General features: G+C 51.3%; 1 protein-coding gene across 1 annotated transcript; it reads left to right on the top strand.

The window, feature by feature from the left end:
- The first annotated feature begins 3084 nt into the window (after positions 1-3084).
- Ttc7a (tetratricopeptide repeat domain 7A) lies at positions 3085-118543 on the top strand. The gene is made up of 16 exons (XM_045137642.1): positions 3085-3198; positions 26164-26242; positions 28035-28192; positions 28776-28839; positions 40819-40956; positions 43373-43456; positions 48585-48689; positions 57999-58116; positions 59864-59921; positions 60761-60833; positions 68085-68245; positions 85604-85720; positions 87438-87535; positions 91090-91224; positions 100422-100624; positions 117061-118543. The coding sequence occupies exons 2-16, from the start codon at positions 26180-26182 to the stop codon at positions 117280-117282; spliced, it is 1797 nt and encodes a 598-aa protein (XP_044993577.1). The 5' UTR covers positions 3085-3198; positions 26164-26179; the 3' UTR covers positions 117283-118543.
- Positions 118544-124325: the final 5782 nt, after the last annotated feature.

Here is a 124325-nt window from a genome sequence, read left to right as displayed (position 1 = left end):
GAGAGAGAGAATGGGCATGCCAGGACATCCAGCCACTGCAAACAAACTCCAGATGCATACGCCCGCCCCCTTGTGCATCTGGCTTATGTGGGTCCTGGGGAATTGAACCTGGGTCCTTTGGCTTGGCAGGCAAGTGCCTTAACCACTAAGCCATCTCTCCAGCCCCAGGGTAGAATCTCTGACACCTAAAGGGAAAGATATTGGGAAGGGCCTATGTGAGCATTCTGCTTTGAAGATATGTGGTTGGTGTGTGAGGTGGCAGACTAGTGGTCTAGGTTAGGATCGGCGCCATGAAGAATGGGGTGGAAGGGAGTGAGAGCCTTAAGAGTCCAGAGCTGGGGGCTGGAGAGATGGCTTAGTGGTTAAGGCGTTTGCCTGCAAAGCCAAAGGATCCCAGTTCGATTCTCCAGGACCCACATAAGCCAGATGCACAAGGGGGTGCATGCATCTGGAGTTTGTTTGCAATGACTGGAGGTCATGGCATGCCCATTCATTCTCTCTCTATCTCTCCTTCTTTCTCAGATAAATAAATAAATTAATTAATTTAAAAAAAAAAAGAGTCCAGAGCTGGGGCTGGAGAAATGGCTTAGCAGTTAAGGCACTTTCCTGTAAAGCCCAAGGACCCACGTTCAATTCCCCAGGATCCACGTAAGCCAGATGCACAAGGAGGTGCGTGTGTCTGGAATTCGTCTGCAGTGGTTAGAGGCCCTGATGTGCCCATTCTCCCTCTTTCTCTCCCCTCCCTTTCTCTCTCTAAAAAGAATAAAAAAGAACCAGGCGTGGTGGCGCACACCTTTAATCCCAGCACTTGGGAGGCAGAGGTAGGTGGATCGCCGTGAGTTCGAGGCCACCCTGAGACTACAGAGTGAATTCCAGGTCAGCCTAGACTAAAGTGAAGCCTAAGGACCCCAGTTTGAGGCTCGATTCCCCAGGACCCACGTTAACCAGATGCACAAGGGGGCGCACGCGTCTGGAGTTCGTTTGCAGTGGCGCGCCCATTCTCTCTCTCTCTGCCTCTTTCTCTCTCTGTCTGTCGCTCTCAAATAAACAAACAAACAAACAAACAAAAAAAGAAAAAGAAAAGAGTCCCGGAGCCACCAAACCTTGCCTGCTATGCAAATGGAAGAGCCAGTGCCATCTGTTGTCCAGTTGAGCCTTTCCAGTGTAGTAACCAGTCATGGCCTTGGCACAGGGATTCTCAGCTTTGGCACGACTGACTTTTTATAGTCTAGAACCTTCTTTGCTGTGGGGACTGCCCTAGTACTGTATGAAATTAGGAGCACCCCTGGCCTCTGCCTCTGGATATCCAAAGTACCCTACACCCCAATGGGTGACAACCAAAGCTGTCTCCTTAGATAGCCAAATGTCCTCCGAGGGCTCAATCAGCCTCCTGTGGAGAGCCACCGCTCTGAGGTCCGTCTGCTTGACTGGGCATCAGGAAGGCAGCAGAAGAGATTGCAGCAGGACTCAGTGCACCCCATTCCCTGATAAAGAGACCACTTGGGAAGTTGACTGAGTTGACCTCACGAAGGTCACTTGGATCTCTGTTAGACGGCAGTGTTATGGGAATAACATGTCATGGGAATTACTGGCTCAAGGGAGACTTCCATGAAAATTGATGGAATGTCCCACTTAGCTGGAAGCCTAAGGCTTTAGACCTGGAGGGAGAATCAAGGCGATGAGTTATAATGGCGTCCAGGGCTGGGATGGCCCTCTGGTGGCGACAGGCGTACAGGTGACCCTATAGCTGACATATCCAGCTAAGGGAAGGCAAGCCGGGGAATTGTGCGCACAGACCTGTGGCCCCTCCTCAGACCCAGTCTTAACTTGTAAGGCACTGAGAACCTTTCAAATCTATTTTCTTTCTTTTTTTTTTTTCTTTCTGAGGTAGGGTCTCACTGTTGCCCAGGCTGACCTGGAATTCACTATGTAGTCTCAGGGTAGCCTCGAACTCATAGGGATCCTCCTACCTCTGCCTCCTGAGTGCTGGGATTAAAGATATGCACCATCATGCTTGACTTCTTAAAGTATTTTTCTTTCTCTCCTTTCCTTTCTTTCTTTTTTTGCTTGTTTTTTTGAGGTAGGGTCTCACTCTAGCTCAGGCTGACCTAGAATTCACTATGTAGTCTCAGGGTGACCTTGAACTCACAGGGATCCTCCTACCTTTGCCTCCCGAGTGCTGGGATTAAAGGCGTGCACCACCATGCCCAGCCAGTATTTTTTAAATTATTTATTTATTTGAGAGAAAGGAGAGAGAGAGAGAGAATGGACACGCCAGGGCCACAAGGCACTGCACATGAACTCCAGATGAATACGCCACTGTGTACATCTGGCTTACACGGGTACTGTGGAGTTGAACCTGGATCCTTAGGCTTTGCAGGCAAATGCCTTAACTGTCAATCCATCTCTTTAGCCCTCATTGGTTTTTAGAAAAAGAAAATCATACACATGCATATGAACACACTGAAAAGTATGGGACATACATGTGAGAATGTTTATAATGGGGCTGGAGAGATGGCTTAGTGGTTAAGACACTTGCCTGAAAAGCAATTCGATTCCTCAGGACCCACGTAAGCCATCTTTCCAGCCCTATTTTGATTTTTTTTTTGTTGTTGTTGTTTGTTTTGTTTTTCAAGATAGGGTTTCAGTCTAGCCCAGGCTGACGTGGAATTTACTATATAGTCTCAGAGTGGCCTCAAACTCACAGTGATCCTCCTACCTCTGCCTTCCAAGTGCTGGAATTAAAGGCATGCGCCACCACGCCCAGCCTTATTTTGATTTTTTTGTTTGTTTGTTTGTTTTTGGAGGTAGGGTCTCTAGCTCAGGGTGACCTGGAATTCACTGTGGAGTCTCTGGGTGGCCTTGAACTCATAGCTATCCTCCTGCCTCTGCCTCCGAGTGCTGGGATTAAAGGCATGCACCACCACGCCCAGCTGGCTTGAGTTTTGTCGAGCCTTGCACCATTGCCCCTGAAGCAGCAGTGACTGGGGTGACCATTGGTGGGGGGGCTCCCCTCTACCTGGGATGACTCTTGCTTTAGACTCTTGTGTCTCTGAACCCTCCCTTTCTGTTTCTTTCTCAGACCTCCAACAGCGGCACGTCAAGGCACCTGAAAGGTTGTCCGCATGTGGACTATGAACTTACCTACTTCCTGGAAGCCGCCCTCCAGAGCGCTTACGTGAAGAACCTGAAGAGGGGGTAGGTGGCCGGCTGCCAACCAGGCCCTGGGCATTTCTCTCCGGGCCTGGTACTTCCCACGCGGTACATGTGCGTGCGTGCGCACACTCTCCCAGAGGATCGCAGAGGGCTGGCTCTGGTCCTGTGGGGTCAGATGGAGGTGTAGAGAGGCCCAAGCGTGGGGACTGCTGAAGCCATAAAACCCGTACGTGCCAGGGAGAAAGAATCCTTTTTTTTATTTTGCTTATTTTTATTTATTTATTTAAGAGCAACAGAGAGAGAGAGAGAGAGAGAGAGAGAGAATGTGGGTGCACCAGGGCCCCCAGCCACTGCAAACGAACTCCAGACACATGCACCCCCTTGTGCCTCTGGCTAAAGTGGGTCCTGGGGAATCGAGCCTCGAACTGGGGTCCTTAGGCTTGACAGGCAAGCGCTTAACTGCTAAGCCATCTCTCCAGCCCTGAGAAAGAATCTTTTTTAAAATATATATTTTTTATTTTTATTTATTCATTTGACGGAGAAAGAGGGGGAGAGAGAAAAGAGGAGAGAGAGAGAGAGAGAATGGGTATGCCAGGGCCTCCAGCCACTGCAAACGAGCTCCAGATGTGTGCACCCCCTTGTGCATCTGGCTAATGTGGGTCTTGGGGAATCGAACCTGGGTCCTTTGGCTTTGCAGGCAAACGCCTTAACCATTAAGCCATCAGAATCTTTTGAGAGGTCAGTAAGAGCCCAGAGCAATAAGTTGATGCCCAAAACACTGAAGGCAAGGAGCTGGCCAGCTTAGTGGTCACTGTGGGCAAAGCCATTTTGTTCTCTTAGCCTTTGCTTCTTCAGAAATCTGGTGATTGGATTAATTCCTGCTTATTCTAGTCTTCAAGGGGCTATGCGGTATAAGGGAAAGGATGAGAAAGTAAGGGCTGGCGTCATTTTAAGGACTTATTTATTTATGTATTTGACAGAGAAAGAGGGAGAGAGAGAATGGGTGCGCCAGGGCTCCAGCACCTGCAAATGAACTCCAGAAGCGTGCTCCCCCTTATGCATCTGGCTAACGTGGGTCTTGGGGAATCAAACCTGGGTCCTTTGGCTTTGCAAGCAAGCGCCTTAACCGCTAAGCCATCCCTCCAGCCCCCAAGGGCCGGCATCATTTTGAGGATGCTGCCTCTGTCGAAGGAAGATCAGCGATCTTGCTTTCCCACATGTCTCTTGAGGCTTGCAGAGTAGCAACTTTGCTCATCTGCCTCTGTGAATAGTGCAGGTGGTGGCTGGTGCTCTGTCTCGGGCTGGGCGTGATGGTGTGTGTCTGGGGCGGGAAGGGCAAGGGGGGAAGAGGCTATAGAACCAGGAGGGTGCCCTGCAGGACAGTAGTGAGTCCACCCGGGTGAGGCTGGGTCCTCCCGGCAGCCTTGGTAGCAGAGATTTGGGGATCCCCCAGCCCCTTCCTCACCTTCTTCTCAGGAGGGTGTGGCTGGCAAGTGGAGCATGTTCATGGGTGCCGAGTGCAGTCCGACCCCACCCACGACTTTGTCACGGGCCTCACCTCACTCAGCTTCCCAGCCAGGGGATAGGTTGAGCCAGGCGGCCTTTGCCAACTCCTCCTCCTCAAAGTGACATGCTCCGAGGTCAGGTCACGGCAGTCTCTGAAAATCAAGGAGCATTTCTGGTGTGCTCTGTTCTGTTACATTCTACTTTATTCTTTCCATTTAACCTGTGTTTAGACATTTTTATTTATTTATTTATTTATTTATTTATTTATTTATTTATTTATTTATGTTGGTTTCTCGAGTTAGGGTCTCACTCTGGTCCAGGCTGACCTGGAATTCACTATGGAATCTCAGGGTGGCCTCGAACTCACGGCGATCCTCCTACCTCTGCATCCCGGGTGCTGGCATTAAAGGCGTGTGCCACCACGCCCGGCCTATTCATTTAGTTATTTGAGACAGAAAGAGGGAGAGAAGGAATGGGCACGCCAGGGCCTCCAGCCACAGCAAACGAACTCCAGACGCGTGCGCCACCATGTGTATCTGGCTTACATGGGACCTGGAGAATCGAACCTGGGTCCTTAGGCTTTGCAGGCAAACACCTTAACCTTCAATACCTTAAGCCATCTCTCCAGCCCCATTTAACTGTTTTTGATTCCTGCCCAAACTTACTCTTTCTTCCTACTCCATATTTTCTAAACAGACCACTTCTGTGATCAAAGGTGCATAATCAGGACTGCAGCATCACCTTCTAGAATGTTCTACAACCCAGTTCAGGATTGACACTAACCAGCATTACTGCAGCTCCCACAGGCTCAGTGCCGCAAGACTGTCCCCCACTTTAAATTTTTTTTATTTTTTTAATTTTTTTGAGGTAGGGTCTCACTCTAGCCCAGGCTGACCTGGAACTCACTATGAAGTCTCAGGGTGGCCTCAAACTCACGGCGATCCTCCTACCTCTGCCTCCCAAGTGATGGGATTAAAGGTGTGCGCCACCACGCCCGGCTTCTGTCCCCCACTTTAGATGCCACTGACAAGCTGAAGGCTCCCGTGTCACCCACAATTTCTGTCCTACTTGGGTTTCAGAAGTTCATGACTTGTCGGGTTCAGTAATTTACTAGAGGAGACCACAGGCCTGGGAACAGTTCACTTCCTAGGTGAATGGCTCTTCTCATGCGGTGATTCAGCCTTGGCACAGGCCCGGGGGAAGAGCTGCCCTGGGCATGCCGCTCTTCACAAGTCCCGCAGCCTGGCAGCTCTCCAGACCCAGTGCTGTTGATTTTTTAAAAATAATTTATCTTAGCCGGGCGTGGTGGCGCACGCCTTTAATCCCAGCACTTGGGAGGCAGAGGTAGGAGGATCGCCATGAGTTCAAGGCCACCCTGAGACTACAGAGTTAATTCCAGGTCAGCCTGGACCAGAGTGAGACCCTACCACGAAAAACCAAAAAAAAAAAAATAATAATTTATCTTATTTATTTGAGAGAGAGAGAGAGAATGGAGGACACCAGAGACATCAGCCTCTGCAAATGAACTCTAGACACATGTCCCCCACCACCTTGTGCATCTGGCTTAGGTGGATCCTGGGAAATCGAACCTGGGTCCTTTGGCTTGGCAGGCAAATGCTTTAACCGCTAAGCCATCCCTCCACCCCACTGCTGAGTTTTTAAATGGAAGGCATTGCATAGGCATAATTGATTGAGCCAGTGGTTATTGGTGATCAACTCAAATTTCAACCCCTCATTGACCCTTTATAGAGAAATTTTTTTTGGGGCCCCTGCTCTGGATAATCACTTAACAGTTTTTAGAATTTTTATATATTTTAGAAAAAGAGAATGGGCACACCAACGCCTCTAGCCACTGCAAACAAACTTCTCTCAGTACATATGTCTCTTTCTGTCCTTCAAAGAAGTAAATAAATTTTTTTTTAAACTTTTGCTGGTATGGTGGTGCACTCCTTTAATCCCAGCACTTGGGAGGCAGAGGTAGGGGGATGGCCGTGAGTTCGAGGCCACCCTGAGACTACATAGCAAATTCCAGGTCAGCCTGGGCTAGAGTGAGACCCTGCCTCGAAAATATTTATTTATTTATTAATTTGAGAGACAGAAAGAGATAGAGAAGCAGTGTGAGTGTGTCAGGGCCTCCTGCCACTGCACATGAATTACAGACACAAGTGGCACTTTGTGCATCTGGCTTTACATGGGTGCTGGGGAAGTGAACCGGGGCCATCGGGCTTTGCAAGCAGGCACTTTAACCACCGAGCAATCTGTCCAGCCCCTGAAGGTGCCCTTTACAAGCCAGTGCCTTTCACCACTGGGCCATCTTCCCAGCGCAGTGACGGGAACCGATGGGGCTGGAGGAAGTGAAGGCAGTTGGCATTCTCCAGACTGTCATCTGGAGCCCTTGTTTGGTGCCCCAGTGCTCTGGGCCTCCAACACAACCGGGCTCCGCGTTCCTGTCCAGAGGGGAATCCCTGTTCAACTCAGCACCCTCATGTGGTTATAGCTCCATCCCTTTCAGAGAGTGGGAAGCTTCTGAGCACCGTCCTTAACTTTTGGGAAGAGAAGCAAGTGGGGTTCCTTCCCAAATCTTGGAGCACACCTCAGTGACACCATGCTTTGGAGGTAGAAGTGGCTAAAACTGTAGGCAGGCCGGTGGCCTTGGGGAGGCCTGTGTCCTCCTTCCTTCTGTCTTTTTCTCCACTCCCCTCTCTCTTTTTTTATTTTTCTTTTGACTTCTTAACAATTTACTTTTATTTGAGAAAGAGAGAATGGGTGTGCCAGGGCCTCTAGCCACTGCAAACAAACCCCAGACACATGCACCACCTTGTGCATCTGGCTTAGCAAATCTCTCTAGCCCAAGGCTGTATGTATATGTATATGTATATATATACATAATATATATATTACACATACACACACACTGTGCAAGTGAACTCCAGACACATGCATCACCTTGTGCATCTGGCTTACGTGGGTCCTGGGGAATTGAACCTGGGTCCTTTGGCTTCGCAGGCAAGCGCCTCAACCGCTAAGCCGTCCCTCCAGCGCCTCTCCGCTGCACCCTTGATGTTGGGAGTGCTGTACAGGGGGTACTGAATGAGTGGGAGGGTACCAACCTGGAAGTGGTTGCCATTCCGGTTCCTCATGACTGGCAGGGCAGGGTGGTGGTGTCGCTTCAGAACCCCCCGTGGGAACAAATCCCTGCTCTGCTGACCAAGTTGCGTAGCTCAGGGCAAGTCCCTTGAGCTCTTCAACCTGCCTTCTTTTGAGAGGGACTCGGGTAACTTTGTTAGGTGGTTTAGGGTGACTGGACCCCAAAAGTAAAAAAGCAGAAATGTCCTTAAGTCTGCCCTTGCAATCTCCACTTTACACTTTACTAGCGATCAGAGAAGGATCTTTTTTTTTTTTTTTTTGGTTGTTGTTTTAAGGTAGGGTCTCACTCTAGTCCAGGCTGACCTGGAATTCACTATGGAGTCTCAGGGTGGCCTCGAACTTGTGGCGATCCTCCTACCTCTGCCTGATTAAGAGGCATGCGCCACCACTCCCGTGTTTTTTTTTTTTTTAATATTTTATTTATTTATTTACTTGGGAGGGAGGAAGAGGAAGATAGAGAGAGAGAATGGACAAGCCAGAGCCTTCAGCCACTGCACATGAATTCTAGACATATGCACCATCTTGTGTACCTTACTTGCGTACTGGGGCATCGAACTTGGATCTGCATGCTTAGCAGGCAAGTGCCTTAACTGCTGAGCCATCTCTCCAGCACCTCTCCCTACCTGTTGACTAAAGGAGTTCCCTAGATCTGTTTTTTTTTTTTTTTTCCAAATGAACCCCTATTGGAGGGAGTGCCCCTTTCCTAAAATTTAAACTTGATCATACCACTGTGATTGGTAAAGCTCGGCCCCTATCCCAGACCAGTCAGCCCTCACTCTGCCTCACCTGAGCCTGAAGGTGAAACCCGCCACCATAAAGTCACAGGTAGATCCTTATCGGTGGGCCAGGCCTCCTTGCCAACTGTTCATCTCTCCTGAACTTCCAGATTCCTGCCCTCTGCTCCCCCATGGGGCCTCTGCTCTTTGTACTGTACTTTTGTTTAAATCCCTTCTCAGGTTCCAAGACTCATGTTTATTCTCCTGCATGGCCTCACGGGACCATGTGGGTGCACCCATTTTCCCTTCCTTGGTTCGTGGATCCTCCCTCCGCCTTGTATATTCCTGAATAAAATGTAATGTCTTGTAAATTATCCTTCTTCAATTTGGTTTATCCAATTCTTTGGTTAAAAGCGAACACGAACTCGGGATCTGGGGCTTTCAGGATTATTCCTGAACTCAGTACCCTGTCACGTCCTCACGTGTGAGACAGGGGCAAGGGGGCCGTGCCTCGGCTTCAACAGTATTGGGGGGGGGGGGTCAAACCATAAATGGGCCCCTGGCCAGAGTGCTGTGTCCCAACTGCTTAGAACAGCAAAGCCAGGGCTCTTGACAGTTACTTTAATAATAATGATGATGATGATGATGGCAGCTATTATCATCATCATCACTTAAAAATTTTTTTTTAATTTTATTTATTTATTTATTTATTTATTTATTTATTTATTTGAGAGCGACAGACACAGAGAGAAAGACAGATAGAGGGAGAGAGAGAGAATGGGTGCGCCAGGGCTTCCAGCCTCTGCAAACGAACTCCAGACGTGTGCGCCCCCTTGTGCATCTGGCTAACGTGGGACCTGGGGAACCGAGCCTCGAACCGGGGTCCTTAGGCTTCACAGGCAAGCGCTAAACCGCTAAGCCATCTCTCCAGCCCCACTTAAAATTTTTTTTGTTTATTTTTATTTATTTATTTGAGAGCGACAGACAGAGAGAGAGAGAGAGAGAGTGGGCGCGCCAGGGCCTCCAGCTACTGCAAACGAACTCCAGACACGTGCGCCACCTTGTACGTCTGGCTTTTGTGGGTTCTGGGGAATTGAGCCTTGAACCGGGAACTTTAGGCTTCACAGGCAAGCGCTTAACCGCTAAGCCATCTCTCCAGCCCTGTCATCACTTTTTTTTTTTTTTTTTTTTGAGGTAGGGTCTCTCTCTAGTCCAGGCTGTTCTGGAATTCACTATATAATCTCAAGGTGACCTCCAACTCATACAGGATCCTCCTACCTCTGCCTCCTGAGTGTTGGGATTCAAGGCGTGCGCCACCATGCCCGGCTTAAGTTTCTTAAGTGTGAGTCTAGGCAGTGGTATTAATGTCGCCATTTGGGACAGCCGTGGATCTGGAGACCCCGGGAGCCCAGGTGCCTCCGTCAGTCCCCTCCATGGGTTTGCCTGTGTTTCTGTAACTCCCAGGGCCGGTTACACAGACTTGGAGGAGTCCTGCTTTTGGTGGAGTTTTTTGTTGTTGTTGTTGTTGTTTTGTCCTTGCTCAGGAACTGAGCGTAGGTTTCAAAGCCACTGCTCAGCAGGAGGTTCCTGTTTTGACTGCTCTGGTCCTGCAGCTAGGCTGCTCTGCTTGTCAGTGATAAGGCCCCTAGAGCAAATCTGGGGGTGCAGAGGAAACTCTGGCCTCAGCTGCCTGCCTCAGGGCTCCGTGTGAACCTGCACAGCAGGTTGGCTGTGACCTCTTCTATAAATAAGCTTTCAATCAGAGGAGCACCACCCATTATTCACAAAGTCGCTCTCGGAGACCCGGATGGCAGCTTCTCTATATAGTATTTGCTGTCTTCGTTTGGGCCTTACAATAAAGCTTATGGACCTTTGCAGTGGAGGGTGTAGGACTCCCAAGGGTCCTGGCAAGGTCAAAGGGAATAGTCTTTTTTTTTTTTAAATTATTTATTTATTTATTTATTTTATTTGACAGAGAAAGAGAGAGAAAGGGAGGAAGGGAGAGAGAGAGAATGGGTGCGCCAAGGCCTCCAGTCACTGCAAACGAACTCCAGAAGCATGCGCCTCCTTGTGCATCTGGCTTACGAGGGTCCTGGGGAATCAAACTGAGGTCCTCAGGCTTTGCAGACAAACACCTTAACCACTAAGCCATCTCTCCAGCCTGGGGATGTTCTTTTCTTATCTATGGACCTGTGGAGAAGTTCATGGAATGAAGACCATTCTACTTTCAATGTTTGTCTCCATCCGTTCATTGAATGATATTCCTTATAGTTCATACCACCTATTACATGCTGAATTCCCACCAGACATTTCCTTTTGAAAAATATTGGTTTATGTGGGGGTGGAGAGATAGCTTGGTGGTTAAGGCGCTTGCCTTCATAGCCAGAGGACCCAGGGTCAATTCCCCAGAACCCACATAAGCCTGATGCACAAGGGGCACATGTGTCTGGAGTTCGTTTGTAGTGGCTGGAGGCCCTGGTGCGCCCATTATCTTCCCTTCCCTTCCCTCTCATTCCCTTCCCTTCCCTCCCTCCCTTCCTCTCCCCTCCCCTTCTCTCTCTCTTTCTCTGTTCGCAAATAAAATAACTATTAGTTTATTTTAAGTTAATTATAACAGGTTATTCTCTTTTATCCCCTTATCCCGGCTCCCATTATCCTGGAGACCCTCTTCACTGGGTTATATGGTATTCACTGTAGGGTCTTAAAGGCCTCAGTCAGTCCCTGTGGGGACTGTGCCTCCGGATATTCCTACCCATCCTGTGGCTCTTACAGTCTTTCTGCCCCCTCTTCTGCAGTGTTCCCCGAGCCATAGCAGGTTTTTCTCAGTCTAATTTAGTGTTGCGCTCTCTGTAGCCTCTGGATTTCTGTTTTGATAGGTTTTTTTTAAATTTTTTTTTTTAATTTATTTGAGAGCGACAGACACAGAGAGAAAGACAGATAGAGGGAGAGAGAGAGAATGGGCACGCCAGGGCCTCCAGCCTCTGCAAACGAACTCCAGACGCGTGCGCCCCCTTGTGCATCTGGCTAACGTGGGACCCGGGGAACCGAGCCTCGAACCGGGGTCCTTAGGCTTCACAGGCAAGCGCTTAACCGCTAAGCCATCTCTCCAGCCCTTGATAGGTTTTGATTGATCACTGGAGCTGGTTGTCAGGCTAGCGGTAAGAGCAGCGTCCATGTCGTCACTTCCCCTGCAGTTTCTCCCGGGCTGTGGCAGACGTGGTAGAGGGGGCACATCCCATGGTGGGCAGTTGGCTACCTCCTTGTCTTATCGATGGATCTTGGATCTCCTCTGTTTTCTCTGCCATCTGCAAAATAAAGCAGATTCTCCACATAAGAATGAGAGCAGCTTGATTTAAAAAGGGGGTATGCAAGCCGACGTGGTGGCGCACGCCTTTAATCCCAGCACTTGGGAGACAGAGGTAGGAGGATTGTGTGAGTTCAAGGCCACCCTGAGACGACATAGTGAATTTCAGGCCAGCCTGGGCTAGAGTGAGACCCTTCCTTGAAAAAAACAACAAAAAAAAGGGTGGGTGGGAGGTAATGCAAATTTGAAAGTTTTTGTTGCTTTGGGGTGTGTGAACCCAGTCTTTTTTTTCAAATTTTTATTAACAACTTCCATGATTATAAAAAATTTCCCATGGTAATACCCTCCCTCCCCCCACTTTCCCCTTTGAAACTCCATTCTCCATCATATCCCCTCCCCCTCTCAATCAGTCTCTCTTTTATTTTGATGTCATGATCTTTTCCTCCTCTTATGATGGTCTTGTGTAGGTAGTGTCGGGCACTGTGAGGTCATGGATATCCAGGCCATTTTGTGTCTGGAGGGAGCACGTTGTAAGGAGTCCTACCCTTCCTTTGGCTCTTACATTCTTTCTGCCACCTCTTCCGCAATAGACCCTGAGCCTTGGAAGGTGTGATCGAGATATTGCCGTGCCGAGCACTCGGGTCACTTCTTTCCAGGACCATGATGCCTTCTCCCACTTTTTTTTTCAAGACAGCAGTGGGGGTTTTCTCTCTCACATCTCTGAGTTTCCTGGCAAGGGGATTCTGACTTGGTTTCTAGTATCAGATATGAGTTCTCTCCCCACTGAGCGGGGTCTCAGGACCAAGCAGAGAACAGTCGGTTCCCCGCAGAGGCTGCATGCCACTGACGCACCAGCGTGTACTCCTTACCCAGCTGGTTGATTCCATTGTCTGCAGGGTCTCCTGCTTGTTCCTGGTGTTGGTGGCTGTTTTCCTTCAGTGGCTCCCACAGGGCTTCCCAGCACTGAGAGGGCCAGCAGGAGGAAGCTAAGTTTCCCTTTCCGTTCCAGCATGATAATCTGAGTCTAGGCATTTCTTAAGTGCTTTGCTTATATACTTCTGGCCTTCCAACAGCCCTCTGAAATAGGTATCGTAGTTAGCAGCTCTACTTTGCATGGGGGAAACTGAGGCACAGAGAACAAAAGTAGCCAGGATTAGGCATGTGGGGTCCATTTGGAACTGACCTGCCCCTCCCCCACCTTCTTGAGCCAGGATCTCGTGTAGCCCAGGATAACCTTAAACTCCTGATCTCCCTGACTCCATATTCTCTGCGATTATAGACGGGTACTACCTATATCCCATCACGTGGTGCTCAAGATCAAACCAGGGCTTTGCGCGTGTCAGGCGGGCAATTCTGCCAACTAAACTACATCCCGGGGCTGGAGAGATGGCTTAGCGGTTAAGTGCTTGCCTGTGAAGCCTAAGGACCCCAGTTTGAGGCTCAATTCCCCAGGACCCACGTTAGCCAGATGCACAAGGGGGCGCATGCATCTGGAGTTCCTCTGCAGTGGCTGGAGGCCCTGGCGCACCCATTCTCTCTCTTTCTGTCTTTCACTCTCAAATAAATAAGAATGAACAAAAAAAAAAAAAAGAAAAAAGAAAAAACTACATCCCAGCCTAGAGCGGCACTTATTAGAAAAGAACTCAGTTTTTGTTTATATGTACGTAAATGTGGAAAACACGGTGTGGGCACAGATGCATGCGTCCCGTGTGTGGGAGGCCAGAGGAGGATGTCATGTGTCCTCTGTCCCTCTTCCTCCTTACTGCCTTGAGAATGGGTCTCTCATTGAACTTGGAGCCCTGCACTTCTGTTTTGTTTTGTTTCCAGCTAGACGGGGCCGACCAGTAAGTCCCAGCAATCCTCATGTTTATTAGCTCCCCCGCCCCCAGCGCTAGAATTATAGGCATGTCCAGTTTAAAATTTGCTTAATATCTCACGAACACTTTTTTAATTAATTAATTTATTTATTTGACAGAGAAAGAGGGAGAGAGAGAGAGAAAGAGAGAGAGAATGGGTGCACCAGGGCCTCCAGCCACTGCAAACGAACTCCACCCCTTGTGCATCTGGCTAACGTGGGTCCTGGGGAATCGAACCTGGGTCCTTTGGCTTTGCAGGCAAATGCCTTAACTGCTAAGCCATCTCTCCAGCCCTTTTTATTTATTTTAATTTTACTTATTTGAGGGAGAGAGAGAGAGTGAAGGGGTCAGATAGAGAATGTGTGTGCCAGAGCCTCCAGCCACTGCAAACGAACTCCAGACGCGTGCACCACCTTGTGCACCTGGCTTAACGTGGGTCCTGGGGAATCAAAGCTGAGTCCTTTGGCTCTGCAGGCAAGCGCCTTAACCACTAAGCCATCTTCCCCAGCCCCTGCCCAGCTTTTCACATGGGTGCTTGGCGTCGACCTCGGGTCATCTTGCTTGTTCATCGAGTGCTTTTATGCTCTGAGCCATCTCCGCAGCTCTGGTGCCCACAGTGAAAGTCTCACTGTGACCCTCTTGGACCCCGGAGACGCGGCAGCTCAGTGTTGGCTTCCCCGAATGTGTCTGTCTGTGCTTGGTGCTGTGCTCTGTCTGCTGGTGTGGAAAGTCTGGGTGTTAGAGGAAGTGAGGTGGGGCCTAGGAGCTGGAGGCTGTTTAGTGACCCTGAACAAGTTCCTTCTCCACCCTCCAGCCCCGCTCCCTCCCCTCTTGATGGCTTCCTTTATCAAACATCCGGGGACTGTGAAGGGTCAGGCAAGGAAAGGACTTAGCCTGGGGAGGTGCCCACTGCTGCTTCTCACATTTCATTTTCTGCGGGGGATAGTGAGGTTAAGATGAACATCAGGGGCTGGGAGATGGCTTAGCGGTTAAGCGCTTGCCTGTGAAGCCTAAGGACCCCGGTTCGAGGCTCGGTTCCCCAGGTCCCATGTTAGCCAGATGCACAAGGGGACGCACGCATCTGAAGTTTCTTTGCAGTGGCTGGAGGCCCTGGCGTGCCCATTCTCTCTCTCTCTCTCTCTCTCCCTCTTTCTTTCTCTGTCTGTCACTCTCAAATAAATAAATGAAAAAGAATAATTTTTTTTTTTCAGAAAAGAAGATGAACATCAAGGACAATGAGTAGAAAAGGAGGGACCAGCGTGGCTATCAGTCACCTGCTGGGTGCCAGGGTACAGTGTGTTTTGTGACAAAGGTCGTATGACCCCCCTTCACTTTTTTTTTAAAATATATTTTATTTATTTGAGAGAAAGAAAGAGGGAGAGAGCGAGAGAGAATGGGCACACCAGGGCCTCCAGCCACTGCAAATGAACTCCAGATGCATGTGCCACCTTGTGCATCTGGCTTACGTGGGTCCTGGAGAGTCGAACCGGGATCCTTTGGCTTTGCAGGCAAACGCCTTAACCACTAAACCATTTCCCCAGCCCTCCACTTCTTTTTTTTTTTAATTAAGTAATTAATTTATTTATTTGAGAAAGAGATAGAGAGAGAGAGAGAGGAGTCAGAGAGAGAGAGAGAGAGTGAAGGAGGGAGAAAGAGAGAGAGAGAATGGGTGCACCAGGGCCTCCAGTCACTGCAAATGAACTCCAGATACATGCGCCGCCTTGTACATCCAGCTTACGCGGGTCCTGGGGAGTCGAACCTGGGTCCTTTGGCTTTGCAGGCAAACGCCTTAAACGCTACCTCCCCCCTCCACCTCTTCACTTCTGGGGGTTGGGAGCTCAAAGAGGCGAGTCACTGGCCCACGCCTACCCACTAGGACGATAGCTCTGTGCCCTGAAACCCCCAGTCCCTTTCCAAGGGTTTGGGTGTGGAAGTGGAGCCTGGGGGAGTGTGTGGAGAAGGACAGGGCCCTGGTGAAGGTCAGGTCCTGAGTGCACAGTCCCCTTCGCCCCTTTGTGACCAGGTGTCACATACTCAAGGTGGCTCCAAGGCCCGTTAAGTCCTGTCGTCGTTTTTCAGCTCCACCTCCCTCCCCACTTGTTCCCATCGGGACCCTCAGGCCAGGCTGGAGAGAGCGGTGAGTGTGAGCATGTGAGTGTGCACAAAATGCCCATGCCAGCAGGACCATTCGTCAGCCATCATTCCCGACAGATGCTCCTCTGTTCCTGGAACTTAGCGCCCCTCCCTTCCTCTCTCCCCCTTTCTCGCTCGCCCCCTCCCTCGCTCTCCCCGCTTTTCCCTTTGAAGCACACATTGGCCAAGATACTGGCCCCGCCCCACCCACTCCAGCAGCAGCGCACGAGGAGGAATGGAAATTAATCATCATTTCTTTCCAAGTAAACAACCCCAACACTCCAAGCCTCCACATGTGAGTTAGCAGTCCCCAGGACACGTGGACAAGTTTACTCAGCCCCTCTGTCTCATTTTCCTTGGCCCCACGTATTGGCCTCTGAATTTGACAGACAGATTGAAAGCAGGGAGCTGTAGCCCCCCCGAACCCTGCCAGATTACGAATAATCTCTTGGAAGCTTTCCCTCATCATGGTAGCCAGTGTGTGCTCACTGCCCGACCGGCAGAATGCTGTGTAATCCTCGTGAAGCAAGAACAGATACAATCCTCTTTTTCCTTTTTATGTTTTTTTTTTTTTTTTCGAGGGAGGGTCTCGCTCTAGCCCAAGCTGACCTGGAATTCACTGTGCAGTCTCAGGGTGGCCTCGAGCTCATGAAGGTCCTCCTACCTCTGCCTCCGGAGTTCTGGGATTAAAGGCGTGCGCCACCACGCCCTTATCCTTCTCGTTGAGGATTTGATGTGATTAATGAGTGTGGTCTTATTCATCGCACCCACTAGGTGACATTTACTTGACTCACCCACCCCCCCCCCATGCCAAGCCCAAAGGGTGGAGATTGGAAAAGTCTGAAAAAAATTCCTCCTGAAAAAAAAAAAATCCTCCGCTGCCGTTCTCTGCCACTAGGGGTCAGCCAAGGACTCCAGTTGGAGCAGTTGGCATTTCCGTGGCAGCTGGGCCATTGGGAGCAGGCTTGGAGGGAGGGGCGCTGACAGACAGCCAGACCCAGAGTCGGGGGTGGAGTGGGGGGAGAGGCTCAGAAAACAGCTTGTTTCTGTGTGAAGCAATGGGTGAGGCAGCAGGGGTCTAGGAGTGGGAGCAAGGCAATGCCAAGAAAGCTGGTTGTCCTCATCAGCTGCTCTGACCTCACTAAGGACCCATGGCCTGGGCATCTGCCAAGGACAAAAGTATGAGCTGACTCTGCTCCTTCACCCATCCTGGGCAAGGGACCATTTCCCTTTGGGTTGGTCCCTGCCCCCCGCCCCACCCCATTCTTTGGCCTAGAGCTAGCACCACCCATTCTCTGCTTGGGATTGGCATGACTTTAGGTCTTGTGGCCTGAACCTGGTGGGCTTTTTTATACTAGTTCTTTCAAAGACTTTTTTTTTTTTTTTTTTGAGGTAGGGTCTCACTCTAGACCAGGCTGACCTGGAATTCACTATGGAGTTTCAGGGTGGCCTCGAACTCACGGCGATCCTCCTACCTCTGCCTCCCGAGTGCTGGGATTAAGGGCGTGTGCCATCACAACCAGCTCAAAGACTGTTTTAAGTGCTAAAACAACTTGACCTTACTGTACCCAAACCAAGCAACAGAGAAGGGAGTGTTTCCTATGGGAGTTCCTGTCCAGGGCCAGGCAGGTTGTTCAGTCTTGTGAAGGTTCTGTCCCTTCCTGTGGTGTATTCTCAATCTTTCTCTCTCTCAATCACACACACACACACACACACACACACACACACACTTACTCCACCTTGCTGAGTCTGAAAGCAAACTGTCACCTGAGGAAACGCAGCGCGTGTCATTCCTGTGACCCCATTGAGAAGTAAATGCCCTTGGTGGTAGTTTGTCATGTTTGAAGCAGCTGCATGTGCAGAACATTCTGCGCTCTTCCGGGTCTTTGACCAGAAACCTCATGTGAACAATTCCAGCCCTCCACTGGTTAGGGCTGTATGCCCCAGTATTCATTCGGTGATAAACTCCATGGAGTTTTGTTCTTCTTCAAATTGTTATTAACAACTTCCATGATTATGAAAAATATCCCATGGTAATACCTTTCCTCCTCCCACTTTCCCCTTTGAAACTCCACTCTCCATCATATCCCCTCCCCCTCTCAATCAGTCTCTCTTTTATTTTGATGTCATCATCTTTTCCTCCTATTATGATGGTCTTGTGTAGGTAGTGTCAGGCACTGTGAGGTCATGGATATTGGATATCCAGGCCATTTTGTGTCTGGAGGGAGCACGTTGTAAGGAGTCCTACCCTTCCTTTGGCTCTTACATTCCTTCTGCCACCTCTTCCTTGTTAGACCCTGAGCCTTGGAAGGTGTGATAGAGATATTGCAGTACTGAGCACTCCGGTCACTTCTTTCCAGCACCATGATGCCTTCTGAGTCATCCCAAGCTCACTGCCATCTGAAAAGAGAAGGTTCTCTACCAAAAGTGAGAGTAGCATTAATATAAGGGTATGAACATTAAGAGAAGTGCTTACTGGGCAGTTTGATGAGCATAGTATATACATTTAGCCAGACAGCAGCAGACATTACACCCCTAGGGCTCATGACTACCCCTGTTTTAAGTTTTCAGTATCAGGGATGTATTCCCTCCCATGGAGCGGGCCTCCAGTCCAATTAGAGGGCAGTTGGTTTCAAATGAAACCACCTCTGCCGACTCATTGGGCCTCTACTGTGTGCAGAGCAATTTCATGAGTTCTGAGGAAATCTAACTTCACAGGCTGTGGCCCTCCTATGCACAAGGCCACGGGTGGGACGTTCGCTCGCTCAGCCGCTCTTCATTTACTCCCCGGAGTGTTTATTGACTTGCCTGTTGCAAGCAGGCCAGCTGACCAGGCACTTAGTATGCAGAAGGCACTTTGTAATGTGACTTGGTGAATTGAGTCCCTAGGAGTTCTGGGGTTCCGATAGCCAGGAGAGGAAAATGTAAGCGTGCAGGTGGAGAGACTCAGGGTGCCTTTCTCAGGGGTTTCGGAGCTAAAAAGGAAGTGCAACCCGAGCCCTGGGCGCTTGCTGTGTGCCTGCCTTTGTCTTTGGGCAAATGTTGGTCTAAAAGGCAGGCACTCTCCTGGCTTCAGTTTTCCTTTTTTTTTTTAAAAAAAAGGAGACTTAGGGCTGGAGAGATGGCTTAGCGGTTAAGGCACATGCCTGCAAAGCCAAAGTATCCCGGTTCGATTCTCCAGGTCCCACGTGAGCCAGATGCACAAGGTGGCGCATGCATCTGGAGTTCGTTTGCAGTGGCTGGAGGCCCTGGCGCGCCCATTCCCTCTCTCTGTCAAATAAATAGATAAATAATTTTTTTTAATAAAGGAGATTTATTTATCCTTTTTTGGAGGGAGGGTTGGTTTCTAAAGGTAGGGTCTCACTCTAGCTCAGGCTGTCCTGGAATTCACAATGTAGTGTCAGGGTGACCTTGAACTCACGGTGATCCTCCCAAGTGCTGGGATTAAAGGCATGCACCACCACGCCCCGCCCCTTATTTATTTTTTATTGGAGAGAAAGAAAGAAGTAGATAGAGAATGGGCATGCCAGGGCTTCCAGCCACTGCAAACGAACTTCAGACATGTGTACTACCTTGTGCCTCTGGCTTCTGTGGGTCCTGGGGACTCAAACATGGGTTTTTAAGACTACACAGGCAAGCGCCTTAACCACTTGGCAATCTCTCTAGACTATTGTTTGTTTGTTTGTGGTGCTGTGTGGGAGCCCAGGGCCTCCTGTGTACTTGGCCAATGCTCTGCCCCTGAATTACATTTTTTTTTTTTTTTGAGGACCTTGTGCACACCACACATTCAGCCTGTATTGGGATGCTGGAACATGGTGAAGGATTTTTGGAAAAAGCATGCTTCTGTTACAAGGCTACCCCCTTGTACATCCCACTGGAGGCCTTCTTTTTTTATTTTAATTTTAATTTTTTGTTTATTTTTATTTATTCATTTATTTGAGAGCGACAGACAGAGAGAGGAAGAGGCAGAGAGAGAGATAGAGAGAATGGGCGCGTCAGGGCTTCCAGCCACCACAAACGAACTCCAGACACGTGCGCCCCCTTGTGCATCTGGCTAACGTGGGTCCTGGGGAATCGAGCCTCGAACCGGGGTCCTTAGGCTTCACAGGCAAGCGCTTAAGTGCTAAGCCATCTCTCCAGCCCCCACTGGAGGCTTTCTTAACCTGAGCCATTGCTCTTTCCCTACAAGTGCACCTCTTTCCTCTTCTCCTGCTCTTCCTCATTCTCCTTCTCTCTCTCTCTCTCAGCCTGGCCAATCAGACTTGACTTTAGCTGGTATAAACAGCTTCCTGCTTCCCCTCCCTGCCCCCCAACCATGCAGCGTGTGTTTGTGGGCCAGGATTTGTTTGAGGCCCTGTTTGGATATTGTTAAAAGTGGGCAGCTTGGCTCCGAAAGGTCAGCGGGAGAGGCGAGAACGAAGCGTTCTTTCAAGCTGGGCTTCGCACGGGGCAGCCAGAAACGGCACGGAAAAGCCTCAGCTCCACCTGGCACAGGCGGCTTTTGGCTGAGCCTCAATTGCTCAGCCATCTGGGCATTTGAGAAACCCCCATCTAGTAATTCCTCAGAGGGGCAAGCTGAGGCAGAGAGGCATTCCCCACATGGCAGAGCCGAACACAGGCTGCGATCCCAAAAAAAAATCTTCCTGTGTGGCCCTGACCATTGGAACCTTTCTGTGGATTGCTTCTTCTAAAGGCATTCAATGAAATAATAATAATAAAATGGGATTTACTGAAAACATGCCTGAGGGTGATGATTTTCTTTGCTCAAATATTCCTACGAGCTTGTTTAGATGCCCAAATCCCTTATAGATCTGCACACAGGAAAATGACATGGCTCTGGAACACGGGATCTTGTTAACATGGAGCAACGGCTCTTGTGTGTGGACTGGTCACGACCTGGGCATCAGCGTTCCCCCCAGCCCCCAGGAGATGCCCGTCTGCTGGGCTAGGACTGATGCTGATGATAAGACTGAAGGCTGAATCCATCAACAGTGACAGGAAGGACACTTTATGACAGAGGAAGAAGAAAGAGGGCCATAGGCGCTGTTGGCTCCTGCCTCCTGGTAGCAGCTTGAGCCAGGATGCTGGGGAGGAGGCTGGCAGGGTGCCCGCAGAGTGGAAAATCACCCACGGCCCTAGGAGCAGCCTGCCTCCTCTGGGACACAGGGCCAGCCCCAGGGATCAGCTGGCCTCAGCCTGCGGACTACACTATCAGGGCCTACTGTGTAGCCCCAGGCTCTTTTTATTTTCTTTTTTTCTGTTTTTTTTTCCTTCAAATTTTTATTAACAACTTCCGTGATTATAAAAAAAAATCCCATGGTAATACCCTCCTTCCCCCCACAACTTTCCCCTTTGAAACTCCACTCTCCATCATATCCCCTCCCCCTCTCAATCAGTCTCTCTTTTATTTTGATGTCATCATCTTTTCCTCCTCTTATGATGGTCTTGTGTAGGTAGTGTCAGGCACTGTGAGGTCATGGATATCCAGGCCATTTTATGTCTAGAGGGAGCATGTTGTAAGGAGTCCTACCCTTCCTTTGGCTCTTACATTCTTTCTGCCACCTCTTCCACATTAGACCCTCAGCCTTGGAAGGTGTGATCAAGATGTCACTCAGTACTCCAGTCACTTCTTTCCAACACTATGATACCTTCTGAGTCATCCCAAAGTCACTGCCATCTGAAAAGAGAAGATTCTCTACCCAAAGTGAGAGTAGCGTTAATATAAGGGTATGAACATTAAGAGACGTGCTTACTGGGCAGTTTGATAAGCATAGTATATACGTTTAGCCAGATAGCAGCAGATGTTACACCCCTAGGGCTCATGACTGCCCCTGTTGTAGGTTTTCAGTATCAGGATGTATTCCCCCCATGGAGCGGGCCTCAGTCCAATTAGAGGGCAGTTGGTTTCCACCATGACAGACGTGCCACTATTGCATCCGTTGGCTCATTTGGCCTGGCTGGCCAATTATAAGGCTTGCAGTGTCCACTGTTGAGTATCTTCACTGGTGATTTCTCTCTCCCATTGAACTGCATGCAGAATGGCTTCTTCCAGCTTTCCGTCAGCTGGTCTACATGGAGGAGGTTATCAGCTCAGTTCCAGCAGGATTTCTCAGTGGCCTTGCATGGGCTCTTTTTTTTTTTTTTTTGTTTGGAAGCAAAAGGTCTCAGTGGGACCAAGAGAATCTCTGTTGTAGGGTGTTCCCAAGGTGTGTGGAGATCCAGGCCTTGTCCTATGCTTTCCCTGACTACCAGAGTACTGTGTTCTGCTTTCTTCCCCTGTGGCACCAGGGCTGGTAGGAGATAAGTGGACATCAAGCCCGAGGGCCTCCTCAGGCCCTTCTGTTGTCTTTTTCCCCTTCCTCGTTAGCTTCCATGCAAAATCATGAAAATTAAGATATCCGTAATACGATCTTTAATCCAAATTAGGAGAGAGAAAAATAATATCCCATGAACCTCTGCCGCATACCTGGCTGTGCTTGGGCTTGGGGTCCGTGGTCTCCCTGACAGCTCTGCGAGGAGACAAGGAGCCTTCCTTCCCGTTCCCATGTCAGAAACCTGGCTTCTTGATTAGACTCTGGGGAAATCACTTAAGCCAGTGGTTTTCAAACTGGGGAGTCCCCTGGAACTCCCTCAGAGGACTTGGGGGAGGAAAACCCAGATTCTTGGGCCCCACCTCAGCTTCCCGTTCCTCAGATCTGGAATGAGGGCTTTAGAATTTGCATTTTCAGACAAGTTGCTGGGATCATGAAGTTCTCGAGACCCTGATGCTATATCGGGGCAGGGACCGTACTTTGAGAAGCTCTGGTTTGGGTCACCATCTCCCAGAACATGGACTGAGCACCTCAAATGATGATTGTATGTGATACACACAGGAACCTGTAAAACATGTTTCTGTGTTTAATGTCTTTTGGCCAAAAATAACTAGCTCAGCAAATTCAGGATCTCAAGCTTTTTTTTTTTTTTTTCCTGAGGTAGGGTCTCACTCTAGTCCAGGCTGACCTGGAGTTGACTATGTAGCCTCAGGGTGGCCTAGAACTCATGGCAATCCTCCAACCTCTGCCTCCCGAGTACTGGATATGTGGGCCACCATGCCCGGCTCCATTTTTTTTAAAAATTAAGATGAAAAATCTATTGAAGTAAAAAAGTAGTACCAAATGAATTACACACATTACACATATACAGACACATACACATACATACTGGTGATGAGGTAGTTAAAAAAATGTGAACATGGGACTGGAGAGATGGCTTAGTGGCTGAGGCACTTGCCTGCGAAGCCTAAGGACTCATGTTCGACTCCAGGTCCCCACATAAGCCGGACACAAAAGTGATGAAAGCATGCAATGCTGCGCATGAACACAAGGGGGCGCATGCGTCTGGGGTTCATTCACAGCAGCTGAAAGGCCCTGGTACGCCCACTGTCTCCCTCCCCGTCTCTCTCTGTCTCTTTCTCGCTACCTCTGTCTCTCTTAAAATAGATAGATAAATGATTAATAAATCAATGTGACCATGTCATCTGACTAGGCATTTGTGGTGGATAAAGAAACACTTTTAGTCTTCTCCCACTTTGAGAACTGTCAAGAGTTTTTGTCTGGGGCTGGAGGGATGGCTTAGTGGTTAAGGCACTTGCCTGCAAAGCCAAAGGACACAGGTTTGATTCCCTAGGACTCATGTAAGCCAGATGCACAAGGGGGGGGGTATGCAACTGGAGTTAGTCTGCAGCAGCTGGAGGCTGTGGTGTGCCCATTCTTTCACTCTCTTTCTCTGTCAAATAAATAAATTAAACAAACATTTTTAAAGAGCTCTTGTCTGGATACATGGTTGCTTGGAGGTTCGCGTCCCAGCTCCTAAGGTTCTGTACCCGTATTGCACCCCAACTCTCCCTAGTCTGGCAGATGCTGGGTTAAGCGGAATTCCTCCCGGAAGTGAGCCTGCTTCCTTCCCCTGCCACCCTGTGGGTGGCAGCAACGCCTGGCCCTGAACCATCTCCCAGAAGCCCGAGCTTCCCCGCCCTGCTGACCACGCCTGGTTTTTGTCAGAGCCCTGGGCAGCCTAGGGCACGTGGTGACTCTGACAATCCCAGGGGTCTTTGTCCTCATCCTCTGCCTTGAAAACAAGGGTCTGTGTTTATATATGTTGGTGGCTTGCACGTTTTTTAGCCTTCTTGGTTAAAGCCAGGGCTTCTCTGAAGGACTTCTCCTGCAGACTCATCCTGTGACTTCCAGCTCCCAACACCCCAAAAAACTGAGAATTGGGGAGTGGATTGTGTGGCTTGCCCGGCTGCCAGGACCCTGCTTCTGCAATCTTTTGTGTACTGTGAATCTGGGGAGGGCGGGTGAGGCGGGGGTCCCCCTAGCAGATGAGCACAGACATCTCTTGAGAACACACACTTTGTAGCAGAATGTGATAAAGCTACAATGTGTCCCAGTCCTATCTCGCCATAGGAGCTGATGTTTGAGGTTCAGTATTTGCTTCAGAAGAGGAAATAGTAGGCAGGCAGGGCTGGGTTGGGGGCAGGGGTCATGGAGGAAAAGGTGGTATTAGAGCTTGTTTTTGCTGTTGCTATTGTTGTTTTGTTTGAGAGAGAGAGAGAGAGAGAGAGAGATTTGGTGCACTTGGGCCTCAGCCACTGCAATCAACTGCTGGACGCTTGTGCCACCTAATGGTCATGTGCGACTTGCACTTGCCTCGCTTTTGTGTGTCTGGCTTACTTGGGATCTGGAGAGAGATTGAACATGGGTCCTCAGGCGTCTCAGGAAAGCGCCTCTGAACCGCTAAGCCATCTCTCCAGCCCCAGAGCTTGTTTTTGAGGGACGATGGGAAACGGCTCTTGGGGACAGTGGAGAAGCACATCCCAAGACTTGGATCTGGGAGCTACGACCATCCAAAAAGGCTTTGTTTGAGTGGGGGGGGGGAGTCTAAGAAGAGGATGAGGGGGGGAGGGGAAGTGCAGGCCATGTTGAGGGTCTCCACTGGATTCTTTCCACCAAAGGGCGCAACCAGGGCCAGCCAGGCATGATCCCACGACTTGTACATGCCGTCTGGACACCTCCAGGAGCCATTTTCAAACCGCAGGACACAGCCCATGGCTATGACGCAACATGCGCTTAGTGGGCTGCAGCCAAGCGTTTTAAACTGGCAGAGTGAGCGAAATGGGAAAGGTCAGAGTTAGCTGCACGTAGCACAGATAGGAATTGTGTCAAACCAGTTTCGAGCTGGAGAGATGGCTTACTGATTAAGGCACTTGCCTGCAAAGCCAAAAGGGCCCCGGTTTGATTCCCCAGGATGCATGTAAACCAGCTGCACGAGGTGGTGCATACGTCTGGAGTTCATCTGCAGTGGCTGGAGGCCCTGGCACGCCCATATCTGGCTCTTTCTTTCTCTCTCTCTCTGTAACAAAAAAATAAACAATTTTTTTTTTTTAAAGAAACTAAGCCGGGTGTGGTGGCCCACGCCTTTAATCCCAGCACTCAGAAGGCAGAGTTAGGAGGATCACCATGAGTTCGAGGCCACCTTGAGACTACATAGTGAATTCTAGGTCAGCCTGAACTAGAGTGAGACCATACCTCAAAAAAACAAAAAAGAAAGAAAGAAAAAGAAACTAGTTTTATGTGAGGAAAGTGCGCATGAAGACTGGGTTGTAAGGTGAGATATGTTTCTCACAGTGGGCCACACTATAACAACCTTGACAATTATGTTCAGGCACAAATGGTTGGGTTATTGGACCCAAAATGTGGCAGGCTGGCCCTGATCACAGGGATCAAGAAGTAGGGTATGTCCCAGCACGGACCAGGACTGTTGTGAAGATAACAGAGAAGTGAAACTGAACATCATTCTAGTGTAGCCCAAGGTACTTGGGCCAAAATGACTTCTTGTTTGCAGAACCTAGTCTTGGTACCCTATTGTTATAAACTGGAAGCCCAAGTTTGGGGAGGCCGTTTGAAAGAGAAGGAATCTATTTCCCTCCTCTTTCCTTGTTGATGTCCCTGGTGGTCCTCCTGTAGGGTTCTAGAGTTATAACTGGCTTTTATTTATTTTTATTTTTTATTTATGAGAGAGAGAGAGGGAGATAGAGGGAGGGGAGGGAGAAGATGTGCACACCAGGGACTCCAGCCACTGCAAACGAACTCCAGATGCATGTGCCACCTTGCGCATCTGGCTTACGCGGGACCTGGAGCATCGAACCTGGATCCTTAGGCTTCGCCGGCATGCGCCTTAACTGCTAAGCCATCCCTCCAGCCCTTAAGTGGCTTTTTCATGCTGCCGATTAAAGGTGTTCAGGTTGAGGAGCGTATCTGTGGGAGCGAGGCTGGTAATGACCCTGCTTTTACTACCCTCCTTCTAGGAACATCGTGAAGGGCATGCGGGAACTCCGAGAGATTCTCCGGACCGTGGAGACCAAAGCAACGCAGAACTTCAAAGTGGTAACGTGGCTGTTGGCTTGAGCCGGTTTTCTCGTGGGTCCGTTAGAGTGAGAGGCAACAGAAGTCCCTGCAGGGGGCCCCTGACCCGGGCATGCCGGGTGCCCATGCCTACCCCGCCCCTGCCACAGCAGACATTGATAATCAGTCCCAACGTCCTTCCCCACCGAGTGTGGGGACACCCTTGACCTCGTCTTCATCACCTCACTGCAGACAGCTCCTAGGTTTAAGATCCGAGTGAACGTCTTCTGCCCAAGTCAGGCCTGCCCAACTTAGCCTTTAGTTTTTCCCATGTTGGAATCACATCTGCTTCTCAGGCTAGCGTGTTTTGTTTTGTTTTGAGGTGTGGTCTCACTCTAGTCCAGGCTGACCTGGAATTCACTATGTAGTCTCAGGGTGGCCTCGAACTCACAGCGATCCTGTTACCTCTGCCTCCTGAGTGCTGGTATTAAAGGCATGTGCCACCACATCTGGCTCACACTAGCATTTTTTTTTTTTCTTTTCAAAAACTTGTTTTATTAACAACTTCCATGACAATAAAAAATATCCCATGGGGGCTGGAGAGATGGCTTAGCAGTTAAGCGCTTGCCTGTGAAGCCTAAGGACCCCGGTTCGAGGCTTGGTTCCCCAGGTCCCACGTTAGCCAGATGCACAAGGGGGCGCACGCGTCTGGAGTTTGTTTGCAGAGGCTGGAAGCCCTGGCGCGCCCATTCTCTCTCTTCCTCTATCTGTCTTTCTCTCTGTGTCTGTCGCTCTCAAATAAGTAAATAAATAAATAATTTTTTAAAAAATCCCATGGTAATACCCTCCCTCCCCCCACTTTCCCCTTTGAAACCCCATTCTCCATCATATCCCCTCCCCGTCTCAATCAGTCTCTCTTTTATTTTGATGCCATGATCTTTTCCTCCTATGATGATGGTCTTGTGTGGGTTGTGCCAGGCACTGTGAGGTCATGGATACCCAGGCCATCTTCACGCTAGCATTTTATTTTATTTTTTTATTTGAGAGCAACAGACAGAGAGAGAAAGTCAGATAGAAAAAGAGAGAGAATGGGTGCTCCAGGGCCTCCAGCCACTGCAAACGAACTCCAGATGCGTGCGCCCCCTTGTGCATCTGGCTAACGTGGGTCCTGGGGAATCGAGCCTCGAACCGGGGTCCTTAGGCTTCACGGGCAAGCACTTAATCACTAAGCCAACTCCCCAGCCCCACACTAGCATTTTTTTTTTGCTGAGCTATCAGAAGCTCTCGCAAGCATGTGGCAGAGAGAGAGCCACTGGGACGCATGGCCTCCCATTTTTCTTCCACCTCTGAACTGGTGGGGGGGGTGGGCGGAGGGGAGGGGAGGGCAGTTCTTTTTTTAAAAAAATTTATTTATTTATTTATTTGAGAGCGACAGACACAGAGAGAAAGACAGATAGAGGGAGAGAGAGAGAATGGGCGTGCCAGGGCTTCCAGCCTCTGCAAATGAACTCCAGACGCGTGCGCCCCTTGTGCATCTGGCTAACGTGGGACCTGGGGAACCGAGCCTCGAACCAGGGTCCTTAGGCTTCACAGGCAAGCGCTTAACCGCTAAGCCATCTCTCCAGCCCGGGAGGGCGGTTCTTACACATGTGGGGTCAGGAGGAGAGAGGAGATGAGATAGAGCCAAGGGCATTGGAGGCAAGGGACTGAGGAGTGAGGGACTCCCAGAGGCCCGGCACTGCGGTGGGCATATTGGCCGGGTGGGGGGGCTGCCTAGATGAGCTGTGGGAGAATCTACCATGTGCCATGCTGAGAGATCTGCCCTTTCCGCTAGATGGCTGCCAAGCACCTGGCGGGGGTCCTGCTGCACTCGCTGAGTGAGGACTGCTACTGGAACCCTCTATCCCATCCTCTCCCCGAGTTCATGAGCAAGGAGGAGAATTCTTTCGTCACCCAGGCCCTGCGGAAACCTCACCTCTATGAAGGGGACAAGTGAGTACCCCCGCCCCCCGCCCTGCTGGGCCATGCCAATTTCGTTCTGTCAACAGGCTCTGTGCCCTTACCGGTGGCTCCTTGCCCTGCCCGGTGCCCCGTCTCTCAGCGTCTGCCCCGCACAGTGTTAGGAAGGTTCCTAGAAGTCAAGTCTTAGGGTGAGGTTGGGGAAGAGTCCTACAAGGCCATCTGGAGAGCACACACGTTATTTGGAGGTCACCTGCCTTCCAGACACGCTTGACACACTTCCTCCTGTCTTGGTGTGCCAGCAGTGAAAGTGGGATGTGTATTCAGCCGTCAGAGCTCTCCCCTCACTTTCTCCTGGTGCCTTACCTGGTGTTTTAGGCAGTCCTGGGACCAGATGGGTCACTTCCTCCCCCGCTCTCCCCTCCACCCCTGGACACCTGCAGCCTTTCTAGATCCCGAAGTCAGGCTCACAGAAAGCTGCGCGCGCTTATTCGGAGCCTGTGAATTATGCAGGAGAGGGTCACCTTACCAGGCTGGGGCTGACTTGGGTCACAAGGGCTAGAGGTGCCTTCGCTGTGGGCTGGGCTGGAGCCAGGGCCGCTGTTGTGTCTTTCAGCCTGTATTGCCCAAAGGACAACATAGAGGAAGCCCTCTTGCTGCTGCTCATCAGCGAATCCATGGTAAGTATCAGGCACCACTAAGGGCCAGGGGGAGGCTGTGGAAGCCCAAGCTGTCAACTGGCCTGGGATATCTTGAAAACTGGCAACTTCTTGGTCCTGCTCTTCCCACAGAGGGCGAGTCAGGTCCTCAGGCTTGAGTTTGCCAGCACCAGCTGGGTCACACTGGGAGGACTGGGCTCTGCGCCCCCCCCCCCAAGTGGGTAGGGACTGATGGACTGAGGGCCCCTCCTTTGGGATCGCAGAAGGTAATTATCGAAAGTCAGCACTCTGGTGAGCAGCTGGGTGCTCTGACAGGCCCAAGGGGGTGCTTGTACTTTGGGAACGAAAGGCCCCAATTCAGGCTCCAGCTATGAGCCCTTGAACCGAGGGCCAGAGCAAGCCGCTCAGTCTCTTTGAAGGTGAAACCCAGAGGTCAGTGTGTATGGAATTCACACGTTCACGCAACAACTATTGATGAGTGATTCCTTACCCAGGGTATCTGCGTGGGCACACTACAGAAAAAATAAGGCAGAGGTGGAGATACGGGGTGCTAGACAAAGCACAAGAGAAGTTCTGTTTAGACTTAAAAAAAAATCTTTATTTTATTATATTTATTTAAGAGAGAGAGAAAGAGGCAGATAGAGTGAGAATGGATGCACCAGGGCCTTCAGCCACTGCAAATGAACTCCAGATGCTTGTGCCACCGTATGCGTCTGGCTTACATGGGTCCTGGGGAATCGAACCTGGCTTTGCAGACAGGCGCCTTAACTGCTAAGCCATCTCTCCAGCCGCTGTTTAAACTTTTTCCACAGACCCATTTCCTGTCCCATGGGCAGGGCAGGGCCACGCATATGTGAGTTTGCCCATACACACAATGACCACGGGGCCAGGGAGTGGTTTTCCTAGTGCTGGAATATGTTGGAGGCTCCTTGCGGAAAAGCATGGTGTGTTTGGGTAGCTGGGTAGCCCTGGATGTGGTGGGATGAAGGATGGACTTTTCTACTCAAAGAGAAGGACAGGCAGGGTGGAATAGGGGGACTGTAGAGCTAAGTACAGAGTCATTGGCTTGGTCCAAGTCCTCTGACTGAGAAGCACGTTTTCTAGGACCATGCATGTGAGATGAGAGGTTAAGAAACCAAGGCAGGGCTGGAGAGATGGCTTAGCGGTTAAGCACTTGCCTGTGAAGCCTAAGGACCCCGGTTCGAGGCTCGGTTCCCCAGGTCCCACGTTAGCCAGATGCACGAGGGGGCGCCTGCGTCTGGAGTTCGTTTGCAGAGGCTGGAAGCCCTGGCGCGCCCATTCTCTCTCTCTCCCTCTATCTGTCTTTCTTTCTATGTGTCTGTCGCTCTCAAATAAATAAATAAATAAAAAGAAAAAAGAAAAGAAAAAGAAACCAAGGCAAGGCTGGAGAGATGGCTTAGCAGTTAAGGTGCTTGCCTGCAAAGCCTAGGGACCCATGTTCAACGCTACAGGTCCCACGTAAGCCAGATGCACAGTGATGCAAGGGTGCAAGGTCACAAATGTGCACAAGGGGGCGCAGGAACAAGCGTCCTTTGACCACCTCTGTGAGTATACCAGGGCTTGTTCAGGGAACTTGGGTGGATGGATGCACAGGTAGACAAAAAGAGAGATGCTGGACCACAAGGCAGGGAAGCCTTCTTTGTTGTTGTTGTTGTTTTTGTTAGCAAGGCCAGTCCAGCCTATTTTAGATCCAAGTAGTCCTGTGGAAAGGGCATCTGGAGAGTTCCAAAGGGCCAGACATTGAAGGGTATTTAGGTTGTACGTCTGTGAGGTGGCTTAGTGTTGTTCATGGGAATGGACTCCCAGCTGTTTAGGCAGATGTGCCAAGTGCCAGACTTGTGTTCACAGGAGACAGGAAGTTGTTCCTTGCTGTGGCCGCAGACTGGGCCTCAGTTTCTAATTCTGGAATCCCGATAACAGACCAACAGCTACCCCAACCTCAGCCGTTGTACCTGTGTACCCCTTCCGGTGAGACTGTAGTGGGATTACTTGTCTTTGGGAAATGGAAACGTGTGCTGAGGTACAATGTAACCCACAGGTGGATGGTAAAGGGGGGAAAGCAGGACCCTCCTGCTGGGGACCGAAGTGACTACCTCATGTACGTAAGCATTCTGTTGATCATACGAAATTACCGATTGTCAGTTTATGACGTACAAAATGGTAGTTTCATATCGATCATCTTAATACCAATATAATCTCAACCTTGCAGATTAAAAAAAAAAAAAAAAAAGTAAGGGTCAGAACTGGTATGTGTTTTTGGCCAAGGTCACCTACTAACAAACCTTGTGATCATGATCCAAACCAGATCAGTCTCCTTAAATGGCTTCCAAAAGCCCCGGGACCCCAAGCTCTTGGATTTCATTTATGGGTTTGGTCTCTTGCTTCCTGCTCTGATCCTTGGTTCTGTCATCCGTAAGAGGGGCTACCTATTTGGAGTGGAGAGATGGCTTAGCAGTTAAGATGCTTGTCTACAAAGCCAAAGGACCCAGGTTCAATTCCCCAGGACCCACATAAGCCATGCATCTGGAGTTCATTTGCAGAGGCTGAAGGCCATAATATGCCCGTTCTTTCTCTCTCAAGTAACTAAATAAAAATAGCTGGGCATGGTGGTACACACCTTTAGTCCCAGCACTCGGGAGGCAGAGGTAGGAGGATCGCCGTGAGTTCGAGGCCACCCTAAGACTACCTAGTGAATTCCAGGTCAGCCTGGGCTAGAGTGAGACCCTACCTTGAAAAACCAAAAGTAAATAAATAAATAAATAAAAATATATGTGGTGGTTCGATTCAGGTGTTCCCCATAAACTTAGGCGATCAGAATGCTAGGTTCCCAGCTGATGGTGATTTTTGGAATTAATGCCTCCTGGAGGCAGTGTATTATTGGGGGCGGGCTTATGGGTATTATAGCCAGTTTCCCCTTGCCAGTGTTTGGCACACTTTTCTGTTGCTGTTGTCCACCTGATGTTGGTGAGGGGGTGATGTCCACCCTCTGCTCATGCCATTATTAACCCCTGCCATCGAGTCTGTAAGTCAAAATAAACTCCCACACACACACACACAAAAGAGGGGCTACCTAATTGTGAGAAGCAAATGAGTTGAGTCTTCTTCAGGGGTTTGTAAACAATAAACAAGGGCATGCCACAGGTAGCTGTTCTCAGCTTTCTCCTCGGAGATCATGGTGGGCTCTGTCCCGTCTCCCTCCCCCCACCCCCCGCCACTCTCTCTGACCTCTGCTTGGCGCAGTATCCAGAACCAGAGGTCACATGACTCTCCCTTATACCTTAAGCTGCCCTACGTGTCCAAGCAGAGTAATGGGCTGTTAAGTAGAATGGCCAGCTGATCTGTTCAGGAAACTTCAGGGACCCCCCCCCCGCCAGGCTGGCCAGGCACTGCCCTAGGACATTTCTTGCAACCTACAAGGCAGAGAGGTGGCTCTGCTTGATTTGCTTGGCCACAGGGCTGGCTGGTCTGCCTTCCTGTGGCCCCAGCCTGTCAGACATTTGGAAACCTGAGGGATTCTGGGAGAGAACTGGTGTGAGACTTGGCCTCGGCATCGCATCTGCAGAGGCCCGTTCCCCCTCCGCTCTGCAGCTGCTTCTCTGTGACTTCGAGAAGTTTCTCAGAGCGTGAAGCCTGTCTTCCCTCCTGCCTCTCTTTTTCTCCCTCCTTCCCTGTGTGTGCGTGCATGGTGTGTGTACAGATGCGTGTCCGTGTACGTGAGGGCGTGTGTGGCCGAGTGTCTGGTGCACGCGTTTGTATGACTATGGAGGCCCTGGGTAGATTCAGCTACCCTCCTTAGTCACTCTCTACCTTATATTTTTTAAATATTATTATCTATCTACATGTATTTATATATATATGTATTACAACAGGTTATACATTATACACTATTTTCCCCTTACCCCGACTCCCTTTACCCCAGGGGTCCTTTTCAATGGGGTTTTGGTGGTCACTGTGGGGTCATGAAGGCCTCAGTCAGTCCCTGTGGGGTAGCAGGGAATCCACTCTGTATCTCTTACAATCTCGCCTCCCCCCACCCCCCGTCTTCCCCAAAGTTCCCTGAGCCATGGCAGGTCTGTTGGCAGTTTGATCTAGTGTTGAGCTCTTTGTAGCCTCTGGATTTCTGCTTGCATAGGTGTTTTAAAAACTATTTTATTTGGGGCTGGAGAGATAGCTTAGCGGTTAAGGTGCATGCCTGCAAAGCCTAAGGACCCAGGTTCGATTCCCCACTTCCCATGTAAGCCAGATGCACATGGTGGCACATGCGTCTGGAGTTCGTTTATAGTGGCTAGAGGCCCTTGCACACCCATTTTCTCTCTCTCTTTCTCTCTTTCTCCCCCTGCCCGTGTCTCTTAATAAATAAATAAGTAAATAAAAATAAGTCTTGGGCTGGAGAGATGGCTTAGCGGTTAAGCGCTTGCCTGTGAAGCCTAAGGACCCCGGTTCGAGGCTCAATTCCCCAGGACCCACATTAGCCAGATGCACAAGCTCATTCTCTCTCTCACTCTCTGCCTGCCTGCCTCTCTCTCTCTTAAATAAAAAATAAACAAACAATAAAAAAATTTGCTTATAAAAAATATTTTATTTATTTATTTAAGAAAAAGAGAGAGAGAGGTAGCTGGGCATGGTGGCACATGTCTTTAATCCCAGCATTTGGGAGGCAGAAGTAGGAGGATTGCTGTGAATTCAAGGCCACCCAAAGAATACAGAGTGAATTCCAGGTCAGCCTGGGCTAGAGGGAGACCCTACCTGGAGAAACCAAACATCACCCCTCCCCACCACCAAAAAAAGAAAAAGAGATAGAGGCAGAGAGAAAGAGAGAGAATGGGCACACTAGGGCCTCCAGCCACTGCAAACAAACTCCAAATGCAAGTACCACCTTGTGCATCTGGCTTACATGGGTTCTGGGTAACCAAGCCTGGTTTCTTCGGCTCTGCAGGCAACCACCTTAACCACTAAGCTGTCTCTCCAGGCCTTGCATAGGTTTTGATTATTCTAAATGCCTGTCACCATCACCTTGGAGCTGGTTGTCAGGCTAGCAGTAAGAACAGTTATTCAGGTGTCACTTCCTCTGAGACTCCAGGAGAGATTTCTTACTTTTTTTTTTTTTTTGAGACAGAACTCTCCTTGAACCAGAACTCACTGATTTGGAAAGACTAGTTAGCAGCTAGTAAACCCTAGGGATCTACCTGCCTCCACCTTACCAGCTCTGGTACTGTGGGTACATACCCCAATGCCAACATTTTTACCCATTGAGCCATCTCCTCAGCCTTCCGGCTATTGTCATGATCACCCAAGAGGTGACCTGAGCCAGCCTCTGCCCAGGCTTCCACTCTGACCTATGTGCCTTTTCCTCCTATTTGGTGCTTGCTGTAGATAATAGGCTTGGAGAGAAATTCCTAGGACAGCAGCTGGCCGCTTTGGCAGTAACTCAAGTTTTCCTGGTGCCTGCAGATTTTTTTGGTTGTTGTTTATTTTTTATTTATTTATTTATTTATTTATTTATTTAAGAGCAACAGACAGAGAGAAAGAGGCAGAGAGAGAGAGAGAGAGAGAGAATGGGCACGCCAGGGCTTCCAGCCACTGCAAACGAACTCCAGATGTGTGTGCCCCCTTGTGCATCTGGCTTAAATGGGTCCCAGGTAATCAAGCCTGGAACTGGGGTCCTTAGGCTTCACAGGCAAGTGCTTAACTGCTAAGCCATCTCTCCAACCCCCTGCGGAATTTTTTTTTATGCTACAATGTAAGCTGTGTCATCATCATCATCATCATCATCATCATCATCATCATAGCTCCAGGCTGTCCATAGAGTAGCCATTGCCGCATAGTGTGTTTGAAGGTTTCCTGAGCACAGCAGCCTCTATGTCAGAGGTCTGGAGCTCCTGCGGGGTGCGCATGGAATTTGGATCTATTTTAGTTCTGGGCCGACTGTGTGATCGGAGTGAGTGAACGTGCCGTGGCTTCCAAAAGCGAAATGGAAATTACAAACGTTTTCCGAGGAACGTGAAGGATTTGAGTTATAACTCAAGATACGTATATTGAACCCAGTTTTGTGTCTTTAACCCAAACAGGTGGTCCACGTGCCCACCTGATCATTCATCCACTCACCATCCATTCACACGGCTACCTGCCCACCCTCCCTCACCAGCCGCCCCCTCACCTTGTTTGAGCAGCGATCACGTGCTCTGCTTAACCAATGCCTAACACTGTAGATACAATAGCGAATGGTTCAAAGACCTAGTCTCCAGTCTACTACGCCCACCAAATGCAGCGAGTGGTAAAGCAAACAGAATTTTGGACCCGTTTCCATTTGGCCCCCGGAGGAAGAAGACATAATTCCTGGTGTGGGCTGTCAGGAATGGAAAGTTGCAGAGGTCTTCTGTGGATCAAATGAGGGATGTCTCTGGAACCCGGGACCCCTCAGCTGAACAAACTAGTTTTGTACTGTATCCAACCCCAAGCATCTGTTTGCTTGGATTTACAGTTGGGCAATGTTCTTATCTCCTTGAGATAAGATTCTGCACTCGGGAGGCAGATGTGGGAGGATCCCCATGAGTTCAAGGCCACCCTAAGGCTCCAAAGTGAATTCCAGGTCAGCCTGGGCTAGAGTGAGACCCTGCCTTGAAAAAAATAAAGGTCTAGATATGGGCTGCAGAGATGGCTTCATGGTCAAGGCGTCAAGGCGCTTGCCTGCAAAGCCAAAAGATCCCAGTTTGATTCTCCAGGACCCACATAAGCCAGATGCACATCTGCAATTCGTGTGCAATGGCTGGAGGCCCTGGCACACCCATTCTTTCTCTCTCTCTGTACCTCTTTCTCTCTCAAATAAATAAATAAAATGTATTTTAAAAATAATACTAGCCAGGCGTGGTGGCTCATGCCTTTAATCCCAGCACTCAGGTGGCAGAGGTAGGAGGATCACCGTGAGTTCGAGGCCGCCCTGAGACTCCATAGGGAATTCCAGGTCAGCCTGAACTAGAGTGAGACCCTACCTCAAAAAACCAAAATAATAATAATAATTATTATTATTATAAAAAAGACAACAAACTTGTTACTGCACTGGATCAGGAGAATGTTCTGCTCAAAGCAGGGATCTGAGTTCCCGAAAATGATCTAAGGGCTCCCGCCTCTAGAGTCTGGGGGGCTCCCCCGTGTGGCCCTAGGGCAGTGAGCCCAGGGAGGAGGAAGCAGGACTGGTGATCATGCTGAGAAGGGACTACGAAGGTGGATAATATTCGTGTGGGGTCCCCAGCCACAGACGTGTTCCCCCCACTTGGAGGCTCACTAGCCAGATCCATCAACTTCTTTCTTGCTGCTCCGGTTTCCCCACCCAGTCCTGTTTCCATGACTGTATACACACACCCTGCCCAGCAGCGGGCACCAGCCCAGCACAGCTGTGGTAACCACGCTTCTGCCTTGGCACAAGTGCCTGCTCACAAACTCCCCTCACCCCTTCTGCCCAGAGCTTGCCTTTCCTGTTATCTGCCTGTGTGTGTATGTGTGTGTTGGGGGGGGGGGGCAGACTAGGGCCTCTCTTCTGTTTTCGTTCTTCCGAAAATCCACCCTTCCCTCCCCACCAGACACACCCAGAGGCCCATTCTCTTACTGGAGGCCAAGTTTTTTTGGGGGGGGGCAGTTTCCACAGTAGCCCCACAATCTTTCTCTTGGGGGGGGCATTGCTTGTTCCAAAAAGGTGGATTGGTAAAGTTCTGCATTCAAGGAGCTGTCTGTAGGTGGCACATCAAGCCACAAGAAGTGAGGGAGTCAGCCATGGGCACCAGGGCATGCTGCTGGGTGCCAGTGAGGCAGGAAGGGGGTGGGGGCTTGATCTCCCCACTGATATGGGCCAGCTACGAGAAGGCTACCACCCAAGCTGGGTATAAGGAACCCAGAGCTTCCAGATTGATAAGAGGAGACCAAATCAGACTTGACCAAGTCAGAGCTTTGGACATTGAGGACCGCAGGGAATTCCACGTGGCTGGTGAGCGGAAGTCAGCAGGTGGGCAGCACCAGAAAGGAGTTTATTTTATTTTGGTTTTTTTTTTTTCGAGGTCGGGTCTCACTCTAGCCCAGGCCGGCCTGGAATTCACTGTGTAGTCTCAGGGTGTCCTCAAACTCATGTCAACCCGAGGGCGGTAGTGACAGCTCTCCGCCCAGGACCACCTCTGGAGGGTGGCTCCCCAGTTCCTGAATATGCCCACTAAGGCTTCCTCTACCTTGAGAGAAGCCACTGCTTACAGAGCTGCTGTTCCCCTTTACCGACCTCTTCCACCAAAAGCCTGAGTCAGGTTCCCCTAGGAATGTGGATGTCCATTTTGGAGCCCCCATCCCGAGTCTCTGTTGCCCATTTCCTCATTCTTGCTCCCGCATTCCCTCCCCCGCCACCAATCTTGCAGCCCGGAAAGAGTACCCCCCACCCCCACCACCATCCACACTGGGTGCCTGGAGCTGGGGGCTGCTGGAGGTGGAGGAATGAAGACGAAGACGGTTAGGAATGGAGCCCAAGTTGTGTTCCTGCATGGCTTGAGGAACTAGCTCCTGCCAAGTCTCTCCCCAGCATTTCTTCTGTCTCTTGGTCGGTGGTTGTGTGGGTGGATTACACTGGGAGGGAACGGGATTTCTTGGCACTGTCCCTTCCTTAACTCTTCGGAGCTCCTGGGCAACTTGTTTACCAGGCAGGCTTCAGCGCTTGGCCTTTCTGATGAGTTCCTGCCATCCCTGCCTTCTTTCTTTCTTTCTTATTTTGTTTTTCAAGGTAGGGTCTCACTCTGGCCCAGGCTGACCTGGAATTCACTATGGAGTCTCAGGGTGGCCTTGAACTCACGGCAATCCTCCTACCTCTGCCTCCCGAGTGCTGGGATTAAAGGCGTGTGCCACCACGCCCAGCTTTTTTTTAAATTAAATTTAATTTATTTATTTGAGAGAATGAGAGAGAAATAGGCAGGTAGAGAGAAAGAAAATAGGCATGCCAGAGCCTCCAGCCACTGCAAATGAACTCCAGATGCATGTGCCACCCTGTGCATCTGGCTCTACGTGGGCCCTGGGGAGCCGAACCTGGGTCCTTTAGCTTTGCAGGCAAACGTCTTAGCCAGTAAGCCATCTCTCCAGCCCATCCCTGGTTTTCCTTTCAGTATCTCTCCTTGGGCCCCTCTGTGTCCTCAAAGGAGGGAACAGTACTCACTGATCGTGTCTGGAGGGGCAGCTGTCAGGATCCTTGGCCATTATCTTACCTCCCCTGCCCCCTTCTTGAAATGCTTCCGTGTGTGAATCAGCTCTTTGGGGGCTGAGGAGCATGTTAGCACCCAAAGGGTACCTTCTAGGATAATGCACTTTGGCCCTGGGTGGCAGATGTCATAGTTATCTCCTTACTGCTGGGATAACACACCCAATCAAAAGCAGCTGATGGTGGGGAAAAACAAAACAAAACAACAAAGACTTTAATTTTGGCTTACTCCGTGATGGCAGGGGAAAGTGTGGCATGAACAGAGGCTGGGCATCACCCCCATGCCACGGCAGGAGGACGACAGCACTGGGAGAGGGAGCCAACTCTGGCAAGGCGGAGCTGGCGATAACACCCTTAAAGCAACACACCAGCCACGCACCAGCAATATACTAGCAACACACCAGCAATACGCTGGAAACACACCAGCAATATACCAGCAATGCACCAGCAATACACTGGCAACACACCAGCAATATACCAGCAATGCACCAGCAATACAACAGCAACACACCAGCAATACACCAGCAATGCACCAGCAAGGCTCCACCTCCCAAACTGTCATCAGCTGAGGACCCAGTATTCAAAACACATGAGTTTATGGGGGAGTGTCTAAAATGCAAGCCACCACACAGGTCACACCCAGAGCCCGCAAGGCCATAGGGTTTCTGTCTCCCCAGCCGGAGGCCCCAGGGAGCGTCAGCCCCTTGCCTAACGAGAGAGGGCAGCCCTGGTCAAAGGGAGGTGAACAGGAAGGGGCCTTGAATTTGATGGGAAGCTGGGATTTCAGGGTCAGCAGTTCCTGTTTGTCCTTTTCTGGCAGGCCAGTCCTTGGCCCTGACAGCCTGTGGGAAGCAGAGGAGGCTCAGATAAGGACAGAGACCCCTTTGGCAGAGGAGAGAACAGGGAGGCGGATGCTGAGAATGAGTGTCTGTCCCCGGAGTTGGTTCGGTTGGTTCAGACCCCCGAGCGTTTCTCTCCCTGGTCCTGGCCCTATTGCTGCTCAGAAATCTTGACAACAACCGCTGCTGGTCAGCTCCTTGAATCTCGGGAGGAGGAGAAGTTGACTCCAGAGGAGAATAAGAATCACTATTTGTTTTTTAACAAAAATATTTTATTTTTATTTATTTGTTTGAAAGAGAGAGAGGGAGAGAGAGAGAATGGGCGACCCAGGGCCTCCAGCCACTGCAAAGGAACTCCAGATGCGTGCGTCCCCTTGTGCATCTGGCTAACGTGGGTCCTGGGGAATCGAACCTGGGTCCTTTGGCTTTGCAGGCAAATGCCTTAACTGCTAAGCCATCCCTACAGCCCCAGAATCACTATTTCTATGTTTAGTAATGCTATGTGTGATTTTTTTTTTCTGGAGGTTGATAACTTTGCTTGTGGGTAGATTTTTCTTTAAAAGATCGGGCAGTTACATGCATACTTCAGAAGTATTTTCCTGGAGCTAGGGACATGGCTTAGTGGTTAAACGCTTGCCTGTGAAGCCTAAAGACCCCGGTTTGAGGCTCAATTCCCCAAGACCCACGTAAGCCAGATGCACAAGATGGTGCATGCATTTGGAGTTCATTTGCAGTGGCTGGAGGCCTTGGTGCACCCATTCTTTCTCTCTCTCTCTCTCTCTCTGCCTCTTTCTCTCTCTATCTGTCTGTCCTTCTCAAATAAAGAAATAAAAATCAACAAAAAATTTTTAAGTATTTTCCTGTACAAAAAAAGTTATATGGGTTTTGTTTGCTATCTAATTTTGGTTGTATTCTTTGATGTTAACACATTTTGTATTACTGTATTGTATAGTTGGATTGAATCATGTAGGGTCAAATATTAGATATGATTTAATAGTGTTAATCAATTTAAACCCATCCCAGTCACCTTTTTTCCCCCCAAAATACTGCCAGATGCTGATGTTCAGTGTAATTTATTTTGCCTATTCAATTATAGAAAGTGGTGCTCAGTTGTAGACTCTATTGTACCTTTTAAGACTTGATGTATACATTCCATGTAACACAAAGGGCAACAATAAAATAGCAATCCGGGCTGGAGAGATGGCTTAGTGGTTAAGTGCTTGCCTATGAAGCCTAAGGACCCTGGTTCGAGGCTCGATTCCCCAGGACCCACATTAGTCAGATGCACAAGGGGTACATACATCTGGAGTTCATTTGCAGTGGCTGGAGGCCCTGGCACGCCCATTCTCTCTCTCTGTCTTTCTCTCTCTGTTACTTTCAAATAAATAAATAAAAATAAACAAAAAAATTCTAAAAATAGCAATCCTAAAGAAAGAATATGGCAGAAGAAAAAAACAATCACTATTTCATGTCAGAAGCAATGCCCCAGTGCTAAGCATCAACGGCAACGCATCTAGCCGAAGGGCGTGTGTTTGGAGCACTGTTCTGAGGACTTTTCTTTGAAAAGTTTGGAGCATTGCAGAATTCCAACATGAGCCTAAGGATCCTAATATTTGATCTTACATGATTCAATCCAGCTATACAATACAATTATACAAAAATGTGTTAACATCGAAGAATACAACCAAACTTAGGATGCTCCTTCGTGGATCCTGGACCAAGGTCTTTCTGTCTTTGGAGAGAGTGTCAGTGGGGATGGAGACGGCTATTCCTGATCGTATCGCCACCGACCTGGCCTGGGCTTGGCCGTGCAAAGGGTGGTAGCGAGAGGGTTTGCAAGACTAGGCCCCGTCCGTGGTAGAGACAGGCACTTGCCTATCTTGTGTCCTCACTTGTTCCCAAACTACATTCCACCCACAGGCGACTAGAGACGTGGTTCTGAGCCGGGCCCCGGAGCAGGAAGAGGACCGGAGAGCGAGCTTGCAGAACGCCGCTGCCATCTATGACCTTCTGAGCATCACGCTGGGCAGGCGGGGACAGTATGCCATGCTCTCTGAGGTAGGGGCAGCCACCCAACCGACCCGCGCTCCCTGAGAGGGGGTGCATAAAGGGGAGCGGATGGAGCCACCGTCTGTCCTTCCTCTCCTGTCACTTTCCTCCCAGACTGCTCTGTCTTTTGCAGCCCTGTGGCCTTAGCAACTCAGACCGGCCTCAGCTTCCTCATCTGTGAAATGTGGGTTAACTAAAAAAAAAAAAAGAAAAAAAAACTCACCTCAGGGGCTGGAGAGATGGCTCAGTGGTTAAGACACTTGCCTGCAAAGCCAAAGGATCCCGGTTTGACTCTCCAGGACCCCAGATGCACAAGGGGGTCACGCGTGTGTCTGGAATTCGTTTGCAGTGGCTGGAGGCCCTGGCACACCCATTTTCTCCCAATCTCTTTCTCTCTCTCAAAAACAAAAACAAAACAAAGCCTCATGGGCTGCAGAGATGGCCCAGCGGTTAAGACACTTGCCTGCAAAGCCTAAGGACCCAGGTTCAGCTCTCCAGGTCCCATGTAAGCCAGGCGCACAAGGCGACTCACATGCACAAGGTCACACAAGGTAGCCGACGCATCTGGAGTTTGATTACAGTGACTGAAGACCATAGCGTCCCAATCCCCCCCACACCACCCCACTAAAGAAAAGAAAAAACCTCACCTCAGGGTAGTAAGGAGGAATAAGTGAGCTCATATTTGTGAAGCTGAGGATGGGTCTGGGGAGGTAGCTGTGAAGGTCGGAGCAAAGCTATAAAAACATGAGGGCTTCCGTTTGGTCCCCAGCACACATGTGAAAAAGTCGGGCACCAAGCCGGGCGTGGTGGCGCACGCCTTTAATCCCAGCACTCGGGAGGCAGAGGTAGGAGGATCGCTGTGAGTTCGAGGCCACCCTGAGACTCCATAGTGAATTCCAGGTCAGCCTGAGCTAGAGTGAGACCCTACCTTGAAACCCCCCCCCCCAAAAAAAAGGAAGAAAAAGTCGGGCATGGCTGGCCACACCCGTCACCCCAGAGCTGAGGGATGTGGACACGGGAGTATCACTGGGGGCTCCCTGGTCTCAGTGAGAAACGGAGAGCTCCAGGTTCAATGAGAGACTGTTTTTAGAGAAAATAAGGCAGAATGACGTCTCCCTCTGAGCTCTCTGTGTACGCGCACAGAGAACAGGCACCCGTACACGTGTGTGAGGTTCAGGGGTGACCAAGACCTCGGAGACCACTCTGAGGCAAAGATGGAAGCTTTTATTCAGGGGAAGAATCACGGGCTGCCAGGACTGGCTCTCAAGAGCGGAGCAGAGCCAACTTTGAGGTTACAGACCGTGGGCTATGTAGAGCTCTTCAGCTGGGGGAAGGTGGGAAAGGGAAATAGCTAGGGTGTGAAACCAGAACCGTGACCAGGTGACCTGAGAGAGAAGGGGACAGGACACCTAGACCTGGGCCATTGTTAGGCAAGGAAGGCACAATGGCTGGGTGGTTCCTGGAGGAATGTGGATGACCAACTTCCTTGTGTCTCTGTCGCCTCCTGCAGTGATTCCATCTTGTCCTGACCTAACAACGTGAACACACCACACATGCGTGTACCACATATGCATAATTACCACATACTACAGCCCTCCCCCACAAGCTAAGAGCAGGGCCATGTCCAATGATAATAAATGCTAAGCAATTGGGTTTTTAAAATTTTGTTGTTACTTCTTATTTATTTATTTGAGAGTGACAGAGAAAGAGGCAGATAGAGAGAGAAAGAGAGAATGGGCGCGCCGGGGCCTCCAGCCACTGCATACGAACTCCAGATACATGCGCCCCCCCTTGTGCATCTGGCCTACGTGGGTCCTGGGGAATCAAGCCTCGAACCAGGGTCCTTAGGCTTCACAGGCAAGCGCTTAACCACTAAGCCAGCTCTCCAGCCCAACAATTGTTTTTATTGGGTGTAATATAATGTGTAGAGCATTTTCTTTTGCTTTTGCTTATTTTCTTTTGATTTTAGAGAGACAGCCATAGAGAGAATTGGCACTCCAGGGCCTCAGCCACTGCCGTCAAACGCCAGATGCTTGCGCCACCTAGTGGGCATGTGCGCCCCTGCGCCTGCCTCACCTCTGTGCGTCTGGCTAACGTGGGATCTGGAGAGTTGAACATGGGTCCTTAGGCTTTGCAGGCAAGCGCCTTAACCGCAAAGCCATCTCTCCAGCCCTGTAAAGCATTTTCACATGTCTTATTTCATCAGCGTGTCACCATGGCCCTGGGGAATCACTCACGTATCATGCGATGGGAACTGAGGGCAGAGGGTGAGACACTTACAGCCTCGTATAGCATGCCAGTGGCAAGGACAGGGTTATCTATCCCTGGATCTTCAGTAGGACCCAAGTGCTTATTTGGGCAGTGGTTATCCTACAAGGAAATGGGATAGCTGGTGTGAAAGTGCTGATCATCTCCTCCTCCCCAGTGCCTGGAACGAGCCATGAAGTTTGCCTTTGGAGAATTTCACCTTTGGTACCAAGTGGCCCTCTCCATGATGGCTTGTGGGAAGGTAAGGCCCAGAATTAATTCTTTCTTTCTTTTCTTTTTTTTTTTTTAATCTTTTTTTTAAATTATTTATTTATTTATTTGAGAGCGACAGACACAGAGAGAAAGACAGATAGAGGGAGAGAGAGAGAATGGGCGCGCCAGGGCTTCCAGCCACTGCAAATGAACTCCAGATGCGTGCGCCCCCCTTGCGCATCTGGCTAACGTGGGACCTGGGGAACCGAGTCTCGAACCGGGCTCCTTAGGCGTCACAGGCAAGCGCTTAACCGCTAAGCCATCTCTCCAGCCCCCCCCCTTTTTTTTTTTAAGAGGAGGGTATATACTGATCCTCTAGGGAGTTCTGAGGAACCTCTAGTCCCTCTTTGAGGTGGAGGGCAGGGACTGCTGTAGAGCCAGGTGCTGGGCAGAGGTGAGTGGTTAGCACCGCCCAAAGCAAGGTAGGCGTTTACTCTTATCTGCGCAGCCCGTGTGGCAGCTACCCTTAATTTTTCCCTGAGATCAGAATGACACTTATGCAAGCCTCTATTTTAAGCAATGACATGAAAGGAAAAGCCTTCCCGGAGCTGGGGGCCGACGGCACTGGGGCTGAGGGTGCCGCAAATGCAAGAAACAAGGGAGCACGGGCTTGCAGATGCCTCCGCGAGCCGCAGATACCCCAGGGCCCTTTCGTGGGGCTGAGGGAATCCCTCGGCCCCCAGCCCATCTGTGCTACGTTCCATTTCTAGCTCCGCAGCTGTCTTTTTGAGGAGGGCCCTCCCGACATTGCCAGCGTTGCCTCCACAGATGGAGGAGTGCCAGCCAGCCTTGGGTCTCGGCAGGGCCTGGCAGAGATTGGGGGGAAGGAGATCAGGTGTTGTGGCTCTTGTACCCCCAGAGAGGTTGCGAAACACAGCCAAGGTCAGCGGGGGAGCTGCCTCAGGGTACCCTCTGCTGAACATTTATCTTCCCAGCCTCCCGCCCCACTTTTATTTTTAATTAATTATTTATTTATTTATTTATTTGAGAGCGACAGACACAGAGAGAAAGACAGATAGAGGGAGAGAGAGAGAATGGGCGCGCCAGGGCTTCCAGCCTCTGCAAACGAACTCCAGACGCGTGCACCCCCTTGTGCATCTGGCTAACGTGGGATCTGGGGAACCGAGCCTCGAACCGGGGTCCTTAGGCTTCACAGGCAAGCGCTTAACCGCTAAACCATCTCTCCAGCCCACTTTTATTTTTGTTTTGTTTTGTTTTTCGAGGTAGGGTCTCACTCTAGCTCTGGCTGACCTGGAATTCACTCCATATTCTCAGGGTGGCCTCGAACTCACGGCAATCCTCCTACCTCTGCCTCCCAAGTGCTGGGATTAAAGGCGTGCGCCACCACGCCCGACTTAGCTGCCCCCTTAATAATGTGGGCCACCTTCCAGAGCATCTTGGAAGTGGCAACAGGATCTGTTGGATAAGGACTCAAGGGGGAATTCAGGGCTAGCAAGATGGAGGAGTGGAGGGGCAATAGCTTAGCGGTTAAGGCGTTTGCCTGAGAAGCCTAAGGACCCCGGTTCGATTTCCCGGGACCCACGTTGGCCAGATTCACAAAGGAGCGCACGCGTCTGGAGCTCGTTTGCAATGGCTGGAGGTCCTGGCGCGCCCATTCTCTCTTTCTCTGTATCTGCCTCTTTCTCTTTCTTTCTCTCTCTCAAATAAATAAATTTTTTAAAAATGGAGGAGAGGAGACGATTGGGGAAGAGCAACATTCCAGGCAGCAAAGGCCGTGTGAATGAAGGTAGAGGGGCTGGACAGATGAGCCTGAGGTGGGTGGTAGGATTTAAGGCTCCGTCCTGCCTGAGTAACCGGAGCAGATGGGGAGGAAGTTTGGAGCTTATACAGAGCCTCCGTGCCTAGCACTCAGCGTCAAGGGAGTACTTCTTCCTGCCTCCAGGAAGCACCTCCAACCGTGGAATATCATAGAGCCGGAGAGGCCCGGAGACAGGGCAGTGCACCCATTTGTGGGTTATGGGCCCCTTGGAAAAGTGGAAAAGCCCTCTCTCTCTCTTCCCCCCGGCCCCCCTTCTCTCTCTCTACATATATAGTTTTTTTAATTTTTTTTTAATTTTTATTTATTTGAGAGCGACAGACACAGAGAGAAAGACAGATAGAGGGAGAGAGAGAGAATGGGCGTGCCAGGGCTTCCAGCCTCTGCAAACGAACTCCAGACGCGTGCGCCCCCTTGTGCATCTGGCTAACGTGGGACCTGGGGAACCGAGCCTCGAACCGGGATCCTTAGGCTTCACAGGCAAGCGCTTAACCACTGAGCCATCTCTCCAGCCCTATATATATAGTTTTAATTTCTTTCTTCTTTTTGTTTTTTTGAGATAGGGTTTCACTCTAGCTCAGACTGACCTGGAAATTCACTATGTAGTCTCAGGGTGGCCTCGAACTCATGGCGATCCTCCTACCTCTGCCTCCCGAGTGCTGGGATCAAAGGTGTACACCAGCACATTCAGCCCTAATTTTATATATGTGTGTGTGTGTGTGTGTGTGTATGAAAGAGCAATGGCAGACAGAGAAAGAATGGGCACACCAGGGCCTCAGCTGCTACAAGTGAACTCCAGACGCATGTACCACCTTGTGCATCTGGCCTCTGTGGGAATCGAACCTGGATCCTTTTGGCTTTGCAGGCAAGTGCCTTAACCATTGAGCCATCTCTCCAGCCGTTAGCTTTAGTTTCTAAGGTGGCTCCTGTAAGCTCTGGGTTCAGGGAAGGTGTCAAAATCCTTTGTTTCCTGAGAGGGGTCTTCCAACCCCTCCTTGCAGGGAGTCACCTGGATCTGAAGGACCAGCCACAGCCTAGCACCCTCCCCAGGCTTCGGAAGTATGTTTCCTGGCTCGGCCCCTTCAGGAGCCAACAAGGTAGCCACAGGAAGTTAGGACGTCAGTGACTCCTTCTCAAGTGTTGGAGACGCTGGGTTCCACCCACCCATGTCCTCAGTACGGTGGGAGACCGTTATGGAAGGCATTCTCCAACCCCCTGGGGACTGGTGTGTGCCAGATCCGTTTTCCCGACTGTCCCCACAGTCATCCGAGGCCAGGATGGTCACCCAAATTCTGTACCTTCTAGAAGGTGAGACTGGGCAGGTATATAAATAGGGCCTGGTGCCTCACTCCGCAGGAAGGAATAACGGATGAGTTCTGTGACATGATTTAGCTTGTTCCTTGCTCTCCATGCTGCAATTGCACTGGCTGTGTTGCTAGGGAACCAGCATGACCAAAAAAATAAAAAATAAAAAAACCCGCTGCTCCTACTGCTGAGTCCTGAGACGGCTCCTTAAATAGCAGCATTTTTTGGTCTCCGTGGGGGTGGGGGTGGGGTGGGAAGGGAAGGAGTGGTTGGACCACGGAGGGTCATGGCTAGAGATTTCCATATTAACAGGATGCAAAGGTCAGGTCAGGGGAGGCCGAGGAGAAGCCCAAGATGACAGGGCTGTGTGGATAGAGGAGGCTGTGGGGAGAATCATGGCATTCCCAAGAGAGGGTCTCTGAAGGAGGTGGGGTCTGGCAACTTCTGCAAGCCACTCACACAGTCTTTCATCAATTTTATTTTAAAGATTAGCACTATCTTTATTTAAAAAAATATTTTAGGACTGGGGAGATGGCTTAGTGGTTAAGCGCTTGCCTGTGAAGCCTAAGGACCCCCCGGTTCGAGGCTCGATTCCCCAAAACCCACGTTAGCCAGATGCACAAGGGGGCGCGCGTGTCTGGAGTTTGTTTGCAGCGGCCGGAGGCCCTGGCGCGCCCATTCTCTCTCTCTGTCTGACTCTTTCTCTCTCTGTCTGTCGCTTTCAAATAAATAAATAAAAATAAACGCACACAAAGTTTATTTTTATTTATTCATTTGAGAGACAAAGAGAGAGAGAATGGGTGCTCCAGGGCCTCCACCCACTGCAAACCAACTCTAGACGCGCGCGCCACCCTGTGCGTGTATCTTATGTGGGTCCTGGGGAACGGAACCGAGGTCCTTTGACTTTGCAGGCAAGCACCTTAACTGCTAAGCCGTCTCTCCAGTCCCTACTCACACAGTCTTTCTTGCTGCAGCCCACAGAGAGCCCCCTGTGTGCTCTCCTAGGGGGTCTGCTTCAGCTGGTCTATTCTTGTGCTTTGTCTGTGGCTGGAGGCTTGGAGCTCTGAGTGGTGGCTCTGAGATAGTGGAGCCTTTAAGAAGTGGGACTTATGGGCTGGAGGGATGGCTTAGCGGTTAAGGCATTTGCCTGCAAAGCCAAAGGACCCAGGTTTGATTCCCCAGGATCCACATTAGCCAGACACACAATGTGGCACATGCGTCTGGAATTTGTTTGCAGTGGGCTGGAGGCCCTGGTGCGCCCATTCTCTCTCTCTCTCTTTTTCTCTCTCTGTTTGTCTTTCTCTCTGTCAAATAAATAAATAGAATATTAATTTGAAAAGAAATGGGATCTAGAGGGAGTTGATTAGGCTACTGGGTGTGTGCCCTCATAGAATAGATGTATTTAACCCTCTTGTCTCCTGAGAAGCCGTAAGGGATGGTGGCATCTGTCTTCTCAGCCTTTCTGTGGTCTCCTTAGAGGCCTTGATCCCGCTTCCCACCATGACTCCATAAGCCAAACCCTGTCATGAGCCCAGGGCAGACCCTCAGTGAGGACTTGCAGTTTCATACATCTAAGGTCCCTTCTCTTTCTTTCTTTCTTTCTTTCTTTCTTTTTTTTTCGAGGTAGGGTCTCACTCTAGCCCAGGCTGACCTGGAATTCACTATGGAGTCTCAGTGTGGCCTCGAACTCACGGCGATCCTCCTACCTCTGCCTCCCGCGTGCTGGGGTTAAAGGTGTGCGCCACCACGCCTGGCTTTCTGTGGCTCTTACCTGAATTCCTTCTCAAGAGTTTCCATGTGTTAAGGGTCATGGCTTTCATTCTCCAATCAAGGGCACCAAGGTCCAGCAGATAGACTAGCCAGTTGTAAGCATCACCTAGACTCCCCCCCCCCCACATCCGTTCCACAAGGTCCTCCCTGGCTCTTGGAAGACAAGGGGTGCAGACCTAGGGCCAGCTGTTGGAGGAGCTCCCCGAGAAGGCACAGGGGACCTACGACAGCCAGTGATGGTGTGTGTCTGCTCTCTCTTCCACAGTCTGCCTACGCCGTGTCGCTGCTGCGTGAGTGCATGAAGCTGCGGCCCTCTGATCCCACCGTGCCCCTGATGGCTGCCAAAGTCTGCCTCGGGACCCTGCACTGGGTACGTGAGCTGGGGGGGGGGGCGCAGAGCGGGCCGGGGGGGTTGCAGCCAGCAGCTATGAGATGAGAGGTACCCGGCATAGAAGCAAGGGTGCCGGTTGTATTTAGGGGTGGGAGGAAGGCTTTGGAGGACCCCAATCAGAATGGTGTGCTGTCGGTGGGTTCCACCTTGAAATGTGATATATCCACTGAGTCAGACAGGGGAAGCTAGGGCTGCCACCACGTGCCCAGCAAGTGGGCAAGAAGACCTCAGAGTTGCTTGGATCCAATCTGATGTTTGAGAGTTTTCAGATGACCCCCCAAGGCTAACAGTGAAGATTCTGGAAGGCATGATGTTCAGGGGGCGGCGGGGGGCGGTGGATGGTACAACCAGCCCTGGCTCCTAGGCCAAGCAGACACGGCCTCTCTGTAGCCCCTTCCTTGCTTGTGGCTAGAGTTCCCCAGGTTCCTTCCCGAAGCCTCCATGCCTGCTGACCTACTGTGTGCTGACACAGGTCTTAGGAGTTGTACCTCAAAGGGTGTCCACTTTTCAGCTGGAGGGCTTCACAGGGTGCTTGAGAAAGGTGCCCCGTGGGTCAGCCGCTTGAAGCAGTAAAGACCACAGGGCCAGGAACTATCCCCCCCCCGCCACGAGCCCCAGGGCAGGAAGGACGTGTTTCTGCACTGACATCTGCTCTTAACTTTGAGCTCACCATCGGATAATTTTGGCTTACTTAGGACCCATTCTGCAACGTCCCTTTTTCTATCTGAGTGACGCAGAGCCAGGGCCTCAACCCTCTAACTTGTCACCTGGTACCCCACATATTCTCTCCCACAGGCCAAGGAGCCCCCCCCCCATTCCTTCCAATGCACTCCAGGCCCAGGGTGAGCCAACACTTGGATGTGGGTGGCACGCAGAGGTTGGCAGAGCAGAGTGGCCCAGGAGTGAGCCCATGCAGTGGAAGGCGGTGGGAACTAGAGGAACAGAGACAGGCTCCCCAGTCCCCCCTAAAGCTCACTCCTAACATGAACCCCAAAATACCTATATCTCTGGGAGTGAGGCAGGGGAGGGCGTCTGAGCTCCCCGAGGCTGCCAGCTCTGAGGAGCTACGGGTCCACCCAGCCAACGGCGCCCATGCCAGGAAGCCCTAAATTTAGGTCTTCCCACTGTGGAGGAGTTTTTTTTTTTTTTTTTTCCTTCTTCTTCTTCTTCCCCCTCCACAGCATAATTACAGTAATTATGTGTGTTCAGATTACATGGTAATAAAATTAGGATCAAATCAGTCCAAATTGAAATCAGATGAGTTTAGGAGCAAAGTAATCAATGACAACATAAATAGAGAAGTCCTCCTTTTGGACTTAAACATGCAGACTAGTCGTGAGAAAAGGGGTGCAGGGGAAGTTGGTTAACAAGGGCTGAGAGCGCGTTTGAGTGTCAAGGGTTGGAGCTGGTGGATAAATCAGGCGCAGGCCCTGCTGGCCAGTGGGGGAGGGGATTGTGCCTGCAGACCCCTGGACCTCTTGAAGCCTGGTTTGGACCCACCTTGAATTATATATACTGTGGTGGGTTTCTCTGTGCTTCTGCAGGACAGAACTGTTCCCTCTTTTTTTGTTTTATTTTTTGAGGTAGGGGCTCACTCTAGCCCAGGCTGACTTGGAATTCACTATGGAGTCTCAGGGAGGCCTTGAACTCACGGCGATCCTCCTACCTCTGCCTCCCGAGTGCTGGGGTTAAAGGTGTGCGCCACCACACCTGGATTTAGTTCGGGTTTTTTTTTGTTGTTTGTTTGTTTGTTTGTTTTCGGTCTTTCGATGTACAGTCTCATTCTAGCCCGGCTGACCTGGAATTCATTATGGAGTCTCAGGGTGGCCATGAATTCATGGCGATCCTCCTACCTCTGCCTCCTGAATGCTGGGATTAAAGATGTGCATCACCACGCCCAGATTTCTTTCTTTTTGATTTTTTTGATGTAGTCTCATCCTAGCCCAGGCTGACCTGGAATTTACTGTGAAGTCTCAGGGTGGCCTCAAACTCAGGGCGATCCTCCTACCTCTACCTCCCTAGTGCTGGGATTAGAGGCGTGCACCACCACACTCGGCTCCTTTTTTTTTTTTTTTAATTTTTTTTGGGTACTTTTATTTATTTGAGAGTGACAGACAGAGAGAGAAAGAGTCAGATAGAGATAGAGAATGGGCATGCCAGGGCCTCCAGCCCCTGCAAACGAACTCCAGGGACACGTGTGCCCCTTTGTGCATCTGGCTAACGTGAGTCCTGGGGAATTGAACCTGGGTCCTTTGGCCTTACAGACAAATGCTTTAACCACTAAGCCATCCCTCCAACCCCATTTCCTCTTTTGAGACCCCACCCAGGAGCCTCTCCTCTTCACTAGGAGTTTTGCCCAGTATGGGCTTGCTCTCAGTTAAGTGGGCAGATTGTGCCACCAACTCTGTCTCGCACTTAATCCCCCCCCCCCCAAGAGATGACTGTACCTAGAAGGTTCTACTGTAACTCTTGTTGGGAGTTACAGTGGCTAGGCAGGTGGGACCAGGTGGGAAGTTTGTATTTGGCTCGGTGGACCCCTGGCCCTCTGTGGCTAATTCTTTTCCTGGTTGGCACAGAACCAAGAGCAGGCTGTGAGGTGACCAAGGGCAGCGACTATGCACTGTGGTTGGGAGACAGGCAACTGGCATTCTGCCCCCAAGACCACAGGGAGAAAGGACAGGGGATAGGAATCTAGCGTGAACCATTTGGCCTGGGTTGTGGAGGCTGGAAACTGGGACATGCGGGAAAACAAGTTGTACTGGGCAAAAAAAACCTGTCTGGGTAGCCATGTGCCCTGAGGCAGGGCACCTGCTGTCCCTGCATCCTGTCATTGTGCCCAGCGACAGCGTAGGACACTCCAGGCTGAGACCGAAGCTGAGTCAGAGAGAAAGGTTGGCCCCACTGTGGACTGGCAAGAGGGTGTTACATGAACCCATGTCGACTGTTGGGGGCTTTGCAGCAGAACGCTCAGGTCTTGAACAGGTTGAGGGTTGGGGGGTAGTATAGCCCCCCCCCACTTCTTCAGGGCTTACTTAGCTTGGAGGCTCCTGGGGTGGGGGAGGGTCCCCAAGGTTTTCACCTAGGACAGTGCTGAAACCAGAGAGGCCTGTGTGGCGGCTTCCTGTCTTGGCATGACCAGTATTGTGCCAAGATCCTCATTTTTTTGAAGTAGATGGAGAGGGAGATACTGGTGTACTGTTTTTTGGGGTTTTTTTTGTATCCCCTCCAAACACTATTGTTTAAGAGTTGGGGGCTAGAGAGATGGTTAAGCAGTCAAGCACTTGCCTATGAAGCCTAAGGACCCTGGTTCGAGGCTCGATTCCCCAGGTCCCACGTTAGCCAGATGCACAAGGGGGCACATGCGTCCGGAGTTCATTTGCAGTGGCTGGATGCCCTGGCGCACCCATTCTCTCTCTCTCTCCTTCTCCCTCTTTCTCTCTCTGTGTGTCGCTCTCAAATAAATAAAAATGAAACATATTTTAAAAGTTGGAACCCCTGTATGAAAAGATAGAGAATGGGGTGGGCTCTTATGTTGTGTTATACACAGCATAAGATGTCCACTTGGAATGCTTTATCTGCAGAGGTCTGCAGTGAGCTTCTCTTGAGGCACACGTGCCCTGGTTGGGGGCACCAAAGGCTGTGGCAAAAGCACAGGCTATGGAAGAGAATGCGTCAGGTTCAAGTCCCCTCCTGAGCCTACTTGTACACAAGCTGTGTGACTTTGGGGAGTCATGAGCTCTCTCCATGCCTGGGTTTCCTCATGTGTCATCTGGGGACAGTCCTGTCCCACTGCTAACAGTGGCTGTGAACCTCTGGAGTAAGAGGGACCCCCCTGGCACACTGCGGGTAAGCTAGCAGATGGTAACTGTGGCTCTCTCAGCCTTGACAGAATGGTAAACGTGGGGCGGGTATGCCTTTGCGAGTTTGCCTTCAGGTTGCAAATTCCAGGCTTGGCGGGACCTGGGAGATGGATCGTTCAGGAGACAGGGGCACGTGAATGCCAGCTCTCCTGCCACCACCTTGCAGAAGTTAGAAAGCACGTGCTCTGGGCCGAAGAGGTGGCTCAATGGATTCAGTACTTTCCACTCAACTTTTTAAAAAATATTTTTTGTAAGCCGGGCGTGGCGGCGCACGCCTTTAATCCCGGCACTCGGGAGGCAGAGGTAGGAGGATCGCCGTGAGTTCGAGGCCACCCTGAGACTCCATAGTGAATTCCAGGTCAGCCTGGGCTACAGTGAGACCCTATATTGAAAAACAAAACAAAACAAAAATATATATATATATAATTTATTTGAAAGAAAGAGGCAGAGAGAGAGAATGGGCGCGCCAGGGCCTCCAACCACTGCAGACGAACTCCAGACACACACACACACACACGCCTCCTTGTGCATCTGGTTTACGTGGGTCCCGGAGAGTCGAACCAGGGTCCTTTGGCTTTGCAGGCAAATGCCTTCACCGCTAAGCCATCTCTCCAGCCCCTCCCCACCCCCGCCACCACTCAACTCTTAAGTACCCAACTTTAGATCCCCAGACCCCCACGTAGAAGCCAGAACCTGTGGCAGGCTTCTGTAATCCCAGCACTCCTGCAGGGACAATGGAGGCGGAGTAGAGATGGGAGAATTTCCTGGAAACTCACAAGTAGAGCGGTAAACAGGGGGAACTGGGGGGCGGGGAGGACCGTGTCTGCAAACAAAGTTAAAGGTCTGCCCTCCACATGTGTACCCACACTTACATGTGTGGAAGGAAGGGAGGAGAATGGAAAAGGAAAAGGAAAAGGAAAAGGAAGGACAGGACAGGACAGGAAAAGGAAAAGGAAAGGAAAGGAAAGGAAAAGGAAAAGGAAAAGGAAAAGGAATAGGAAAAGGAAAGGAAAGAAGGAAAGCACATGTTCTTTCTGGGACGAGGGGACTGGGTTTTCCACAAAGCAGCAGCTATATCCCTATGGGAAGGCATTCAGGAAAAACAGGAACTATCATGAGAAAGAGTCCTACAGGCCCATAAAGGGGGGCTCTTTCCAGATCCCAGGGACAGAGGAGGAGAGTGGAGAATATGGGGGTGAGCACACTTTGGCCCCCTGAAGATGGATGAGGCTGGCCTTTGAGATGGGAAGCAGCCCTGAGCTCCACCTAGTGTGCCAGCTCTGAGCCTGCTGTGCAGGGACCAAAGTAGGAAACACAGAGGGGCTGGGGAATGGCCCAGAGGTTAAAGGCATTTGCTTGCAAAGCCTGCTGGCCTGAGCTTAATTCCAAAGCCATCCACATAAAGCCACGTGCAAAAAAAAAAAAAAAAAGTGGCACAAGCATCCAGGGTTCATTTGCAGCCTTGGCACACCCATACCTATGTGCATCAATAAATAAGTAGCTAAATATTATTTTTTAAAGAAACACACAGAGATAGAGGAACTTGGGAGATTTCAGAATGTTTCCTTATTTATAAAGATCAAAACCAAGCCATCAAAATGTTACACTACTGAAAGTATCCTTTTTCTCATGTCAGAAATAAGAAAATAGGGCCGGGGAGATAGCTTAGTGGTTAAGGTGCTTGCCTGCAGAGCCAAAGGACCTAGGTTCGATTCCCCAGGACCCACGTTAGCCAGATTCACAAGGGGCGCATGCGTCTGGTGTACCTTTGCAACAGCTAGAGGCCTTGGCGTTTTCATTCTCTCTTTATCTGTGTCTCTCTCAAATAAATACATAAAAATAAAATATTTTTTTTTCTTTTTTTTCTCAGGTAGGGTCTCACTCTAGCCCAGGCTGGCCTGGAATTCACTATGGAGTCTCAGGGTGGCCTCAAACTCACGGCGATCCTCCTACCTCTGCCTCCCGAGTGCTGGGATTAAAGGCGTGCGCCACCACGCCCGTCAAAAATAAAATATTTTTTAAAAAAGAGAAAGAAATAAGAAAAATAAGGCAGGTGTGGTGGCGCACGCCTTTAATCCCATCACTCGGGAGGCAGAGGTAGGAAGATGGATGTGAGTTCAAGGCCACTCTGAGACTACAGAGTGAATTCCAGGTCAACCTGGGCTAGAGCGAGGACCCTACCTTGAACCCCTCCTCACCCTAGAAAGAAAGAAAGAAAGAAAGAAAGAAAGGAAGGAAGGAAGGAAGGAAGGAAGGAAGGAAGGAAGGAAGGAAGGAAGAAGGCAGGCAGGCAGGCAAGCAAGCAAGAAAGAAAGAAGAAAAATGAAAAATTGCAGAGGGCAGCCGTGAATCTGCAGAAATGCCAGTTCCTAGCTGGGCGACTGTAGTGGGTCCCAATAAGCTCCCTGGGCCTCAGGACTTCCCTTCTGTGGCACACCTAGGGGCATCATCTGTGGTGCGCCGTAACGGCATGCCAGACAGACTCCAGTCTGTCCGGAATCCCAGAAGTAACGAGGGCCTTCCATGGGTATCCGCGACGCCGAGGTTGTCTGGATACCCTAGATGAGAAAGGCCTTAGAAACCGTGCATCCTGGAAGGGGCTGTAGCAGTTGGTGGGCAGGGGAAGTGGGGGGGGGGGTGACAAGAACACTGGCAACCCTTCAGTGAGAAGCATTTTGACAAGCTGGGAGGGCCCAGTGCCACAAGCTGATCTGCTTTTAGAAGCAGCAACCTCCACAAGAGCCCCCAGTGGCTGAGCTGCGAGGACGCAGAAGGAAGTGTGGGCGTCTGGAAAGGGCACCTGAGGGCCTGGGCACAGGAGGAAGGCAGCAGGCATCGAAGGTGTTGGGCAGCTCCCAACCGTCAGGTTAGAATGGAGGTGGTGGGACCCGCTGGTTGTGAGGTAGAATAGAATACCTAAGGAAAAGGGGAGTGAACACGAGAGAAGAGCCGGTGGCTCATGACGCATGAGAAGGGCTAGAGTCGGTGACGGTGATGGGTCTTTAGGTCAGGTGCATGTGGGTCAGAGAGCTTCAGTGGCCCAACGGGGCAGACTGAACATGGCTCAGAGTCCCGCAGGCCTGCCCTGTGCAAAAAAAAAAAGGGGGGGTGCTGGAGAGATGGCTTAGCGGTTAAGGCACTTGCCTGCAAAGCCTAAGGACCCATGTTTGACTCTCCAGACGCCGCTTAAGCCAGGCATGAAAGTGACGCAGGTGTAAGGTTGCACATGCGCACTAGGTGGTGTAAGCGTCTAGAATTCAACTGCAGTGACTGAACCCTGGCATGCCAATTCTCTCTCTCTCATAAAAAATAAAAAATAAACCCGGCGTGGTGGCACACGCTTCTAATCCCAGCACTTGGGAGGCAGAGGTAGGAGGATCGCCGTGAGTTCGAGGCCACCCTGAGAATACATAGTGAAATCCAGGTCAGCCTGGGCTGGAGTGAAACCCTACCTTGAAAAACCAAAAGTAAATAAATAAATAAACTTTAAAAAAATAAAAGGACATTAGGCAGACAGTAGTATCCCTCTCTGGATTACAAAAAGCCTTTGATATCACTTGCAGATTTGTCAGTGAGATGATGTGTGAGATTGTACATATGAATATACACACAAGGCCGGAGAGATGGCTCAGCAGTTAAGGCGCTTGCCTGTGAACTCTTAAGGACCCAGGTTCGCCTCCCTAGGACCCACATAAGCCAGACGCATGAGGTGGCACATGCATCTGGAGCTCATTTGCAGTGGCTGGAGGACCAGGTGCGCCCTTTCCCTCTCTGTCTGCCTCCCACTCTCAAATAAATAAGCCGGGCGTGGTGGCACACGCCTTTAATCCCACCACTCGGGAGGCAGATCACTGTGAGCTCGAGGCCACCCTGAGACTACATAGTGAATTCCAGGTCAGCCTGGGCTAAAGTGAGACCCTCCCTCGAAAAACCAAAAAAAAAAAAAAAAAAAAAATCAAAATGTTGACAACATAGGAACATGGTATATTCAGCCTTGTGAGTTTTTTATTCTCCTTCTCTGCATAATGGGTTTTCCGATTTTTCAGGTTTGGGGGATTCTTCATTTTATTTTATTTTTATTTTTTGAAATTAAGTAATTTATTTATTTGAGAGACTGAGAGAGAGAAAGAGGCAGATAGACAAAGAGAGAGAATGGACTCACGCCAGGGCCTCTAGCCACTGCAAATGACGCATGTGCCACCCTGTGCATCTGGCTTATGTGGGTCCTGGGGAGTTGAACCTGTGTCCTTTGGCTTTGTAGGCAAACTCCTTAACCACTAAGCCATCTCCTCAGCCCTTATTTTTCTTTTTTGTGTATAGCCGATCAAGGCTGTACTCAGCCTAGTCATCTCCCCATGGCTAATGGCTTCTGCCTTGGGGTCTCCATTCCAAACTCCAGGGGGAGACATTTCCTTTATGCATCCGGCCGGAGCAAGGCAGGGACAGTGCCAGCTTTGATGCCAGAGGCCAAGATGGTTGTGAATGTAACCCCTGTCCCCAGCCCCCCCGGGTTAATCAGTTTTGTGAACCAGCCTCTGGCTAGAAGAGACACCCATGATTGAGGCGCGGTCCTCTGGTGGTGTGGGGAGACAGGGCTGGATTTGGTGTGTTCCGCTTCTTGCCTTAGGGCTGGTGGGGGGGTATGTGAAGGACACAGCCCCGGCCCCTCTGGGCGCTGTGTTCCAGGTGACCCACGTGCAGGCATTCCACTGTGCCAGGTTCGCAGGTGGGCAAGGAGCATTGGAAGAGGCACATGAGTATGACAACGGGCAGAGTTGCCGTTCCCAAACCCGCTGCCAGCCTGGCTGCTGGATGCTTCCGAATGCCCACGAGGTCTGCCTCCCGTGCCCTCTCCTTGTGCCCCGCGTTATGTGTGATGGGTGCACACGTGACTCATGCCACTTGGTTCTTTTCCAACTGCAGCAGTTCCCCCCCCCCCACCCCGCCCACCCACACACACTCCCAGAACACAAACAGCCCAGGGCCTTTTTCTCTTGGAAGTTCACGCTCCCTGGCACATGGCCCCAGTGCCCAGCACCCTGCTCTGCCTCCCCGCTGGCTACTGAGTGCGGGTCCTACGGAGGTCACGTGAGAAAGGAGCTGCACACGCTCGCCTGTCTTGGGTTCGTGCTCTGGGCACGGTTATCTCTGGGGCAAGGAAATCCTCTCCCTGGGAGAGGTGGCTCCCAGGACTTTGAGCCACAGGCTCCTTGGAAGCGGGTGTGGGTCCAGGGACCCCCTTGCTAATAGAACAAGCAGCTAATTCGTCTTCAGTCCTCAGTTGTCATGTGGCATGGACTGGCCACCTGGCCTCTCTGGTCACGCATGCAACTCGCAGTCAGGAATGCCTTTCCTATCTCCGCCGGCTCAGCTGTGTCCCCGGCTAGTGACGGCCCCCCCCCCCCACGTCTGCCTCTCCCCGTTGCAGCTGGAGGAGGCGGAGCACTTTGCCACGATGGTGATCGAACTTGGAGAGGAAGCTGGCGAGTTCCTCCCCAAGGGCTACCTAGCCCTGGGCCTCACCTACAGCCTGCAGGCCACTGATGGTGAGTGCCAGGAGCCCTTCTGCTTAGGGGGGTGACTCGGGCTTCCCAGCTGCCTCAGAGGCATCTGCTCCCATTGGTGGCTCCTCTCTGCCACATTCCCCACAGACTCAAGCCCTCCTTTGGGATGAACACACCCGGTTGCACCCATGCACACACATTACCAGCTCCCTTTCCACCCCCTGCGTCAGACTGCCCCCAACCTGCCGTCCCTTCCTCACGGACCCAGGTCTGTCACGGCGGGTCCCTGTCCCAGCCGCAATCCGGCCCATGCCAGGGCCCCCCGTGTCTCTGTGTGCAATGCCATCAGACCTCCAGCCCACGGCGGCCCCTTCTGCATCTCGCAGGCCAGCCTTTATTCTGAGCACCTCAGCAGTCTCTGGGGTCTTTGAAGTCTCCCTTCCTTCACCCGTGGCACACTGCCCAGGATGTGCAAGTGTGTCTCGGGTGCTTGTGCCTAGCTGATAACCCCAGCCCTGCCGGCCCAGCCCATGCGCTTGCCGACTGAGCAGGCAGCCACCCGCTTCTATGTCCTTGAAGTCTGAGAGGAGGGTGTTTTGGCCCCTACGCAGTCCTTGCCCATCTACCTCTCAGTGCCAGGCTCTGGGAACAAGGCCTCATAGTCACATAGGCCTCCTCCTCCTCCTCCTCCTCCCACACCAACAACCATAGGATCTTCAGGTACCAGGCATCGCTTTGTGGGCCAGTGAGGGGTCATCTGTCCCTCGATTGCAATCTGCTTTCATCAAAGCAGCCTCCTGTGTCTTTTTTTTTAAATTTTTTTTAAAATTTATTTGTTTGAGAGCAACAGACACAGAGAGAAAGACAGATAGAGGGAGAGAGAGAGAATGGGCGCGCCAGGGCTTCCAGCCTCTGCAAACGAACTCCAGACGCGTGCGCCCCCTTGTGCATCTGGCTAACGTGGGACCTGGGGAACCGAGCCTTGAGCCGGGGTCCTTAGGCTTCACAGGCAAGCGCTTAACCGCTAAGCCATCTCTCCAGCCCTTTTTTTAAAAAATTTTTTATTTTATTTATTTATTTATTTGAGACAGAGAGGGGGAAGAGAGAGAGTGAGTGAATGAGAATGAGCATGCCAGGGACTCTAGCCCCTGCAAATGAACTCCAGATGCATGTACCGCCACGTGCATCTGGCTTATGTGGGGCCTGGAGAATCAGACCTGGGTCCTTGGGCTTCGCAGGCATGCGCCTTAACCGCTAAGCCGTCTCTCCAGCCTGTGTTTTGAGCCCTGGTGGGCAACGGCAGCATCCACGGCTGTCTGAAACTGGGGCACCTGATGGCCCTCTGCGCTTGCTTCTCCCCAGGGAGACTCTGGATGGGGACATGGTGTGTGTGTGTGTGTGTGTGTGTGTGTGTGTGTGTGTGTGTGTGTGTGTGTGTGTGTAGGGGGGCCTGGATATGATCATGGGAAAACTTCCCTGTGCCAAAGCTAAGAACATCAGGGGCCCTGCCCTGAAAGCCTGACGCCTTTTCCAGGGGAGGTAGTGAGGCTCTGTTCAAGCAACGCCCAGGTGGGGAAGGAAGCCCAGGGGCACTTGTCACCAGCCAAAGAGGCGGCCTTTTCTCAAGGCCTGGTCCTCAAGGGTGGAAAGCCCGGGTCATGAAGGATAATAGGCTTAGGCCCACGTGGTAGGGAAGGACCCTGGTGTTTGACATGCCCTGGGGGGGGGGATGGGCCAGGGAGAGGTCAGAACTCTTCAGTGAGCCCTGAATCCCTCCTGTCTCCTGCAGCCACCTTGAAGTCCAGGCAAGATGAACTGCACTGCAAGGCTCTGCGGACGCTGGAGAGGTGAGCTGATGCCCATGAGTCGCAAAGTCCCCTCCTGCCCCAGTGGCGTAGTGGGTGGCACCTTCACGTGCTTTCCCTCAAGGGACCCTCCAATGAGGCCACCTTCTGTGAAAGGGAGGTTTCTGTCTCCCTTTTTCTTGATCTTTCTTTTTAAATTTTTTTTTAAATATTTTTTTTTGTTCATTTATTCATTTATTTATTTATTTATTTATTTATTTATTTATTTATTTGAGAGCGACAGACACAGGGAGAAAGACAGATAGAGGGAGAGAGAGCATGGGCGCGCCAGGGCTTCCAGCCTCTGCAAACGAACTCCAGACACGTGCGCCCCCTTGTGCATCTGGCTAACGTGGGACCTGGGGAACCGAGCCTGGAACCGGGGTCCTTAGGCTTCACAGGCAAGCGCTTAACCGCTAAGCCATCTCTCCAGCCCTCTTTTTAAAATTTTTAAAAATATTTTATTTATTTGACAGAGAGAAAGGGGGGGGGGAGAGAGAGAGAGAGAATGGGCACGCCAGGGCCTCCAGCCACAGCCAACGAACTCCAGACGCGTGCGCCCCCTTGTGCATCTGGCTATCGTGGGCCCTGGGGAATCGAACCTGGGTCCTTTGGCTTTGCAGGCAAGTGCCTTAATAGCTAAGCCATCTCTCCAGCCCTCTTTTGTTGTTGGTACTGCTTTTGAGGTAGGGTCTCACTGTAGCTCAGGTTGATCTGGAATTCACTATGTAGTCTCAGGGTGGTCTTGAACTCACAGTGATCCTCCTACCTCTGCCTCCCGAGTGGTGGGATTAAAGGCGTGCTGTGAATGACTTTTCATCTCTCCCCCTCCCCCCATGCAGAGCCCAAGAACTGGCACCCGACGACCCCCAGATCACCCTCTGCGTCTCCCTGCAGCTGGCCCTCGTGAGACAGGTGGGTTGTCACAGTCCCTAACCCCAGGTCCCCAGAGGCTGCTGTCCCCCTCCGTCATCGGAAACGTGACCTCGCTGAGCCTCGGCGTCCTTACGTGCCACGTGAACACCTTTGCGCCCCTCCTCAAAGGGACTAGTGAAGACGCTGTGCATGTGGGGTCCCTAGGTCATTGCAGTCTCCTGGGAAGCGGCTCAGTGTCCACAAGAGCATTTGCTTCTGTCCTGCCCCTCGCTGACCTGGAAGTGGGGCTGTTTCCGTACGACCCTGAGCTTTTCCCCCGATCCTGCGGACCCTGGTCTCTGGAGCCCAGCAGCTTCTTGCTGTCTGCCAACCACTGCTGCTCCAAGACCATCACCACTACCCACCACCTATGGCTCTCCAGGGAGACCTGCCTTTTTCCCATACTAAACAGTGAGCTCAGGTGCAGAGGGGACCCTGGATGCCATGGCGTTCTCCTGCCCCATGTCCCCCAGCACTCGGGAGGCAGAGGTAGGAGGATCTCTGTGAGTTTGAGGCCATCCTGGGACTACATAGTGAATTCCAGGTCAGCCTGGGCTAGAGTGAAACTCTACCTTGAACACACACGCACGCACACACACACACACACACACACACACACGATCTCCTGTGCTCTCGTGTGTTCTGCAACACCTAGGCTCCAGGCCTCTTTGGTCGTTTATTTTAAATTTTATTTTATTATTTATTTATTTGACAGAGAAAGAGGGCAAGAGAGAGAGAGAGGGAGAATGGGAGCACCAGGGCCTCCAGCCACTGCAAACAAACTCCAGATGTGTGCGCCCCCTTGTGCATCTGGCTAATGTGGGTCCTGGGGAATCGAACAGGCGTCCTTTGGCTTTGCAGGCAAACGCCTTAGCTGCTAAGCCATCTCTCCAGACTGTCTTTGGTAGTCTTGACCCAGTGTGTGTTGATTCAGAATACTGTGACTGCTTAGGGACTGCAGACAACCTGAACTTCAGCTCCACTGTCCCCACCTGTCACCAGGAAACAGGCCAAGCTACATCATCCTGGGCGCCCTGGCTGGAGGTGGGCATGGGGGTTCATATCTGTAAGGCCAGTACTCAGGAGGCTGAGGCGGAAAGAGGACAAGATTGAGGCCAGCCTGTGCTGGAGTTACGGGTCAGCCTAGGCTTTATAGCTAGAGCCTGCCTCAACAGCTCAAATTGAAGAGAAAAAAGAATTCTATACTCACAGGTAGACAGGTAAGGGGGCCCCCTGGGTGCCATAGATGCTGCTTTCTGTCCCTTCTTTTTCTTTTTCTTTTTCTTTTTTTTTTTTTTTTTTCGAGGTAGGGTCTCACTCTAGCCCAGGCTGACCTGGAATTCACTATGATGTCTCAGGGTGGCCTCGAACTCACAGCAATCCTCCTACCTCTGCCTCCCGAGTGCTGGGATTAAAGGCGGGCGCCACCACGCCTAGCATTGTCCCTTCTTTTTAAAAAGTATTTATTTATTATTTACTTGAGTCATGGAGAGAGAGAATGGACACACCCAGGCCTCTAGCCACTCCAAATGAACTCCAGACGCATGCACCACCTTGTGCATCTGGCTTATATGGATACAGGGGAATCGAACCTGGGTCCTTAGGCTTCTTAGGCAAGCGCCTTAACCACTAAGCCAGCTCTCTAGCCCACTTTCACTCCTTTCTGACTGACTGATGAGAGGGTGACTGAATCCTGATTCATGCCTTAGAGAATGAGGGTCTTCTGAACTCACTACCTAGGAACTGGCAGAGCTAGCTAGGGGTCTTTTATCCAAAGCCCACCCAAAGGGCCCACCGTACCCCAGTTAAGAAGCTTTGGCCTTTTGTTGGAGACAGAGCTTTGGGCACGTTGAACCCAGCCAGCAGGCTGGTGGTACTGTCACACCTGCCTTCCCTCAGTTTGATGAGCTGGTTTTCACCCAAACAGTAGAGGGCTGCCTTCTGCTGCTCTCAATCCACCGCTGCCCCCTCCCTGGAGCTCACATGGGCCCTTGCTCCTGGGACTCAACCTTTTTAAAAGAAAATATTTTTAATATTTTATTTTTATTTATTTATTTGACAGAGAAAGAGGGAGAGAGAGAGAGAATGAATGGGGAGCACCAGGGCCAACAGCCACTGCAAACATACTCTAGATGCGTGCGCCCCCTTGTGCATCTGGCTAACATGGGCCCTGGGGAATCGAACCTGGATCCTTTGGCTTTGCAGGCAAACACCTTAACTGTTAAACTATCCCTCCAGCCCTCCTCTCCCCCCCCCTTTTTTTTTTATTAGCTATGTACATACTCAGTGTATAAACACCAATGTTGGTCCCATCCTTATCCTCATCCCTGTTCCCCCCCCACACACTCCAAAGGGACCCTCCTCATTGGAGATGCCAGTTAACCCCATGGGGATTGTGGGTCCTGCATTGTGGGGACTCCTTCCCTTTTTTTAAAATTTTTTAAAAAATTATTTATTTATTTATTTGAGAGCGACAGACACAGAGAAAGACAGATAGAGGGAGAGAGAGAGAATGGAGAATGGGCGCGCCAGGGCTTCCAGCCTCTGCAAACGAACTCCAGACGCGTGCGCCCCCTTGTGCATCTGGCTAACGTGGGACCTGGGGAACCGAGCCTCGAACTGGGGTCCTTAGGCTTCCCAGGCAAGCGCTTAACTGCTAAGCCATCTCTCCAGCCCACTCCTTCCCTTTTTAATCTCACCTAAACCCTTGTCCCAGGCCCTGTGGGCCCAGCTCATCTTGTCAAGCTCGCCATCTCCATCTCCCCGAGTCTTGTTTCAGCCATTCTCCCCCCCCCCCCCCGAGCGTCCCTGCCGTCATTCCGCTGTCGTGGGCTGCTTCTCTCCTCTTCCTCTCGTACCACCCGCTCCCCCGTGACTCATCCCTTTGCCACCTCCACACTTACACCTACAATCCTGGCTTCCAGGCCCTGGACCCAACCTAGATTCCTGTGCCTTCTCTCTCCAGGAGCACACTTGGCTCCTGGGATCACAGACATGAAGCTACCTGACACTGCCGCTGTATTTTTAGCCCTCGGTAAAGGAACCTGGTGCTTTTCTTGTCAATCACATGAATGATGAACTTGTGGTGATGCACTTTGAACCTCTCTAATTATTCTTTTTTTTTAATATTTTTTTGTTCATTTTTTTATTTATTTATCTGAGAGTGGCAGACACAGAGAGAAAGACAGGTAGAGGGAGAGAGAGAGAATGGGCGCGCCAGGGCTTCCAGCCTCTGCAAACGAACTCCAGACGCGTGCGCCCCCTTGTGCATCTGGCTAACGTGGGACCTGGGGAACCGAGCCTCGAACCGGGGTCCTTAGGCTTCACAGGCAAGCGCTTAACCGCTAAGCCATCTCTCCAGCCCTCTCTAATTATTCTTCACCCCATCTCTGACGAACAGCGCCCATTCTCCAAGAGACAGAGACAGAGAGAGAAAGAGATGGCTGCCGGGCCGGTGAAGCCGGATGCTTGGTTTCCTTGGGGACCCCAGAGTTTTGGCAACGTGAAGTGGTTGGGAGCCCTGTGTGGATTCTAAGCTAGAATCCCATCCACCCTGCTTGGGTCTGTGCGGCCATCCATCAGGGCCCGATCAGCTCAAAACGTGGCTAGCTGCCCTGAACAGTGGAGGGCTATAGATTTGGCAAGCAAGTGCCTTTAATGGCTGAGCCATCTCCCCAGCCCATGGCTGGGCTTTCAATACTGAGCCGCGGTGATGGGGTCTGTTCTGGCAAAACCGCTGGAGCAGAAACGGCCTTGTGGACTCACAGAGAAGCTGAGCTGGTGGCGGCATTCATTTTCTCCCCTATACTCTCTTTGACTAGTTGACAATCCTGGGCCTGGCACCTGGTGTCCACGGCCTGCTCAGAAGCAAGACAGAGATCATATGAGAGTCTGGTGCCTTGAGGGCTCAAGGCCCCAAAGGAGCATGGGAGGCTGGGTGTCTGAAACAAGACTTTTCGTGTGTGTGGCAATATCCATGACTGGAAACAATATCTCATGGCAATGCCCTCCCTCCCCTCCACTTTTCCCTTTGCAACTCCACTCTCCGTCATATCCCCTCCCCATCTTAGTCAGTCTCTCTTTTATTTTGATGTCATCATCTTTTCCTCCTAGTATGAGGGTCTTGTGTAGGTAGTGTCGGGCACTGTGAGGTCGTGGATATCCAGGCCATTTTGTGTCTGGGGGGAGCATGTTGTAAGGAGTCCTACCCTTCCTTTGGCTCTTACAAACTTTCCCTCTTTTGCAATGGACCCTGAGCCTTGGAAGGTGTGATTGAGCTATTTCAGTACTGAGCACTCCTCTGTCACTTCTCAGCACCATGATGCCTTCTGAGTCACACCAAGGTCACTGCCATCTGAAAAGAGAAGCTTCTCTAACCAAATATGAGAGTAGCATATATATATATATATATATATATATATATATATATATATATATATATATATATGATTTCAGCCTGAGCTAGAGTGAAACCCTGCCTCAAAAAAAATGTTTTTAATGTGTTTATTTATTTGAGAAAGAGGAGAAAGAAGCAGAGAGAGAGAGAGAGAGAGAGTGGGCACACCAGGGCCTCTAGCCACTGCAAACAAACTCCAGATGCATGCGCCACCATGTGCACCTGGCTTACGTGGGACCTTGGAGAATCGATCCTAGGTCCTTAGGCTTCGCAGGCCAGTGCCTTAACCAGGAAGCCATCTCTCCAGCCCTCTTTTGGAGTCTTCAAGAGGGATTCCCACTCTGTGGTGTTGGTCTGTGCAGGACAAGTCTCATGCAGGGTTGTCACAGCCCTCTTCCGGCAGCAGCGGGCCTGGAAGTCAGGGCGGCGCTGCCCCCTTGCCATAGGAGCCACTGGAATGCATGTCCCCGTCCACATGATCCCAGAACCCAAGCTCTTGCCTGTGAGCCATCCGCCCGCCACATCAGGTTCTTTTGCCCAATGTGGCAAGAGCGGGACGTCTGTAACAGGGCCAGGCTTTTGTAGCCTTACTTCCTCTCTCTGGCTATGCCTGGTTACCCGGCCAGAGCATCCACACCTGCTCACCATAGGTGGCTGAGGAGAAGGAAGGAGATGGGTATTTCAACAGGAAGCAGAGCCCTAAGCTGAAGGTGCCACTCATGGAACCAGCACTGGGTGGAGTAGAGCACCTTAGGCATTCTGGGAAACTGGGGCCACATTGTGATGCCAGAAGTCTACAGGTGGGCAGGAGGGTGATGCGCTGTGGACCCTGAAATCACAGCTCAGAAAGAAGCCAGCTCAGACAGGCTGCATGTGTGAGCTCAGCAGGCTGGGCTACCTAGCTGGGCAATGCCAGGCTTCCCAGGATGGGAAGGAACATTTCCACAGAGGAGGGGGAGGAAGTACATTATCTGTGCCCACCTTAAGCACTTCAGAGGGTCCCGAAGAGGTAAGTCAGGTACCCACAAGAAACCGAACTCTGGGAGGCAGGAGCTGCTGGGTTCGAGTGACAGATACAGTCTTGTTTTCTAAAACACTCCAGCCGGGCCCCAAAGATTCAGATGGCAGGTGCCAGGTGACCCCAAGTGGGCTGGAAACAGGAGGTTCTGGGTACCTTTGGTGGAGAAGAAAGAGGTGGTATAGTGGACCACTTAGCAAGTCACATGGGCCAGCTTGAAGGGCTCCTCCAGGCATCAAGTGCGGGACGGGCCCGGCCTCCTTTGAAGAGCATTTGCATCGGCGGCTGCCAGCTTTCCTTTGACTCCCAAATGCTTGTGGAAACTTCCGCACACCCTGCCAAGCATTTTCGGGCCAGCTGACTTGGGCTGGTGATGCCCAGGTGGCATCGGAAGGAGGTTGAGCTGCATTCGGGGTAACAGCATGACCCGCCGGGGCTGTGTTGTGCTCAGAATGGCTTCTTCAAGAGAAGGGACCAGCTACACCCCGCCTCTGGGCCCAGTTAGGAGCAGAGATCTATTCCAGCAAGGTGGCGGGCAGCTGGGCAAAGGATGTGGCCCTGTGGATTATGCTAGCAAGCTGACTGCCCCACAGCTCGTTGCCACTTGTGGACAGGGCCGTGGGCACTTCAAACCACCAGTGCCCTCAGAGGCCAGGTCTCGTAAACCTTAGAGACCCGCTTGGCCATGTTGGCAGGAGCAGTAGATGCCATTCGCTGCTAAACCTGTCCTCTCCCCTCCGGGGCCAGCTGGCGGGACTTTCGGCGTGGTGGGAGCCTACCTTCCTTCGCATAGAGCTCTGTAAAGAGAGGGAAACAGAGGCCAATGCATGACGGCCAGGATTTAGTGTGGCTGCCCGCTGGTCTGTGCCCACACCTGGAGGTGGCGGTGGATTCCCAGGCCCTCCATGTGTGCTTTCCCGGCCCTGCGTGGGTCTCCTTGGTCTGTGTTATTCTAGAACTAGGCTTCGTAACGACTGAGTTCAGCCCCAAAAAGAACAAAAACAAAGTCTAGGGCTGGGCGTTGGTGGCACACGCCTTTAATCCCAGGGAGGCAGAGGTAGAAGGATTGCCGTGAGTTCAAGACCACCCTGAGAATTCCAGGTCAGCCTGAGCTAGAATGAGACCCTATCTTGAACCCCCCCCCACACACACACACAAAACCCAACAAATCCGGTATCTGACTAGGGTCCCACACTGCCATATAAAAGACAGTCTTCTCCCCGCCCCCTTTTAAATTTTATTTATTTATTTGACAGAGATAGAGGGAGAGGGGAAGCAAGAGAGAGAGAGTGAATGAATGGGTGCGCCAGGGCCTCCAGCCATTACAAACGAACTCCAGATGCGTGTGCACCCCCTTGTGCATCTGGCTAACGTAGGTCCTGGGGAATCAAACCTGGGTCCTTTGGCTTTGCAGGCAAATGCCTTAACCACTAAGCCATCCCTCCAGCCCTTCCCCTTTTTATTCCCACTTTCCTCTGCTGCCTCTCCCAGCCCTCAGTCACGCTGAACCTGCTGCCTGTAGTTCCTTTTTAACACCTCCCCCTGAGTGGGGACTCTGATGACTCCCATTGGCAGGGCTCCAGGAAAGGGCAGCCTCTCCCCTAAGACTTCCACGCCTCCCTCCCATCAGAAGTGTCTACACCCCAAAACCTGCTCTCTCAGGCATCCCCTTCAAAGGCTGTCAGCGGGGGCAGGGGGGTGCATGTTTTCTCACAGCAGCATCCCTTGCCTCCAATTCCCTGGAATCACTTGAGCTGAGCCAAGGGCTCCCTTCATGGCTGGCATCTGACACCGGGCCTGGGAAAGGTCCCTAACTTGACACGGTCTCCTCTGGCAGATCTCCAGCGCCATGGAGCAGCTGCAGAAGGCCCTGACCATGTGCAGGGGTGATGCCAACGCCCTCCACTTGCTGGCGCTGCTCTTCTCTGCCCAGAAGCACCACCAGCATGCCCTGGATGTCATCGACATGGCCCTCACAGAGCACCCGGAGAACTTCAAGTGAGTTCCTTGGGCACACTGCTGGGTGGGTCGGGCTGGCTGGCAATCTCACGAGCTCCCGTGCTCGTCCGGCTGGTGCCCGCGGTGAATGCCCGTTGCGTGGACTCTCCCTTGGGTAGAGAGAGACGAGGTGGGGCGGGCGTCATGAGCGGCTGCGATGTTGGGTGTCGAGAGAGCTGGGGTGCCGCTCCTTAGCCTCCATGGGGGCGCTGTGGGTCCGTGGGAGAGAATTGCTAGAAAGCGAGTGCGTGTGGCAACGCGTTAACACCTAGCCCTGGGCACTGCGTGAGTCTCCCGAGGGCACCAACGCGTGTGATTCATCATGATCAAAACGCAGCCAAGGACAGGGTTCTAACACTGGCTGAGTGCAGGCCAAGGGAGCCATTCCTCTGCCTTCTTCAAGCAGGCAAAATGCCTCCCTTTTGCTGGTAATTTGCCTCTCCAGGGCACCGGGAAACAAGAGCCAGGCAGGCCCAGCTGAGGCAGGAAGCTGTGTGGCTCTGGGAAAAGATTCTAGAGTGAAGTTATCGTCTGATGACCCGAACTTTGGCCTGCTTACCCTTGTCCCAGATTGTCCCCTACCTGTATCCCCCTAATTGCATCACGCCCAGTCCCCCAGCATCCTGTCCAGACAGGTTGACGCCACTCATAGCCAAGTATAGGCAGAGCGAGTGTGGCCTCCTCCATGGTCCATCTTTGTGGGATGGCCCTGATTCTGAGACTCGACCCAGGAGACAGGGGCAACATTGGAATCACTTTACTCTCTCAGGCACGTCACTAAGGAACTGTAAAACCAAGCAGTGTGCAGACAGGGATTAAATACCTTGCCTCGTGAATTCCAGGTGCAATACCATAAACAAACAATTATGATAATGTTTTGTTTTTTTGTTGTTGTTGTTGTTGTTGGTTTTTCGAGGTAGGGGTCTTGCTCTAGCCCAGGCTGACCTGGAACTCACTATGGAGTCTCCGGGTGGCTTCGAACTCACAGAGATCCTCCTACCTCTGCCTTCCGAGTGCTGGGGTTAAAGGCGTGTGCGCCACCACGCCTGGCTAGATAACTAACTTTTTAATATTAGTATTATTATTATTTCCAAAGAAAATACATAAAGTGACAAGGTCTCCAGGGCTTGTACCTCGCATTTTCCAAACTCTGTCTTCACACCTTTCTGTCAAGTCGGTCACTACCGCTGGGGTGCATAGCAATGTGTGTGTGCATGTGTGTGTGTGTGTTTGTGTGTGTGTATTTATTCACCTGCGTGTATCTGCGCGTGTCCATACACGTATGCGTGTTCATTCTGTCACCGATGCTCGCTGGGAACAAACAGCTCCAAAAGAAAAGCTAACGTCCTAGATGGGGAAGTGAAAGGGGCTTCCTTCCCACTGCACATGGGGGGCCCAAGGGGGAGGGGCGAGTGCATATCACAGAAGAACCCAAGGTGCTAGGTCAGGCTCAAGCTTAGATGCTGTGTTTGCAGCAACGCCTTTTCCATGGAAACCGAAACAGTGAAACGGGAACAAAATTGTTCTGGTAGCAACAAAGGGACATCTGTGCCCAGCCCAGTCAAACACCCTTGAATGTCCAGGTCCCCGCTAAGGACATCTTTCCATTCCTGCATCTGGTGTTTTTTCTTTTTTTTTCTTTTTCTTTTTGGTTTTGTTGTTCTTTTTTCTTTTTGCCACTCAGCACCTCTTCCTGGCTTCTGAGAGGAATGTTCTAGCAGACTGGTGTATTTCCCCTGGCCCACTGCAGGGCACGTCACCCATTCTTCTGGGTGGCCGCAGCGTAGGGACCAACGTCCCTCTGCAGATGAAAACGCCATCGCGCAGAAACCCGTGGGGTTAGCCGGAAATGTCGTGAAGTCCATTATGGGTCGGGGATCATTGAAAAAAAAAAAAATGTCATCGCTCTTCGACTGACCCTGCATCCTGCTTCTCCCAGCTGCTCCCTGGGCTGGAAACAGCCATGCATGGCCCCAGCTGTTGCCAAAGCAGTTCATTACACAACTGGTCCAGTAAATATCGCTCAGCCAAACAAACACACGCACACACACCAAACTCCCCTTCGCCCTGACCTGCTCGTCCCCAGCGAAGTCTGTTTCTAGGGGACACTTACAGGCCTGTGCTGTGAGTGAGATGCCTCCCTCCAAGGACCTTGCAGAGCAAGTCCTGATGACTAATAATTCCTCTCGAGGCATTTCCTCCTTGCCAGAGGGTATCAGTGCAGTGGACCACAAACCTGTCCCAGGGAGGAAGTTGGCAAGCTGGAGTAAGGGGTATTTGTTTTACCTGTCATTGTTTGGAGAGAGGAGCTAGCAGATGAATAATTCCCCATTTACGTGAGCTTATCTCTAGGTCCCTGTCCTTGTACGTCTGTCACTTATCCAAGCCACCTGCAGCAACATGTTCTTCCTCAAAAAAAGACACTAACTGTCTGGGGCTGGAGAAATGGCTTTAGCAGTTAAGGCACTTGCCTGCAAAGCCTAAAGAACTCATGTTCAAATCTCCAGGTCCCACGTAGCCAGGCTCACAGTGACGCAAGTGAACAATGCCGCACTTGCGCCACAAGGGGGCGCTTGCAACTGGAGTTGGTTCGCAGGGGCTGAAGGCTCTGGCATTGCCAATTCTCCTCTCGCCTCTTTGTCTAAATAAATAAATAAATAAACGATCTGTCCTACCTCTTGTGCTTCTGAGGTCCACTCTGAGACTAAAGGAGCTCATGATCTGACGGGCAGCTATGTCTGAGGTGGCAGTGTTGAGGGGGCAATGCCACCAACTGGACTATACTGGCACCCTGGGTGGAGTGTGCAGTGGGCCTGAAGTTGAGGAAGGAGGTAAGGGTGAGGCTGGGCCTGAGCCAGGAGGGGAACCAGAAGCTCTCGGTGCTAGAGATTGCTGGTCCCACACAGGTGCCATCCAGACACCAAAACCTGGCTTTTCATGGAGTCCAGCCTCTGCAAACCTTTCCACGTCGGGATCAGGGAACAAAGCCAAGAGGATCTTGAGCACCATGCTGCGGGGCGACCTCTAGTTAGCAAAGCTTGGGTTTAAAAAGGGGCAGGAAACGTGATGAGGCAGGGAGGGACTGATGGCCCCTGGGGGGCAGTGCAAACCTGGTACTGTGGGAACCAGACACCCTGGGCAGCTTCCTCAGATCTTGTGGGTTTCCGATTAAGCCCTGACCAGTCTGCCAAGGAGGTTCCAAGCCTGCAGGAGGTGGGGTGGGGGAGGTCGGTTCCCTGCGGGGAATGTGAAATTCTTTGGCGCTTTGGGTGAGGGAGGCAGCTGGGAAACCTGACCAGGGGCGGGCCAGGGACACCCAGGGTCAAGGGGAATAGACCATTGATAAGTGTAGTTCCTGAAGCCTTGGGCACTTGATGGTCAGTGGTTTTAGGTAACGAGATTCCTTGAGCTTGAGTCAGGCCCTTGTAGTAAGGTCACCATAGCAACCAAACAAAGCTCCTGGGGCGAATGATGGGAGCTTTCCAAAGACCAGGCTGTCAGTGACCTCTCTCGCCCATTCCTGGCAACTTTCCAGGCTAGCTTGCAGGCCCAGCTATACCTGGGCTGGCAGAGGGGCAGCTGCGTGCTCTGCCCTGCTCTGGTGGGCAGGGTGACCTCCCCACACCCCCACCTGTCAGAATAGGTATGTCTGGGTTAGCCTCTGCTGGCCCAGCTTTAGTCCCAGGGGACTGACTTGGGACATCTGGGGGAAGGTGTATTGTAGCCCCAGGATTTCTCCCCAGTTCTGGAACAATCCGGGCCTTCTCCACAAGCAAACCCCAGATAAACAAACAAGCCTCCCCATAGCCAGCTGCCCAAGGAAACACAAACTGTTTTGGGAAAATGTTGGAGTTGATAACTGGGGCATTAGGTGGGAGCGGACCACGGTTGGATCCAGTCGGGGCTAAACTTGAACCTCTGTGCACCTCTCTGAACTACCTGGCTGGGTTCACCCTATGTTTCAAGTTACACGTGACAGACTTCTGGTGGTGTGTAATCCACCGAGCAGAAGCCCAGAGCCCCGAGACTTCTGTAACGTTTCTGCTGTAAACCCAGTGTGTGTGTTTATTTGATTGTTCCATTAAAGATTGTGGCACATCGAGAGGATGCTTAAAATACCAGCACTTAGTTGAAGGGGTTGGAATCGAAGGTATTAACACAAACGTAGTTTATCACTTTACTGCGTTCATTAAACATACTTGGCTGCCGCAGCGCCTGGGGACAGCAGCCACCGCCGCTCACAGGCCATGTGTCCGAGGAAGTGCTAAGCCAGGCGTGATCGCTGGCAGCGTCAGGTCCTTTCCAAAGGTCAGCTCTCCCTCCGCTGAGCTGGGCTGACATTTCCCCTCCTCGATTGTCCCAAGAGCCACCTCCATGGTTTTGCTCAGTGTCATGTGAGGGATGGCAGATACCGCCCTCTCTGCCCTGCACACAAGGCAGGTTCTTGCGGGTCAGCACAAAGTGAGGAATCACAGGCGAGATACCAAAGCCCAGAACTTACCTTCATTCTATCTTAAAGGCTTTCCTGGAAGATCTAACCAGAATGGGAAAAAAAAAAAAAATGAAAAGGCTCTGTATGGTTTATGTTCAAGTCCAGCCAGGTCATGAGTTTGTGCCTGGATGGGGGACTGGGGGTAGAAGAAAGGCTGGTGGTGCCAGCTGTCAGTCAGTGCAGGGCACAGTGTGCCTAGGCTGCAGGCTGGGGTTGCCCACCAGGTGAAGTAGGTCGTTTGAAGGGCAGGAGCGTCTGGAGTTCGATTACAGTGGCTGGAGGCTCTCGTGCTCCAATTCTCTCTCTTGCATAAAAAAGAAGTCCAGTCTGTAGTGCTTGCCCCCCAAAAAAGAGCTTTAAGCTGGGCGTGGTGGCGCATGCCTTTAATCCCAGCACTCGGGAGGCAGAGGTAGGAGGATCGCTGTGAGCTCGAGGCCATTCTAAGACTACATAGTGAATTCCAGGTCAGCCTGGGCTAGAGCGAGACCTGACCTCAAAAATCAAAGAAAAAAAAAAAAAAAAACTTCTTTAAGAGGTAGAGAATCAGTGTGAGCCTTCAAGGATTGGGGGTCATGGGTTTGAATAATCTATCACATCAGGGAAAGATCGTTAGCTGCAGGGTTAAAAAGAGGTGCTGAGGGCTGGAGAGATGGCTCAGTGGTTAAAGGTGCTTGTTTGCAAAACCTGCCAGTCTGCCAGCCGGGTGTGTTGGCACATGCTTTTAATCCCAGCCCTTGGGAGGCAGTAGGAGGATCGCCATGAGTTAGAGGTCACCATGAGAATACAGAATGAATTCCAGGTCAGTCTGGGCTAGAGTGAGACCTTAACACACACAAAAAAAAGAAAGTAAGAAAGAAAAAGAAAAAAAACTGCTAGTCTGGATCTGCTTCCCCACTTCAAGCCAGATGCACAAAGTGGCACATGTGTCTGGAGTCTGTTTACAGTGACTAGAGGCTCTGGCAAGCCTATCGCCTCTTTCCCTCTCATAAATAAATCAATATGTAAATAATAGATGATAGATGCTAAAAAAGAACCCGATGAGTTGGACGTTAGTCCTTTGAGAAGATGATCAAGCAGTAACTAGGGGTGGCCGCTCCTGTTGGTGATTGTAAAATATCATACCTTCAAAGAACATGTGTAATCGGTCACTTGTCCTGAGGGAGTCTTTCCCAGAGCAGTGGGATTTGGAGAAGCCACGTGGCTCAGCATGTCTCTGGCATCATAGCTATGATTTGGACCACCTCATGAGAGCCGGGCAGTATCAGGCTGAATGGGCACCAGGGGGCACTGAACCCTGCTTAGGAGGGGCTGGGGGCACCTTCCTGCTCATTCCCTTCATTCTTGCAGGAACAAAGGCCTGGATGCCCCATACCAGAGACCTTTGTCCCTGCCCTTTAGCCCTCCCCCTCCCCCACTGGGGGTACCCTCCTCACCTGTCTGGTCCCCAAATTCTACTGGTCCTCAGAGACGCCCCTCAGACTCCACTTTGTTCTTCTATTCCCACGGGGAGCTTGGGGAAGGAAAGGTGGGAGAGAGGTAATCAGGAGGAGGCTGACCTCTCAGCCTTAACCTTGCTTTGTTGTTTTGGTTTGACTTGTTTCTTAATTTTTTAAAATAGTGTATTTATTTCTTTGAGAGGAAGAAGCAGAGAGGAAGAGAGAATGGGCAGGCCAGGGCCTCCAGCCATAGCAAACGAACTCCAGATGCGTGTGCCCCCTTGTGCATCTGGCTTATGTGGGTCCTGAGCAATTGAACCAGGGTCCTTAAGGCTTCGCAGGAAAACACCTTAACTGCTAAGCCATTTCCCTGGCCCCCTTGTTTGTTTGTTTTTTTAATTTTTACTCATTTATTTTTATTTATTTGTTTTATTTTGCTTGTTTGGTTGGTTTTCCAAGGTCGGGTCTCACTCTAGCCCATGCCGACCTGGAATTCACTATGTAGTCTCAGGGTGACCTCAAACTCATGGTGATCCTCTTTATCTTTGCCTCCCGAGTGCTGGGATTAAAGGCAAACGCCACCATTCCCGGCTATTTTTATCTATTTTGAAAGAGAGAGGCAGGTAGAGAGAGAATGGGCATGCCAGGCTCTACAGTCACTGCAAACAAACTCCAAACACACGCACTACCTTGTGCCTCTGGCTTACATGGGTCCTGGGGAATCGAACCTGGGTCCTGTGGCTTTTTAAGCAAGTCTCTTAACTGCTAAGCCATCTCTCTAGCCCATGGTTTGACCTTTTTTTTGTTGTTGTTGTTCTTTCTCTTTTTTTTTTTTTTTTTAAATGTTATATATTTGAGAGCGACAGACACAGAGAGAAAGACAGATAGAGGGAGAGAGAGAGCATGGGCGCACCAGGGCTTCCAGCCTCTGCAAACAAACTCCAGACGCGTGCGCCCCCTTGTGCATCTGGCTAACGTGGGACCTGGGGAACCGAGCCTCGAACCGGGGTCCTTAGGCTTCACAGGCAAGCACTTAACCGCTAAGCCATCTCTCCAGCCCTGTTCTTTCTCTTTCTAACACTCCTAAGAAGCTAGTGGCAGAGTTAGGTGATATATCAAGCAAGCTTAAATGGCTGATAAAGGGCAGAGCAGGGAGTAGAAATTAAGCCAGCTGGGGGAGGGCCACCCTGGCGTGCTTGAACCCCAGAGTGTCAACTCCTGTTTTCCCAGCAGCCCTAGGAGTGGTAGCCAATAAAACCGTTTTCATTTCACTGACAAGGACATGGATAAGGCTGTGAGTTCAGGTAGCTGATCCAAGGTACCGTGGCCAATAGGGACACTTAGGTCAGGAGAGCTGGGTTGAACTTTCTGTCTGAGTTCCCATTGGGACGCCTGGACTGGTGGGGGGGGGGAACTCATGTGCTGTGTGTAGAGGCTCAGACTTCCCTGGACAAGGAGTTAGATTTATAGAGGTGTCATAGCCACCTCCCTCAGGGAATAGCCTGCTTTTTCACTCAGTTATGTATTTCCTATAAAAATAGACGTCTTCATTAAAACAGCATCACATGGGTTGGAGAGATGGCTTAGCTGTTAAGACGTTTGCCTGCAAAGCCAAAGGACCCAGGCTCGATTCTCCAGGACCCACGTTAGCCAGCTGCACAAGGGGGCGCACGTGTCTGGAGTTCGTTTGCAGAGGCTGGAGGCCCTAGTGTGCCTATTCTCTCTCTCTCTCTCTCTCTCTCTCCCTTCTTTCTCTGTCAAATAAATAAAAATAAAATATTTTTTAAAAACCAGCACCACAGAGCCATCCGCTGGGATTACTAATTACTGTTCTTTAAAGAGATAATGGCCCCTTTTATGCACTCACCAAACCTGCTACAAAACTTCAAGGGGTGGTGGGGGACGCTTCTGGGGCCCGGCAGGAACGCGGCTTCCTTGGGATTGCTCGAGTCCTTGGGTCACTCACAGCTTCCCAGGCCTCGGAGTCCTTATGACTCAACCTCCTTCCTTCGCACTTCACAAAGGTGTGTTGAGTATGTGAGGAAGGCGCTGCGGATGGGACGGTAAGGACAGCTTGGTCCCAGGCCAGTCTTCCTGGCAGGAGGACAGACCTGAGACTGACAGCTAAGGTCCTCACACACTCCCCAAAGCCCCCCCCACCCCCCCCGGATCATATTGACCATATCTGCTCTCAGGCGCACAGGCACATTCAGAGACGTGAGGCTCGTTCATCAGGGAGTGGTCCGGAGCCAGCGGTAGCTCCCTTAGTTGAATTCAAGTGGCTACGTTTGTCCCGAAGATCCGACCGGAAGCTGCCTTTTTTTAAAAAAAAAAAAATTGTGTGTTTATTCTTATTTATTTGAGAGCAACAGACAGAGGCAGATAGATACAGAGAGAATGGGCGCTCCAGGGTCTCCAGCCACCGCAAATGAACTCCAGATGCATGCGCCCCCTTGTGCATCTAGCTTGTGTGGGTCCTGGGGAATTGAGCCTCGAACCAGGGTCCTTAGGCTTCACAGGCAAGCGCTTCACCGCTAAGCCATCTCTCCAGCTCCAGAAGCCTGCCACCATGTCATCCCCCTGCAGCCAACTCTCCCCGCCATTGAGGGGAGCAGTCAAGGAGACAGGAGCCTAAGGATCACAGCCCCTAGGTTAGGGAATGGGTGGGGTGACCTTTGACCTCAGCTCACTTAGCCGGAGATGTGACAGAAATAGCCTGTATCCTCGCTGTGCCGGAGAGAGATGCTGAAGGCTTTGTGCATAATAGGCAAGCACTTTACCATGGAGCTAACACCCAGACCTGAAAAAAATATATATATTAAAAAAAAAATTCCAGGGCTGGAGAGATGGCTTAGCGGTTAAGGCACTTGCCTGCGAAGCCTAAGGACACAGGTTCGATTCTCCCAGGCCCCACGTAAGCCAGGTGCCCATGGTGGCGCATGCGTCTGGGAGTTCATTTGCAGTGGCTGGAGGCCCTGACACACCCATTCTCACTGTCTCTCCCTCTCTGCCTCTAATAAATAAATAATTTTAAAAAATCTTTAAAACAAATTCTGGAGCCAGGCGTGGTGGCTGTCATCCCTTTAATCCCAGCAAGTCAGGAAGCTCAAGCAGCAAGGTCACCATGAGTTTGAGATAAGCTTGAGGTACAGAGTGAGGTCCAGGTCAGCCTGGACTAAAGTGAGAGCCTTGCTTCAAAAGATACATAAGTAAAAATAAAATAAATAAAATAAAATAGCTGGGCATGTTAGTTGATTTGTTTGTTTTAATCCCAGCACTTGGGAGGCAGAGGTAGGAGGATCGCTGTGAGTTTGAGGCCACCCTGAGACTACATAGTGAATTCCAGGTCAGCCTCGACTAGAGTGAGACCCTACTTTGAAAAACCAAAAAATAAAATAAACTTTTTGGGGCTGGAGAGATGGCTTAGCAGTTAAGGCACTTGCCTGTGAAGCCTAAGGACCCAGGTTTAGTTCCCCAGATCCCATGTAAGCCAGATGCACAAGGTGGCACATGCATATGGAGTTTGATTTACAGTGGCTGGAGGCTTTGTTGCACCAATTCTCATTCATTCTGTCTCTCTCACTCTCATTATTGCTCTCACTCTTGCTCACTCATTGAAAAAAAAAAGGCCAGTCTGTTGGGCTTGCCTCAAAAACAAAAAATTAAGCTGGGCGTGGTGGTACACGCCTTTAATCCCAGCACTCGGGAGGCAGAGGTAGGAGGATCACCGTGAGTTCAAGCCCACCCTGAGTCCATAGTGAACTGGACTGGACTATTGCAAAACCCTATCTTGAAAAACAAACAAATCAACTAACAAACAAACAAACTTTCGGGGGGAAGATTTATACTCACCCAGCTCTAGAGATCCTCACCCTAAAATCTTCCTTCTTTTTGCAGTGGCCACAAATGGTGTGCCTCTCCCCCACGTGGGAAGAGCTCCAAGTCTTAATCCTCTGACAAATGACTAGCAGCCTGGCCTGATCCTGCCCCCGGGGAAGGGGGAGGACGAGGCACATGCCACTGTTCTCCTGAGGAATCTTGTTAGTCCAAAGCCAGAACTGGGCAAAGCTATTTGGGCCAAGGAACAGAGACGCTGACCTTATTGGTCTGCGTTTTCCTCTGAAGGAAAAAGGCTGGCCCAGATGGACCCTGTGGGGCTGTTTATTTCATGGTTCAGCAGCACATGGCCCTGTTTAGGTCATCTAAGAGCCTGTCTATGCGCTGTGTGGGTGCCATGGCAGGTGACAGGTCCCCCACGCTTTGCTGAAGTTTTGAGATAGACGAGGGGGGTGGTTAGCATGCGCCTGAGTGAGCCCCCAAACGTGGGGCATTCTGAGGAGGGTTAGCCCCTAGAGAGTGGGTTTCTGTCTGCACGCTAGATCCTTGCTAGGACCAGGCACCTTGCCGTAAGGTTTGGACAAGGCCAGAGAGTGGCAGAAATGAGGCAGGTCCTGAGCCAGGGAGTGTTTTTCTCTTAACCCCAGCAATGGACTGGTTACACTAACCCCTGATCCCTCTGTCCCTGGGAGAACACTTTGTTTCACAGCGGTCTTTGGGGACCATCATTGTGGCGGGGGCTTAGGCCTTGCGATCTTCAGAGTTTATTCCACCCGTGTTGCTTCGTGTGTATGTGTGTGTGTGTGTGTTACATATATGTGTGTGTGTGTGTGTGTGTGTGTGTGTGTGTGTATATACATACATACAAACACACATTCCCAGTTAGGTTCTTGAGCCCAGAGTTTTAGAGTTCAAGGCAGGAGCTGGAGAGATGGCTAAGGGGTTAAGCGCTTGCCTGTGAAGCCTAAGGACCCCAGTTCGAGGCTTGATTCCCCAGGACCCACGTTAGCCAGATGCACATGGGGGCGCATGCGTCTGGAGTTCGTTTGCAATGGCTGGAAGCCCTTGCATGCCCATTCTCTTTCTCTCTCTGTCACTCTCAAATAAATAAATAAAAATGAACACACACACAAATTTAGAGTTCAAGGCAGCCTGAGCAACATAGTGAGGCCCTATCAGAAAAATAAACAAGAAACAGGGGCTGGGGAGATGGCTTAACAGTTAAGGCATTTGCCTGTGAAGCCTAAGGACCCAGGTTTGATTCCCCAGTGCCCATGTAAACCAGGTGTACAAGGGGCGCATGCATCTGGGGTTCATTTGCAGTGGCTGGAGGCCCTGGCACGCCCACCCTCTCTTTCTCTTTCTCTCTCTCAAATAAATAAATTAATTAAGTAAAATATTTTTTATTAAAATTTTTTAATTTTTATTTATTTATTTGAGAACGATGACAGACAGAGAGAGAAAGAGGCAGAGAGAGAGAGAGAATGGGTGTGCCAGGGCCTCCAGCCACTGCAAACGAACTCCAGTCACGTGTGCCCCCATGTGCATCTGGCTAACATGGGTCCTGGGGAATTGAGCCTTGAACCGAGGTCCTTAGGCTTCACAGGCAAGCACTTAACCACTAAGCCATCTCTCCAGCCCCCAAGTAAAATGTTTTTTAAAAAATAAATAAGAAACAAAACAGGAAAATGCCTTCAAGGGAGCAGTCACAGCCAAGGATACTTTCCCTACCACTCTGAGGGATCTGAGGGGCTGTCGGCCCTACTGAATGGGTCCGGAAGCTCAAGGGCCTTTCTAGAACCTTCAGAGGCACCTGGCCTGGAAACATGTTCTTCATGTTTGCAGTTGCAAAGCAGGAAGTCCTGTCCAGAGCATCAGGCAGGCCGGTGGGAGGTGGCTGAAGACCTCTTTGTGGGGTTTCCCAGCTGCTGCTCAAAGGCCATTTGGCGTCTTGGGAGTTCAGCACAGGTGGTTTTACTGCTGTTTTACAGATGTGCAACCTGGGGCACACCCTGTGTGTATGCTCCTGGTTACAGTGGGGGGCGGGGAGGCACTCAGGCTCAGGTTTCTGATTCCCAGGCCAGTATTCACTTGGAGTGACATCACAGTGCCCAGTTTGAGGACCATCATGTGACAGGTGTTACTAGCCCTCTCCAGGTTAGCTTTTGTCACTGGGCACCCAAATTTTGGAGGCTCGCTAAGTTCCGAAATTCCAGTCTCATAGATGCCCTTTAGCGATGCTTTTTGGCTTCTCCCAGACCGTCCCCTGGGATGAAGACAACCCCCCCCACACCTCCCATCCCCCTCCAATCAGGACAAGGCAGTCACTGGCGCACCACACCTTGAGCATATGGTTTCTCCTCAAGGGCTGTCCCATGTAGACAGAATGGAATTGCCCAGCGCTTTGCCAGCCTGCTGTGTGAGTCCTGTCCAGTTCATAGCTATGAGGACTGGGCTCCAGCACTAAGGAAACACCATGCGCTCCGCACTGACCAACTGTGGCATTGGGGACGCAAGGTGGAAACTTCCAGCAAGGGAGGTGGGCCACGTGTTGCTTGCCAACTGGGTGGGACTGATAAATGATAAGTCACACTGTTTCTGGATTGTCCAACTAAAACTGCTTGATATGTGTGTGTCTTCATTATTATTAAACTCTTTTTTTTTTTGGAGGTAGGGTCTCACTCTTGCTCAGACTGACCTGGAATTCACTATGTAGTCTCAGGGTGGCCCCGAACTCACAGCGATCCTCCTACCCCTGCCTCCCGAGTGCTGGGATTAAAGGCATGCGCCACCATGCTGGGCTCATTATTCAACTCTTAAGCCTCTCTCTCTCTCTCTCAATCTGTGTGTGTGTGTGTGTGTGTGTGTGTGTGTGTGTGTGTGAAGAGAGATAGACAGAAACATAAAGGATGTAATTGCCAGCTCATCACAGACAGTCAGAATTATGAGGCAGTCACTGGGACCTCAGGAAGTATTTTTCCTACACTTCCAATCCTTTATTCAAGAAGGCATTGAGCCTGAAGAGGTTGGGGAGCCAGGCTTACTCACTCTGCCGGCCTGACCCCCCACCAGGGGGACGTTTCCTAGCTCCCTTCAGGCAACTCAGCATCTCATGAGGCCGTGACCTCAACATTGACTACCCCTTGTGGTGTGCGCATGAAAACGTTGCCCACCAATGGCTTTCCAGAGCTCTGGCTGAATGAAGTCCTGGGCCCTGAGCACGTGAGCAGTCAGAAGATACCCATCCCAATGGGCTGAGCCATGAGTTTGAGGCCATTCTGAGACGACTTAGTGAATTCCAGGTCAGCCTGGGCTAGAGTGAGACCCTACCTCAAAAGAAAGAAAGAGAGAGAGGGAGGGAGGGAGGGAAGAAGGAAGGGAGAGAGAGAAGGAAGGAAGGAAGGAAGGGAGGGAGGGAGGGAGGGAGGGAGGAAGGGAGGGAGGGAAGGAAAATGGCTGGAGAGATGGCTCTTAGCGGTTAAGTGCTTGCCTGTGAAGCCTAAGGACCCTGGTTCAAGACTCGATTCCCCAGGACCCACATAAGCCAGGTGCACAAGGTGGCGCATGGATCTGGAGTTCGTTTGTGGTGGCTGGAGGCCCTGGCGCACCCCTTCTCTATCTATGTGCCTCTTTCTCTCTGTCTGTCTGTCGCTCTCAAAGAAAAAATAAACAGGAAGGAAGGAGGGAAGGAAGGAAAAGTTGGAGGGTGACACCTATTTTAAGAGTCGGCCAGGTGTGGGAGGGGCAGGCATAGTAGAGGCCACAGCAAGGAGCCGGCTAAGGACAGATCGATCCCTCCCAAGGTCTGCGCAAGGCTGAGGGAGCTGCTAAAACCCAGGTTGTGGGCCCGAGGTCACGGGGAAGCAGGTGTGGAAGGATACACCGGGGCCCATGTGTTGGTGGCTAGACCAGGAGCCTCAGGATCCAGCCGTGACGATCATTCCAAGGGTGACTGTCGGAGCACACTCGTCTGGCCCAGAGAGGATGTGGTTGGATTGAGAAATTCTGCTCTAGGGCACTTGTGCCAATGGAACATCGGTCACAGCGGTGATGCACCCTTGCCCCCTGTGCTGATAGGAGTGGCTCTGCCAGCTCAGCTTTTGGCCCCCTTCTGTCCCGGGCATATGGTGCCAACTTTGGCAGGTCTGCCAGGAACCCACCCATACGAGCTCTGACACAGGGCTGCATGCAGCGTGATTCAGTGGCATCAGTCGAAAGGGGGTTCTAGCCAAGAGGGGGCCTGCCAAAGTGGAGCCTATCTGCCAAGAGCCTCCAAATGTTGCAGGGCTGCCGGGCGTGGTGGCGCACGCCTTTAATCCCAGCACTCGGGAGGCAGAGGTAGGAGGATCGCCGTGAGTTCGAGGCCACCCTGAGACTCCAGAGTGAATTCCAGGTCAGCCTGGGCTAGAGTGAGACCCTACTTCAGAAAAACAAACAAACAAAAAAGTTGCAGGGCTATTCTGTCCTGGCAACTGTCCCCATCCAGCCCAGGGACTTTCCTGCTCTGGCTACCTGAGGGGACAGGCAGCCTTAGACTGGGCCTCCCCCAGTGCCCTTTGCGCCCAGTACCCTGCCCTCCTGCCCAGCCCAGCTTCTGTCTCTACCCACTGCTCTCACTGCCAACCATATGTCACGCTACACGACCCTCCCTCCTCTGCATCATATAGCCGCTCCAGCGAGACCCCCTTCTCCATTCTTCCCTTGAACTGAGTCTGATCCAGAAATACTTGACCCTCTGGGCAGTTTGACATTGCAAAACTTGTATCTTCTACTTCATGTTGCCACAAGCAGAAGCACTTGATAACGGTGGAGTCCTGGGCTCTGGGAGAATCAGGAAAGGAGAATGGGGCGGCAGGATCCAACACCCCCCACCCCGCTGCCTGGGTTCAGCCAGGCGGAGGATGGCCCTGAGCTGATGTTTCAGAAGAATGCAGAAGGGTTGGAAAAGGTTTTTGAAGTCCTGCTTGAGACGTAAATGAAAATGGAGAGGACAGCCTTTGGGGGATGGAGTAGGGACGTTATATGCAGGGGCAGTAGAGGTATTTTATTTTTGTTTATTTTTACTTATTTACTTGAGAGCGACAGAGAGAGAAAGAGGGGAAGAGAGAGAGAATGAGTGTGCCAGGGCTTCCAGCCACTGCAAACAAACCCCAGACATGTGTGCCCCCTTGTGCATCTGGCTAATGTGGGTCCTGGGGAATCAAGCCTCAAACCGGGGTCCTTAGGCTTCACAGGCAAGCGCTTAACCGCTAAGCCATCTCTCCAGCCCAGTAGAGGTATTTTTGAGAAAAAATTTGATGTTTGCTCAAACCCTTCTTCAAAATAGCGGATGAGCCCAGGTGTGGATGCAGAGGTAGGAGGATCGCGGTGAGTTCGAGGCCACCCTGAGACTCCATAGTGAATTCCAGATCAGCCTGGGCCAGAGTGAGACTCTGCCTCAAAAAAAAATCAAAAACCAGATGCCAGCAGCCGGGCGTGGCGGCGCAGGCCTTTAATCCTAGCACTCAGAGGCAGAGTAGGAGGATCACTGTGAATTCAAGGCCACCCTGAGACTATGTAGTGAATACCCAGTAAGTCACAATCCTAAAAAAAAAAAAAAAAAAAAAAAAAGATCTGAAAATGACCGGGCGTGGATGCACATTCCTTTAAACCCAACACTCATGAGGCAGAGCCAGGCAGATAACCATGAGTTCGAGGCCACCCTGAGACTACATAGTGAGTTTCAGGTCAGCCTGGACCAGAGTGAGACCCTACCTCAAAAATAAATAATGTATTAATGGGGGGGGGGGAACAGCCAGGCATGGTAGCAAGTGCCTTTAATCCCAGCACTCGGGAGGCAGAGGTAGAATTGTCATGAGTTCGAGGCCACCCTGAGACTACATAGATTACAACATACTCATGTGGGTCAGCTGTACTTGCACACTGAGTGACTGAGCCGTTCTGACTCGCTCGGCAGCTATGCAGCGAACAAGGGGGGCCCCCACTGCTGACCACTCACTGAGAACTGCATCGCAGCCCAGCCATGCCGTATCTGATAGACATCAGCATTGCTGGCATACTGGTGGTAGAAACACTGCCATACTGCCTAGAGCCCCTCCCCTAAGCCCCACTGGGTCTCCCCCATCCTTGGAGAGCCGGGGTGCTTGGTGGTCTGGGTTAAGTGTCTTAGCCCTTGCTGCTGTACCCAAGACAGGAAGGGCAGCAGCCTACCTTCCCCTCTCGGCCACTCCAAGGGTCACATTCTATGTCTGTCCTGCCTCACTTGAGAGTCTGGAGCTGCTCCCTTATGATGTAGCAACCGACCCCAAATGGTGACTGACCGGGATGTCCTGCCCCCTTTTCTCACATAGGCAGAGCTGGCTATCTTGGGAAATTCAAGGGGGAAAGCCCTTTGATAAAACGTTGAAGGCCCTTTTTAGTGTGTCCCAGGATCCGGGAATAGTCCGTGATGTGTGTGCGCACGCGTGTGCTCGAGCTGGGGGCCAGGGGAGCGTCAGGGCCTCTCGCTGCTGCAAGTGAACTCCAGATGCATGTACCACTTTATTTATTAATTTGATAGAGAGAGAGAATGGGCGCACCAGGCCCTCCAGCCACGGCAAACCAACTCCAGATGCCTGTGCCCCCTTGTGCATCTGGCTTACGTGGGTCCTACGGAGCCAAACTGGGATCCCGTGGCTTTGCGGGCAAAGACCTTAACCGCCAAGCCATCTCTCCATCCCACATGATACCACTTTTTTATGTCCAGTTTTACACGGGTGCTGGGGAATCGAACCTGGGCTGTTAGGCTTTGCAGGCAAGTGCCTTGAACCAGTGAGCCATCTCTCCAGCCCCAAAGCTGTGTCTTCTACTCAAGCCCTATCTTGGGCCTTGTGCGGCATAGATGTATAGAACATGACTGTTTGCTGATGTGACTCACCACAGCGTGATGTGGGGAGGTTGAGCAGAGCAAGGATGAGGGTCGCAGTTGCCCACTGTGCTACAGAGGTTGGGCAAGGTGTTCTAGAGTGGGGGCAGGTGGAGCTGGAGAGATGGCTTAGCAGTTAAGGCATTTGCCTGCAAAGCCAGAGGACCCCGGTTCGACTCTCCAGGACCCACGTAAGCCCAGATGCACGAGGGGTACACGCATCTGGAGTTTGTTTGCAGTGGCTGGAGGTCCTGGTGTGCCTATTCTCTCTGTCAAATAAATAAAAAAAATATAGCCAGGCGTGGTGGCGCATGCCTTTAATCCCAGCACTCGGGAGGCAGAGGTAGGAGGATTGCCATGAGTTCGAGGCCACCCTGAGACTCCATAGTGAATTCCGGGTCAGCCTGAGCTAGAATGAGACCCTACCTAGAAAAAAACAATTTATATATATATATATTTGGGAACAAAAAAGAATGTGGACAGGCGGACTGAGCAAGACAGGCACTGACAAAGGGTCGCTTCATGCTTTCAGTGCAAAGATGAGAAACTGAGGCACAGAGAGGAAGCAAAGTGCTTGGTGGGTATGGCCAGGGCTGTCACACACTCCAGGAAGCGAGCAAGTGGTTGCTGCTCTGGGGCAGAAATCCCTCGGGGCCCGCTGACGACTACTGCTCTCCTTCTGCCCACAGCCTGATGTTCACCAAGGTGAAACTGGAGCAGGCGCTGAAAGGCCCCGACGATGCCCTGGTGACCTGCAGGCAGATGCTGCGGCTGTGGCACACCCTGTACAGCTTTGCCCAGTTGCGGTGAGTGTCCGCGATCCTTCCTCGCATCACCGGCGGGGTGGAGTCGGTGGGTGGTGGTTGCTATGGACAACCGTCAGCTGAATGACCACAGCACCTGGCAAGATGTGGGTGGGGATGACACTTTGGATGAAAATGTACAATTGGTACTGAGAGGGATTTAAAATACATATATATATATATATATATATATATATATATATATATATATATATATATATGGTGGGCTGGAGAGATGGCTTAGTGGTTAAGCGCTTGCCTGTGAAGCCTAAGGACCCCGGTTCGAGGCTCGATTCCCCAGGACCCACATTAGCCAGATGCACAAGGGGGCGCACGCGTCTGGAGTTCGTTTGCAGTGGCTGGAGGCCCTGGTGCGCCCATTCTCTCTCTTTCTCTATCTGCCTCTTTCTCTCTCTGTCTGTGACTCTCAAATAAATAAATAAAAATGAACAAGAAAAATTACATTTAAAATACATGTATATAATGCTGGAGAGATGGCTTAGTGGTTAAGCTATGAGGGAAAAAAAAAAAAGTCAGGTAGCCTCCTAGAAGGGGTAAACCCATGATTGTAACCTCATGTCCGTGGCTCATTGACAACTCACTCGGGTGCCCCCCGAGACTGGAAAGAGGAGGCAGAGAAAGGGAATCAGCCTTGACCTGCTCTATTTGGACAGATGGTTTTCTTTGAAATCCTCCCAAGATGGCTGGACAGCCACAGGCCCCAGTCAGGTCTGAGCCTGAGTTAAGACAACACACGCTGGATTCCAGCATTCTCTGTGGGGTCATCTTGGTGCATCTCCAGGGGGACTTTGGCCCCATCCTGTCCACTGTGTGGTGGTCGTTTTCTGGTGTTTCCAGCCTGTCACTTTGAGCACTGTGAGCTTTCTTGCAGTAGAAGGGGCGTTGGTTAAGGGGCTCCCTCCTACATCTCCCCCCATCTCCCACTCTGAGAAGAGAGGAAGAGCCTCTCTCCCTCTCCCCCTGTCCCCCCTCCTCCAGTAGTTTGGGAGACACACAGACCTTGGAAATTGGGTGGGAGATGAAAATGCGCCCACAGGGGCTGGAGGGATGGCTTAGCGGTTAAGGTGTTTGTCTGCAAAGCCTAAGGATCCCAGTTCGATTCCACAGGACTCACGATAGGCAGATGCACAAGAGGGTGCAGGCATCTGGAGTTCTTTGGCAGTGGCTGGAGGCCCTGGTATGCCCGTTCATTCATTCTCTCCCCCTCTCCTTTCTCTGTCAAATAAATTTTTAAGAAGAAAGAAAGAAAAGAAAAAAAAATTGGGTCCACAGGTATGCTTTGTCTGCCTCCCCTGCTCTGCTTGGACTCCGTTAGGGTCACCTAACAAGCTGAGGCCTAGGATCCCTGTTGGCAGGGAGTGGCACCTCTGCCTTCTTTCCCTGAGGATGGGCAAGGCGACTCCTGGGACCCTACAGAGACCAGACTGCCCTTGAGCAGAAGCCAGTCTGCAGTCCCCACTCTGCTGGACAGGGTGGAGGTGACTGGAGGTAGAGAAGATCTCCCCCAGACTTGGGGGGAGCTGCTGGTCTCCCTGGCCTCTGAGGACCCATGCTGGTCTCCCTGCCTACCCGGCTGCCCTGGTTGGCTGTGGGACTTCGGTCTGAGCTCCCAACTCTAGAGCTGGCGAGGTCCCTGTCAGCCCGAGCGAGGGTCGTCAGTCCTCTCCTAACGGGAGCCCTGCCTCTCTTTTCCCTCCAGGGGCCTGGAAAAGGATGGCAGCTTCAGTGAGGGCCTCATGGTCAAGAAACAGAGCGGCATACACCTGACCCTGCCGGATGCCCATGATGCAGATTCTGGTAAGATTGGCCAGACCCAGAGACAGCATCATGTTGTCTCCCAGGAACTCTCAGGGCTGACCTTGGCTCTGGGCTGGGTAGTAAGCAGACACAATGGGCTACCAAGGGGCCCTTCCACCTGGACAGAGTGAAGAGAGAGGAGACTGCTGTGGAAAGCTGCCATGGCTGGAGGCTTGAGTCAAATAGAAAGGAATAGCCTGGCCTGGCGTGGCTTTAATCCCAGCACTCGGGAGGCATAGGTAGAAAGATCGCCGTGAGTTCGAGGCCACCCTGAGACTCCATAGTGAATCCCAGGTCAGCCTGGGCTAGAGTGAGACCCTACCTCGAAAAAACAAAAGAAAGGAAGAAAGGGAAGGGAGGGGGGAGAAGAAGAAAGGAAAGAAGGAAGGAAGGGAAGAAGCTGAACTCGGTTCTATTCTTAGCCAAGGCCGATTCTTCCCTGGAAAAACTCATGCTGAATCCCAAGGCTTGTGACATTCAAATTAATTCAGATACTGTACACATGCATCTTTAAGCCAAAGACCGGATTAGAGCTGAACACCTTCTTCAAAAACACCAGAAAAGGCCTGGAAAGATGGCTTAGCAGTTGAGGCGCTTGCCTGCAAAGCCAAAGGACCCAGGTTCGAATCCCCAGGACCCACATAAGCGAGATGCACGAGGGGGCACAAGCGTCTGGAATTTGTGTGCAGTGTCTGGAGGCCCTGGCATGCCCATTCTCTCTCTCCCTCTCTCTCTCAAACAAATAAAATAAAATTAAATTAAAAAAAAAAACACAAGAACGTATTTGGTAGAATTGCTCTCTCTCACTGTCTCAGAGACATGAGCTAAATTGTACTTTGTGGCCAAGTGATAGGGTGGATTTCAACAGGCAAAACATAATACGTAACTCCAGAGGCACATTGCACGGGTGTTTGGCTGCCTGGGGAGCCACCGCGCCCCCCCCCCCCGGAGATGGCTGAAGGGAAAGGTAGCTTCCTTGCAATTAATTAATAATTAATAAAAATAATTGTTTGGTTATTAAGACTCCATACCATTATCTCTAAACCAAAATCATCTGTAGTTTACCCTCATGTCTCCAGAGTTTATTGAAGCTGCTATTGCCTCAGAGAGAGAGAGAGAGAGAGAGAGAGAGAGATTGGGCTCGCATTTCACCTACGTTGGAATTATAAATGTCAACAGCTTATATATCCTGACCAAGGGCCATGTCACCCAGAACTGCCACAGGGGAGAGCACAGACAGACTTGAGTCACTGCCCAAGGAACCTTCACTTCACAGTCTCAGATGGGACCTTGACACATATTAAATAAGAATGTGGGGCGGGAGAGATGGCTTAGCAGTTAAGGTGTTTGCCTGCAAAGCCAAAAAGTACTCAGGTTCAATTCCCCAGGACCCACATAAGCCAGATACACAAGGTGATACATGTGTCTGGAGTTCGTTTGCAGCAACTGGAAGCCCTAGTGTGCCCATATTCTCTCTCCCCCCCTTTATTTCTCCCTCTCGAATAAATCAATAAAATATTTTAAAAATAATAAACCAGGTGTGATGATGCACACCTTTAATCCCAGCACTCGGGAGGCAGAGGTAGGAGGATCGTTGTGAGTTCGAGGCTACCCTGAGACTACATAGTGAATTCCAGGTCAGTCTGGGCTAGAGTGAGACCCTACCTCCAATAACTAAGAAATAAATAAGTAAAATAATAATAATAGTGTATACATGAGTAATATGAGGAGGTCCACATATCTCTCATTTTACCACCTTCGTAAATGACCCTTCAGATTGTTTTCCCTAGGAATCTGTCTTCTCAGCTCTGGAATTATATACATGCACCACCATACCAAGCTTTTTTTTTTTTTGGTTTTTTTATTTTTCGAGGTAGGGTCTCACTCTAGTCCAGGCTGACCTGGAATTCACTATGTAGTCTCAGGGTGGCCTTGAACTCACGGCGATCCTCCTACCTCCGCCTCCCAAATGCTGGGATTAAAGACGTGCGCCACCACGCCCGGCGCTTTTTTTTTTTTTTTTTTTTTTTAAAAAAACATGGGTTCTGGGATCAAACTCAGGTCCACATGTTTGCAAGGCAAGCACTTCATTGACTGAGAGCTTCCCAGCCCCATGCTTCTTTTTTTTTTTTCTTTTTAACGTGATCACACTGTTCTGTGACATGCTTTTCCATGTAACGTAAGCATCTCCCCCCACGAGCGTCGCATGTGCACACTGTTATTGTAGTGACTGCAGAATCTTACATGATTATACCCTCACTGACTTTTTAATCAGTTCCTGTTGTTGAACATTCAGGTGATTTCTGTTTGTTTTGTTTTACTGTGTTTTGTTTTTTGAGCTAGCTCAAGCTGACCTGGAATTCACCTGTAGTCTCAGGGTGGCCTTGAACTCACACGATCTTCCTACCTCTGCCTCCTAGTGCTGGGATTAAAGGCGTGCGCCACCACACCTGGCCCAGAATGAGTGTTTTTTTTTTTTAATTTATTTTTGTTTATTTATTTGAGAGAGAGAGAGAGAGAAAGAGGCAGACAGAAAGAGAATGGACGCACCAGGTCCTCCAGCCACTGCAAACGAACTCCAGAAGCGTGTGCTGCCTTGTGTAGCTGGCTAACATGGGTCCTGGGGAATCGAACCTGGGTCCTTTGGCTTTGCAGGCAGATGCCTTAACCACTAAGCCATCTCTCCAGACCTGAATGAGTGTTTTTAAAATATTTTTATTGACAACTTCCATAATTATAAACAATATCCCATGGTAATTCCCTCCTTCCCCCCCACTTCCCCCTTTGAAACTCCACTCTCCATCGTATTGAATGAGTGTTTTTAATGACAGTTGAGATTGTTTTCCTAAGGGATAGATTCTCAGCGGGATTTTTGTCTGACTTCCTCTTTGAAAGCTCATCTCGGTCTGGAGAAATGGCTTAGCAGTTAAGGTACTTGTCTACAAAGCCAAAGAACCCAGGTTCCATTCCCCAGGACCCACATAAACCAGATGCACAAGGTGGCACATGTGTCTGGAGTTTCTTTGCAGTGGCTGGAGGCCCCAGTGCACTTATTCTCTCTCTCTCTCTGTCTGCTTCTTTCTCTCAAATATATAATAAATTTTTTTAAAAAAATCTCTCTAAAGAAAAAAGCTCATCTCCTCAGCTATGGGGGATAAGGCCCTCACTACTGGGTCTTTTTTAAAAAACAAATATTTTAGTTATTTATGTATGTATTTGAGAGAAACAGAGAGGGGGGTGAGAATGGGCACACCAGGGGCACTAGCCACTGCAAATGAACTGCAGACACACGCACCACCTTGTGCATCTAGGTGGCGTAGGTGCTGGGGAATCGAACCTGGGTCCTTAGGTTTCAAAGGCAAGCACCTTAACCGCTAAGCCATTGCTCCAGCCCACTACTGGGTCTTTGAGCTACATTTGGGCTGCCCAGCACAAGCTACTCTGCCCTGCCCTGGCCTATCCTGAGTGCCCTGTTACAGACAGCTGTGCATTCACGGGTCCCACAGCGTGTGGCACCCTGACTCCTGTTCAGCCCCGTGTCCTTTTGATCACAGGCACCCGGAGGACATCATCTATTGCAGCCTCGCGGCTGGAGGAGGCCATGTCGGAGCTAACCGTACCCAGTTCCGTCCTGAAGCAGGGCCCCATGCAGCTGTGGACCACTTTGGAACAGATCTGGCTCCAAGCTGGTGAGTATCCCCCTGAACCCAGCTCCGGGTGACACCGAAATGACTAAAGCCACCAGGTGCTCAGAGCCCTGCCTGGAAGAGAGAGGAGAGGCGGGGATTTCTGATGAGGATCACTTGGCCTTGTAGTCTGAGTTCAAGTGCCTGCTCTTGCCCAACTTGCCTTCCTGCTTCCTTTTTTTAAAAAAAAAAAAATATATATATATATATATATTTATTTATTTATTTGACACAGAGAAACAGAGAGAGAGAGAGAGAAAAAAAATGCGTGCACCAGCCACTGCAAATGGACTCCAGACGCGTGCGCCCCCTTGTGCATCTGGTCCTGGGGGAATCGAACCTGGGTCCCTTGGCTTTGCAGACAAAAATGCCTTAACTGCCAAGCCATCCGTCCAGCCCCTTCTTTCCCTCTTCAAGCTCCTCCCATCCCAGTCTTAGAGAGGGTTTGGGTGCAGAGGTCTTCGTCCTGGCAGTAAGTCTAGTGAGATTGGGGAGGGCCCCAGGTCAGTGGGTGCTCAGGGATCCTCATTGTGGAGAGAGAACTTTCCAGAAAAGTAAGCTCTTCCACCCCCACTTCCTTCACTTACTACTGCCCCTGCCTTGGGGGTCTCTGCTTGCCGTATCTGTCTGGCTATGGGTCTCCTTCCCTTGACCAGTGGGGAGAAAGAGGTCCCTGCCTCCCTACCTTAGAGAGGGTTTTTTTTTAAATTTTTTTTTTGTTTATTTTTATTTATTTATTTGACAGTGACAGACAGAGAAAAAAAAGGCAGAGAGTGAGAGAGAGAATGGGCATGGCAGGGCCTCCAGCCACTGCAAATGAACTCCAGACACGTGCACCCCCTTGTGTATCTGGCTAATGTGGGTCCTGGAGCCTCAAACAGGGGTCCTTAGGCTTCACAGGCAAGCACTTAACCGCTAAGCCATCTCTCCAGCCCTGGAGAGGGTTTTGATAGCAACGATGTGAGAGGGTTGCGGTCAGGAGAGTACTATTGCCACTGCAGAATCTACAGGCAAGTGAGTGTTGGAAGGGCAGGCTTCGGGAAGCCCTGACTTTAGGGTCACCCAGATTGTGTCCCCATGAAGCTCACGGCTGGCCAGCCCTGATCTAAAATGACCTCGGGAAAAAAATAAATAAAAAATAAAATAAAATAAAATGACCTCGTGGTCTGGAGAAGACGGCTTAACAGTTAAGTCACTCGCCCGCAAAGCCAAAGGACCCAGGTTCAATTCCCCGGGACCCACGTAAGCCAGATGCACAAGGTGACGCATATGCATCTGGAGTTCATCTGCAGTGGCTGGAGGCCCTGGTGTGCCCATTCTCTCTCTCTATCTGCCTCTCTCTCTTTCAAATAAATAAATAAAACTAAAATGAGCTCACAGGGGACATGGTGCAGCACACAGTAGGTGCTTAGCAGATGGTGCTTGGCTTCTGCAACGCCTGCTGAGGCCACGTGACCTCACAAGCCGAGTGCCTTTATGCTCAGCTCAGGAAAGCCCTGGGAAGTGTTTGGCTTGTTAACCTGACAATGGTATGGGAGGTGGTGAATGGGAGAAGAGAGAGTCAAGGATAAAGGTGATAAGTGTCTCCACTGAAGAACATGGTGGCAGTCCAGAATACAGGAAGATGAGGCGCTGGGCATCCGGAACCTGCCCTCAAATGCCAAAACCCAGGACCCTTGCATTGTTCTGCTCGCCCGGTGGAAAGGCTGTAGAACTCCGGGTAGGTGGGTGACGGGCTGGAGGGATTGCTTAGCAGTTAAGGCCTTTGCCTGCAAAGCCAAAGGACCTCCGTTCAATTCCTCAGGACCCACTTAAGCCAGATGCACAAAGTGGCACATGCGTCAGGAGTTCGTTTGCAGTGGCTGGAATCCCTGGTGCACCCGTTCTCCCTCTCTCTGTCTCTCTCTCTCTCTCCCTCTTTCTCTCTCTCAAATAAATAAAATATATTAAAAAAAAAAAAACTCAGCCGGGCGTGGTGGCGCATGCCTTTGATCCCAGCACTCGGGAGGCAGAGGTAGGAGGATTGCCGTGAGTTCGAGGCCACCCTGAGACTATGTAGTGAATTCCAGGTCAACCTGAACCGGAGTGAGACCCTACCTCGAAAAAACAAAACAAACAAACAAACAAAACTCCAAGGGGGGGCTAGAGAAGAAACAAATGGAAAGTAGAGGGCTGGAGAGATGGCTTAGCGGTTAAGCGCTTGCCTGTGAAGCCTAAGGACCCCGGTTCGAGGCTCGGTTCCCCAGGTCCCACGTTAGCCAGATGTACAAGGGGGCGCACGCGTCTGGAGTTCGTTTGCAGAGGCTGGAAGCCCTGGAGCGCCCATTCTCTCTCTCTCCCTCTACCTGTCTTTCTCTCTGTGTCTGTCGCTCTCAAATAAATAAAAACAAATAAATAAATAAAGTTTAAAAATGGAAAGTAGATTATCAGTTCCCAGTCTAGGTAGCATTCAGAAGCCAGTTAATGTGCTTGTTCCTAAGGTTTTCTGTTGTACGTTTTCCACGTACGGACACATCAGTAGGCAGCATGAGCCCCGCTCTTCTCATCCTGGACTTTGAATGCAGAAAATAGAGTTGGTCCAGGGTTCACAGAAGGGCTAGACGTGACGGCATTGGAATGGTGCAAATATTGCCCCACTTAACATCTCAGGGTGGCTCAGGACGTGGGGGTCGGGCCTCACGTGAGTCTGCATGTTGAGTGTTAAGTAGGAAGGAGAACGTGAGACTGATGAACAACGCAAGTGAATAATAAGCAAAGGTTCCCCTGCTGTGTACTAAGACGTGACGCTATACCAGACTTCTAATAGAATGAAGCCAGTTACAGAAAGCTGCACCCTTGCTGGGAGCCACACCAGCTCCAAGAAACGCCAGTAACCCAGCCATCAGCTCCAGTCAGCTGCCTGGCCCACAGCTCCCAAGGCCTTTTGTTTTCCCGACCTGCCTTGGTTTACTCAGGTACACTGCCTTGTGCTGGGGGCTTTGGCACGTGCCGGTAACTCCCGGGACCATGAAAGGCCTTCTGGAAGCCTGAAATGTAAGTGCTTGCCCTTCAGTGAGTCATATGTTAGCCTTCCTTCACTGGACGTCATCCAGATGTCACCACTCCACAGAGAAGAGTGAGAACAGCCTCTGAATGGCGGGGACATTGCCCCCAGGTTAGGGCTGGACAGTGTAGGATTAAGAGATGGTGGCTCATGCATCTGGAGTCCATTTGCAGTGGCTGGCGCGCCCATTCTCTCTCTCTCTCTCTCTCTCTCTCTCTCTCTCTCTCTCTCTCTCTCCCTCTCTGCCTCTTTCTCTGTCTGTCGCTCCCAAATCAATAGATACAAATAAACAACAACAAAAAAAAGATAGATCTGGGTGCAGATTAAGAGGTCTAAAATCACATATAAGCCATACGCTGTTTTTTTTTTTTTTTTCTGTAACAATTCAGAAACTTCTCTGATTTCTTAGGGGATTGCTCTCATCCCCTGTGGCCCAGCGTGGCTCCCTGTCACGGTCCCATTCCAGGGCATAGGGTAAAATAAACGTGGGTGAGAAGAGGAAGGCATTTCCCAGCCCCCAACAAGACACACCCTGGAATTTGCACACATCACTTCCTTCCATGATCCCTTGGCCACAACTCCTGGTATTTGACTGCAGAGTTGTAACTGCACGGGACCCTGGCGGATGTCATCATGTCCATGCGCCACGTTAGAAACTGGAAGAAACTGGAACTAGACCAGTACACAGAAGTAAGGAAATGGGAGAATGTACCCAGATGTTTTTATTGTTTTAAGATTTTTAAAATATTTTATTTACTTATTTATTTGAGAGAGAGAGAGAGAATGGGTGAGCTAGGGCCTCCAGCCACTGCAAACAAACTCCAGATGCATGCAACCCCTTGTGCATCTGGCTTAAGTGGGTCCTGGGGAACAAACCAGGATCCTTTGGCTTTGCAGGCAAACGCCTCAACCGCTAAGCTGTCTCTCCAGTGGCCCCCCCCCACCCTGCTTTTTTTGTTTGTTTGTTTTGGTTTGGTTTTTTGAGGTAGGATTTCACTCTAGCTCAGGCTGACCTGGAATTTACTATGGAATCTCAGGGTGGCCTCGAACTCACTGTGATCCTCCTATTTCTGCCTGTCTCTGCCTCCCAAAGGCTGGGCTTAAAGGCGTGCGCCACCACGCCCGGCTCCGGATCTTTTTATTCTGAGCATGCGAGACTCGGGAGCAATTTGCTTCCGGTTTGCTTCCCTTGTCCCTTGGCTGCCATCATCACCGGCGTCTACTGAACATCTGTTGGATGAAGGTGCTGCCAGGATCAGGTCACCAAGACTTCTCCCCAAACTGACCCAGGCTAAGCAGATGGTGCTCAACAGCACTCCCCGCAACTAATGACTCTGCCACATGCTGCAAGTGTGTAGGAAGGAAGAAAGATCCCTTCATCGTTTTGCAATGAGCTCATCCGAAGTGTGGTTCAGGATAAACTGCAGCCCAATTGGGAATCCACTCTCGGGTTGGGAAATGTCACTTCTTTACTCTCCCAAACTGGCCTTCTTCCTTCCGCGGTTTAAGCTCCCCGATCCCAGCCTCTGGGAGGGTTTGCACTCTGAGATCAAGACGGGGGTCTTGCCTCCTCTAGGCAACGGGCCACTAGGCGTGTGGGTACTCTGGGATGCTCAGTGCGAGACTACCACCATTGCCCACCCTCACACACGTTTTCTCCCTTCTGCCACCTACTCTGGGAGTGGTAGTGTATCAGGAAAAAAGGAGGACTGGAGAGATGGTTTAGCATTTAAGGTGCTTGCCTATGAAGCCTAAAGACCCAGGTTCAATTCCCCAGTACCCCACGTAAGCCTGGTGCACAAGGTAGCATGTGTCTGGAGTTCGTTTTCAGGGGCTGGAGGCCCTGCCGCACCCATTCTCATTCTCTCCCCTCCCTTTCGTAAATATGTAAATAAATAAAGCACCTTTACAACAAAGCAATAAAAAGGACGGCTGGAGAGATGGCTTAGCAGTTAAGGCGTTTGCCTGCAAAGCCGAAGAACCTCGGTTCGATTCCCCAGGACCCACGTAAGCCAGATGCACAAGGGGGCGCAGGCGTCTGGAGTTCGTTTGCAGTGGCTGGAGGCCCTGGTGCACCCTTTCTCTCTCTCGCTCTCTCAAATAGATAAATGAATTAATTGATTTTTTTAAGAAGGGGGGCGGGCTCTTGAGAAGCCCCAGGGGACAGATGTTTTCCATTTGGGGCCTGTGAAGAGAGAAAATCCGGAGGGAAGTGGGTGTGGGGAGGGAGCAAGGAGGAAGAAAACAAGAGAGAGGCCCAAAAGAAGGTCAAGAGGTAGACAGGGAGGATGATGAGATGAGCAAGAAGAAGAGAGAGAAAGGAGCTGAGGGGAGGGGTGTGGAGAGGGCGGGGTCCCTGCTTGCTAAGGTAGTGTACTGGACTAGGCAAAGCTAGTAACAGTGAATGCTCATCCTGCTCTAGCCAAGAGAGGCCCTGGGTGTGGGTGGGCACAGGAGGCCTGCCAGTGAGACCCAGAGGAAGAGGATCCAGGCAGTGGTGGGCACCATGCCACCAGGCTCCTACAATAGCCACAGCCGGCCTAGAGGAGCACCATGTTTGGTAAAACAGCGACGGGAGCTGGGGAATCAGCTCAGAGACGCTGAGGCTAGGGAAAGGGGGTTCAGTGCAGCCCCCAGAAATGTGGGGCCTTGCTTGTGGGCTAGAAGTCCCGCCCCGGAAACTGGACCTGTGAGGGGCTGTCTGCAGAGTGGCCAGAACCCTCGGGAGGCTTGTTCCTCTGACACTGGCTTCCTGCCCAAGCGGGGAGCGGGGCGGGGTGCCTGCTTTTCCAGCTCCTTGACGTGTGATCCCCCCTGCGCCAAGGCCCGGGGCCTCGGTGCTCCTTGTCACAGAGATCTGTTGATATGAACTGGTTCTGAGGAATCCCCAAGGCAAGTGGCTGGGAGAGTCTCCTGAGGGCAGCAGATTGCAAAAAGCTTAAAGAGCCATGCCCAAACCCAAGTGGGCCTGGCCTTGGGCGGGACTGCTGGGCACCATCTAGGCATGGGGACAATGACCCATGGGCCGTTGGCCAGCTGAGTTCCTGTCCACAGACAGTACGATGCTGGTTTTTTATTGTTTTGTTTTTAAGGGAGAGCGGGCAGTCATTCTGCCTTATCACCCCACACTCTTCCCTCTCCTCTGTGACCCTGGGGGATTCTGTCACACTGGATCCTGTCCCCTACGGGTTGGCCTTACCCTTCCTCTCTTTCTGCTCAGACGTGGACTGCTCTGGAAAGTCCTCCCTGACCACACACTGCCAGCATCGACCTGGCCCCTTCTGAGCTCCTGTGATTCCCACCAGTGGCACCTGTCATTTCACTGCCCCTGTGTCTCTTTAAGCATTTCTGTAGCCCCGCTGTTTCCCTGTCCTTCCTTTCTCGTGGGAGAACGGGGCATACAGTCGGTGCTTCCTAGTTGCGCGTTGTTCTGAGGTCGGCCTGTGCAGAGATCCCGGCAGGAGAGTAGAGGAACGAAAGCTCAGGCCAAGACAGCCAAAGTTTTGACAGCTGGCCAGCTGTGCCCTGCGAGGCTCTGGGCCCCAAGCCCCTATCTCCTAGTGCCATCCTGTCTCGAGGGATAGGACCCCGGAGTCAGTCTCTCTCTCCCCATACTGTGGGAGCCTCTGACTAAGGGTTCCAGAAGCCACACGTAGTTTTCTGGGATGTAGCAAACTTGGACTGCGCAGCGAACCTCAGGCAGCGTTCCTGCTAAGGACCCAGTGACCGTGTGTTGCAGTCAAGGCCTTTAACTTCCTTCCTGCTGTGGGTGGGGATGGCCGCAGGAGATGCTGAGTCCTGCCGGTCCCCTTTTTGTTCTGGGAGCTTCCGTGAGAAATGCCCGTCAACCTTCCCCACCCCAGACGTGATCTGAACTGGCATAACCTCAGCGCCCAGCCCGCGCTAGGAAAAGCTCTTGGCAGAGCCACAAGCCAGACTGCCGTTGGCCTCCCGCGCGCTCCCCCTCCACGCTGCCACCCTTCTGTGACTTCCGCATGGGCACCAGCTCCGGGGAGCGGGCAGCCGAGCCCGGGGGCTGCTGCTTGGAAAGAGAGACAGAGCGGGTGGGCTGCAAGGCCGGAGAGCATGCGTTTCTAAAAGTGCTCCTGGTGGAGTGGGCGCGCGTCTGTGCAGCGAGGGGCCGAAATGTGCGTTTCTCTGAGATGACTCTGGATGGGAGAAAACTGCACCCTCCTCTGCCCCCCACCCCCCAACACTTTCCTGCCTCGGGGACTCATCAGATCCTGTCTGCTGGCCAAAAGGTGTGCGCGTTAACCTGGGAAGGGGTGGTAACAGGTGAGGCCAGACCTAGAGTTGCTTTTTCTTGCAGAGGGAGCCGGGGCGACGTCCTCGCCTCCTCTGCTGCGTTGTTTAAGGTTACCAGTCACAACTGCCTCCCTCCAAGACCATGGGTATTGATGAGTTGTGAAGCGGAGAGTCTCTCAGTCGGCTCTCTTTTTTTTTTTATTTTATGTTATTTTTGTTTATTTGAGGGAGACAGAGAGGGACAGAAAGAGACAGATAGAATGGGCACACTAGGGCCTCCAGCTATTGCAAACGAACTCCAGACGCGTGCGCCCCCTTGTGCATCTGGCTAACGTGGGTCCTGGTGAGTCGAGCCTTGAACCCGGCTCGTTAGGCTTCACAGGCAAGCACTTAACCACTAAGCCATCTCTCCAGCCCAGTCAGTCGGCTCTCTGTAAACGCAGCTAGCGACTGTCACTACTTGGTTTGAGCCCTGGGCTGTCCCTCAGGAGGTGCCCCCCAAACACACACACCGCTCTGCCGCCATCCTTGGCAGGATCACTTGGATTCCGGTCACCTGAGCATGGCAGGGCCAAGAAAACCCCTTAGCCATGCCCAAACTCACCTCAAGACTCAGGGTGGCCTTGAACTCATGGTGATCCTCCTACCTCTGCCTCCTGAGTGCTGGGATTAAAGGCATGCACAACCACGCCCAGCTCTCATATATATTTTTTAATATTTTATTTTTAGAAAGAGGGAGAGAGAAGGAGAAGGAGAGAGAATGAGCATGCCAGGGGCTCTAGGCACTGCGAACGAACTCCAGACGCGCGCGCCCCCTTGTGCATCTGGCTAACGTGGGTCCTGAGGCATCGAACCTGGGTCCTTTGGCCTTGCAGGCAAACGCCTTAACCGCCAAGCCATCCCTTCAGCCCCACTCATAGCTCTTTTTTTTAATTATTTATTTATTTGTTTTGGTTTTTCGAGGTAGGGTCTCACTCTAGCTCAGGCTGACCTGGAATTCACTCTGGAGTCCCAGGGTGGCCTCGAACTCTCAGCGATCCTCCCACCTCTGCCTCCCGAGTGCTGGGATTAAAGGCGTGCGCCACCACGCCTGGCTATGTTCCTCATTTCTAAAGTGGAGTAGTGAAAGTACTCTCCTCCTCAGATTTTTTTTTTTTTTTTTTTTTGAGAGAGAGAGAGAAAGAAGCAGAAAGAGAGAATGGGCACGCCGGGGCCTCCAGCCACTGCAAACAAACTCTAGATGCGTGTGCCATCTTGTATATCTGGCTTAAGTGGGTCCTGGGGAATCGAACCTGAGTCCTTTGGCTTTGCAGGTAAGTGCCTGAACCGCTAAGCCATCTCTCCAGCCCCTCCTCCTCAGACTTTATGTGAATACTGACTGAGGTGGCGGGAGTGAGGGGCCCGGCATGGTGCCTGATAGCACTGGTGTTCAGAGCCCCTCATCTTTGCCTCACGTCATTCCAGGTCAGCCTGGGCTAGAGCGAGAGACCCTGCCTCAAAAATTAAATTAAATTAAATTTTAAAAAAATCATGGGCTGGAGAGATGACTTAGCAGTTCAGGCATTTACCTGCGAAGCCAAAGGACCCAGGTTCGATTCCCCAGGACCCACATAAGCCAGATGCACAAGGGGGCGCACGCGTCCGGAGTTCGTTTGCGGTGGCTGGAGGCCCTGGTGCCCCCATTCTCTCTCTGTCTCAAGTAAAATAAAAATTATAAAATTATTTAAAAAAAAATCATTACCTGGTTAGTGGTTACACCCCCACATCAAGTTCGTCCTGTAGCGTGACTTGGTGGCGTAGTTTGTGCTTCCTGGGTTCAGGGATGTGGCCTGGGGCTACAACTTCTAGCTTGTCACCACTCACCTTGCCAATGGCCCCTCTGGTTTCGCAGCTGAGCTGTTCATGGAGCAGAAACACCTCAAGGAAGCAGGGTTCTGCATCCAGGAGGCCGCTGGCCTCTTTCCCACTTCTCACTCTGTGCTCTACATGCGAGGTCGGCTGGCCGAGGTGAAGGGCAGCTTCGAGGAGGCCAAGGAGCTGTACAAGGAGGCACTTGCTGTGAACCCGGATGGCGTACCCATCATGCACAGCCTGGTGAGTCACCCTCCCCTCTCACTACCTCCCTCTGGAGACCTCATCCCCCCACACCCACCCTTCACCTTAACCACTCCACCCCACGATGCACCAGCACCCGGGCATCTGGCGGAGGTGGATTCCTGCCTACTCTGTGTCTATGTGTTGTAGATCCAGGCTCTTCCCTCCCATCAGAGTTTGTATTGATGAAAAAAGACTTCTAGGCCGGGCGTGGTGGCGCACACCTTTAATCCCAGCACTTGGGAGGCAGAGGTAGGAGGATCACTGTGAGTTCGAGGCCACCCTGAGACTACGTAATGAATTCCAGGTCAGCCTGGGCTAGAGTGAGACTCTACCTCAAGAAAAAGAGAGAGAGAGAGGAAGAAAGAAATCTAGAGGAATTGGTTGGCATTTTTTTCGTGTGACTTCACATTCAGTGTGTGATGTAACCCCAAAGAGATTTCACTATCGCTCATTGGATTCTTGCCTTGAAAGTTAAAGTAGACTAGGTACTTCCAAAATGCTTTTAAAAAATATATTTTTATTTATTTATTTATTTATTTATTTATTTGAGAGAGGGAGAGAGAGAATGGGCGTGTCAGGGCCTCCAGCCACTGCAAACGAACTCCAGACACATGCGCCCCCTTGTGCATCTGGTTTACGTGGGTCCTGGGGAATCGAACCTGGGTCCTTTGGCTTTGCAGACAAGTGCCTTAACCACTAAGCCATCTCTCCAGCCCTCCCCAGCAGATGCTTTTTAGGGGTCTTCTGGCCCTTCCCGGTCATTGAGGTGCCTCCCTCACTCCAGTGAGCTCTGTTTTCTTCATGGGATCTGGGGTGCTCTGAGGGTACACCATGTGAGGTGCACAGTGAGGATGGCCCCTGGGTGGTAAAATATCCAACAATGTCTGGGTCTGGGACCACGGACACAGGACTTGAGTGCCCAGCACACAGTGACCTCTGTGGGAAGCACTTGCCTTGGCCTTGCCATGTTCTGCCTAGATGGTCATGGGCTGCATAACCACCTTCTCTGAATCTTGACTTCACTTAGCCATCCAGTGAAGATTCTGTGATCCAGAAAGCACTGCTCTAAAATCTGGTGCAGTAGACCTGAGAGGGTAACCTTTGTCCCCAGCCTTTCTTGACTACTTCCAAAAAAGAAAAAAAAAAAAATAACCCAGGGGTCAGGACAGATGCCGTGCATTTGAACGTGAGCAGGCCTGCAGTGGCACTGGCGATTTCTGGGGGATCACTGAGGGGCCTCCAGTTAGTCAGTCTACCCCTATTGGGGTCCAGATTCCACGTGGGTATTCCCTTTGGAAATGGATGCTAGGATATCCCTGAGATCTGTCCCACGGAGAACATGGAGCCCGTGAGGATGGCTCCAGATGGCTGCAGAATCCTCACTGCCAAAAAAGGTCCGCTATGTCCCTGACTAGAAGCCACTGGAGTTGGGTTTCAGGTTATGACTCAGAAGTGTCCAGGTGCCCAGTCGGTGAGGATGTTGCCAAGAGAACGGAAACCTCACTCAGGGGAGGGACTGGACCAAGCCATCTTTATAAAGTTCTTTCCAAGCCCAAAAAAGCCTGAAATCAGAATAGATGGAGCACAGATTCCCAGCTCCGACCTAGCTTGGCTGTATGAAATTTGGGGCCTCAGCTAAAGAAAGCTCACGTCATGATATCACACAGCTCTGCTTCCTGTTGTCCTATAGTCTGCTCAGCGAAGTGTTTGGCTTTTTGTTTTACTTTTTGATTTTTTCTGTTTATTTTTATTTATTTATTTGAGAGCAACGGAGGGAGAGAGAATGGGCAGCACCCTCCAGCTGCTGCAGACAAACTCCAGACGCGTGCGCCCCCTTGTGCATCTGGCTAATGTGGGTTTTGGGGAATCGAGCCTCGAACTGGGGTCCTTAGGCTTCACAGGCAAGTGCTTAACCGCTAAGCCATCTCTCCAGCCTTTTTTAAAAATTTTATTTTATTATTTTTTGAGGTAGGGTCTTACTCTAGCCCAGGCTGACCTGGAATTCACTATGTAGTCCCAGGGCGGCCTCGAACTCACGACGATCATCCTACCTCTGCCTCCCGAGTACTGGGATTAAAGGCGTGCACCCCCACACCCAGCAAGTGTTTTGTTTTATGGCTTTTGGAGGCAGTGTCTCACTCTAGCTCAGGCTGATCTGGAATTCACATTGTATTCTCAGGATGGCCCTGAAATCACTGCGATCCTCCTACCTCTGCCTCCTGAGTGCTGGTATTGAAGGCTTGCGCCACCATGCCCAGCAAGTATTTGGTATTTTCACAAGATATATATATCTTCTTTCTTCCTGTCATTTAGACATTAGCTTTCTCTGATAAATGACCTCACGAGAGGTCACGTCCAGAAAACTCGATCCCAGAGGAGGATTTGGGGCTGGCATTAAGGCCTGCCCGGCCACATTATCTACCTTCTACTGTGCTTGTGAATGTGAACCTACAGTCTTGGCCCTAAACCCAACAGAATCCAATAACAAGTACGATTCTGAAGTCACAGCATACCATTTTTTTTTCATTTAGGCTTATTATTGTTTGTAGCTATTTTCTTGCCATCAAAGCGGTTCCTAACTGTGGGTTTCCATGGTAACTGAATAGTCGTCCAGAGTGGCTCTCTTGCAGATGTCCCTGAGATGGTTCCCTTTTCTCTTCCTGGGGTGCCTTGCTGATCTGATGAAATTAGAGCGAGTCAGAGCCAGGCCTGCCCACTTCCAGTTACCGGCAACCGGAGGGAGGGGCAGTCAGTCGGCTCCGGCGTGGGCAGAGCCCATCCGTCCCTTTTCTCCGGGCTCTGTGCCCGTCCGCGTCCCACACATATGCAGAAAGAATATAGCATGTTGCAAGCCCGGGAAAAGATTTACCAAGCGTTTTTTTCCTCAAGATGGGTGAACAGTTTGCCATCTTGCTCCCAAATGTTCCCTCTGCCCAAGCGTCTTCGCTCTACTAGCCCAAGATGGGGTGTGGGGGGGGGGTGCATCTGGGGATCTCATCCTGGCTCTGATCCTGATTTGCTTAGGTGACATGGGGAAAAGCTTCACTTTCATGTACTTAATGTCCCCTTTTGGAAGTGAGTAACCGTCTTCGTCATTCCCAGACCACAGTGGTGGTCTCATCAGCTTGGAGGATGCGTGTGAGAAATGACAGTGAGATAGGAAAGAAAGCAAAATCCAACCTGTTCGTTCCCTCCGATCAGTCAAAGCCCACTGGCACCCGTGTGACCCTTGGGATCATTTTGAACGTGACATAACAGCTGGGCGTAGTGGCGCACGCCTTTAATCCCGGCACTCGGGTAAGAGAATGGATCGCCGTGAGTTCGAGGCCACCCTGAGACTACATAGTGAATTCCGGGTCAGCTAGGCTACAGCTAGACCCTCCCTTGAAAAACTAATAATAATAATAATAATAGATGATGAAAACCACTACCCGTAGATGGAGACACATCGATATTTCTTCTGCCAAGGATTAATTGTGAACACAAACAGTAGAGAACGAGAGAGACATCAGCTTGTGAATTGTGGGGATTGCTACATCCTTGGAGAACTGTCCAGAGAAAGGAACATAAAAGGGCACTAGCTGATCCCTATTAACTGCCTGGCCAAGACAGGTCCTTAGGGAGGGTATCCTGCTTATACAATGCCATTGTAACTTCGTGAGGACACCGCCTCTGATAAACACAGTTAGGAGAGCTGTTCTTCCCCTGAGATCCAGCCACCAAGCCCGGACTAGAAAAACTCCGAGCCACTACTTGTAGTTCTTCTGAAGTCATGGAGCGGGGGGTGGGGGGGGGAGGCCCCAAGTCCCTGGGATCTGGAAAGGAGAGGGTGGGGATATTCCTAGTATACTGCGTGGAGTTTGCCTCTGAAGTCATAGGGTGAGGCCAGCAAACACAGGGAGGCAGAGGAAAGCTTAGCTGGAAAGAGAGGTGGAGTCTCAGCCCGAAGCCCCTCGCCCCCACCCCAGCTGGGGTTTTGGGGTTCAGTGTAGTGATGAAAGAATGTACTAGAGAAAGGGAAGTCTGAGCCTTGCCTGCCCCTGTGAGGAGGGGTGCTGCTCTTCAGAGGAGCCAGGAAGGGGCCCCAGGCAATCTGCCCGTTGTCTCTGAGGCTGGCTGCCCTCCACCTCCCAAACCCTTCAACACAGGGCACCTCCAACAGTGGAGGGCGACCTGGGCAAGCTCAGGTACTGAACAATGGCCTGGCTTTTGCTGGCACTGGAACACAGTGAGAAGATCACTGATTATTCATGAGGCTGAGATTACAGTGGCCCTGACGTGACTCAGTTTCCCCTTCCTTTTTTTAAAAAAACATTTTAATAAGCTGTTTTATTTATTTATTTGACAGAGAGAAAGAGGAAAAGACTGAGGTGTGGGGAGAATGGATATGCCAAGGCCTCCAAGCCACTGCAAACGAACTCCAGACACATGCACCACCATCTGGTTTACATGGATACTAGGGAATCGAACCTGGGTCCTTAGGCTTTGCAATCAAGTGTCTTAAGTACTAAGCCATCTTTCCAGCCCAGTTTCCCCTTCTTGAGTTCTTTCCAGCCCTCCTGCGTCACAAAAGACAGAGGAGCAGAAGGAAAGAAAGCAAGTATATCATCGCGTATAGCTCCTGGGCACATGGGAGGTACAGGCGAAAATAAGTCAACTCCAGGTGGTTTGGTGCATCCTCCCAGACAGCATCTTCAACAATATACAGTTTTAGAAAAAAAGTGGGCTGGAGAGATGGCTTAGCTGTTAAGGCGTTCGCTTGCAAAGCCAAAGGACCCAGGTTCGATTCCCCAGGACCCATGTAAGCCAGATGCACAAGGGGGCGCATGCATCTGGAGTTCCATCTGCAGTGGCTAGAGGCCGTGGCACACCCATTATCTCTCTCTCTCTCTAGCCCAGCACTGGGGAGGCAGAGGTAGGAGGATTGCTGTGTGTTCGAGGCCAGCCTGGGACTACAGTGTGAGTTTCAAGTCAGCCTGGGCTAATGTGAGACCCTACCTCGGGGGCGGGGGGGGAAGACAACAACAACAAAAAAAAGGGACCTTGAGTTTCTGGCAAATTGTGAGAAGACAAGTAAATAGGGAACTAATGGTTGGCACAGGCTAGTCAGTGACATTTGCTGTATTCCTTCTCATGCCATCCAGAGGCCCTTCAGGGAACAAAGTTGTCTTCCTGGTATAGACAGGAGGAAAAGGACTTGTAACTTATCTAGTTGCTTGCAGGCAAATAGGCACGTCCAAGGGCTTTGCTTGTATCTATTTTTCAATTGCCTTCATCTCGAAATAGCCCCACTTTGCCAAGGCGGGTGGTCTTGGGGTGGCAGGTTTTGTTACCCGCCAGCTCCACCAAAGAGGGCCATCGCCTTTCTCATAGACGGTTCTGCTCCCTACCCTCAGCTTGACTTAAGGGGGTATGTGGGTGTGTGTTGTAGTCCATCTGCCTTGAAGAAAACTTGAAGCCCTTGGCCATGGGTGGCTGTTGCAGTCAGGTTCGCATTGCTGGTAGAAATCACCCAACCCAGAGCAGCTTCTGAGAAAAAGAGATTTGTTTGGGCTTACAGGCCCGAGGGGAAGCTTCACGATGGCAGGGGAAAAAGATGGCATGAGCAGAGGGTGGACATCACCCCCTGGCCCACATAAGGTGCACAATAGGAACAGGAGAGTGTGCCAAACACTGGCAAGGGGACACTGGCCATAACACCCATAAGCCCGCCCCCAACAATACACTCCCTCCAGGAGGCGTTAATTCCCAAATATCCATCAGCTGGGAACCTAGCATTCAGAACACTTAAGTTTATGGGGGACACCTGAATCAAACCACCACAGATATCCAGGCCATTTTGTGAATACATGGTGGCACACACCTTTAATCCCAGAACTCGGGATGCACAAGTAGGAGGATCACCGTGAGTTCGAGGCCACTCTGAGACTACATAGTGAATTCCAGGTCAGCCTGGGCTAGAGTGAGCCCCTATCTCAAAAAAACAAAAAAAAAAAAAAAAAGTGCATTGTAAGCAGTCTTACCCTTCCTCTGGCTCTTTCTGCCACCTCTTCTATGATGGACCTCTGAGCCTTGGAAGGTGTGGTAGAGATGTTTCAGTGCTAAGCACTCCTCCATCACTTCTCAGCGCCAAGGTGCCTTCTGAGTCATCCCAGAGGTCATTGCCATCTGAAAAGAGAAGCTTCTCTAACCAAAAGTGAGAGTAGCATTAATATATAGGTATGAACAATTAAGAAAAGTGCTTACCAGGCAGTTTGGTGAGCATAATATTTGTATTTAGCCAGACAACAGCAGGCATTACTCCCCTAGGACTCATGACCGCCCCCATCACAGGTTTTCAGTATCAGGCGTGTATTCCCTTCTGTGGAGCGGGCCTCCAGTCCAATTAGAGGGCACTTGGTTTCCCTATAACAGACATGCCACTGTTGCACCCTTTGGCTCATTTGGCCTGGCTGGCCCAGCTTAAAGCTTGCAGTATCCACTGTTGTTTATCTCCACTGATGACTTCTCTCTCTCCCACGGAGCTGCACGCAGTGTAGCTTTCTCTGGCTTTCTGTCCTCTGGTCTGCAGCAGAGGAGGTTTTCAGCTCAGCTCCAGCAGGATTTCTCAGAGGCCTTGCAGCCCAAGTATGTGGAGTCTTCAGCAATAGGGTCTTACCATCGATTCTTGGTGGGCAACCAAGGGCTTCGGCAATGGCCTGTAATGTGTCGGGGGCATCAGGGGCCTCCCTGGCCAACAGCTCACTGGAAGGTATCCCATCTGGCCAGGCATGTTTAGTTGAATCACATCATCTTACTGCGGAGCAAGGGTCTTTGGACCAAACTCTTTGTGTTGCTACCAGGGCAAGGTGGTGCTCAATGGGGGGGGGGGGGGGCTAGGCTAGGACGGGGACCTCAAAGCTGCCTTTGGGGCTGCCTCCAGGTTGGTTAGCTGGAATGCGTTCCAAGACCCCCAGTATCAGAACTGGTTCTGCATTTAAAATATTTTATTTTTGTTTATTTGAGAGAGGGAAAGAGGCAAAGTGAGAGAGAGAATGGGCGCGCCAAAGCCTCCAGCCACTACAAACGAACTCCAGACGCATGTGCCACCTTGTGCATATGGCTAACATGGGTCCTGGGGAATCGAACCGAGGTCCCTTGGCTTCGCAGGCAAGCACCTTAACTTCTAAGCCATCTCTCCAGCCCCTGCTTCTGCACTTAGATACGGCTTTCAAGCCCTCCTGCGCTTGAGGTCTGCGTAGCCTTGTTCACTGTTTGACTTTGGCCAAGTTCTCTAACTCTTAGAGGCTCAGTGTTTGCCCATGCAGATGAGGATGGCTGCTTCAAGCACCTAGAGCTGTTAGAACAAGGTTAAAGAATGCGCCACTGGCTGGAGTTATCTTTGCTGTCTTTACTTTGAAGTGGAACTCCCAGGCTAAGTTCAGCTCTTGGATATAATATATATATTCTTTCTGCTTTATTTTCTTTTATTTATTTGGGAGCAACAGACAAAGAGGGAGAGAGAGAGAGAGAGAGAGAGAGAGAGAGGGAGAGAATGGGTGCACCAGGGCCTCCAGCTGCTCCAGACGCGTGCGCCCCCTTGTGCATCTGGCTAACGTGGGTCCTGGGGAATCGAGCCTCAAACCAGGGTCCTTAAGCTTCACAGGCAAGCGCTTAACTGCTAAGCCATCTCTCCAGCCCTTTTGCTTTGTTTTTAATTTTTATTTATTCATTTGTTTGCAAGCAGAGAAAGAGAGAGAATGGGCATGCCAGGACCTCTAACTGATTCAAAACAAACTCCAGACACACATGCATCACTTCATACATCTGACTTTACATCGGTACTGGGGAATCAAACCAGGTTCCTTAGGCTTTGCAAAAGAGCACTTTGACTGTGGAGCCATCACTCCAGCCCTGTTTTTATTTTTTTTTTTAACTTTTTTATTACTGACAACTTCCACGATTCTAGACATAATAATAATAATAACAATAATACATAACATAATAACATAATAATAACAATCCCCCCCTTACCCCTTCACAACTCTACATTATATCCTCTCCCCTTCTCACTCAGTCTCTCTTTTATTTTAATGCCATCATCTTTTCTTGGCATCTGGTCTTGTGTAGGTAGTGCCAGGCACTGCGAGGTCATGCATATCCAGGCCATTTTGTGTCTGGAGGAGCACGTTGTAAGGAGTCCTACCCTTCCTTTGGCTCTGACATTCTTTCCGCCACCTCTTCCACAATGGACTCTCGCTGCTCTTGGTTTTTATAAGGAAGTGGGAGATCGGAGCCAAACTCAGGAGTTCAGCAAAGCCTGTAGGTCCTCACTAAGCTCAGAAAAGGTGGCCAAGGCACAGGTGTCAGGGACATTATCCCGGCAATATCCAGCTGGCCTGGGCTGCGGGGGTTGGGGGGCAGTCTGCCTCACAAGGTAATCTGGGTTGACGGAAAGGCGAGAGGCGCAACCTTCTCTTGCTGTCTCCTACAACTGGCTGACCTGAGATGGCAGTGGTGACAGCCTCTGGCTGGACCCTGCTCTGCTGGCCCTGTCCTCTGAGCTGTTCTTCTTCCAAGGCTGGTTCACCATCTGTTCGCTGACGTTACAGGGGGAAAGGCGTGGCGTGAGCAGCCAAGAAGTGAAGCTCGGTGCCTGGCTGTTCGGAGGTTCCGTAATGCCAGACGGTGGTGCCAGTGTGTCCAGCAGCGGGCCTCGGGGTCCATGTGCTCCACCTTAGGCTACTCCATGCTGGCTCGTCTGCTGGGCTTCCGTGGGAGGCTTAGAAAGGTGCAGGCGGGCTGGGAAGTGGGTGGGCCTGGGAGTCTTGCTTCTGCTCAGAGAGAAAGTGCCAATGCAGGCTGCACCCACACGTGTTGACTGTGGCTGTGGCTTCTGTCTGGCAGACAAGTTCATTTTGTTGTTGTTGTTGTGGTGGTTTTGAGGTAGGGTCTCGCTCTAGCCCATGCTGACCTGGAATTCACTATGTCATCTCGGGCTGGCCTCGAACTCACAGCGATCCTCCTACCTCTACCTCCCTGGTGCTGGGAATTGAAGGCGTGCGTCACCACGCTTGGCTGGCAGACAAGTTCAACAGGCACATCTTAGCCAGTTGACCTCCGGGTGAGGTGGACCATGCTAGCCTGTCCCCCAACATCAGAGGCTCCTCTCCAACCTCCCTGCCCAGGCAGGCACAGGTTCAGATGATAGTGGTGGTTTGGCATTGTCGACTTTAGCTCCAAAATCCATGTGTCAACAAAGGAGTGAGAAAAAAACTTACTGTATCCGGAGGGTGCAGCAGGATACATCCCTTAGCCTTCTGGTCCAGTAGGTCACCTACTCCTCAAATAGCCCTTCCTCACCCTGCCTGGGGTTCAACTTCCTGCCTTAACCCTGAGGGCTCAGGAGGGCCCAGCTCTCAGCCAGCTTAGGACCCAAATCATGCCCCAGAGGAGGAGTCAAGGCTACCCTTGGCCAGAGTTAGGACTTGGCAAAAAGGCACCTTCTTTCTGATGTTCCACAAGCTTTGGGGTCCCCAGATGTGACCCGCTTGTAAGGTTCGGAAGTGACCAAGAACACAGAGACCACTCTGAGGCAAAGATGGAAGCTTTTATTTGGGGAGGTGGGGGACACAAGCTGCCAGGACTGACTCTCAAGAGGGGAGCTCAGCCAACTTGGGATCGCAGACAGTGGACCATATAGATCTCTTCAGTTGGGGGAAGGTGAGGCGGGTGGGGAGGGGTGAAGGGGGGGGCGTAAAAAAAAAGGTTTCTGTAGGGGAGATCTAACATAGCCAGTAACCTAGTAACCTGGTGTCCTGAGAGATAAGGGGCCAGGAAACCTAGACCTGGGGCATTGTTAGGCAAGGAAGGGATGATGGCTGGGCGGTTCCCTGAGGAATGTGGATGACCCACTTCCTGATGTCTCTGTCGCCTCCTGCTCTCTTTGGTGACTCCGTGGTGTCCTGACCTAACACTGCTCTCTAGGCTTTCCAGTTCTTTGGTCTCTCGGCCCAGTCAGAGGCCGGCAGGGTCTCTTAGCCACCAAGTCCCATCTCAAAGACCCAGGAAGGCAAAGACCAGAGAGGGCTTTACACAGCACAAGGGACACAGCCATTTGCCACCCCCAGAAAACGCCGTTCTAGGTTGAGCTTCCAGTGAGGCTGGAACTCTCAGCTGGGGCCTTTATTGAGAGCTCAGGCCTGGGGTTAGCTCATCAGCCGAGCTCTGGTGGGTCTAGAGATTTACTCCTTTCCCCAGCAGGGGAGCAGGACCAGCCCATAGCTCCCAACAGCTCCGCTCTGGAAGGGGCGTGAGACGTGACAGGTGTGTCCCCAGTCTGGTTGGACAGGTTGAGGTGAAGTCACCCCAGCAATCCTGCAGCCAGCACTGGTCTGGAAGCGCGTGGATCCCTTCAAGGGCGTGTCACATTCAGGGTGGCACGAAGGGGGAGTTTTCCAGGGGAGCAGCTCCACCAGACGGGAGCCCCAGCGTCCCCAGAACAGAGGCTCTAGGGACCTGCAGGCTCCAGCGGATTCCCAGCTTCGCAGCTGGACAAGACTGCTCCTTACAGAATCCCAGGAATGTGCCTTGAGCTCAGAAAGAAAAAAATTCCCAAAATAGCTTCTATAAATACTTGAGGAGGCAGGGTGGGGAAGCTCACTCAGTCTGGCCTACAGCTGGAGTAGCAGTAAGACTTTGTCCCAGGACAGGCTTTCTAAAAGATGATAATGGGACGTGACAGCCCAGGCCTTCTTGCCGTCCTCCCGTGTATGTCACGGGACGCGGGTTGAGTGATGTGTGTGGAAAAAGGACCGCAAGACCCTTCATCCCCAGCCCAAGTTGAAGCCTCCGCCCTGCTCTGTGTCTCCACAGAGAACCTGGTTCCTGAAGGGGACCTCTCTCACACCCCTCAGATTCTCCACCCCAGCTGAGGGACCCAACTTGGCAGGGCACAGACCCCTCACACTGCCTGCCTTGGGGTCCCCACGAGCGAAGCTTTCTAGTTCGCCAGGGCAGCATCCCTGGTGGTGAGCCCAGGACAGGAAACCCATAAAGCAGAGCCATGTGTCCTTGGCCCTGCCAACCAGGACTCTCTCACCTGGCCCTACTGAGCTGGCATCTTTCCAGATTGGAGTGCCAACCCAGTTGTCAGGCAACAGACATTTTCGAGTTGCTACCCTATGGCAAATGGAAAAGCCAACAGGTGGCAACCCTTTTCTTCTCACCCTGAGGATGGGCACGGACGCAAATGGGAGCCCCACAAACGACCAAGCACATCTTCAAAATAATGGTCCCTCGGGCTGGAGAGATGGCTTAGCGGTTAAGCGCTTGCCTGTGAAGCCTAAGGACCCCGGTTCGAGGCTCGATTCCCCAGGACCCATGTTAGCCAGATGCACAAGGGGGCGCACGCATCTGGAGTTCGTTTGCAGTGGCTAGAAGCCCTGGTGCGCCCATTCTCTCTCTCTCTCTCTATCTCTCTCCCTCTCTCTCTCTCTCTCTGTCACTCTCAATAAATAAAAATGAACAACAACAAAAAAAAAAAAAATAGTGGTCCCTTGAGGGGCTGCCATCCCCAGAGAAGGCTTCCTAGTCGACCAAGGTCCAAGCAGATAGATGTGGCCAGGCGCCCCACCCTGACGTCAGGAGATGGTCGTTTCTGGGGACCTCCTTCCTTCATAGCTCAAAAGGCCGATGGGGACAGTTTTCAGTCTAGGTAGCTGACGATCACAGACAGCCCACACGTGGCTGTTGAATCCCTGTGGCTGAGCAGCCTACCCATGGAGTGGCCCATGGAATGACACCCGTGGAGTGACCCAGGGGAAGATTGGAAGCTAAGAGCCTCTCTTACAGGTCTGGGCTCAGGTCCCGTCTCAGCAGATTGAAGGATGGGGAGAGAGGACTCGGCAGGGATGTGTGGACGGAACGGACGTATCAGTTCTGCGTTCCCACCCCTCTACCTCCCCGGAGACCTGATCTGGCAAGAGGGTGAGGGTGTGGCGGGAGGGCGCTGATAGCCCTTTGGGGCGGTGCCAGACTCGGGGAGACCTTGCGCGTCTTGCCGGGTTTGGGTCCCACCCAGTTGTCAGGCAGCAAACAGCTCCCGAGTTGCTACCAAACACAAATGCGGCTGGTGTCAGGGGCAGGTGGCCACAGATCCTGTTACAGGCCCTGGTCCTCTGGGCCCCAGACTGACCCCAGCCTGGTGTCTCCTTTCAGGCTCTAAGAAGGTCAGTGCCCCCGGGGCAGCGGGGATGTCAGCCAGTCCTCCCACAGCGCACAGTCCCGTTCCACAGAGGACAGCTCGCTCAGCCCCTAGAAAAGTCTAAAAAGTCTACACTGTCATTCTCTGCTCCCCCCGCCCCCCAGCACCGACCACTTCGACCTCCTGGAGTATCTACCCTATGCTGCCTGACCACTGTGGCTGCCTGGTAGTCCTCATAACAGCCCTGTAGGGAAGGACTCTCCCATCCCCTGGTTTACGGATAAGGAAATCGCAGATCAGTGGGCGTCAGCCACTGGCCCGTGGTCACGGTATATGTCAAAGGCAGCACTTGGGATTCAACCCCGCCCTGGCTTCTGACTGCTGAGCCCAGAGCTTTGGCCCCTCTACCCAGGCAATCAAAGGTGCTCGCTGCAAACTTCCCAGGATTAGCTCTGGTATTCACTATGTAGTCTCAGGGTTGGCCTTGAACTCATGGCAATCCACCTACCTCTGCCTCCCGATTGCTGGGATTAAAGGCGTGCGCCACCGCGCCTGGCTGAAATTTTTGTTGCTTTGATTTGGTTTGGCCATGCTGGGTTTGAATCTACTGCCCCCTGCACACTAGGCAAGCACTGTACCACTCTATATCCCTGGCCTTCTTTTTACTTTACTTATTTGAGAAAGAAGGGGGCAGAGTGAGAAGGAGAATGGGCTTGCCAGGGCCTCCAGCCCCTGCAAACAAACTCCAGATGCATGCACCACCTTGTGCATCTGGCTAACGTGGGTCCTGGAGAATCGAACCGGTATCCTCTGGCTTTGCAGGCAAAGGCCTTGACCGCTAAATCATCTCTCCAGCTCTCTTTTTACTTTTTGTCTTTGAGAAAGGGTTTCACTAAGTTGCCCAGCCTATCCTTGGACTTTACTGTGTAGCTCGGGAGGCCTTGAACGTGTGATCCTGCTCACCTCAGCCTCCCAAGTGGCTGCAATTAGAGGCTTGTACCACCAGCCCCATCTAGAATACAGTTTTCTCTTTCTGTTTCTTTCTTTTTTTGTTTGTTTTTCGAGGTAGGGTCTCACTCTGGTCCAGGCTGACCTGGAATTAACTCTGTCATCTCAGGGTGGCCTTGAACTCATGGCAATCCTCCTACCTCGGCCTCCCGAGTGCTGGGATTAAAGGCGTGCGCCACCACGCCCGGCTTCAGTTTTCTCTTTCTTTCTTTCTTTCTTTCTTTCTTTCTTTCTTTCTTTCTTTCTTTCTTTCTTTCTTTCTTCTTTCTTTTTTTAGAATATAGTTTTCTAACTTCTCTGCAATGGAACTGAAACCCCCATGGGAGGAAGCTCTGGAAAGAAAACTTAAGAGCTCAGAGGCGGGCATGGTGGTGCACACCTTTATTTATAATCCTACTGAGGTTGGAGGATCTCTGTGAGTTCGAGGTCAGCCTGAGACTACATAGTAAATTCCAGGTCAGCCTGGGCTAAAGTGATACCCTACCTTGAAAAAATTAAACTAAATTAAAATTAAAAAAAAAACAAGAAAGCCTAGAGCTCAGAAACCTCTCTGGCCCACCCTCTCTGGGAATTCCTGCCGGCCACCTCCGTCGTTCTCCATGGGCAGCACTCACTGCGCTCAAAACTTCCTTTCTGGTACTTTCTGGCAGGCATCAGCTGGCGTTTTTCTTTCCTCGGTCCTGTGGGCCCTATCCAACTGTGAGCTGCTCATGGGCCAGCTAGGGCCACGTGGGCAGAACAGCATGGCCTGAAGACACTGTCCCCCACCCAGTCCCCCTGGTTAAACCCACTGGTAGAGCCAAGGTCCTTTACACACACACACACACACACACACACACACACACACACACACACACACTTCTTTACAGCCTCAGCCGAGCAATGAGTGTGGTTATTTGGGTGCGGCAGGACGGGAGGGTGCCTTGCCAGGAAGTACAGCTCCCCCGCCACCTCCAGCCCTCAGAAGCCTCTGGAGAGAGCCTTTTGCAAGGCTTCCCAGAGTGCCATCTTTCTTGCCTCATTGGCCATGCTCCGGGCTCTCCAAGGACTTTATGAAGTCAGGCATGTGCATCCTTCCTGGTGCGTCTCCATAGCAACGGAGGGCCTAACTCTAGGGAGCTTGGGGAGGAGAACGATCCAGCTAAAAATGTCCATGGCCATCAGTAAGTAGGCGGACTGGGGAGTCGGGGGGGGGGGGTTTGGGGGAGGATGGGCTTCAGACACGGAGGCAGCTCTCTGCCTCCACCCTGGCCCCCTGCCTGCCCAGCCAGGCAGTATTGAAGCTCTTAGAACAGAGGAGAGCCTGCCCTCAGTCATCTTGCATTGCCTTCAAGTCCTGGAAACGAGCTCTCTGTAGGATGGTACAAAACAGCTTCCCTGGAACCTGAGACTCTCCCACACATACCTCATCCAGTCCCTAATATCTAATTCCAGATATTATTCCGAGCACAGGGTGCCAGTTTTACTTCCTAGCTGCCCCCCCCCACACTTTAAAAAAATATTTTCTTCATTTATTTGAGACAGAGAATGTGTACGCTAGGGCCATCAGCCACTGCAAATGAACTCCAAATGCATGTGCCACTTTGTGCATCTGGCTTACGTGGTTACTGGGGAATTGAACCTGAGTCCTTAGGCTTCGCAGACAATAGCCTTAACCTCTAAGCCATCTCTCCAGCTCCCCCCCCCATCCCAAGCCCTTTTTAAAAAATTTTTTTGTTTATTTATTTATTTATTTATTTATTTATTTATTTATTTATTTGAGAACGGCAGACATAGAAAGGCAGAGAGAGAGGGAGGGAGGGAGGGAGAGAGAATGGGTGTGCCAGGGCTTCCAGCCACTGCAATGAACTCCAGACGCGTGCGCCCCCTTGTGCAGATGGCTAACATGGGTCCTGGGGAATCGAGCCTTGAACCGGGGTCCTTAGGCTTCACGGGCAAGAGCTCAACCGCTAAGCCATCTCTCCAGCCCCCAAGCCCTTTTTTATGACAATTCCTGTCACTGCCTCTAGTTTGAACTAAACTGCAAGGCCACAGTTCCCATTTGCTCCTGGCCAAGACACCCGGGGTGACTGTTACCCCTGAGCCCATCCAGAGCGTTCACCCAGTACTGCTCCCTAGCCTGACCATCTCATTCCCTCCTGGGAGCTCACCTAGCAGCCTAAGCTTAAGTCCCAGGGCCTAGCTGTCCCCAGCAAGACAGACCCTCCTGTCACAAGCCGGACATGCCTCATGTCTTCCCCCTGGGGTAAGAGGCAACCTCTCTGTTGGGGATTCAGTTAAGCCATCCAGGACCTCTCTAGTGCTTTATTTATTTGACAGAGAGACAGACAGAATGGGTGCCCCAGGGCCATCAGCCACTGCAAATGAATTCCTGACACATGTGCCCTCTTGTGCATCTGGCTAACGTGGGTCCTGGGGAATCGAACCTGGGTCCTTTGGCTTTGTAGGCAAACGCCTTAACCACTAAGTCATCCCTCCAGCCCCCTCTTCTAGTACTTTGTATCCACTGACATTTTTTAGTTTCACAACCCTAGAGATTGATGCTGTGACCTTTTGGGGGCGGGGTGGAGTGTTCTGAGGTAGGATCTAACTCTACTAGCCCAGACTGACCTGGCTGTCACTCTGCAGCCTCAAGTTCACAGCCATCCTCCACCTCTGCCTCCCCCAGTGCTGGGAGTAAAGGCGTGTGCTACCACGCCCGGCTGATGCTATGATTCTTACCATCTGCAGAGGTGGGTCGAAAGGCTGTGTTGGGCATGGCCCCAGCACTCGGGAGACAGGTTAGGAGGATCACCATGAGTTCAAGGCCACCCTGAGACAACATCGTTGTGACTTGCCTAGAACCCCCCAACAGGATCCACTCAAAGTCGGGGTTTCACTCTAGTCCAGGCTGACCTGGAAATCACTATGTAGTCTCAGGTTGGCCTCGAACTCACAGCGATCCTCCTTCCGACCTCTGCCTTCCCCGAGTGCTGGGATTAAAGGCGTGCGCCGCCACTCCCCGGCTAGGACCGAGTTCCTGCAGAGGGTGACCCGGAAAGCCAGGGTTGAAGCTGGGCTTGACCTTGGGGTTTGGGGGAATGGGGAGGGGCAGGCAGGTAGGTCTGGCATGAGTCAGCTTGTCACTTTCCAAGCCACACCCGGGACCTCCCTCGCTGGATGCCACAGAGCAAGCTGCGCTCGCCCAGCACGATTGCCCGGGTGCCCTCACTAACCCTTGCCCTGTGTGCTTGCTCTCTAGGGTCTGATGCTGAGTCAGCTAGGCCATAAGAGCCTGGCCCAGAAGGTTCTGCGGGACGCCGTGGAGAGGGAGAGCACGTGCCACGCGGCATGGCAGGGCCTGGGTGAAGTGTTGCGGGCCCAGGGCCAGAACGAGGCTGCCGTGGAGTGCTTCCTCACCGCCCTGGACTTGGAGGCCAGCAGCCCCGTCCTGCCCTTCACCATCATCCCCAGAGAGCTCTGAGAAGCCGCAGCAGTGGGGTGCTGTCGGGCACCGGGGCGCGTGGCAGCAGCAGACAGGGAGAGTGTTGGGGGCGGGGGTAACAGCAGCGGCATTCAGGTGTGGGAGCTCAGGGAACAGATCTGTAATGAACACAGCCTCAGACTGCAGCGCCCCCCACCCCCGGTTCTCCCCGCCATCCTCCCCTGCAGAGCCAAGCTCCAAGGGAACCATTTCACCCAGAAGATTTGCCTACGAAGCAAATCCCTTGCTTCCAGGACGCACGTTGTGGTCCCTTTAGATAAAGGTGTGCCTTGGCCTCAATCCTCACCAGCTCTGACCCCTGGATCTTCTGGCTTTTAGAAAGACCTGTCTTGAGTCACTGTGCCTCTGAGACCAACTTGTCACAAGCCAGAGAGCTACCTTCTGGTTGAGCCTGGACTTCTTCCTTGCTACCTTGGGACACAGACTGGCTTGAATGCTTAGTGACTTGGTGACAGAGTCGTAGGGGTGAGAACATGCTCTTGAGATAAAAGAAAGGGTATCAGGCTATGCTTCCCTGACCCATGTTGGAATTCCCATGTCCTAGATCTCACTTCCCATTCTCAGGGTAGTGCAAGCTTCCAGATTATTCTTGGACCTTGCCCACAGACAGCCACGTTGAGGGCACAGGAGCCTCTCATGTCTCTGTGCCACCAAGTGCCTTTTGGATGTCTGGTGCCTGACCAGACCCACTGAAACACCAGCCCCAACTCTTCCACATCCATCCATTCCCATCCCCCTGGAATTAGGCCCCAGCCCCAGAAGGTTCTATGGCCCCTATACCAGTGCCCCCCGCTAAGGTACGCCTCAAACAAAACACAGGTCTGACCCAGACATTTCTAATGACCTGAGTCAACACATTCCTTCAAAGCTCTGGGATTGACCCCCAAACAACCTTACCGTCTTCAACCCATTTTCCACTTTGCACTTCGGTGGGGGACTCCGTCCTAGCTTTTTAGGGCCTCCTGCTCAGAGCTCCACAGAAGCTGTGGTTGGAAACTGAGGAGGAAGTTGGCCAGCCCTCACCTTTCTGTGCCCGTGGGTCCTGCTGCTGAGCACACCTCCTGCCGCCCCATGTGCCACTTCCAGCAGGAAGCCATCCCTGGGGCCTAATAGCTCTATTTTTGGGGGGGGGGGATTTTGAGGTAGGGTCTCACTCTAGCCCAGGCTGACCTGGAATTATTCACTATGGAGTCTCAGGGTGGCCTCGAACTCACGGCGATCCTCCTACCTCTGCCTCCCGAGTGCTGGGATTAAAGGCGTGCGCCCTCAGGTCCATATTATTTTTAAGATGTGTGGGAAGAGGGTTGAGGTATATACTCTGATTTGGGGTGGAGCCGGGCTCCAGACTGCACTAGATCGGCACGACGCACCCCCTAGGTGTCCCCAGAAAGCTGGTACCTCCTGGCCATAGCGCCAGTCCAAAGAGCACCTTGAATGACATTCGACCCTTTGCTTCCTAGATGAAGGGTCTCTATGTGTATATACATACAGACATATATGGTAGAGATCTCTATTTTTCTGGAATGCCATTAGGAAAATAATAAAGAGATGCTGTTGGTTGATTTGGAGTCGGCTCCTGGCATCAGAAGAGGCGCCGAATACAAGGTGACTCTTAAACAGTGCCTCTTTGGAACCTGCAGGCACCGGGGGAGGGGAGGGGAGGCCAGCATCTGACAGTGAGTTTGGGTAAATAAAAAGACCCCTGAGGGGGGGAATAAGGACTGTCTGAAGCCGTGTGTTCATTCATCCGTCACAGTGCAGAGCTGGCACGCGGGCCCTGGAGAAGAGAGGGTGCCAGCAAAGAGGCTGGGGAGAGGAGAAGGGTGAGGAGCCCATAATAGTGCATGTGATAAAGTACAGGTGCTATATCTGTTGTATACCAAATTTTTAAATTCAATTTCATGGTGTGTTTTTTTTTTCCTCCCCCTAGTTTTCAAGGTAGGATCTCGCTCTAGCCCAGGCTAGACCTGGAATTCACTCTTTAGTCTTATGGTGGCCTCGAACTCAACGGTGATCCTCCTACCTCTGCCTCCCGAGTGCTGGGATTAAAGGCGTGAGCCACCACGCCCGGCTTATGCTTGAAACGTTTGACTCATGTCCCCTCTCCCCCGCCCTCCTTTCCACTGAGGGTCCTCATCGATGGGGTTATTGGGATTCACTGTGGGGTCCTGAAGGCCTCAGTCAGGGGAGAGGGGACCTCAGGCTAACCCTACCTACCTATCCTGTAGCTCTTAATCATCTTTCCACCCCTGTTTTATCAAGAATGCCAAGGGATCACCTGCTCCAGCCCAGAGACAGCTACCCTGTGGCTGCCCCCACTAGAAGTCCAGATTGTTCTAGATGGGGACTTTTGTACACATTGTAGCCAGGCCTCCTCCACCTCACTTTTTTTTTATTTTTATTTTTCATTTTTTTTTTTGGCTTTCGAGGTAAGGTCTCACTTTTAGTTCAGGCTGACCTGGAATTTAGTCTATTAGTCTCAGGGTGGTTTTGAACTCATGGCAATTCTCCTACCTCTGCCTCCTAAATGCTGGGATTAAAGGCGTGCACGACCATCCCACTCTTGTTTCACATCACATGGTAATGCTGGCCTAGGGAAAGAGGGCTTTTCTGGGCACCTTTGGGTGCCCAGCTGTTGGTTTTCTGTCTGTTCTTTTGCTTCATTTATTTTTATTTTTTAAATATTTTTGTTTATTTGACAGAAAGAGGGACAGACAGAAAGAGAGAGAGAGAATGGGCATACCAGGGCCTCTAGCCACTGCAAATGAACTCCAGACGCTGGTTTTTTGAGGTAGGGTCTCACTGTAGCCCAGGCTGACCTGGAATTCACCATGTAGTCTCAGGGTGGCCTTGAACTCACGGCGATCCTCCTACCGCTGCCTCCCGAGTGCTGGGATTAAAGGCGTGCACCACCACGCCCAACTTTATTTTTGAAATAGGGTTTTGTTTAGCCTAGGCAGGCCTTGAACAGTGTATAACCAAAGATGACCTTGGAGTAATTGTCCTGCCTCTGCCTTCCTAGTTCTGGGATTACACGCCTGTGCCACTCTGCCCATCTCTTGAGTGCCCGGCTTCTTTATTTACCACTCTTGCAGGAAACACACAAACTAATGATTGACGGTTGGCATCATATGACTTGGCGCACATCCTCACCCCCCAGCTCAAAGCCTCTTGGGTGAGAATTAGAAGCTGTCTGCCTTGGGCACAGGGAGAAGTGCTTGTCTGTTTTAGAGGAGAATGGAGGCACAGCCTTGTTCCTTGGGAGGGTTTTGCCAAGCTGAATTTTAACTGATTGGTTGTTGGGGAGTCGGGCAAGAAGACTCTCTTCCACTCCAGTCTCTAGACCTCTTGCTTATGCTTCTTTCATCAAAGACCAAGGGAGCTAACTCCACATTTAAATATTTTTTATTTTTGTTGACTTCTTTGAGAGAGGGAAAGAGGCAGACCGAGAGGGAGAATGGGCGCGCCAGGGCTTCCAGCCACTGCAAACGAACTCCAGATGCGTGCGCCACCTTGTGCATCTGGCTACGTGGGTCCTGGGGAATCGAACGGAGGTTCTTTGGCTCTGAAAGCAAGCGCCTCAACTGCTAAGCCATCTCTCCAACCCCCTCTAGCTCTACATTTAAACCCACAGTGCCCACACAGGGGCTTAAGTCCAGGGACAAGACTTGGGCACTGCCCTGCTCTGCCTCCCATGACCCGCCAACCCACTCACCAATTTCCAAGACAGCCCCCCATTTGTACATGTTAGAATTAGTAGCTGATCTCCAGGCATAGATATGAATGGAATTTCAGCCACCACCATCCCAACTCCTTCCCCTGGGTACCAAAGCGTTCATTGTTGTATCCGCTCCCCACCCGGGAATCAAATATCATCACCATGCAAATATCTCTTAAGCCTTGGGAAGCTGCCTGCTGAACAACTTCCCCATTTGCCCAGACGATCTGGTGCTATTCAGAACAATCCTGTCCAGGGGCAGCTTGCAGAGCCCACGCTGCTGAGCCATAGATCTGGGAGGGCCACAGAGGTCCTTCCTGGAAAGAAAGTTCTTGCTGCAAAAATTTAATCAGGCGCTTTCAGTTGTAAAGAGGAAAGGTCCAAGGGCTGGAGAGATGGCTTAGCAGTTAAAGCAGTTAAGGCACTTGCAGGCACAGCCAAAGGACCCAGGTTTGACTCCCCAGGACCCAAGGTGCCCCATGCATCTAGAGTTCATTTGCAGTGGCTTGAGGCCCTACTGTGCCCATTCTCTATCAACCTCTCTCACTTAATAAGCTCAAATATATACACACAAGGTAGGGTCTCACTGTAGTCCAGGCTGACTTGGAATTCACTGTGTAGTCTCAGGGTAGCCTCTAACTCTCTGTGAGCCTACCTCTGCCTTCTGAGTGCTGAGATTAAAGGCATGTGCCACCACACCCAACTCAAAAAAAAAAATATATATATATTTTTAAAAAGGGCTGGAGAGATGGCTTAGCAGTTAAGGCGCTTGCAGGTAAAGCCAAAGGACCTAAGTTTGATTCCCCAGTACCCACATAAAAACCAGATGCATCAGGAGTTAATTTGCACTGGCTAGAGGCCCTGGCACACACATTCATTCTCTCTCTCTTTATCTACATATATATATATATATATATATCCCAAATAAATAAAATATTTCAAAAGAAGGAAGCCCGGTGTGGCGCACACCTTTAATCCCAGCACTGGGGAGGCAGAGGTAGCAGGATCGCTGTGAGATCAAGGCCAGCCTGAGACTACAGAGTGAATTCCAGGTCATCCTGGGCTTGAGCAAAACCCTACCTTGAACCCCCCCCCCAAGCAAAACGGAGCTGGAGAGATGGCTTAGCGGTTAAGGCACTTGCCTGTGAAGCCTAAGAACTCAAGTTCGAATCTCCAGGTCCCACGTAGCCAGACTCTCAGTGACACAAGTGTGCAATGTCTCACGTGCACCACAAGAGCAGGCACACACACCTGGAGTTCATTCACGGAGGCTGAAGGTCCTGGCGCACCCATTCTCTCTCCCTCCCTCTCTCTCTCTCCCTCTTTCTATAACTAAATGAGTGAATGAATGAACAAGAAGAGGCCCACAGGACAGGCGGCCCTCCAACCCTAGGACAGCAATTGGCAAACATGGACTGGGGACCAAAGCAGTACGAGCTATCAGCTATGTCATCGTGAGTCCTCCCCTGAGGTGGGAGGCTCAGCTAGACCTCCAGCTGGCTGTGTGACCTTGAGCAAAGTGCTTCACCTGTGTACCTCTTTTCTCATCTATAACCGTGGAATAGGATCTGCTCTGTGGACTGTGACGGTTCTATGACAAAAAACATATTGCCAGCCTAGCAGAGGCCCTAGCCCATATGAACGTGTGTAGGCAGTTCTTTCTTCTGCTTTTGCCTACTCCATACTCCTCTCTGCCAGTCAGCATGGTTCACTCAGAGGTGTCGCTGCCCCGGGACTCGGCAATCCCACCCTGGCCCGCGGTACCACCTCACCTGCCCCCCACTTATGATGCCACGACCCTGTTATCTGAGGAGCTGGGTCTTGAACAACTGTGCACCATATTTGAACTCTGTCAATCATCTGTTTGGTTGATAACGACCTTGGGAGGGGGTGTCTGTCCCCAAGAAAGGTGAAGAGACCATTGTGCCTCTGTTCACTGCCATTTAATGTGTGTGGACGGACCTGAGGACGTGGAGCCTCGGCCACTGGCCTGTGTTCTTCCTCATCCTCTGAAGGCACGCACGGCGTGCCAGCTCTGGGGACAGGCAGGACGCAGCCTTCCCATTGCCACAGCGGAAGCCCCTGTGGGATCCTGGACACTTGCACCCAGGAGTCTTCTATGAGGGTATCCTGGGGAGGACATCAGAGTTCAGGGACCCCCCCTTAGGTGACCAGAAGCCCTCTCTCCTGTCACCCAGATCCTTCTGAGGCAGGAGTGGCAGTCCCTTAGGTGGTTACTTTAGGGGCTGTCATTCTCCCAATTAGCAATGATGCTCAGAAAAATACTGGGCAGCAGTAAGCACCTCTCTTTAACGTTCATACCCAAGTACTAATGCCACACTCACTTTTGGTTAGAGAACCTTCTCTTTTCAGATGGCAGTGACCTTGGTGCCACTCAGAAGGCATCATGGTATTGGAAAGAAGTGACAGAGGAGTGCTCAGCATGGCAGTATCTCTATCACACCTTCCATGGCTCAGGGTCCAATGCGGAAGAGGTGGCGGAAATACTCTAAGGGCCAAAGGAAGGGTAGGACTCCTTACAAGGTGCTCCCCCCAGAAACAAAATGGCCTGGATATCTATGACCTTATCATGCCTGCCACTACCTTCACAAGATCATCTTAATAGGAGGAAAAGGTGATGACATCAAAATAAAAGAGAGACTGATTGAGAGGGGGAGGGGATATGATGGAGAGCGGAGTTTCAAAGGGGAAAGTGGGGGGAGGGAGGGTATTACCATGGGATATTGTTTACAATTATGGAAGTTGTTAATTAAAAAAAAAAAAAACCGGGCGTGGTGGCGCACGCCTTTAATCCCAGCACTCGGGAGGCAGAGGTAGGAGGATCTCCGTGAGTTCGAGGCCACCCTGAGACTCCATAGTGAATTCCAGGTCAGCCTGAGCCAGAGTGAGACCCTACATCAAAAAACCAAAAAATAAAAATAAAAACAGGAACACTAAAAACAAAAGCAAAAACAAAACAAAAAAAAAGATACTGGGCAGCTAGAAACATAAATGGGCTGCGGGACTTCACTGGCTAGTCAGCTGACATCCAGCTCACTGGACTGTGGTGAATCCTACAACCAAAGCGTGACATCTGTGCGCTGGCAACCGCATGACAGGTGGTGTTTGGTCACCTCACACTGGAGCACTCGTCCTGGTGGGAAACTCGTCACGGTCCTCTTGTTCTCGCAATCACTCACTTCCTCTCTTGACCACTTCCTTGGAAGTGAGCAACAAGTTAGTCATCGCTTCCCTGAAAAGCACATATTAAGGCTGGATATGATGGCACACGGCTTTAATCCCA

This window comes from Jaculus jaculus, chromosome 18, assembly GCF_020740685.1.
Source record: "Jaculus jaculus isolate mJacJac1 chromosome 18, mJacJac1.mat.Y.cur, whole genome shotgun sequence".
NCBI classification, from domain to species: Eukaryota; Metazoa; Chordata; class Mammalia; order Rodentia; family Dipodidae; genus Jaculus; species Jaculus jaculus.
The sequence above is the reverse complement of the archived record's forward strand: the minus strand, read 5'-3'. Positions and strand labels throughout refer to the sequence as shown.

Excerpts from the sequence above, each read along its gene's own strand:
- Ttc7a (XM_045137642.1), top strand. The coding sequence starts at position 26,180 with ATGCGGGAACTCCGAGAGATTCTCCGGACCGTGGAGACCAAAGCAACG. Across the intron at positions 59,922-60,760 it reads GCTCTGCGGACGCTGGAGAG|AGCCCAAGAACTGGCACCCG; the intron begins GTGAGCTGATGC and ends CCCCCCATGCAG. Across the intron at positions 60,834-68,084 it reads AGCTGGCCCTCGTGAGACAG|ATCTCCAGCGCCATGGAGCA; the intron begins GTGGGTTGTCAC and ends CTCCTCTGGCAG.